This window comes from Zootoca vivipara, chromosome 13 (genome assembly GCF_965207765.1).
Source record: "Zootoca vivipara chromosome 13, rZooViv2.hap1.1, whole genome shotgun sequence".
Classification (NCBI taxonomy): domain Eukaryota; kingdom Metazoa; phylum Chordata; class Lepidosauria; order Squamata; family Lacertidae; genus Zootoca; species Zootoca vivipara.
This window is the reverse complement of record NC_142596.1, coordinates 45,775,560-45,908,737: the sequence shown is the minus strand read 5'-3', so window position 1 is coordinate 45,908,737 and position 133,178 is coordinate 45,775,560. Positions and strand designations below refer to the sequence as shown.

The 133,178-nt window shown below is 46.8% G+C and overlaps 2 protein-coding genes across 6 annotated transcripts; one reads left to right on the top strand and one right to left on the bottom strand.

Annotated features, from left to right (window-relative positions):
* The first annotated feature begins 50,454 nt into the window (after positions 1-50,454).
* On the top strand, positions 50,455-87,562 carry ATF7IP2 (activating transcription factor 7 interacting protein 2). 5 transcript variants are annotated; one of them, XM_060282788.2, is made up of 12 exons: positions 56,809-56,985; positions 68,584-68,762; positions 69,151-69,822; positions 72,486-72,616; positions 75,102-75,233; positions 76,276-76,347; positions 77,131-77,270; positions 77,863-77,930; positions 79,065-79,129; positions 80,711-80,759; positions 82,065-82,171; positions 85,265-87,562. In XM_060282788.2, the coding sequence occupies exons 3-12, from the start codon at positions 69,171-69,173 to the stop codon at positions 85,643-85,645; spliced, it is 1,797 nt and encodes a 598-aa protein (XP_060138771.1). In that variant the 5' UTR covers positions 56,809-56,985; positions 68,584-68,762; positions 69,151-69,170; the 3' UTR covers positions 85,646-87,562. The 5 variants fall into 5 exon arrangements, with proteins under 5 accessions (XP_088513510.1, XP_060138770.1, XP_088513509.1 ...); XM_088657384.1 differs by lacking the exons at positions 56,809-56,985; positions 68,584-68,762 and adding an exon at positions 50,455-50,981 and having other exon boundaries at positions 72,453-72,616; XM_060282787.2 differs by lacking the exon at positions 68,584-68,762 and having other exon boundaries at positions 56,744-56,985.
* EMP2 (epithelial membrane protein 2) lies at positions 87,254-121,987 on the bottom strand. Its single transcript, XM_035130700.3, has 5 exons — positions 121,848-121,987; positions 100,738-100,852; positions 98,812-98,902; positions 93,585-93,731; positions 87,254-90,641 (listed from the first exon to the last, which is right to left on the bottom strand). The coding sequence occupies exons 2-5, from the start codon at positions 100,813-100,815 to the stop codon at positions 90,454-90,456; spliced, it is 504 nt and encodes a 167-aa protein (XP_034986591.1). The 5' UTR covers positions 100,816-100,852; positions 121,848-121,987; the 3' UTR covers positions 87,254-90,453.
* Positions 121,988-133,178: the final 11,191 nt, after the last annotated feature.

Here is a 133,178-nt window from a genome sequence, read left to right as displayed (position 1 = left end):
TACCAATGACAAACTTAGTTGGTCTCTAAGGTGCTACTGGAAGGAATTTTTTATTTATTTTTTGTTTCGACTACGTCAGACCAACACGGCTACCTACCTCTAACATGTACAAAGAAGGACTTTCTTTTGCGTGACCTGAGTCTTCCAAAATTCAGCTTCAATGGATGTCCCATTCTAGGGTTATAAGAGAGGGAGAAGAACTTTTCTCTGTCCACCTCCTCCATGTGCAGAAAGTAGCCTTCTATACAAAGACAGACCTTGGCATTTGCTGCGGCTCCAGTTTTGCCCCTGGCTCCTGGTAAAAGGCATTGACTAGTGAACCACTCTGAGAATTGTAGCTCTGTGAGTGGAGCAGGGGGGTCTTCCAACAATTCTTGGCACCCTCAACAAACTACAGCTCCCAGGTCTCCTTTGGCGCAGCCGGGACTATCTAAAATGCAGAGTGCAGCTGGGGCCTCAGTCTAGGTGCAGACGTGATCCAGCAACAGAATCAAGCCAAAGTCTATATCTCATGGAGTTTGGCAAGTGCACTTCAGTCGGGAGCAAGGAGCCAAATTCCTGTGGTGTTTCCAGCCCTGGGTTTCCTGACCCCGGACTAGGAGTCCATTCAGAGGGTGCTGGAACTGTAATGCCAACAGGTCATAAACCTGGCAGGTTCATTCCCTACTTGCAAGGAATTGCAAGTTAGTTCCACAAGAAGGAGGAGATACACATGGACAGAAGGGGACAAGGTGGACAGAAGGGGCTTACAAATCTCGAGAAATAGGCCAGGGACATACATTAGACTCTGAGCAAGCTAAGGTTGTGGACTGTTAAGGTCTTTGCAGTAAACTCAGCGTCCTCAACTTGCAGGGAGTGTTCCATTGTCTGAGGACTCTGTGTCTGGCACAGGGCAGGGCTAGGCATGACCTCCTCTGGGTGTCTCGAGACTCCATCTCCCATCATTCCTGACCCTTGGCAATACTGGTAGGGGTTGATGGGAGTTGATGCCCCAACAGAATATGGAAGGCCACAGGTTTCCCAACCCAGGACTGGGCTTTGAACAACAAAGCCCATTCAGAGGGTGTTGGAACAAGCATGCCAACCGATAGGAAATCTGGCGAGCAGAGGTGTTTGGAAGGAGGCCAAGGAATCAAGGCCAGCACCTGTCTGGTGCCCAGGGCCAGCCCAGGGACATCTGTATCTGGGCCAGGAGGAAGCAACGGGCTGCCGGAAGGTTGGCGAGGCTGGTGGGACATTGGCAGAGGTGTGTTTGGATCCGGAAGGACAATCTCCCTTGCCCAGTCTGCGGCCTCAAATGGCTTAATGCCAGAGGCAAATGTGCATACCTATGTCAAGGCTCTAGGTTCGAGTTCAAGCAGATCCTGAAAAGAAGTCAGAAGGCTTCTCTTCCAACCCTCTCTGCCTGCTGCTGCATCCAGAAAATTTATTATTTATACCCCGCCCATCTGGCCGGGTCCCCCCCCCCGCCACTCTGGGTGGCTTCCAACACACATTAAAATACATTAAAATATCACAGATTAAAAACTTCCCTAAACAGGGCTGCCTTTAGGTATTTTCTAAATGTCAAGTAGTTGTTTATCTCTCTGACCTCTGATGGGAGGGCGTTCCAAAGGGCGGGTGCCACCACCGAGAAGGCCCTCTGCCTGGTTCCCTGTAGCTTTGCTTCTCGCAGTGAGGGAACCGCAGAAGGCCCTCGGTGCTGGATCTCAGAGTCCGGGCCGAATGATGGAGGTGGAGATGCTCCTTCAGGTATACGGGACCGAGGCCGTTTAGGGCTTTAAAGGTCAACACCAACACTTTGAATTGTGCTCGGAAACGTACTGGGAGCCAATGTAGATCTCTCAGGATCGGTGTTATGTGGTCTCGGTGGCCTCTCCCAGTCACCACTCTAGCTGCCGCATTCTGGATTAGTTGTAGTTTTTGGGTCACCTTCAAAGGTAGCCCCACGTAGAGCACATTGCAGTAGTCCAAGCGGGAGATAACCAGAGCATGCACTACTCTGGTGAGACAGTCCACGGGCAGGTAGGGTCTCAGCCTGCGTACCAGATGGAGCTGGTAGACACCTGGACACTGAATTGACCTGCGCCTCCATGGACAGCTGTGAGTCCAAAATGACTCCCAGGCTGCGCACCTGGTCCTTCAGTGGCACAGTTACCCCATTCAGAACCAGGGAGTCCCCCACACCTGCCCATCCCCCCAAAACAGTACTTCAGTCTTATCAGGATTCAACCTCAATCTGTTAACCACCATCCATTCTCCAACCGCCTCCAGGCACTCACACAGGAGCCTTCCCTCAGCTTGGTTCCCTCCAGATGTTGCCAGACCACAGCTCCAATCATCATTGGTCTTGAGCAGGTGTGGAGAACCTTTGACCTTCCAGGGGTTGCGGAACCATAACTCCCATTAATCCCAGCAGGCATTGCCAATGGCCAGGGATGATGGGCATTGTAGTTCAGCATGATCTGCAGGGCCAAAGGCTCCCCGCACTTGCCATAGAGCGAGGGCCGCCAATGTGGTGCATTCCAGATGTTGTGGACTACTACTCCCATCATCCTTGGCTGTTTGTGGCCAAGATGGCGGGGGCTGATGGGAGCAGTAAGCTGCATCAACTACAGGATACCATGTTGGGGAACGGGGACCAAGCCAAGATATTCTGCAGCCTAAGGCAAAGGGGACACACACACACACACCAGTCCATATACAGAAGCCAACAGACAGTTGAACTGAACTGACCTCTGAATCCAGCAGCAATCCAGGCACGGAGTTGGAGGCTGGAGAGGCACCAGCTATGAAATCAGCTATGAAATCAAGTACAGGGCCTAGATCTGCCTCCTGGAGATCAGGAAACCACTGAGCGGAGACTATATAGGACAAGAACCCTCGGATGTACCTCCCTGTAAATTCAGAGCCTGGACCCTGAGCAGTGCCTTCCCCCAGGAACCAGATGCCTCCCACAACACTTTGCTTCACTAGCGGCACAGGGAACAGGAGGTTAGGTGATGGAGGAGGAGTGTCCATCTTCAGACCACTTTGAGGTCCTGAAATTCTCCACCAGAGGGTGAATAATGGCAGAGGTAATCTGGAGACAGAGGCTTAAAAAGCCTCCGGCTGTGTACACCTTACCGTTTACTCTGGTTCCAGCTTGCTCCTGTTGCTGGTGCCTCGAGCCAAGCACACAGGACATTAGCCACAGACCTGTATTTGCCCTCAGGTTTCTTGAGAAATGCCGCTGGCTGATGTGTTTCCCCCTCAAACCAGCTTGGATTCGGATGGAAACCGCAAGCCAAACTCACTTTGCAGTTAAGCTGGGGGGAGTGTGCATTTGAGGCAGCCATTGCACATGTGTGCAGGTGACAGTTTCGTGAATCGGAGGTGTGAGGGTTGGTTTCAGGAGCAGAGAAACCAGCCAGGTAGTACGTGTCAGGTGAAGACATCACCAGCCCCTCAGTTGCTTGCAAATGCAGTATTATCGCATTGCAATAAATATGTTGGAAGCAACCTCGCTATGGCCTCGTCCACACTAGCCTTTTGCCCCATGCCTTCCACGCACATGTCCAAGCTTTCCCAGTCCATGTCTGAGCACTTAAAAAAAAACTGCCCCACCAGTTTCCCCAAGAAAACCTGCTCTTTAACACTGAATTGGAGCAAACAACAATTCATGTTTTCTGTGGAATTGTTTTCAGCAGTAAATAGGTTCCTGTGGGGCAGGGCAAAAAAAGAAGAAGCTTAAACATGGAGCTTTAAAGTTCAGACTGTGGCATGCAAGGAAGTCTGGATGAACCCTGTATTTTAAGCCACAAACGTGTTTATAGCTTCAAGGCTGCGCACACCCTTTGTCTAAGTGAGTTGCTAACTTGGAGCTATCCGTGGTTCTGAAACTTGTGACCATAAGAACTGCTCTGCTGCACCCGGCCAATGGCCCCTTTTGGTCCAGCATCCTGTTCTTGCAGCAGCCAACATCCATGCAATACGGTTCCATTTCGTCCACTAAAACTGTTGACTATGGAATGTATATGCTGCTTGATTGTGAAAAAGAAACTTCAAACAGGCTTACCAAAAGATAAAACAAAGAAATCAAGAAAATCTCACAACCCTGATATAAAACATACAAAAGTAAAAATACTAAAACAGATTAAAATTTGCATCAACTTTCTGAGCATCTGGGGAGGCTGTCTAAACAAGAAAGTTCTTAGCAGGCACTGAAAAGAGTAGTGAGGGCACCTGTTTGATCTCAATAGAGATCTCAATAGAGAGCCAGTGTTGTGTAGTGGTTAAGAGCGGTAGTCTCGTAATCTGGTGAACAGGGTTCGCATCTCTGCTCCTCCACATGCAGCTGCTGGGTGACCTTGGGCTAGTCACACTTCTCTGAAGTCTCTCGGCCCCACTCACCTCACAGAGTGTTTGTTGTGGGGGAGGAAGGGAAAGGAGAATGTTAGCCGCTTTGAGACTCCTTAGGGTAGTGATAAAGCAGGATATCAAATCCAAACTCTTCTTCTTCTCAATAGGCAGTGAGTTCCAAAGTGCATAGTCCAAAGTCCATAACTCTAAATGGTAGAGTTATTACAAATGCAGAATGGGTATTATGTGGCACATGTGGTAGTGCCAATTTCCCAGATCGAAGCAGTTGAGCGGGCACAGGCAGCATAAGAAGATCTTGTGGGTAAACTGGTCCCAAGTTGTAAAGTTATATACTAGTTATATACTAGTTATATACTAACAACAACACTCTGAACTTGGTCTGGTAACAAATCAGCAACCAGTGCAGATCTCTGAGTGCAGGTGTTATATATATATATATGGGTGGCGCTGTGGTCTAAACCACTGAGCCTCTTGGGCTTGCCGATCGGAAGGTCAGCGGTTCAAATCCCCGCGACGGAGTAAGCTCCCGTTGCTGTGTCCCAGCTCCTGCCAACCTAGCAGTTTGAAAGCACACCAGTGCAAGTAGATAAATAGGTATTGCTGTGGCGGGAAGGTACACACAGGTGTTTGTGTGCGCTCTGGTTTCTGTCACGCTGTTCGGCTGTGCAAGAAGCGGTTTAGTCCTGCTGGCCACATGAGCCGGAAAGCTGTCTGTGGACAAACGCCGGCTCCCTCGACCTGAAAGCGAGATGAGCTCCACAACCCCATAGTCGCCTTTGACTGGACTTAACCGTCCAGGGGTCCTTTACCTTTACCTTTTACCTAGTGCTGTCAGCCATCGTGCTGCAGCATTCTTCACTAACTGCAGCTTCCGAATCAAGCAGGAGGAAAGCCCCACAGAGAGTGCATTGCAGTAATCCATCGCAGCAGGTTAGGCAGACAAACTCGACATTCATTGCTCCACCCACTTGAGCCTCTGGCCCCGCCCACCACTGGCATGCAGAAGGGAACATGGGACCTCAAGCTGAAAAACGGATCTCTATCTAGTAAAATGGCAGGTGGTTGTACCCGCTGCCAAATTAACAGTGCTTTCACACTGCTGCCTGGATTAGATGTCTACCTTCGTAACCGTCCTTGGCCTCTGCTTTTCTGTTTCTGCTGGCAATTCTAAACAAGCAGTCAATCAATCAATCAATTAATCAATCCTGCAGGTCTCTCTCTATGCACACTGTAAGAAATTCTGATGCATGCTGCAAAAGTTGGCTCTGTTTCCTGATTATTATTTTTTCTGAAGGGGGAGGGGGGCAAGAAATCCTGCAGCAGCAACAACAACACTGAAAGCTATTGCGTCACCCTGTCTGGAGAGTGCCATTAAATCAAGCCCTTCTGTCATTTATTAAGAATTGCTGCTGGTTTGGAAAACGGGTATATATTTCACCTTTGACACACTTCTTGCAAGGAAGACTCTGGCCCTGCCAGGCTTGCTATTGTGCTGCTGTCACCAATTCGATCGTAAAGTACTTCCCCAAAAGCTTCTGCCCGGCCAAGTGACTCCCCCGTGGGTGCTGGCAGGAGCGCTCCCAGTCGTAACCTGTGAGGGAAGTTACGATCCTAGTACAATACGTTATCTCCACCACCAAATCTCTCTCTTCCTGGGACATAAGACAAGGTTGCAGGATCAGGCCAATGGCCTGCCTAGTCCAGCATCCCTGTTCTCAAGGTGGCTGACTGGATGACTGTGGGGAACCAAGCAAGCAGGGCAACACTCTGCCCTCCTGTGGTCTGCAGAAACAGGCATTCAGAAGCATCACTGCAATCAACTGTGCAGGCAGAGTATAGTCAACCTGGCTAGCAGCTAGCAAATATTTATCTCCTCCATGAATTTGCCCAAGCCTCTTTTAAAGCCATCCATGTTGCTGACCCTCGTTGCTTCCTGTGAGAGCGAGCTCCAGTTCAACAACAACAACAACAACAACAACAACAACAACAACAACAACAACAACGATTTATTATTTGTACCCCGCCCATCTGGCTGAGTCTCCCCAGCCACTCTGGGCGGCTCCCAACAGAATATTTAAAACATGATAAAACATCAAACATTAAAAAAACTTCCCTAAACAGGGCTGCCTTCAGATGTCTTTTAAAAATAGGATAGCTGCTTATTTCCTTGACATCTGATGGAAGGGTGTTCCACAGGGCGGGTGCCACTACCGAGAAGGCCCTCTGTCTGGTTCTGGTCACTGGGCTGCTGTCAGAGCAAACTGGATTTTAATTGCTGGCTCTAAATGTGTTCCTTTCCACTCCCACCCCCCGGAAATGGAGTTCTTTTTTTCTGTTTGTGTTTGTGTTTGTGTTTGTGTTTGTCTTTGTCTTTGTCTTTGTCTTTGTCTTTGTCTTTGTCTTTGTCCTTTTATTTTATTTTATTTTATTTTGACAAGGTAATAATCAAAAATAAATAAGAACAAAAATGTGCACCCCACCACCGAGACCATCCCACTGTAACTATCCAACCTCCCAAAATTTCAGCACCTCTTGCGATGGTTTGACCCCTTTCCGTTTTAACAGTACAAATTCTACAAACGCCCTCCATATCTCCTCGAAATCATTTCTCCTGCATATTCCCTGTCTTAGCTTAATGGCACATGTTAATTTATCATTAATAGCTATATCCCACACCATCTAAATACCATTCTTCCATTTTATATTCTGCTTGCCCCTTCCACTAAATGTGTTCTGATGCACTTTAACCCTTCTTTTTAACTGGCTTGTTTTTACGGCTTTGTAAAGCTGGAAGCCACCTAGAGGTAAAAGGTAAAGGTGAACTGCTAAGTCCAGTCAAAGGTGGCCACAGGGTTGCGGCGCTCATCTCGCTTTCAGGCCGAGGGAACCAGCGTTTGTCCACAGACAGCTTTCCAGGTCATGTGGCCAGCAGGACTAAACCGCTTCTGGCACAATAGGACACTGTGATGAGTGCCAGAGCACATGGAAATGCTGTTTACCTTCCTGCCACAGTGATACTTATTTATCTACTTGCACTGGTATGCTTTCAAACTGCTGGATTGGCAGGAGCTGGGACAGAGCAACAGAAGCTCACCACTGTCGTGCAGATTCAAACTGCCAACCTTCCAATCAACAAGCCCAAGTGACTCAGTGGTTTAGACCACAGCGCCACCTGCATCCAAGCCACATGGAATCCTTGCTTGGGAGGAAGGCAGCATATAAATACGCCAAATAAATAAAGGTGTGCCGTGGTTTGCACTGGGTCCCCAAGTCCTTTGAGCCTGCGGCAATGTCCCTGGCCAACGGAAAGCCTGCAAGTATAGTTGAAAGTCTTCCCCAGGTGTCGCTCCCTATCACCTGGCACTATGAGGTAGACTGCCTCTGCATATGAAGGCTCCTTTTAGCTTTCCTGGCCAGATGGTGCCATTGCCATCCATCTCCCTTTCCCTCTTTATGGGTTTCTTTGGTCCTGTGTAAGCCAGTGTTGGATCCCACAAGCTGCAGGTGTTTCCTGTACGAAGAAGGGGGGCTTACCTTTTCTCCAAAGAGCAAGGTGTGGAAAGGGTCAAGAGAGACGTCCCTATCCATTCTTGGCACTGCAGGAAAACATTCAGACGCAGATGGCCTCCTCGCTCCTAGCAAACCTGGCTCAAGCTTTGCACTTGGCATCCCAATAATTCCCGTGCAATTTACCAAGCCAAGCATGAAACAGTGGCCTTGAACAGACCCCATCCCTATCTCTCCCCCCCCCTGCACTACCCTACAGTCCCCTGGGCTAGCAGAAGACATGAGCTGCCTGCTTCCTGACAGCAAATGAGCCACCCCCTCTCCCACCCTTCTGTGTCTCGGGGGCTTTTTAACTCAGCCAGACAATCCCCTGGAGAGATTTCCTGACTTTCTCCCTCTCTCTTCCGCAGCTGGGGAGCAGGAGGTTATCTGAGGTTCACAGGAAACAGCACCCATGTGCTCCCCACCCCCCTCCCCCTCATTCATTCACAAACACAATAATCATTTCATCTCCAAACAAATCCCTTTTTCATTTAGCATCCAAAGGGGAAACAGCTTTTTTCGGGGGGGGGGGAGAGGGCGGAGGGGAGGGTGGTAGCATGAAGGGCATCTGAATTACTCATCTCTGACTGGGTAAGTCAAGTCAGAAACTTGTATCTGTAGACTTTCTGGCTTTTCACTGCATGCGTGAACACAAACAAGGACCCTGAGCATTTTGGACGAAAGTTGCTGTTTCCCACTAAATGTATGTCCATTCAGAAGAAACCTGTAGCTCAGAGCTTCCCCACACCCTTTCACTCATGACTGCAGACTCTGGCATTGCTTTTCCTGGATGTGCAGCACCAAAGTGACCCCTCCCCGGGGTGCAAGCCTAGGCACTGTGTATGAAGGTCCTGGGCTGCCCAGATGAGAACACCACCCTCCCCCTCAGCCTCGCTGGTGTGGTCCAAAGGAAAACAGAGCAAACGTTTGGCACCAGCTTGGCCGCTGGAGTTGCCGGAAGAAGGTGTACAAAGAGCCATCCAACTGCCTTAGGGACTCCGCTCTGGATTTGTGTAGGGCAGAGCTTTCCGAACTGCGTGTCGTGACACATTAGTGTGTTGGCTGCAGTGTGTAGGTGTGTCATGCAAATGCTTCCCCCAGGGCTGGAAAGGGGATAGTTTAACCAGTGGTGAAGGAAGCCTCTTGGGCACCTGGGGGCAGAGTGTCCAGGGCATCCCATGCCATCCCTATGGGCGCCGCACCCCCCTGAGCCATGCCATGCCGTTCCATCCCTTTGGGTGTCATGCGCGCCATGCTGTGCTGTCCCATGCCATCCCTATGGGCACTGCGTTCAAGGTGAGAGCTGTTTCCTAGTTCTGCTGGATCTCTCAGCGGCCTTTGAGACCATCGACCATAACATCCTTCTGGACCATTATGGGGCACAGCCTGGGAGTCATTTTGGACTCACAGCTGTCCATGGAGGCGCAGGTTAATTCTGTGTCCAGGGAGGCTGTCTACCAGCTCCATCTGGTACGCAGGCTGAGACCCTACCTGCCTGCAGACTGTGGGTTGGTAGTTCCGTAGTTTAACTACGTCCTGCATGAAGTACTTTCTTTTGTCAGGGCCAAATCTTCAAATATTCCCCTTCATTGAATGCCCCACATTCTAAGAATATGAGAGAAGGAGGAGAAAAATCCCTCTGCGATCCCCGCCGCCATTCATGACTTTTACTCTCTGTTTCCCTAAACTAAAAAAAAAACTCCAAACCTTGCAACCTTTCTTCGTTGGTGAGTCACTCTGATCCCTTGATCAGTTTGGTTGCCGTTTCCTGAACCTACTTCAGCTCTGCAGTACATACAATATAGATAGATAGATTAGATAGATAGATAGATAGATAGATAGATAGATAGATAGATAGATAGATATAGAGATAGATGATAGATAGATAGATAGATAGATAGATAGATAGATAGATAGATAGATGATAGATAGATAGATAGATAGATAGATAGATGATAGATAGATAGATATAGAGATAGATGATAGATAGATAGATAGATAGATAGATAGATAGATAGATAGATAGATAGATAGATATAGAGATAGATAGATGATAGATAGATAGATAGATAGATATAGAGATAGATAGATGATAGATAGATAGATAGATAGATAGATAGATAGATAGATATAGATAGATAGATAGATAGATAGATAGATAGATATAGAGAGAGAGAGAGAGAGATGATAGATAGATAGATGATAGATAGATATTGTGATGAAGCAGTTGGAACTCTGCCTCTAATCAATGAGGCTATGTAGGTTTTAGGCTACATTGGGGGGGGGTAAGAACCCTGCAAAAACTGTTTCAGCAAAGAAACACCCCAGTGGGACTTGCATAAGTGTACAAGCACCCTTCAATCCTCAATCACCCTTCAATTCCCAGAAAGAACCCCCCTCCCGCCCCTTAACTTTGTGTCGTTTTCCCTTTCAGCATTTCTCTTTAATTGGCTGGGATTAGCTACTACAAAATTAAGACAGAAAACCGGGGCTTAGCATTTGTCGTGGTGGATTGCAGATTCTCAGTTCCGGCGTTTCCCTAGACATCCGCTTCTCGCCTTAAAAGATGGGCGCTTAGCACAACTTGCGCTGCCACTCATTCCTAAGGCACGTTGACTCAAGGGAGGAGAACAGACAGCCGATTGCTATGCCTGCTCCCTGCCTATTATTAAATCCCTTCTTAACAAGAGGGTGTGAAGAATTAGTCAGGAATAACGGAGGGAGGGGGGGGGAGAGATTTCAATCCAAAGCTATTAGAATCTTGTCAGACGCACCACTATAGCAGTTATCATGACTCATGGGCTCTGTTCTTTATAAAAATATTCCTAAGTCTTCGGGATACATATTTGAATTTCTAAGCGAACGCCTTCTCACATAGCAAGCGGCCTGTGCCTCAAGGCTGCTGGATGAGGCCCCTCTCATCAGCAGGACGGACTAACTAGCGCCATAGCCCATTGGGGGGCCTTCTCAGCAGTGGCCCCCACAACTCCAGAATCCTTTCCCCCACAAAAGCATCACTGTTTTCTTTTGGCAAACAGGCAGGGATTGCCCCCCTTCCAACAGGCTTACGGATGAGGCTACCAGCGATTGATGTCATTTATGAATAATTCCGACACCGCTGTGTATTACGAATTACTCGTTGTGAACTATATTTGCTTGTTTGTTTCTTGGATCTAGACACCAACGTTCTGCCAATTAAAACCAGAGTGCGTGTTTTTCAGGGCCATGCTCCCATGCGAGCCAGATGGGGCTTCCCTGTCTAAGTTCCCTGTCCCCGTTACCGACAGCAGCTCCCTCAGCAAATGCCGGACTGACACCTCCAGCTCCCCCTCTCTTCCCCGCCATCAACCTCATCTTCATTGACTGCTTCTCTTCCTCAGGCAGAGGAGGAGGTGTCTCTGAACCTAGAGGGGGGAGCCTGGCTTGCATGACCAGCATCTTCCCTTCCTCCACCTCCATAGGCTCTGGCTCAGCTACTTTCTTTTGCATGAAAGGTGCACATTTTTTGGTGCTGAGCTCTCGTGGGAGCCAGCTAACTCGCTCGACAGCACCAAAAAGGTGACAATCCGAGTTCTGATCCGAAACCGGAATGGCTTCCATAATTCCAGGATGTCCCAGTCGCATTGGGACAGTTGATGGCTATGCTCTCTGCAGATCTGTTCCTGCATCAACTGAAGCCAGGCAGCATCCTTGGCTCAAGAATCAAGTCTCCTTCCTGAGTCCATCATTCCAATGCCCCCACGCCCCCCTTTTTCTTTTAAGAAAAAAGGGTGCTGGTACTCACCATGTAGTTGTTAGAGTAAGTACCTGTCAGGCAGCAGTGGAGCCAACCCCCACGGCAGGTCGCCAGGAATGGATTAGACAAGGAAAAGTTCTTACCAACTGCTTTTTATTCAATATTCACAGAGAGAGGCTTAGGAATGCGGCCTCTCGGAATAATGGCATTGCCCCAAGTCTCTACCCCCTTCCTCTCTCATGCGTCATCACTACAGATGCTGGAAAGTGCCCTTTGCCTCTGAGCTCTTTGCTCTCCTGCTTTCAATGCCCGCCAGGTTCTGGGAGAGATGGGGATCTGGAATGCTTTCTAAAGACACTGTGTCTGCCAGCTGTTGCCCCTCTGGTGCTTCTTCTTCCTCATCTCCCATTATTTCCCAGCTTCCCCCCTCATCTTCCTCTGAGCTGTGATCTCCCTCAAGCCCCTGTTGTAATTCTGAACTGTCTTCTTCGCCTCTGGAAAGGTCAGGCTGGGGAGGCAGTCTCCACCATTCCTCCTCTGCCCAGTCCCTAATATCACCACACTTTTAACATTTGGGGAAAGGTTACTGGTACTGCATACCCTTGAATACCCCCAGGAAAAAAGCACTGCCATGTCTGGCTGATTGGGACCTTTCCTCCGATTCAACAAAACAACTCTATTGGCGTCATCCCCAAACCATGGAAATGCCATGCAGGCCAAGAACAGCCAGCTAGATCCTCAAGTTCTTTATTTCCACCCCTTCCTGGATCTCTCTGGCTGCGTCCCCAGCATTGGCTCCAGATAGCCTGGTAGGAACAAACATCCTGCCGGTTTGCTTCCTCCTGCAAAAGAAGGAGCAAAGCCAGCAGGAAGTCCTGTATCCCCCCACCCCGGGCAGAACATTGCAATCGGAAAATGTCATGGAACATATGAAGTCCCATGGGGGGAGGCCGCACTTGTGGCTGGTGGGGGAGCCAAACAGGCCCATAGTTTCTGTTATATAGCCATTCTCAATTAATGTCGTTGCTGTTTAAAAAGCAGTGGCGTAGAGCGGAAAACACCACCCCATATTCCATGAATTATAGAATCGCAGAGTTGTAGGAGACACCAAGGGTCTTCTAGTCCAAACCCCCTGCAATGCAGGAATCTCAACTCAAGCATCCCTGACAGATGGCCATCCAACCACTGCTTGAAAACCTCCAAGGAAGGAGAGCCCACCGCCTCCCGAGGGAGACCGTTGCGCTGTTGAACAGCTCTTACTGTCAGGAAGTTTCCCCATATGTTTGGTCGTACAAAGCCTCTTCAATTTTGAAGTGCGATCAAGGACCGCAATGAATGGGAATGACTTTATTCTCGGTTTGGGCATCTCGTCTTTGATAGCTGCAAGTCCTGCATTGAAGGGAGTTGGACTGGGGTCCCTTCCAACTCTGCCGTTCTACAGTTTGGCAACTGATGTTGGGCAGGGCTTAATGCTGGCATATATTGCTTGCGTGCTAAACCCCGGAGAGCTGACGGATGAAACTGGCGTTGTGGGTCTTGCAATAGCCCCGTCTGCAGAGTAAGACCCAGAGGAGGCTTGCTCATTAGGGTAGGGTTACCAGACATCCCCGGCTCCCAGGGACAGTCCCCAGATTTGCAAATCTGTCCCCGGGAAATGTGGCAGCGGCAGCCTCAGCAGCCGGAGCCAGCCTGGTAGTGCAGTTGGCTCTGGCTGACTTCAGGAGCTGCTCGCTGCTGCCGCCACTGCTGAAGGGGAACCAGGGAGGTCCGGTGGTACAGATCTCCTGCCCCCCCCTTTGTTTTGACAGATTGGGGGAAGCGCAGGAGTTGCAGGCGGGCAACCATTGCCCAGGAGGGGCGCAAGGCTCGCGGTTTCTCTGCCACGCAAGGTGCAAAGCCCTTCTTTCGCACCCTGCGAAACATAAACGCGCAGAGTTTTTCAAAAACTGGACAATGGCCATCCGCTCGTGACTCAAGAGCCTCCCCTGATCTGTCAAAACAAAGGGGGAAGGGGGCAGGAGATCAGGGAATGCTTGGGAGTCACGGGCCTTTTTTAAAAAACTGCACATTTATGTTTCACAGGGTGCAAGAGAAGGGCTTTGCACCTTTATACAATATGCATGTGTGCTTGGGTCCAGGGTCTTTTGCCTCACCATCCCTACTACTGACTCCCTGTTGTTACTCAGCTCAAAAAAAAAAAAGTGTCCCTGGATTCATTGAAAAAAAACACTGGTAACCATATTTCTAGTTACAGGTAGGTAGCCGTGTTGGTCTGTCAAAACAAAATAAAAAAATTCCTTCCAGTAGCACCTTAGAGACCAACTAAGTTTGTCATTGGTATGAGCTTTCGTGTGCATGCGCACTCCTCACGAAAGCTCATACCAATGACAAACTTAGCTGGTCTCTAAGGTGCTACTGGAAGGAATTTTTTTATTTAGTAACCATAAGGTAAAGCTAAAGGGGCCCCTGACCATCAGGTCCAGTCGTGTCCGACTCTGGGGTTGCGGCGCTCATCTCGCTCTATAGGCCGAGGGAGCCGGCATTTGTCCGCAGACAGCTTCCGAGTCATGTAGCCAGCATGACAAAGCTGCTTCTGGCGAACCAGAGCAACGCACAGAAACACCGTTTACCTTCCCGCCGGAGCGGTCCCTATTTATCTACTTGCACTTTGATGTGCTTTTGAACTGCTAGGTGGGCAGGAGCTGGGACCAAGCAACGGGAGCTCACCCCGTTGCAGGGATTCGAACCGCCGACCTTCTGATCAGCAAGCCCTAGACTCTGTGATTTAACCCACAGCGCCACCTGGGTCCCTATTTAGTAACCATACATTAGGGCAAATGGAGTGCTTCCTCACGAGTCCAGTAGAAGCATCATGGGAGAGGCTGGCCTGATCCTGAGGAAGAATGGAAGCAGCTCAGAGATCTGTGGAAGCTGGATGCAGCAATCATGGCCAATAGCCATTGATAGCCCTGTTCTCCATTCATTTGTCTTTTGAGCCCATCCAACTTGGTAGCTGTCACTGCCTCCTGGAGAAGCAAGTTCCATAGGTCAGCTGTATGCTGATTTTCTTTTCTCTGTCCTGAATCTTCCAACAGCCAGTTTCCTTGGAAGCCCATGTGTTTTAGTGCTATTTGCTCTTTTTTCGGAGGGTCATGTTTGCTTTCCAAGCTGCTGTGTGGTGTTTTGTTTGCAAAGGCGTTGTTCGCAACACAAATAGCAGAGCTAGAGCCACGCATTTACAGCACACACCACCACCCCCGTATAATCCCCTGGTACTGTCATGGTTTGCTTAAGAATGCTGGGAACTGTAGTTTGGTGGGGATGAAAACATAGTTCCCAGCTGGTGGGAAAGAAGCCATGTGCTTCAAATACGTGTCGGATGGGCTTTAGAAGTTGGTGTGGATCTGCTGTGAGCAATTTATTTAAAAACCGGGGCTATTGGGTGGGGGAAGAATACAGGCTTTCTGATATGGGGCCAGAACTCAGGGGTGAACCACATGTAGCGTGGGTCCAGTTTCAACCCCACGCATCTGAGGTAGCTCAGTTGGGTACTGAGAACGCCAAGGTTACAAGTTCGATCCCTGAATGGGGCAGCTGCATGTTCCTGCATTGCGGGGGGGTTGAGCTAGATGACCCTCAGGGTCCCTTCCAACTCTGCAATTCTGTCCTTCCATCTCCAGGTATGTCTGATCCTTGTAACTGGAGAGGGAACGGCCATACGTAGCTCAGTGATCAGAGCACAGATGGGCCGGGGCTCTGACTCAGTATCATAAATCAGTTTCTACGTTCCGTAGCTAGTAAGGAAACTTGTCATGTGGCAGTGATAATCCATGTCTTAGTCCATAATTTGGGACTTTACTGAGACTTCTTGTTTATGACGTATTGCGTTTCGTGTCATCTATATTTAGAGGGCTGCATAGCAGAATGATTTTTTTTCCCTGCCCTAGTTTTAATATAAATTATTACACTTGAATCAGCTTCTGACCTAGATCTTGAGGAACAGGAGATTTCGTAGCTGGGATCCAGAGAGGTTCCCCCTGCACAGTGACAGCATCCGTTCTCCTAGGGGGCCTTGGCACAGCTAATGAAGAAAGGAAAAGGCTGTGCCCAGGAAGAGGGCTGCAGCATTTTCGTTGCATGCGGACGGTTCAATCCTGGGGATCTCCAGGTTTGGGCTGGCAATGTCCTCTGCCTGAAACCCTGGAGAGAGCAGCTGCCAGGCAATACTGAACCAGGCGGCCTGATACTGCCTCGTTTGCGGGACACTTTAGAACAGGCATAGGCAAACTCAGCCCTCCAGATGTTTTGGGACTACAACTCCCATCATCCCTGACCACTGGTCCTGTTAGCTAGGGATGATGGGTGTTGTAGTCCCAAAACATCTGGAGGGCCGAGTTTGCCTATGCCTGCTTTAGAACTCCTTTATGATTTTGTCGGGCGTGGGGTTGAACTTCCCCAGGAATAACAACAAAACAACAACAACAACAACAACAACAACAACAACAACAACAACACACCCACTAACCCCGCCTCCACCACGAGATCCACCACTCACATACATCCATCCGGCAGAGGTGTTGAAGACCAAACCAACTGAAAACAGGCCTTTTCCAGCAACAAGGCCCAACATTGCCAAGTGGAGTTAGGGGCCTGTCTGGGGGGGGGATGGGGGGGCCGAATAGGGGGCAGGGATACGTAATGGGTCAGAACAGGCAGGGGGGAGACACAGGGATGAAACCTGCCCTCTCCACAGTATCTCACCTCGACTCAGGGGGACTCTGAGGCTCAGGGGGATCTGAAGGGGGGCTATTACCCTCCATTTCACAGACTAACGCACAGCAATGTGTGCAGGGCCAGCTAGTTGATAAATAAAATATATTTTAAAAGGAGACCAACCACTTGCCTCTCTCAAATACACATATACTCCAATATTTTGCTCCCCACAGTGGCTCAGGGGTACGCAGACCCCTAAACATTTTGTGAATCTTTGCACTTTTGTCCATTTACTGTATTTCTTTTTTCTGATTTGATCTATAAAATAGTGATTTTCTGGAGTCAAAATGAGAGTACCCCTAAACAATTTTTTTTTGGGGTGGGGGAATACTGGATAAAACAACCAAATGTCTAAAAAACAAATCCAACACAGATACAGATGGGGAAAGATCTCTACAGCCCGAAAGATTATCAGTCATCCCCTCCCATCTCTGGAAGAAAAAAAGCAAATAATATTTTGCAGGAATCATCTCATCCTGGATATAGTCTTTTTGCACCGTTGCCTTCGGGCAAGAGATACAGAACAATTAAATCAAGAACAAATTGATTAAAAAACAGTTTTTATGCAAGAACTATAACCAGTTTAAATGCTGTAACTAAATAATATGATCTTGGGGAGTTGCAATGTGTGTGTATGTGTGGCTATAATTGTGTTTTTGGTTGTTGTTTTTATGGGATGGCATTCAATCTTGTTGTACTATGTACAATGACAATAAAGTATCTATCTATCTATCTATCTATCTATCTATCTATCTATCTACAGTCGTACCTTGGAAGTCGAACGGAATCTGTTCCGGAAATCGATTCGACCTCCAAAACATTCGGAAACCGAAGCACGGCTTCCGATTGGCTGCAGGAAGCTCCTGCAGCCAATCGGAAGTCGCGGAAGCCCCATCGGATGTTCGAGTTCCAAAGAACGTTCGCGAACTGGAACATTCACTTCCAGGTTTGCAGCGTTCGGGATCAAACGCTGTCCAAGTGAGACTGTACTTTAAAAGCCTTGTTGGAAGAGGAAAGTCTTCAGGAGGCACCCAAAAACAAAACAATGATAGAGATTAAACCTGTTTAATATGCCATGGGAGGGAATTCGAAAAGTCCAATTCCTATATTGTGCAGAACGAACCTTCTGATAAGATGGGTATCTTGCAAGAGGCCCTTACCTGCAGAGTGAAGTGATTGAATGGGCACATAATGAATGAATGGGCACATTTGGGGGGGGGTGTTAGGATCCTTATGCCAAGTTATGACTCCATAATTCAGTTGCATCTGTTCAGGCAGGCTCTTTCAGACAAAAGCTGGTGCCACAATAAATCCATTCTTTCTTTTAATTAAAACTTGCAAACTATGACAAAAGAGGGAAATTGTTCTTTACAAAGGCAATAAAATAACCCCACCACCAAAAGCACTAAAAACATACGTAACGTAATATCCAAAAGACAATTACCATATTTTCCATGCAAGTAGACACACAGACTTTCCAAATAAATGGGGGGGAGGAATGAAAGAATTAAGTGTTCGCATCCTTGTTTCCCTTTGTCAGTTACAGTCAAACCTCGGTTGTCGAACATAATCCGTTCCGGAAGCCCGTTCGGCTTCTGAAATTTTCGACAACCAAGGCGCGGCTTCTGATTGCTTACAATAGCTTCCTGCACTCAAGCGGAAGCTGCGTCGGACGTTCGGCTTCCGAAAAACATTTGAAAACTGGAGCATTTACTTCCGGGATTGCGGCGTTCTGGAGCCTAAACGTTCGAAAACAGAGCCATTCGGGAACCGAGGTTTGACTGTACTAATAGTCAAACAGAAATATAAAGAATATAGGTAAAGGGACCCCTGACCATTAGGTCCAATCGTGACCAACTCTGGGGTTGCGGTGCTCATCATGCTTTATTGGCCGAGGGAGCCGGCATACAGCTTCCAGGTCTTGTGGCCAGCATGACAAAGCCGCTTCTGGTGAACCAGAGCAGCGCACGGAAACGCCGTTTACCTTACCGCTGTAGCGGTACCTATTTATCTCCTTGCACTTTGACGTGCTTTCAAACTGCTAGGTTGGCAGGAGCTGGGACCGAGCAATGGGTATACGCCTACCTAAATGTACTTTCATTTACCTTGGAGTAAACGAGAAGGACCATACATCCACTGGCTCCTTCGTTTGTCCATAAAATCAAGTCGTGTCATGTGGCACAAAAAATAAATCATCATCATCAGTCTCTTGAGGCAGGTCCTCTAGCCGCTCTCAGCTTGTGGGAAATCTTTTTCTAGAAGAGCAATTTGCCAGACTTCTGAACGCCAGTAACCTGATTTAAATGCCTTTGAGAAGTTGGCCACAGTTGCTGTGGCCAATAAATCTATTAGACCTCGACATGCCACAGCCGGGGCTCTTTCAGTTTGCGTTAGATTCAACCGCGAAAACACAGCGGGCCGGACGGATGGGTAACTGTCCACTTCGCGACCTCCTTCTAGAACCCAAGTCCCCCTGTTCTATAAATATTCCACTGCCGGCACCTGTTTCCTGGGCAGGCATGCGGCAGAGAGCTTGTCTCCTCTCCTCTCCCCTTTCCTCCCATTCATTATGAATGAGGATGGAACAGATTAAAACAGCCAAGTCCCGCTTACGAAAGGATCTCTGCTTCTGCCCTTGCTGGGCGAGTGCAATGAGCTTCACAGCAGGGCCCCAGCCACACAGATGTGAAGGAGGACCACTCACACTTCCCAAAATACATGACCTTCAGGGAGGGGGTGGGGAAATAATCCAGGGCCATCAACCAAATTCCTCTTCCGGATATAAAGGGAAAAGGAGGCTAGAGGGAAGAATTCACAGCTCCTTTGGATTGCAAGCTGCGGTGGGCAGAGACCTGTGTTTCAGAGGTGTGCCTTGTGGTTTCTTAAAAGGTAAAGGTACCCCTGACCGTTAGGTCCAGTCAGGGGCATAGGAAGGGAGGGGGGATGGGGGCCCCGGGCAGCACGATCCTGAGGGCACCATCGTGGCTGCCTCCCCCGCCTGTGCTGGGCGGCAGTCCCCACCCCCAGAACACGTGCCACACCCCTTTGGGCGATGCATCATGCGCCCAGAATACGCGCCAGCCTTGCCCTGCCTGCTCTCCGCCCCCGGTGCCAGACCATGAAGCTCCACCACTAGGTCCAGTCACGGACGACTCTGGGGTTGCGGCGCTCATCTCGCTTTACTGGCCAAGGAAGCCAGCGTACAGCTTCTGGGTCATGTGGCCAGCATGACTAAGCTGCTTCTGGCGAACCAGAGCTGTGGTTGGAAACTCTGTTTACCTTCCCGCTGGAGTGGTACCTATTATCTACTTGCACTTTTGGCGTGCTTTGAAACTGCTAGGTTGGCAGGAGCTGGGACCGAGCAACGGGAGCTCACCCTGTCGTGGGGATTCGAACCACCATCCTCCTGATCAGCAAGCCCTGGGCTCAGTGGTTTAGACCACAGCACCACCCATGTGGTTTGTTAGGAATCCCCTATTGCAGACCCTCCAAGTGTCCCTATATCCCAGGGACAGTCCCAGAATGACAGAAGCCATCCCAGTTCCTGTTTGATCCCAGAATATCCCGGTTTCCCTTTTTCCTCCCATCCACATCTTGGAGGACAATTAAAAATGGTGTGTGTGTGCGTGTGCGTGCGTGTCTCGTGGTTCTCCCCGCAGCTTGCACAGTTCCCTCCTTCTCGTCGAGGCTGCTGTGGTGTGTGTGCTGCTTGAGTGCGCCGCTGTACTCGGTGTACTTCCTCCCTGTCAGATTCTGAGTCGTCGGTGAGGTCTTCGTGGTGGACCCTCGGTTGGGATGGCGGGGCCGGTCGTGCCTCTTGCGTCGACCTCTCGGCGGCTTCGGTTGCCAGGGCTTCCTCCAGAGCAACCTGGAATGTGAGGTCCTTTTTGGATTAGAGGCGTCGTTGCAACATCTCGTCCCTCAGGCCACCGACGAGGCGGTCACGAAGCATGTTTTCCAACTCTGAGAAGTTGCATAACCGGGCGGCTTGGCGGAAGGAGGTCACAAACCCAGTTATGGTTTCCCCCGGGGCTTGCCGCTTTGCGTAGAAGGCATTTCGGCAAGCTACCACCGAGGGCTGTGGTGAGAAGTGCTCCTTCAGCCGTTCCATTATTGCTTTGTAAGAGACGGTAGCGACATCTCTAGGTGCAAGGAGAGTCCGGGCGATTTCAAACGTCTCCTCTCCACAGACGCTGAAGAATGTCGCCCTCTTCATGGCATCATTGGTGACTTCTTTCGCTTGCAGGAGGAAGTTGAAATGGGCGGCGTGCCCTTCCCAGTCTCCCGATGCTGGTTTGAATGGCAAGAAGCTGCTGTTAGTTGCCATTCTGGGTTCCTTGGGTCCTGGAGCTGAAGCCTGGATGCACGGTGCGATGCAGCGGTGCGACAGGTGGCGGTGCTGCGGTGCAGTGCGTGGTGGCAGTCAGCTCAGCAGGATCCCACCTTCGTCGCCAGTGAAATATACTCTTTATTCAGCTCTTAGTCATCAAGGAGAAGAAGAGAAGAATGCCCTTTTCCCAAAACCATCTGCTTATATACATTATTTACACAATGGGCTTTGCGTGATTGGCTACTTCAGGGCTACACCTGTGGGCCAATCAGTTTGTGGATTGACTTCAGCCAGCAGCCTGATTGGCTGCTCCTGCAGGCCAATCAGTTTGCGGATTCACTTCTGCCAGCCGCCTGATTGGCTGCTCCTGCAGGCCAATCAGGTTGCGGATTCACTTCCACCTGGAGTTGGATTGGGTGGCTCCTGCGGACCAATCAGACTGCTGATTCTGGATCCTATTGTTCTATGATTCAGCTCAGTACATAACAGTGTGTGTGTGTGTGTGTGTGTAGGTGCAAAAACCGAGTCCTGTTTATACTGAAAATAAAATCCCTGCACCAAATGAAGGAAATGGTGAAGCTGGCATAGGAAGGCCTTCCTATGCTTTTGAAGGAAAATGTCACCAATCCATTTTGAATCCTTTAACTGCAATGTTTCAGCAGCCAGCCACTTTTAAGGAAATGCTTGCAGTGACGATTCCTTTATCGTAAATGGTGCCTTACGGTGTCTACCGAGAAGTAAGTCCCGCTGTGTTCAGTGGAACTTACTCCCACATGACTGGATCAAGACTGGGCAGCCTTACACTGCAATCCTAAGCGTTTTTACTCAGAAATCAGTCCCACTGAGTTCAACAGGATTTAGTCTCTGGTATGTTCCTGATCATTCCCACAGCTTCCATTATTAATATCCCAGTTGAAGGTGTACATATCTGTGTATAGACACCTATGCGTTCGGCGAGATCAAACACGGGAGAAGCTTCCCGATGTACAATAGAATGTCCCTAGGAGACCCAGGTGGCGCTGTGGGTTAAACCACAGAGCCTAGGGCTTGCTGATCAGAAGGTCAGAGCTTCGAATCCCTGCAACGGGGTGAGCTCCCGTTGCTCGGTCCCAGCTCCTGCCAACCTAGCAGTTCGAAAGCATGTCAAAGTGCAAGTAGATAAATAGGGACCGCTACAGCAGGAAGGTAAACGGCGTTTCCGTGTGCTGCTCTGGTTCGCCAGAAGCGGCTTTGTCATGCTGGCCACATGATCTGGAAGCTGTACGCCGGCTCCCTCGGCCAACAACGTGAGATGAACATCACAACCCCAGAGTCAGTCACGACTGGACCTAATGGTCAGGGGTCCCTTTACCTTTATTTTCATCAGAGAAATGTTGGAGGGCCTGCTTTGCCTCCACACAGCAACAATCCTCAGAGTTCTCTGGAAAGAGGGATTGAGGGGATGAGGGTCTCCTCACCACTTTCAGCACCTACAGGTGAAACTCGGAAAGTTAGAATATCATCAAAAAGTGCATTTATTTCAGTAATGCAACTTGTAATTTTTAATTTTTCTTTTAATTTTTACAAAAGCTTGCTTTTGGAAACTCCACAGTAATAAAATAAATAGTTACAATAATACAAAAATAAACATCGCTATTACATTTCATTAATTACGTTCCATTTATAATGACTAATGACAAATAATTACAATTACAACAAATAAAGGCTTGACATATCTTGCTTTGCATGTCATGCATCTATCTCATATACTGGTTTCCCCTTTTAAGTTACTTTACTGAAATAAGTGCACTTTTCGACGATATTCTAATTTTCCGAGTTTCACCTGTATAACAAACTACAGTTCCCAGGATTCTTGGGGGGTTGGTGCTACGACTAAAGTGGTGACCCCTACTGAATTCAGTGGGGCTTTCTCCTAGGTACATGTGGTTAGGATTGCAACCTTCTCTCCTAGCAGAGCAGAGGTGGGGAACCTCAGGCCTGGACCCCTTATGTGGCCCTCTGGGTCTCCATATATGGCCCTCAGTACCCTCCCCAGGCCGCACACACTCTCTCCTGCTTTGGATTTGCACTTCAACTCTGAGAATAGATGGAGGCTAGGGAAGGACGTGTGAGTGCCTGCTGTACAGAGGTAAAATTTGCATTCGTTGCCTCACCTGCTTTTGCCTCTGGCCCCTGTCACCACTAGCAAGTGGCCCTTGGAAGGTTCATCGGAAGAGGATGAGGCCCTCCAGGCTGAAAAACGCCCCCCCTCAGGGAATAGTCTCTTCTGAAATGCCTTCCATGCCAAGGTTACTGTATCTGTCACTTGTTCCATGAGATCAGCTTCAAATGCTGCCCTATCAGTGTTGTCATGCCCGTCTCCATCGTCCAAGCCGCAAATTAAAGAATATCTGCAAAAAGGAACTGATTCATGTTCATTTTCCGAAGCTCGGAGACGTGCCAAAGAGGCTCTGGCAGGCGTTCAGACTCTTCCTGGCTGATTATAATCACGGGAATATATTAATACCCGTTCTGCTAATTTGGCCCAGGCAAGCTTCTAAATGGCTAGCCTTCTCTCGGAGAGAAACTCGGATTAATTTTGTCTTTTATTAAGGCAATCGATCACCCTCTCCCGGGGAGAAGGAATGCAGGCACTGTAGGGAAACAAATTACTTCTGACCTTCTGTGTGGCATCTCCGGTTCTCAAACGAAGCGCAGAGAGGCCAGTGGTTCGAGCAAGATTAAGAGTCGCAGCTCGCTGGAAGAGCATCTGCCGTGGATGCAGAAGGTCTCAGGTTCGATCCATGCCATCTCCAGGTAGGACCGAGAGAGAGAAAGGGACAGACTCATGTCTAAAATACTGATGAGCCACGGCCAATCAGGGCAGAGAATACCGAGCTAGATGGATCAATGGTTTGGTTCAGTATAAAAATCCAAGGTGGCGTAATGGGTCAGTGCACCTGGCTGTTAACCAGAAGGTTGGTGGTTCGAGCCCAACCAGAGACAACAAGGGGTTGGACTAAATGGCCCTTGGGTTCCCTTCCAACTCTACAATTCTATGATTCTTTGATTCCACCATCGATTATCTGTTCTGGGCCATATGCAGTCATAGGGAAGATCATCTGCAGATCATGTGGGGTGAGGATGAGACCAGGGCTCTCCTGGGGGGGGGGGTTATCTCCAAGGGAACATCCCAAACCATGATCTAGCATAATACATTTTGTTGGCCAAAAAAGCAGCAGGATTGTGTTGTGTTGCTACAACTCAATTGGGTGACGACAGCCTTATATTGTATGTATATAGCAAGATAAATGATTTGTTTATGAATTTCCTTATATACATGTTTATGACAATTATGCATGTCATGGAGAAGGTGGATATAGAAAAGTTTTTCTCCCTGTCTCATAAGAAGAGAAGAAGAAGAGTTTGGAATTGATATCCCGCTTTATCACTACCCGAAGGAGTCTCAAAGCGGCTAATATTCTCCTTTCCCTTCCTCCCCCACAGCAAACACTCTGTGAGGTGAGTGGGGCTGAGAGACTTCAGAGAAGTGTGACTAGCCCAAGGCATAGCTGCCAAGTTATCCCTTTTTTACAGGGATTTTCCCTTATGCTGAATAGGCTTCCTCGCGAGAAAAGTGAAAACTTGGCAGCTATGGCCCAAGGTCACCCAGCAGCTGCATGTGGAGGAGCAGAGACGCTAACACGGTTCCCCAGATTACGAGTCTACCGCTCCTAACCACTACACCACGCTGGCTCTCATAACACTAGAACTTGTGGATATCCAATGAAGGTGAATGTTGCAAGATTCAGGGCAGGCGTAGGGTAGTTAACTTATGGAACTCCCTCCAACAGGAAGCCGTGATGGCCAGCAACCTAGATGGAGGATAAGGCAATCGATAGCTACCATACTAGCCATGAAAGCTGTGTTCTGCCTCTGTGGCCAGAGGCAGTAATGCTGCTGAACACCAGTTGCTGGAAACCACAGGAAGGTAGACTGCTCTTGTGCTCGAATCCCGTTTATGGATTTCCCACAGGCATCTAGCTGGCTACTGTGAGAGCAGGATGATGGACTAGATGGGCCATTGGCATGATCCAGCAGGCTCTTCTTATGATCTTATATCCCACCTTTCTCCATCAAGGAACCAAAGGCAATGGGTATGGTTCCATGGAGGTTTCCTATCCAGGTACTGGCCAGATCAACTCCTGCTGGTGGCAACCTCACATGCCTTCGGACCACACACTTCTCAGCATCATTGTCACTCAAAGCACATGCCTGAACTGTACAGCCAACACATGCGTAGTAAGCAGCCAAGTTGTTGAGTTGACCCAGGGCCGGATTTAGGTTTGATGAAGCTACTGAAGGTAATGGGGCCCTTTATATGTCCAGCTGTCCTGTGTCAACAACAAATGGTCACTGTTTTTTGTGTTCAATATACGCTAAATGGTAATTTATGGGCCTAATAGGCACCTAAGGCCATTTGCACATAACAAAATATGTATTTTATCAAAGTGATTGATGAACTGACCTGCAACCAGTCCGTGCACAATGTAGGCACCCTATACAGTGGTACCTCTACTTACGAATTTAATGCGTTCCGAACGCACATTTGTAAGTAGAAAAAATTTGTAAGTCGAATACCATAGGAATGCATTGGGAGAAAAAATTCGTAAGTAGAAGCAACCCTATCTAAAAATTCGTAAGTAGAAAAAATCCTATCTAAACCGCATCCAAGATGGCGGACAGAGCTCTATTCGTAAGTAGAAACATTCGTAAGTAGAGTTATTTGTAAGTAGAGGTACCACTGTATATAGAAATGAGCAAACCAGTGATATTTTAGGGAGCAGACACGGCCCATTACTTACCTCATAGGAGCCTACACAACACAAAACACTGTTGCTGTACGTAGATTTATTTTATTTGTTTTTTATCTTATATTTTGGAAATGTTCATCCAGGTTTGTTTTTTTCTTTAATTTTTTTTTGGGGGGGGGGCCCAAGAGAGTGGGGCCCTAAGCTAGAGCTTGTTTAGCTAATGCATAAATCCGGCACTGAGTTCACCCTTAGTGCACCATCCCTCATGCTGATGGGTGAGTTCATGAATGTGCTCTATCCATAGCAAGCAAACCCACACATATGGGCTCTTCTTCGGCAGAAGTAGGTGCGAGTGGATCTGCAGGTTGCAGAGCAATCTTGTAACTTGGCAGCAGGGATGAGCAAATCTGTTGGTTTTTGCCAATTCCTCATTTCCCCGCCCCCCTATTCTTCAGCTGTCTTTCCCACATTTCTGCACCAGAATGCACTTTTGTTGTTTTTAAAAAGAGCTCTCTCAAAAATGCTTCTGCATCTTAGCGTGCATGATAAGAGGACCTGGAAACCGAGCCTTACAAGGCGTGGTTGAAGGCAGCAGGGGAGGAAGCCGCTTGGGCGCCTGGGGAGGCACGCCCAGGAGCAGGGCAAGCCACCCATAGGGACGGGGCGCACCGCGGGGCCTCCAGAGTCTGCCTGCCTCCTCCCACTCAGCCACCCTACAGCTGGAGGGGGCAGCGGGCAGGCTGTTTGGGCAGAGGGGGGGATGTGTGGCTTGGGCGCGCTGCAGGCCCTGTGGTGAGTGCCGCCCGGCATTTTGTCACCTCCCTCAGTGGTGACACCCGGGGCAGACCACCCCCACCGCGCCCCCTTCCTCCACCCCTGGTTGAGGGAGCTTGGTATTTAGCCTGGAGAAGAGGAGACTGAGAGGTGACATGAAAGCCATCTTCAGATTTCTGAAACCAGGCTATCATTTGGAAGATGAAGCAAGACTTGCTTTCTGCTACTCCATACAATAGGAACCTTGGGATAAGAAATCTTATGAATGGATGGATGGATGGATGGATGGATGGATGGATGATGGATCAAGGGCTACCCCAAGCCATAAACCTGCTCCTGCAGTGCAACATCATCCAGAAGTTTTTCTACCCAATTTCGGGACCCAGGAGCTACCCACCCACGGAGCCTCTCCCTTGCTGGGATTCAGCTTCAGCTTATTGGCCTCCATCCATCCCACCACTGCATTCAGGCACCGGTCCAAGTCCTCCACAGCCACACCTCATTCATATCTCACGGAGAAGGAAACCTACCTCAGCAGCTGCACAGTATGTGTAATATAAGACGGTGTGTTGCATGACACCCCAGTGTTCAGGAATGTGCATTTACACACCTGTGAGCTGGGGACAAGGGGGGGGGAGGACACGAGAACCTAAGAAAAGACCTGCTGGATCAGGCCAATGGCCCTTCTAATCCAGGATCCTGTTCTCAGGGTGGTCAACCAGATACCGGCGGGAGGCGTACAAGCAGGATCTGAGTACAAAAACAACACTATCTCCTTCTCTAGTTACCTACAACTGGTACTCAGCAGCTTTATTGCCTCTGAGTGTGGCTAGCGACCTGTCACGTCAGGCTTCGGGGAATCGGCTTCCTCCCCCGTGGCCGTAATTGAACAGATCAAACGAAAGGGAATTCTTACCAGTTACGTTCCTTGAATAAACACAGCGAAGAACAAATAAAAAGCATCTAACCAGAATAGCGGCGCTCCCAATTAAGGTTACTCCCCCTAATGTCCCTATTAATCTACGTCACGCCTACATTTTGTAATCTGAGCTTGTAGCCTCTGAGCTTTCTGTTCTGCTGCTTTCCGAGCTCTTTGGGGGAGGGAGGGTGCATATTATCCAGAGACTGTGAATCTGTTAACTCTCTCTCTCTTCTAGTGTTTCTTCTGGTAGCTGTTCCCCATCCAGTATTTCCCAGCTTCTGCCTTCTGAACTATGCCCCTCTGCAAACCACTGTTCCAGATCTATACTGTCCTCCTGCTCCTGGGAAATTCAGGATCAGGATCAGGAGGAAGGGGTGGCTCAGTGCAGCCCTCCTCAGCACGGTCTCTGTCACAACCCTTGAAAGCCTTCTCGTCCACTATTTTGTTTGATCATCTTTCAGAGCTACCCAGCTTGGTGGCCGTCACCACAAAGCCAACATGACTAGTAGCCATTGATAGTTTAATCTTCCATGAATTTGTCTAATCCTCTTTTAAAGCCATCCAGATTGGTGGCTATCATCCCCTCTTGTGGGAGGGATTTCAGTAGTTTAACTATGCACTACATACAGAAACACTTTCTTTTATCTGTGCTGAGTCTTCAAATGTTCAGCTTCCTTGGATGTCCAGGCCTTCTCGTGTAGTATGAGTGGGAGAAAAAACTTATGTGTCCACTTTCTCCACCCCATGCAGAATTTTATAGTTTTATGCCTGATTTCCTCAAACCAAGAGTCCTGTGTCCGAGTGTGGGATCTACACATCAATACGTTGAGAGGAAGCTGAATTGTGAAGGCCAGACATGCTTAGCTCAATCCTTGCGTGAACAATTTCACCAGGAATGCCTTCCTGCTACGTGCCAACGTATGGGGTAGAGCAGGGTTTCCCAAACTTGGGTCCCAAGCTGTTTTTGGACTACAGTTCCTGTCATCCCAGAACACTGGTCCCTAGGGATGATGGGAGTTGTAGTCCAACAACAGCTGGAGACCCATTTTTGGGAAACCCTGGTTTAGAGCAGCCTTCTCCAACCTCCTCCCCTCCAGATGTTTTGGACTCTTAGGGGTTATCCACTTGTTCTATGCGTAGAAAACATGGGTCCAAGAGGTTTCCTGCTTGTCGCGTGGTTCTGGACATGGCTCCGAGAAGTTTCCCCTGCAGCTTTCCCTGTGAAAACCAGTTCTTTACGACTGAATGGGAGCAAACGTCATAATACCATTTCAATATCTATCAATTCTATCCAAACAGAGAGGGAGAGGGAGAGGGAGAGGGAGAGAGAGAGAGAGGGAGAGGGAGAGGGAGAGAGAGCATCTCTCTGTGTGTAGAGCAGTGTTTCCCAACCTTGGGTCTCCAGCTGTTTTTGGACTACAACTCCCATCATCCCTAGCTAGCAAGACCAGTGGCCAGGGACGATGGGAATTGTAGTCTGAAAACAGCTGGAGACCAAAGGTTGGGAAACACTGGTTTAGAGCATGAGACTGCTAATCTCAGGGTTCTGGGTTTGAGCCCCACACTGGGAAAAGATTTCTGTATTGCAGGAGGTCGAACCAGATTACCTTCATAGTCCCTTCCAACTCTACAATTCTATTATTCTATTGTATAAAGTGGGGCCTGGAAAGTTGCCCAGAACGAAATGTGGCACTTGGGCCGAGAAAGGAGAAGGCCTCAGCGCTGGTCCTTTGCATCTGGGCAGAGTTCAAACAGGAGAAATCCATTACTGAGACACTCGTCCTTCTGTGTTAGATGCCTTCCAAATTCCCTTTTCTTCCTTGGAGAGCCTTTACAGTATCTTTCTTTCTCATTCACCAGCGTTAAATCTGTTTACATGCCTTACTTTGCCTTGAGAGCGGAGGACAATTCATCGGGGTTCGAGGGATGTCTAGTTCCAGCCTGATAGTTAAAAACCGGGAGAAAGTGCTCTCTGCAGAGGAAAATAACATCTCAGCTCTCCACCAGATACATCAATAACGTTTTAACCCCCTGCAGTAGCCAACAGCTCCTCAACAGGGATCCTTCGCACAGTTTCGGAGATGGACAAGAGATCCCATATCCAGCAATGCAAGTTTAATGCGCCCTTTTGAAATGGCACAGCGGGAACTGTGTTTGACAATCTCACCCGATGGGAAGTGTTGAAAAATAAAGGAGGGGGGGAATCCCAGCAGAGCAGCAGCAACAACAAAAACCGCACACCAATCCCTCAGGACCGAAACAGTTGCTTGTAATGAAGAGTCGGGGTGTGTGAGGTGTTAGGGGAGGGGTTTACCTCTGGTGGGGGACGCATTGTGCTCCTTCTGGGGTAGTTTGTCCACCTTTGGCCCCCACCCTGCACTCAGCTCCCACCTGTGGCTCCTACAAGCTGCCAGCATGAGACAGCGGCCACAATCCCAGGAATGGCTTAGTTTCTGCTTTTAAATGCATGTTGAAAAGTTTATTCCATCTGGCTTATGCGGGTCCTGGAGAGTACAACTATCAAGATGCTGCCAGCGGCCCCCGGCTGGTGGTCCAGGAAAGGATAAAGACAAGGGAAAGTTTCTCACTATCCTTTTTATTTCAAACTTTACAGAGAGAGGCTATAGAACCCAGCCTCTTGGATAACGGTATGGTCCCGAGTGAATCTCCACCCCCTCCGTCTCTCCCACTTTCTCATTCGCCATCTCTACGGGTGCTGCTAAATGCCCTCTGTCTTTGAGCTCTTTGCTCTCCTACTTTTAAGACTCGCCAGGTTCTGGGAGATGGAGAGTCTGGAATGCTTTCTAGTGACAACATGTCAGCCGTATGTTGCCCTAGTTCTGCCTGCTCCTCCCTTCCTATTATTTCCCAACTTTTCCCCTCATCTGCCTCTGAGCTGCGACCTTCCACAAACCCCTGTTGTAAATCTATACCAGGGGTCGGCAAACTAAGGCCCGGGGGCCGGATCAGGCCCAATTGCCTTCAGGATCCGGCCCACGGACTGTCCGTGGATCGGCGTAGGGATTCTGTTCATTCAGGCTGCACCATTTTTCCCCCTGTGCCATTCCATTTCCCCCCCCCTTCCTCCCACACACTGCGGCGGCAGCACCTCCTCCCTCACACCCCCTGGCTTCTCCCCGCCCTGCCTAGAGGAGGATGGGGGCTGGGCTGGGCTGGCTGAGCGCCATTTTAAGCAGCCCCTCTCCGGAGCCAACCTTTTTGCACCGCTCATCTTCCCTCCACCGCCCCTGCTCTGGTGCTCCTGTGGGCCAGAGAGCAGAGCGGACGAGCTTGCTCTGCCTACTCACGCAGAAGTGCCAAATCTCAACCCGCGTGTGCGCAGACGCTGGTTGTGAATGCTGCGGGTTGCGAACATGCCTCCCGCACGGATCACATTTGCAACCCGAGCGTCCACTGTATAAATATTTTCATAATTAAATACATAATACTTGCACAATATTTTGAATAATATTTCATATACAGAATCAACAGATGGAGAATCAGAAGTCCTTCTTCATTTATTTCTCTCTTCTCTCTTTTCTTTTCCATTTTTTATTATCTTTATTTCCTGTCTTCTTGCTTCTTCTTATCCACTCTGCTCTTGTTTTAAATTATATTTTATTTAGACTGTTTTATTTAGACTGGTTGTTATTGTATTGTATGCTGAAGAGTTTCAATAAATAATAATAATACTTGCACAGCCACTTCGGAAAATGTGTTATTACAGCAGCAAGACTTTTATATGCGCAGAGACGGAAGGACTTGTCACCACCGACAGTGGAAGAAAGGCTGTTAAAATTAACGGACTTAGCTGAGATGGCAAAACTGTTTAATCAGAGAAAAGTCGTAGTTAACATTTATTGAAGACTGGAAACTTTTCATAGACTTTTTGCGTGAGAAAGAAAATGAAATAATGACATTTGGATACGAGGATGGAAGATAATGTTTGTTTATAGAACGTGGTTTTATAAAGAGTTATACTGGTGTGGTAGAAGCAAATATTGCTTATATACTCGGACGAAGAATTGAAAGTTCTTTAATTTCTGAACTTAATTTTCATCTCTCTTGTCTATTTCTTCTTTATTTCTCTCTCTCTCTCTATTTTCCCTGCTTTTCTTTTCTCTCTCTTCTTTTCTATGTTCTTTTTATATTTAGATCAATGTTTTAGTTTTGGGCATAAAAAAGATAAAGGTAAAGGTAAAGGTGCCCCTGACCATCAGGTCCAGTCGTGTCCGGCTCTGGGGTTGCGGCGCTCATCTCGCTCTATAGGCCGAGGGAGCCGGCGTTTGTCTGCAGACAGCTTCCAGGTCATGTGGCCAGCATGACAAAGCTGCTTCTGGCGAACCAGAGCAGCACACGGAAACGCTGTTTACCTTCCCTATTTATCTACTTGCACTTTGATGTGCTTTCGAACTGCTAGGTGGGCAGGAGCTGGGACCGAGCAATGGGAGCTCACCCCATTGCGGGGATTCGAACCGCCGACCTTCTGATCAGCAAGCCCTAGACTCTGTGGTTTAACCCACAGCGCCACCTGGGTCCCCAATAGATATTTGATATTATTTCTCTTTACAAATCCTAATAAAATTTATTCCAAAAAAGGTGAAGAGGTTGTGTATGATAGCTATCAGCCACCAGCCAGCAAAAGCCATCGAGCTGGCGCACTGCACTTCTTGGCTTAGCAACTGTTTCCTTGTTTGTGTCAACCTCTGAGAGTTTTTCAGGGGCTCTTACACCTGAGCCCGAAGCAAAAACAACCCAGGTAGAAGCAATTTGATATCTGTGACATATGGGGGAAAGCTCGTCCACACACTGCTCTCATGCTCCTTCCCAGGGATCCATTTGGAATTACATTAAATGCTCATTGGACATGTTGGCACTCAGCTGCACAAATTATTCATGAGCTTTTTGTGGTGCATGGTCTCAAGGCGATTCAGCCCCCCCTGGCTGAGCAAAGCATAGACCCAAAAAACTAGGGTATGAGTGGAGAAGCAAACAGAGTGGAATTGGGGTAGAGCTAATGGTGTTCCTTAAAACAAAAAGAAAAAAGGAACATGCAGGAAACATGCAATTTTTTCTTTTCTTTTCTTTTTTCAAAAGGAGGTGCAATCCCAGGGGTGCGCTAACAGCAGATGAATATACTCATCTATTCAGACAAAAAAAAAAGTATTTTAAAGCATTACAGTTAAGGTGGGTTTTTTTCCATCTAGAAGTGCTACAGACTGCTTTTTTTTTTCTGGGAACGCATACCCCTAAACATTTGGTGAATCTAAGTTTGGCCTCATTGAGGGGCAGTGTTTCAATATGAATAGGAAAATGAGAGTGCAATGGTACCTCTGGTTGCGAACGGGATCTGTTCCGGAGGCCCGTTTGCAGCATGAAAAGGCCGCATCCTGAAGCGCCACATCTGACGCAATTCGGCGCTTCTGCGCATGCACAAACCGTGATTCAGTGCTTCTGCGCATGCGCAGCGCCAAACCCGGAAGTAACCCACTCCGGGACTTCCGGGTTTGGCACGTCCATAACCTGAAAAGACGCAACCCGCAGCGGACGTAACATGAGGTATGACTGTACCCCTAAACGTTTTTTGGGGGGAAGCATTGCATATATTGATTGGTTCGGCCTTTTCCTGCTTCCCTTAGTCCCAGTGGTGTAATGGAAGGGGAGCACAGGGAGCTCCATGACTTACCCCACCCCCACCCCAAAATAAAACCCCAAAGGAGTGATGGTGTCACATGCCAGAATGCTAAGAAAATTAATAGCAGGTCTTCTTTCCCTTGGCAAGCGAATGAGGTGATAAGGAGGCTTTCAAGTTTGTGATAAGTTACGTAGAGGAAGTCAGAGAAGGAGGAAAAATATTTGAGCAGAGGTTGACGACATCTTCCCTTTTCTTTGATGGTGTTCCTACTTCGCACCAGTGGTTCAATAGAACACTGATTTGCTGCATTGTTTGCGTTCCTAATTCCTAAGCTCTCCTGGGGGTCGTAGCACCCAGGAAGGTACTGTGAGTGCTTAAGCAAAACAGGTTCTGGAAAACAATATTACAAGGAGGAGGAAAAGGGTGGTGTGATTTTCTTTCTGCAGTCTCTCAAGCTAGCATGCTGCTTGTTGCTGAAAGTCACTTTGATCTCCTCAAGTAATTCAGACTGTGTTTTTCTCTGGATGACACCTAATCCTTTATTAGCTCATCCAATGATACTAGTGTCTGTTCTGATTCCATGAAACTATCCAATCCTTCCCATGGGATGCAAGTTTTTGTTTTGTTTTTAAGCACTAATGCAATGTGATTTTCTCCCCCTTGGCTTTTCCTTTTCCCTTTCTCTTCCTCTAAACCTGTGGATAAAAAAGAAACTTGGCAGGGTATAAATAAATTATTATTATTATTATTATTATTATTATTATTATTATTATTATTATTATCATTATCATCTCTTAAGCCCTTATCTGCACTATACATTCAAAGCTGTATCTTGCTCCTTTAATTAGCCATGGCTTCTCCCAAAGTATCCTGGGAAGTGTAGTTCATTAAGGGTGCCGAGAATTGCTAGGAGACCCCTGTTCCCCTCACAGAGCTGCAATAGCCAGCGTTCCCTGGGAAGAGGGATTGTGAAACCACTCTGGAAATTGTAGCTCTGTGGAGGAAACAGGTCTCGTAAGAACTCTCAGCCCCCTTAAGGGACTACAGTTCCCAGAATTTTTTGGGGGGGGACCACAAAAGTGGTATGACAGTATTTTAGCTGTCTTGTACGTACAGTGCAATTGCATACCCTTCAATTTTTCTCAGATAAAAATAGGGATGTCCTATTCCATTATTATTATTATTATTATTATTATTATTATTATTATTATTATTATTATTATCATCATCATCATCATATACAGGGCTGATTCCAGATGTCTTCTAAAGGTTGTATAGTTACTTACCTCCTTGGTTGAGGGGGTCGCAGAACTCCACACCCTCCAACATTTCTCCGATGAAAATAGGGACGTCCTAAGGAAACGCGGGACATTCTGGGATCAAATCAGAAACCAGGATGGCTTCTATAAATCTGAGACTGTTCCTGGAAAACAGGGACACTTGGAGGGCTTGCAACTAAAGCCTTGCACTCAGCTCTCCTCCAGAAGCGGTTTGGCTCCAAAACTTGGAATGTGAAATCCTTTTTTTCCCTTTGCTGCACATTTAGGAAGAAATCAAGTGAGGATCAATAATAAAAAAATGAATACCTGCAAGCTTCTGGTGGTCAGAAGAACTCAAACTGTGAATTAGCATGATCACGACACCAGCTGTTCCAGAAGCTGCCGGTAAGGAGCATATTTCAATGAATTTATCATCCTGAAACATTCCAGATGCTTAAATTCTCTTAACATCCTTCAGATTTGGCAGACCGCACCTGGAGGGCTGTGTCCAGTTCTGGGCACCACGGTTTAAGAAGGGTATTGACAAGCTGGGGCAAACTTGTTTCAGAGGATAGTCCCCGAACCCATGGATTCAAATTACAAGAAAGGAGATTCCAACTAAACATTAAGAATGTTCTGATGGCAAGATCTGTTCGACAATGGAAGCTGATGGACTCGCCTTCAGTTTTGACAGAGGTTGGATGTCCATCTGTCAGGGGATTTTGAGCTATGATTTTCTGCATTGCAGGGGGCTGGACTAGATGGGTCTTGGGGTCCCCTCCAGCTCTACAATTCTATGGTTCTAGTCTTCATTTAAGCAAATCAGGGTGAATGACCAATACATAGATTGTCGAGAGGACCTCAAAGATGGGGGAAGAATTGGGGCAATGATTTTGAGGGATGGGGACCTGAACAGAACTGTGCCTCATGCCAACTGTGACGTATACAGCTGCAATATATGGTTTTTTTCCTCCAAATACTCTGCAGCATCGTTCGGAAAGCTGTGCCCTAAGGCAACTCTGAATTCTGAACTGATCTGAGTGCGCAGAACATCCTTAAAGTTGAATATTTGTTAGAGAGCTCCACCTATTGTCAACATGAATTAAGAGAGGTCCAGCATCTCATTTCCCCGTCGTGGAATTGATGGCAAATCTTGAAAAGTCTTTTTTCTGGCAAACCAAAAGCTGTTCTCTCACCACAATGCCCCCTACTCACTTCTGATCAAAGCTGCCAACTTTTCAGCTGGTCTCTGTTGTAAGGTGAATGGAAGGGATTAACACTGTTGCCCTGTGAAAAGCTTCACTCTGGAATTGATTTTTCCGTGTCAAACTGCTGGTAAAATTGCAAAAGCTGTCCAGCGTGAGCTTCCCCCCCCCCCCCCCCCCGATGAATTGGCAACCCTGTAAAGGTAAAGGGACCCCTGACCATTAGGTCCAGTCGTGACCGACTCAGGGGTTGCGCGCTCATCTCGCATTATTGGCCGAGGGAGCCGGCGTATAGCTTCCATGTCATGTGGCCAGCATGACAAAGCCGCTTCTGGCAAACCAGAGCAGCACATGGAAGCGCCGTTTACCTTCCCGCTATAGCGGTTCCTATTTATCTACTTGCATTTTGACGTGCTTTCGAACTGCTAGGTGGGCAGGAGCTGGGACCAAGCAACGGGAGCTCACCCCGTCACAGGGATTCGAACCGCCAACCTTCTGATCAGCAAGCCCTAGGCTCAGTGGTTTAGCCCACAGCGCCACCTGGGTCCCTGGCAATCCTGATACTGACACAAATCCTGATAAGGAGGCTGCCTTCAACAAAAACACAACACACAACCATTTCTTTTATACCTAGGGGTGTTTTCTTTATTTAAAAAAAAAAAAAGTACACCCAGCCGAACATTTCTCAAATGAAATTGTCTAGAGCAGTGGTCCTCAACCCCTGGGCCACGGACCGGTACCGGTCCGTGGATCAATTGGTACTGGGCCGCCCAAGGAACATTTAAATACAATTAAGTTAAAATTATTAAATCAAAACAATCTAAATAAAATATAAACAATCAATGCCCCCCCCCTCATCCAGCCTGGCCGCCCCCTGTTGCAATGCCCCTGCGCGTGGCGGAGGCAGCCCCAGGCCCGTGCGTCTCCAGAGAGCGGCCTAAACAGCTGAGAGGCGCGCCTAGGGCTGCTTCCGGCGCGTCTGGGGCGGCCTCCACCGTGCCTCTCAGCAGGCGCAGCGGGTGCAGCAGCGCACCTGGTGGCCTGGCGCCCTGGTGCCCCGCGGCACCGGACCCGGGCCTAGAGATGGCCCTGGTTAGCAGCTTGCTGACTATTGCAATTTAGTGGTATTTTGAGGTTAGGCAGGGAATGTGTTAGAAAGGTCAAAACATGATGCAATACCATGAGGTAAATGATGCGTTTAAGGAAGATAAAAATAAAAATGGTTTAGCTACAGTAAGATCTAGGCTGGAGAGAGATTTATTGGATGATGAGAGGAAAATATTATCGAAAATGTACAAATTACTTCTGGAGTGGCATACTAAAGATGAAGAGGTTAAAGGGATGAAGATACAATGGGCTAAAGATTTTGGATATAATATTCTGTTAGAATCTTGGGAAAGGATGTGGAATGAATGTATTACTTTCACTGCATGCAGTACACTTAAAGAAAATGTGATGAAAATGATGCATAGATGGTATTTAACGCCATCAGAACTTGCTAAAATGTATAGGACAAGATCTAAAGAGTGCTGGAAATGTAAAGAAAAGGAAGGTATCTTTTACCATATGTGGTGGACTTGTAAAGACATAAAGGCATTCTGGGATATGATATATAATGAGTTAAGGAAAAATTTAAAAAACACTTTTGTTAAAAAAAAACCAGAAGCCTTTCTATTGGGGATAGTTGGTGAAGAGATAACAAGGGAAGATAAAAAAAAACTGTTTATGTATGCAACAACTGCGGGAAGAATTCTTTTAGCCCAAAAATGAAAGAAAAATGACAAATGAAGATGATGGACTTTGCGGAATTGGCAAAGCTGACAGAAAAAATCCGAAACCAGCACGATCAAGTATTCCAAAAGGACTGGAGCAAATTTGTACGATATTTGAAAGATCATTGTAAGAATTTTGAAGTGTCAGGCATAGCTCTAGTGGCTTTAGCCCAAACGTAGCAGAGTTTTCCTGCACAGCACAGAAGCTAGTTGAGGTGGAAATGACTAGTCGGCTAGACGCAGAATAACTATTTACAGGATTTATTAAAAGAAAAGAAAACCAGCAGAGTTTCTGCATACAAAGCAAAGCAAAATAAATCCTTACTCTCTCTCTCTCTCTCCAACCATACGCAGCACCCCTACTCCTAACACCCACAAGAAACAACTGTGCTAGCATTCCTAGATAACAGAGTTCAGTGCTGGTCATTAACCAATCACAGAGTTGTTGCCAGGCCAGGCAGACCTTGGCTTTCTGCCAAGAGTAAATTGACACTGCCTTGAGTTAATTGTGTGAAGCAAGAATCTGTAAGTTTCCCATGAGAACCAATTATCAGAAACGGAACAAGATAGATAGATAGATAGATAGATAGATAGATAGATAGATAGATAGATAGATAGATAGATAGATAGATAGATGATAGATAGATAGATAGATGATAGTTTGCCATGAAGGAATGTGGTCCTCAGGCGGCAAAGTTTTCCTAGAACCAAATTAAATAACATGCTCCTGTTTGCAAGTACAAATTCCAGGTGCTTAAAACTAAAATCTACAGTTCAGAGACTTTAAAAATGAAACCCCCCACTCTGCCCCCACTTGCCACTCCTAGTTAAAAAGGTAGCCGGCCACCAAACCCTGAGCTCTGCTGTGAGTTAAAAGGGCTGTCAAACACACTTGCTGGAGGAAGTGAGTTAATAACAAAGGTTTGGTGCCCTAGAAACAGTCGTTGTGATGAATAAAAAAGACGAAGAGAACTGTTGGGACTACTCGAAAGTTGTGTGTGAAAAGGACTACTGCTGTCAGACAGAGACCCGAGTGGCAACATCTGGCTCGAGAAGTCATTATTTTGTTGAAATAAAGTCCCAAGACTGGCAGAAGGATGAAGGCTGCAATCTGTGGCAAGTTCTCAACAGTGAGTTGACTCTTTCGACAGGAACTGATGCAGGTATTTCTGTGTGGGTTATCCCTCGAGGCCATTTCTATTCAGCTATAACAATAATAAAAAAAACCTTAACTATTTGATTTTAGATGGAAAAACCTTGGGAGTGGGAGAGGCTGTCTCCTGGTGCCAAAATGACAACTGGGCAATGTGTTGCCATTTTCATCAGCGGATTTCTAAAAATTGCTTTAGCAACATGTGTTTTATTTTTATTTGGGTAATGTGGCATTTTTATCTGCAAGTCCCCTTTGTCGGTTGAAAAGTGGCTCATCCCAAGATTTGCTTAGAAATCCTTTTCGTCTTTCCTCCCCGCACCCAATCCATGCCACGTAATTCTATTTTGCAAACTGCACGATAAGAAAGCAATCAGCTCCAGATCTCTCATGTGTCATTTATTACGGTATATGATTTGGGGAGGAGGTTTGGAGCGAGATAAGCATTAAACTCAAATAAACAATAAGTAAAGCAAACATCCCCTCCAAACATGGGCGTACCCAGCGTGGGGCAGAGCGGGCAGCTGCCCCCCCCAGAAAGCAGGGCTGGCGCATCCACTATGGCCAGGACCCCGGCGGAGCGCGCAGCCGTGGGCGAGAGCGGCGCCTGCCACTTGCTCCAGGGCTTCAGCATGTTTGGGCCCGCAACACCTCCCCACAGCCCCGTCAGGCGCCGGGCAGCCAATGGCGAGCCGAGGCGCCCGCAGCCGCCCCTCTGGAGATCAGAAGAGGAGCTCGACAGAGCGCAAGAGGGCCAGAGCCGCCCAGGGTCCAGGCGGAGGGGAAGTCGCGAGCTGGGCAGGGGGTCAGGCGCCGTGCTCCCAGCCTCACGCCCTGCTGAGCTCATGGGGATTCCCCTCGGCAGGGAAGGCGCCGGAGCCCGCAGAGAACACTTTCCTTCCCCCTTGCAAAGGCGCCCTCCGAAGCTGCAGCTCGAAGGGACAAGCGAGGTCTCGGGGCTGCGAGAGCCGCTTCTCCAGCCGCTGCCAGCCTAGTGTCCTTGCGGCACCCTTTCCTCCTTCTCGCCGCTCCTCCACCGCGGGGCGGACAACCCTCCCTGCCAGAGTGAACGAGGGAGGCTGGGGGAAGCCTTGTCACAGCCGCCGCCGGAGTAGAGCACCGGCGCCGCAAAGATCAGCCCGGGGCTGCAGGCAGGGCTGGTGGGCAGAGGCTGAGGCTGAGGCGGAGCACAGCCCGGCAGAGCACGAGTTTGGCATTCCCGCCCGCCCCGCCCTCCAGCTTCCCGTTGCACTCTCTGATTCCCCGCCACGCTTGGCCTTGCCAGAGGGCATGACGGGGAGCTGGAGGGTGGGCACGCCGCAGAGTGTTGAGAGTTGTTAGGAAACCCCATTTTCCCCGCAGAGAGTCACAATTCCAGAGTTGCTTAATAATCAACCCCTCTCCCTAGGAAATCCTGGGAATTGTAGCTCGGGGGGGGGGTAGCCGCATTCTAACAACTCTCAGTGCCTTTAACAAACTACAGCTCCCAGAATTCTTCAGGAGAAATCCATGAGTGTTCAAAGCGGTATCATAGTGCTGTGGTAGATAAGTCCAGTCAAAGGCGACTATGGGTTTGTGGCACTCATCTCGCTTTCAGGCCGAGGGAGTCAGCGTTTTGTCCACAGACAGCTTTCCAGGTCATTTGGCCAGCATACCACTTCTGGCGCAACGGAACACCATGACGGAAACCAGAGCACACGGAAGTGCAGTTTACCTTCCCGCCACAGCAGTACCTATTTATCTACTTGCACTGACGTGCTTTTGAACAGTACTAGGTTGGCAGGAGCTGGGACAGAGCAACAGGAGCTCATTCCGTCACAGGGAATCGAACTGCCAACTTTCCTATTAGGAAGCCCAAGAGGCTCAGTGGTTTAGACCACAGCGCCACCTGCATCCTATGTATGTATTCAATGTGGCAATGAAGTAAGGGTATTCTGATAAACAACAGACAGAGTTCAAGGAAAATCACCTTTATTTCATAACTGCAGTTATGATGCCCAGTTCAGAAGGACTGAGGCAAAGTATGCAGCTAAGTCCGGGATTTTACACATTTCGAAAGGTGTGCACACATGATACAAGAGCACTTAGATCCATCTCTCTTATGATACCAGATGAGCAACAGTTCAAGATGGCTCATTACAGCAGGCAAGCATGTAGTGCCAGTTTCTTACATGGCTTTCCATCCTTCCCTTAGATCTTTTGCCAAAGATAACAATTGGCCAGCTTCCCGGTGGGTTATGCTTACCATGCAAGCATCTCTAGCTACGCTAACATGCAAGCATGTTAACATGCAAGGATTTCTCTTTAAAGAAACCTTTCATCCTTCCCCTTTGATAGCTTGCCAACTTCCTATAGCTGCTCAGGTCAGGTCAGCTAGGCTTCCTAAGAATGGCTCACTCACAGTTCTACATGCTTCCAACAGGGGCGTCCTACCCATAGAGGCTAGTTGTGCGGGATGCCAGGGCGCCAAGTACTGGAGGGCGCATGGGAAGAGGTGGAGGCTGGACGCGGTGCCTACTGGCATCAGCTCGCCGCCCTCACCCACCTCCACCATGCCACACTGAAGCACCGCCACGCCCGGAGCCTCCGTCTTCCATGGCCACTGCGGCACAAAGCAGCCAGCTGAGCCGGGAGGCACCATGTCCAGCCTCCACCTCTTCCCCACTGGAGGAGCCGCCTTCTAGCCACCGCCAGCCTCCTCCAGCCCTGCCGGCAGCCCCGTCCTCCCTAAAAAAAACTCTGGGAAATGGGGGAGGAGGTGCCGGAGGGAGCTTTGCACCACGGTGCCGGATATGCTTAAGACGGCCCTGGTTTCCACCCTGGGTCAGCTTTACCTCTTGGTGAACTGCAAATTACTGCAGAGGGAATGTTTCCCTTTTTTTCAAGCCTAGGTACATCTGCAAACTTGGTTATTTTCTACTCAATTTGGTGGTTCAGAATAAATTCTATTCGGCTCTTCCTTCACCGCTGCTCTGTTCAATTGGGTTTGCTCCCGTAGCAAGTATGCGTGCAATTGCAGCCTAATTTCTTTTCTTTAGAGATAGAGATAGAGGTAGATCGATAGATTTGTGATCCCACTGGCTTTTTTTAAATCATCACTCGTAAGACGGATCCTGAGTTGGCAGTAGTTGTATTTAATCCTGAGACCATTGTCCAAAATAAAGAGAGACAAAGAAAGAAAGGGTTTGATGTGTTTGCGCCCTTTTAAGAACCAATGAGCTGGAGGAGGGAGTGATTTAACGTTGCCCAAGCAGCCGTCACATTTTTCCGAGTGCAGCCTCAAAACCTCCTGCCTGCTGACATTGCCTATGACTCTAGGCAATGTCAGCTTACCAGGCTGGGTCAAAGAGAGGCCGCCTTCTCCTGCTTTTTAATTAGAGAGAAATGAGCCCAAATAGGTTGGTTGACTTACAACAAAGCACACACCAACCCTAACCAGTCTTTGCCCCGGGGAAATGGTGGCCAATTAAGTTGATTGTGGCTGCCATGTAGATGGGTGCAGAATTTGCAGGAATCTAAGAACAAGGACGCGGGTGGCGCTGTGGTCTAAATCACAGAACCTAACCTAGGGCTTGCCGATCAGAAGATTGGCGGTTCGAATCCCCGCGACAGGGTGAGCTCCCGTTGCTCGGTCCCTGCTCCTGCCAACCTAGCAGTTCGAAAGCACATCAAAGTGCAAGTAGATAAATATGTACTGCTGACGGCATTTCCGTACGCTGCTCTGGTTCGCCAGAAGCAGCTTAGTCATGCTGGCCACATGACCCGGAAACTGTATGCCGGTTCCCTCGGCCAGTAAAGCGAAATGAGCGCCGCAACCCCAGAGTCGTCCGCAACTGGACCTAACGGTCAGGGGTCCCTTTACCTTTACCTAAGAACAAGGTGGAGACAGTGGCATTTCCCACCCCCACCCACCCCTGTGCAGCTTACATTATATCCCTGGTCTTTTTATTTTATTTTATTTTATTTTAAAATATTCATACACACACATGCAGCATTACTAGACTTGCTCTTCACTAAACATGATCGATCCCTGAAGAGTTTTTTATGATTCAATTTATGATTATGTTCATGTTTTTTATGATTTAATTTATAATTATAATTTATGAATTAATTTATGATTATGATTTATGGTTATGATTATGATTGGTTATAATTATGATTATGTTCATGAAAAGTCTGTTTTTCAATTTTTGTTTATTTTTTTGTTTTGTCTGAAATTTTGTTCTAAGTTATGTTTTGGATATTTGTGTTTTTTCTTTGCCGTGACTGTGAGTGTATTTTTTAATGTATAATTCAATAAAGTTCATTTTAACTTTTAAAAAAATAAATAAACATGATCGATCCCAGGGTGAAGAGCAAAGGCATAAAATAAATAAACAGGAAAATAATATGCCAAAATCATATAAGCAGGTCCAGTCAACACCAGCAATTCTGTCCTAGGTTAAACCAGCAAAAAGAAGCAGCAACAACAACAACGCTACAAGATCCAAAATTCATATTTACTGGTTGTGAATTAATGGAACTGAATTTGAGGCAACTTCGACTATACAGTAATGTAATTTCAACAGGAGAACCATTTTTAAACCCTCCATCAATGGTATTTAACACCCTATAAACTGAAAGCCCTATAAACCCAAAGTGCGGGTGGCGCTGTGGGTTAAACCACTGAGCCTAGGGCTTGCTGATCAGAAGATCGGCAGTTCGAATCCCTGCGACAGGGTGAGCTCCCGTTGCTCAGTCCCACCTCCTGCCAACCTAGCAGTTCAAAAGCACGTCAAAGTGCAAGTAGATAAATAGGTACCGCAACAGCGGGAAGGTAAACAGCGTTTCCGTGTGCTGCACTGGTTCATCAGAAGCAGCTTAGTCATGCTAGCCACATGATCTGAAAGCTGTACACCGGCTCCCTCGGCCAATGACGCGAGATGAGCGCCGCAGCCCCCGAGTCGGTCACAACTGGACCTAATGGTCGGGGGTACCTTTATCTTTACTAAACTGAATTTAATATATGTTAGGATCAGATAAATGTTGCAATGTGGATTAAATAAAGCAGATTGAATACATATTTTGGGGGGAATTTTTTCTAAAATAGAAATATTCCAGAAATCTGTTCAGACTAATATCTCTGATATGTTAGGACACCATTTACCCTTGGAATATTTCTAAAATATTTCTGCTTGGTTATCCAGAAAATGTTATTCCAGAAAATGGCCAACAAATAGTGTTTGACCTTATAGCTGATGCTAAGCTTATAATAGCTAAAAAGGGGGAAATGGTAGGGTGGATATCTCCAACTATATCTGAATGGAATGAGAAAATTTGGTCCATGGTAACTATGATTAAGCTAACTGATTACAAAAGAATATATTTAAACTACTCTAACAGGTTTATAGAAAAATGCGTATTTTATGTACATATTTTGGAACAAAAGTTCAATGATAATGTCCAACTTTATGCTGCTTTCAATGTGCTGTAACAGCAATTCTTTGTGCTCTTTTATCATTGGTTTATTTCATTTATTAATAAAATATTTTTATATAAAAACATTAATATTTCCAATTTAACAAAATACCTAACTGAAAACATACACAAGACGATTCTAACAGACCCTTTCAATGCAAAGCATCAATACATTTGTAATTTCATGGAAGCATAAACATATTAACATGTCCGCTTAAGACTATTCGGTATCAACTGGAAATTTATAAAGTATCCTAAGTATTATTATTAGGCTTATAAATATACATTTTGCAAAAGAAAGAAATAAAGCCCTTTGCTGCAGGTGAGTCTGTTAAGGAAGACCTTTGTTGAACCTGGCTGAATTGCCGAGAACATAGACTGCATCACTTTGATAGACAAAAAAATGTAGTTAGCAGAACTCCCGGAAACATAGGCATTATCTCTTTCTGTTTAGAAGTGGTAATTTGGTACTTATCATAACAAAGCCCAAGGACATGTGGGTGTGAATGGATTGGTATTATAGGAGGCCAAAGCAGAATAATGCTGTGTTTCCCAAGGACAAAGAAAACCAAAGGAAGTTTGAAAGAACTGCAAATGTTGTTTAGTCGTGTCCGACTCTTCATGACCCCATGGACCAGAGCATGCCAGGCACTCCTGTCTTCCACTGCCTCCCGCAGTTTGGTCAAACTCATGTTCATAGCTTTGAGAACACTGTCCAACCATCTCGTCCTCTGTCGTCCCCTTCTCCTAGTGCGCTCAATCTTTCCCAACATCAGGGTCTTTTCCAGGGAGTCTTCTCTTTGCAGCTTTGTTGTTTAGTCATGGCGAACTCTTCGTGACCCCATGGACCAGAGGACACCAGGCACTCCTGTCTTCCACTGCCTCCCACAGTTTGGTCAGACTCATGTTGGTACCTTCAAGAACACTGTCCAACCATCTCGTCCTCTGTCTTCCCCTTCTCCTTGTGCCCTCCATCTTTCCCAACATCAGGGTCTTTTCCAGGGAGTCTTCTCTTCTCATGAGGTGGCCAAAGTCTTGGAGCCTCAGCTTCAGGATCTGTCCTTCCAGTGAGCACTCAGGGCTGATTTCCTTCAGAATGGATAGGTTTGATCTTCTTGCAGTCTATGGGACTCTCAAGAGTCTCCTCCAGCACCATAATTCAAAAGCATCAATTCTTTGGTGATCACCCTAATTTATGGTCCAACTCTCACTTCCATACATCACTACTGGGAAAACCATAGCTTTAACTATATGGACCTTTGTAGGCAAGGTGATGTCTCTGCTTTTTAAGATGCTGTCTAGGTTTGTCATTGACTTTGCAGCTTAGTGGCCTCCAATATCCTGTGGGGTAGGTAAAGGTAAAGGACCCCTGACAGTTAAGTCCAGTCGCGAACAACTCTGGGGTTGTGGCGCTCATCTCGCTTTACTTGCCGAGGGAGCCAACGTTTGTCTGCAGGCAGTTTTTCCGGGTCATGTGGCCAGCATGACTAAGCCGCTTCTGGTGAACCAGAGCAGTGCGGTAACCTATTTATCTACTTGCACTGGCGTGCTTTCGAACTGCTAGGTTGGCAGGAGCTGGGACCAAACAACGAGAGCTCACGCCGTCGCGGGGATTTGAGCCGCCGACCTTCCTTATCAAGCCCAAGAGGCTAAGTGGTTTAGACCACAGCGCCACCCGCGTCCCTGTGCGGAAAGGATGTCTTCTTGCAATAAGACCCTGATCGACCTTCTAAGGTTCTGGAGTTCAAATGCTCAATTTAAGGGGGTGGGGGATAGACAAATTCATGGAGCAGAAGGCAATCCGTGGCTACTAGCTGTGATGGTGGTGCTGTGGAGGCCACTGGATGGGAGAGAGGGCTCTTGTGCTTAGATCCCACTTGTGGGATTCCCTGGGGCATCTGGCTGGTCACTGTGAGAACAAGGTGTTAGACTATATGGGTGTCATGGTCCGGTCGGCGGGCGGTTGAAGCCCTAGCTGGGGACGTCAGGACCAGAGGCAAGATGGAGGTGTAGAAGCAGGAACAGGTGCAGGGCTGTGGGTCCAGCAGCAGGCAGTCGCAGGGTCAAGGAGCAAGGCAGAGGCAAAGGTCTGGGAGTCAAGGAGCAAGGCATCGGCAAGGCTAGGGTCCAAGGGTCGAGGATCAAGGCGTCGGCAAGGCAAGGGTCCAAGGGTCGAGGAGCAAGGTGAAGGATCAAAGAACAGGAGGCCAGATGCAACAAGGCAGGGATCACATTGCTGTGGCAAAGAGCTGAAGGGAAATGCTGAGCTTTGATCCCTCCCAGCTCCTGCCACCAGGTGCAGTGAGGTATCAAGTGGCCTCACCTGAGTGACCACTCCTTGCCTCTCCAGCACAAGCTGAGGTCTTCACCTGAGTGGCCATTCCTTGCTTCTCCAGCACAAGCTGAGGCAGGCCCCAGTCCTGCAAAGCACTACAGGCCCCAGAGCCTGACTCCTGCCCATACTCCTGACAATGGGCCACTGGACTGATTCAGCATGCTGTTCTTCTTTGAAGAAATACCCGTGTTTCTCCGAAAATAAGACACTGCCTTATATTTATTTTTCCTCAGAAAAACACACTATGGCTTATTTTCAAGGGATGTCTTATTTTTTAACTCCTTCTCCTGCCGCGGCCAGCATTGCTGCTGTGCCTATTACTATGTCTTATTTTCAGGGTATGGCTTATATTCCTTGAATGCTTAAAAATCCTGCTACGGCTTATTTTATGGCTACATCTTATTTTCAGAGAAACAGGGTAGTAAGGTTACTGTAATTTGCATCATAGAGCTTCAGTATGCTGATGACAACGTAGTGTGCGCACTAGGGTGATGACATTTTTACAACCTCATTTCCCTGTATCATAATTTGATGAGCTTTCATTAAAGATTAGATAAAATATTACTTTCAAAGAGATTTGATTTTAAAGAAAACCTCACGCACAAAATGATTTAAAAAAAATTATTTATCAGTTTTTTGACCATTTTTGAAGTCACTGTAAGCAGATATAAAACTGAACCCAAGCTTTAGAGTCACATATATACAAAATTATATAGGGTCATCAAACACACAATGAAGCTTTTTTTTAGCTGCAGTTACAGTATAGACGCCGCTAGAGGACAATGTTTTGCTACCTCTCCTGTAGGTTCTTTTCCCAGCATGCCCGGCAGGGTCTGCTGGCTGAGTTTTGAGGTCCCAAAAAGGGGCTTTTACCTTGCACAGGTGTGACATTTGTATACCCTATGTTGCTAAGAACACTCCCCATTGTGGAATGTGGTGTTGTGTCCAAATTTGATACGAAATATATATAGAATTGTTAATACAATTTTATGAATTGGTAAAACGGCATACAACAAAATTAAAAACTGTTTGTGCGTAACCTTTTTAAATATTTCAATGGAATATACCTCATTTTAGTCATTAATAGGCAAAAGTTCATCCATTTGTGCTACAGGAAATAATTATTGAGAAAAAATGAAAAAGTAATCACCCTAGTGCGCACACTCAGGGGATTACCTCCAAACCATCCTAAATATCTTCGCAGAAGCTTACGAAAAGCTTGGCCTATCACTCAGCATCCAAAAAAACCAAAGTGCTGCACCAACAAGTACAAAATAACCCCTCTGCAGCACCTCAAATCCAACTCAATGTTAGAAAATGTCGGTCACTTATCCTACTAGACATTTTTGTGATTTCCCAAAAATTTCCCCCGGGCGCTACTACTGGCGTAGGAAAATCCAGACATAAGGCAACCCCTGTAGTTAATGGCAAGCTATTGTGGAGAGCTCAACTTAAGATTGGGAAAAGGAGAAAATGAGAAGAAACAGAATGGACGGATTCACCCATCCCAAATCTTATAATTGACTTCTCTGATGGAATTTTTTAGTCATTCAGGACAGGCAAAAAGGAAGACTTCTTCTCACAGTGCTAAACAGCTATATGGATTTTGCCGCCGGAAGATGCGATGATAGAATAATATTTACATGGTGAAGATATACAAATTTTTGACATAAGCAGGAGAAACGCAGAGCAAGAAATCCAGAGCAGAACAGCTGATTAGCAAGCAGACTTGTCAACAGCCCACAAACAGATTAGGATGAGTGTGGACAAATGCTTGTTGTCATACAACAAATCAGAATAAACGCTCAATGAAGACATCATATAACCGCTGAATAAGCTTTGCACAAGCAAATGAGGATGAATGCTGAATAAGTGGGCAGTCTGGAGGTGTCTTCAGTAACTGCTCTGCAGGAAAATCCCCCACAAACAAATGATACACATAATAGATTGTGCAAGTATTAGTTCCCAGAACCTCTAACCAAGGAGACAACTTTGCTCAGCATTAATTAGCTCTGTACAGTAACAATAAGGCATAATTCCACAAGTATCCCCACCACTGGTCATTGGATTAAGTCTAAACTGACATTTTGCAGGAAATCTCTTTCCTTACTTCCTGCCATGAGGGCACCATCATCTCCTGCTTGTGAGTCCCAATTGGCCAGAGATCCCTCGTGACCTCCTGGCCCCTGTGCAGCAGGAAACCTGCGCCAATGTGCCTCACAATGACTTGGTGCTTGAGGGAATTAGCTTTCAAGGTCCTCTTCTTCGATTCCTACAGTAGTATTTCTCTGTTGCTTCAAGGCGATCTGCTCACTGAGCATTCATCCTGAGCATCCATCCTGAGGTGCCCTCCACCCACACTTCCCAGTTGTCAGGCACCGTGCTGAGGAGGGATGTACTGAGGAAGGATGGTGGGAGTCATCCCCTCCCCCTGATCCAGAATCTTCCCAGGAGCAGGAGGACAGCACAGATTTGGAACAGTGGTTTGCAGAGGAGCACAGTTCAGAAGGCAGAATCTGGGAAATACTGGATGGGGAACTGCTAGCAGAAGAAACACTAGAAGAGAAAGAGAGTTAACAGATTCACAGTCTCTGGGTAGCATCCACACCCACCCCTTCTCCAAAGTCACGGAGAGCTCAGAAAGTGTCAGAACAGAAAGAACAGAGGGTACAAGCTCAGATTACTAGAGGTAGAAGTGACGTAGATTAATAGGGATAGAGGGGGGAGTGTCCCTTAATTGGGAGCACCGCCATTTCTCAGAGATGTGTTCTTTATTCTCTCCAGGGGTGTACCCAGGAACAAAATTAGGGGGCAAGGGCGGGGCCAAGGGGCGGGAGGGGAGGGGCCACAGTGGGAATGTGGGTGGGGCTAGGTGGCCTGCGCCTCCCAGCTCTTCCGAGGAGGCGGTCCCAGGCTCACGCTACCGGCGCAAAGCTCCAGAGGTGCGCGGGGAACGCGAGCCTGTGGCTGCCTCCTCTGCTTACGCTCCCCGCGCTCACGCTCCTCCGCTTACGCTCCCCGCGCGCTTCTGGAGCTTTGCGCCGGGAGCGGGAGCCTGGGGACACCACGCTGCGCCCCTCAGCCTTTTGCTTCTAGGGGGGGAATTGCCCCCCCCTGCCCCCTGCCTATGCCCATGGTTCTCTCACTGTGATTATTAAAGATTCTAACTGGAAAGCCATTGCTTTCATTTAATCTTCTTATCTACTGCCACAGAGAGGCACCAGTAAAGGTAAAAGGTAAAGGTAAAGGACCCCATGATGGTTAAGTCCAGTCAAAGGCGACTATGGGGTTGTGGTGCTCATCTCTCTTTCAGGTTGAGGGAGCTGGCATTTGTCCACAGACAGCTTTCTGGGTCATGTGGCCAGCAGGACTAAACCACTTCTGGCGCAACGGAACACCGTGATGGAAACCAGAGTGCACAAAAAGTCCATTTACCTTCCTGCCACAGCAGTGCCTATTTATCTACTTGGACTGGCATGCTTTCGAACTGCACGGTTGGCAGGAGCTGGGACAGAGCAACGGAAGCTCACCCCGTGACAGGGATTCGAACCGCCAACCTTCCGATTGGCAAGCCCAAGAGGTCAGTAGTTTAGACCACAGCGCCACCCACTTCCCCATTTCCCAGTAACCTCACAGGAGTCCCTACAATTGCCACACCACTCGTTCGACTCATTTTCCTTCTTTTATTCCAAGTTCCTCTTTTGCAAATTTTCAGCCACTGCACCTACGTGAAAGGGTCATGTCTCCGCTGGAGAAGGGCTGCAGTTCACTGGCAGACCAGTTGCTTTGCATTCAGAAGGTCCAATATTCAATCTCTGGCATCTCCAGGTAGGGCTGGGAGGGACTCCGATCCAAAAACCCCTGGAGATCCCCTGCTGGTCATTGTAATTGATGTGGGCAAAAGCCCACCCGAGGTTCAGGCATGGCCAAGTCACTTCGTGCCAGCAATGGCAAGACACACCCAGGAAGCACTTCAAACAGACCGATTCAGATTTTGTTTCTACGGCAGCAGAATAGTAACAGCTTGCCAAGCAAAACAGGAAAGCTTGTTCAGAGCTGCACCCCGAATTGGATTGTTGCAGACCCTTTTATACATGCAAGTAAACAAGAGAATTTTTCCTATAGCATATCTGTTAACACGACACCTCCTTAGCTAACCACTAAAAGCATCTGCCCACTAACCACATCCTATAGAAATCTTTTGCAACAACAATAAATGCAGCATCTGCAAGTTCTTGTTTTCAGCACATGACTTATCGGTAAGCCTGTGCCATTGTCGGAGCTGGAGTCAGATGCTGGAGTTTTTATTTAAGGCAAGGGACATACACTTAGCAACAGTGTCACATAAAGAGCCAGTTCTCCTTTTTGGTCATTGTCTGCAATGACTTACAGTAGTTGGATTGGAGATGAGTGGATAGAAACCCAGCCCTCCACACACTGCAAAAGCAGTGCTACTTTGCCAAACAATCTCTTCTTATGCCTACTAGCTATTTTCCTCCTGTTTATAAAGACAAGGAAACACAACATTTATGGCCAGTTGGATCCTTGTTCGTTTAAGCTTAAGCAGAGAAAAGTAGTTATGGATGCACTACGGAACATTAAGCAGTAATTTGGAGGGCAGGGGGACAAGAGACAAAATTAGCTGGTGCGACAGCATCCTTTAAGGGAGGTTAAGCTGGCTGACTTCACCGAGACGGTTGGTGCATAGCGACGGAGCTCTTTCTCTTCTGCATAAAAAGATCGTCACCATCATTGCCGTAAGCATTTAAACCGTCCTTTCTCAGTGCAGAACACTTTGCATGCATGTGGTTAAAGGAATAAGAAAATAAGAAGACCAAAGACCCCACCTAGTCCAGAATCCTGTTCTCAGCTCGGACCACCAGAGCACCATATGAAGCCGACAGGAGGACTTCAGTACAGCAGAAAAAGGTACAGGTAAAGCAGAACCTTCCCCACTTGTGAACCCTAGCAACTGGGGACCCCTCCAGATTGGTGATTTTCTGCAAGTTTGTTCCGCAATATAGATATAGTACACAAAGGGATGTGAGTGGCGCTGTGGTCGAAACGACTGAGCCTCTTGGACTTGTTGATCGGAAGGTCGGCAGTTCGAATCCCCGCGACAGGGTGAGCTCCCGTTGCTCTGCCCCAGTTCCTGCCAACCTAGCAGTTCGAAAGCACGCCAGTGCAAGTAGATAAATAGGTATACGGCTGTGGCTGGAAGGTAAGCGGCATTTCAGTGCAGTTTCGTCATGCTGGCCACATGACTCGGAAAGCTGTCTGTGGACAAACACCGGCTCCCTTGGCCTGGAAGCGAGATGGAAAAGTTACAGGAGTTCAGCAGGAAGCTATGGGGCATGGGCAGACCAGAAATGGAGCCATAGGTCTTAACCTCATCATGCATTGACTAGAGCGAAGCATGCAGGTTAATGTGAAGCTGAATTTCCCACAGTACAGTCATACCTCGGTTTAAGTACGCCTCGGTTTGAGTATTTTCAGTTTAAGTACTCCGCGGACCCGTCTGGAACGGATTAATCCACTTTCCATTACTTTCAGTGGGAAAGGTCGCTTCAGGTTAAGTACGCTTCAGGTTATGTACGGACTTCCAGAAGCAATTACACTCATACTTCGGGTTAAGTACGCTTCAGGTTGAATACTCCGCGGACCCCGTCTGGAACAGATTAATCCACTTTCCATTACTTTCAATGGGAAAGTATGTTTCAGGTTAAGTACGCTTCAGTTGAAGTACTCCACAGACTGTCTGGAATGGATTAATCCACTTTCCATGTCACGGTCTGGTCGGCGGGTGGTGAAAGCCCTGGCTGAGGACGTCAGGACCAGAGGCAAGATGGTGGTGTAGAAGCAGGAACAGGTGCAGGGCTGAGGGTCCAGCAGCAGGCAGTCGCAGGGTCAAGGAGCAAGGCAGAGGCGAAGGTCTGGGAGTCAAGGAGCAAGGCGTTGGCAAGGCGAAGGTCCAAGGGTCGAGGCGTCGGCAAGGCAAGGGTCGAGGATCAAGGCGTTGGCAAGGCAAGAGTTCGAGGAGCAAGGCGTCGGCAAGGCAAGGGTCCAAGGATCGAGGATCAAGGCGTCAGCAAGGCAAGGGTCCAAGGAGCAAGGGGCCAGAGGCAACCAGGCAGGGATAGCATTGCTGTGGCAAAGAGCTGAAGGGAAATGCTGAGCTTTTATCCCTCCCAGCTCCTGCCACCAGGTGCAGTGAGGTATCAAGTGGCCCCACCTGGGTGACCACTCCTTGCCTCTCCAGCACAAGCTGAGGCCTCACCTGAGTGACCACTCCTTGCTCCTCCAGCACAAGCTGAGGCAGGCCCCAGTCCTGCAAAGCACTACAGGCCCCAGAGCCTGACTCCTGCCCATACTCCTGACATTCCATTACTTTCAATGGGGAAGTTTAAGTACACTTCAGGTTAAGTACAGACTTCCGGAACCAATTGTGTTTGTAAACGGAGGTACCACTGTATATTGCCTCACGATATTGGATGCAACAGTTGTGGCTACTGATATTTATTTATTTCGGTATTTAAATATAAATAAGTGAATCCAGGAGTTGTTGCTGAAAGCCATCCTGGTGCTATCTGGAACTGGGCAGACATCATTTGGAGTGTAACATACATTCTGGATGCCATACATCCAGAATTTCCCAGACATAGTTGGGATTTGGCAGTCGGAAACAGTGCCGGGCGGAAATAGCTTGGAATGTCCGGGGAAATCCGGACGTACGGCAGTCCATGTTGGAAGAGTAGATTTTGGTGAGTTTCCTTTAAAAAAAGCTCAAAAACCTTTTGAGATTTTGCAAAGCTTCTGTGTCCGGATTTTCACTTTGTGAAATATGGCAACCTGAGTAACGTAATTGCTGTAACATAAGCTTAAGAGAGAAACAAAGATGGAAAAGCGGCCCAGATAGAAAACTCCTTTTGGCAAGCAAGCCTAAGTATGCAGGAATGCCAGTGGATGGAACAGTGTCAGTAGCAACATTGGACTCAGTAGGGCTGACTTCTGAGTAGATACACATTGGATTTCCATGTCAGGCTGTGCTTTAAAAATTCACTGTAACATAGAAGCCTGCTGTGGTTTGTACGAGCTAGAATCCAAGATCAGCTTCTTATATTTACACAACAGAGAAAGGCAGCAGCAAAACCTGGAGAGGGATATAAATAGCAAAATCATAAGTCATAGATCATAAATTGTGGTTCCTTTCAGGAATTCTGACTCAGTCTGAAATTGCTTCTTCAATGACCTATACCTTTGCTTGGAGACAGGTAAAAGCGTTTTAATATTTTTTTTTCTAAAAATCAGCAAGCATTTGCCACTCGTTTAGGGGATGAAGTTCTGTTTCTATGCCCCTGCTGTGAGAAGTTCTTAAAAAGCAAAGGTTAACAAATACTGGCTTTTAAATTGTACATCTCTGGTCTTGTTTTTTATTCTCTGTGAACCAAGTAGATAAATTGCTTGCTTTTTTTTAGAACAGCAGGTTATAAACTGAAAGTTTCAGGTCAAAATCCTGTGTAGACTTATCTAAGAGTTAGCAGGAAGTGGGATTCACTTCTGAGTAAAACACACATATGGTAGGGTTGGTGCTGTAGATTTCAACTCCTACTTATTTACTTCATTAATTCTTTTTAGAGGCAGTATATTGGAATGATCAGGTAACAGAAAAGCAGGCAGAAAATGGGGAGGAAGGAAAAGCAGAAAACCGAACATATATAGTGAGTTGTTGCGATGGCTGAGAAGTTAATTTAGAATCCGAGGGTTGCAAAAAAAGGGGGCAGAAGGTTGCAACAGATTATTATGCTAAATGGAATGTGTATGAGAAAGCAGGTCGCTTTGTTGGAAATGTCAAGAGGCGTAATTAAGATGTCGGGACAAGCACTAAAAGGGGCATGGAAATCTGCAGCTCCATTTAAAAAGTTTTGTTTTCATGAAAGAGAGCCAGTGGTGGTGTAGTGCTTAAAGAGTGTCAGACTAAAACCTGGGAGGGACCAGGGTTCGAATCCCTCTCTCAGCTATGATCGTCACTGCATACCCTACAGCATTTCTCCAACAAAAATAGGGAACTGCACGGCCCTCCTGTTGATCTCTGTTACGTATTGGCAGTCCTTTAGAAAACGAGTTGCAGTGGGCAGTCTGCGATGCTCCAGTCTAGGTGATCCTGTCACTCCTGACTCTGCCGATCTACAGACCCTGGCGATGTGACCCGTCTTCCCGCACGTCCGGCAAATAGCATCCCGGAAACGACTTTTGATGTGCTTTCGAACTGTTAGGTGGGCAGGAGCTGGGACAGAGCAACGGGAGTTCCCCCCGTCGTGGGGATTCGAACTGCCGACCTTCCGAACGGCAAGCCCTAGGCTCAGTCGTTTAGACCACAGCGTCACCCGCCAAAGCATAAATGGGCATAAATCTGACATCAGGAATAATAAAACAGAGAAACCAATAGGAGAACACTTCATTCTCCCAGGACATTCTATACAAGACCTTAGAGTGGCTGTCCTATTGCAAAAGAATTTTAGAAATAAGCTTGAAAGAGAAGTTGCTGAATTACAACTCATTACCAAACTAAAAACTATGGAGAGACCTGGTCTGAATAGAGATATTGGATTCATGTCCCATTATACATACTGAAACTAATTTTGGTCATCTACCCCTTTAAAAAATCCCTTGCCCTTCCCTGTGGAACCAACTGCCATAACAGTCATCAAGAGTCATCATTCCCTGTTTAAGGAAGTTTTTAATCTGTGACATTTTATTGTATTTTAATCCTGGCTGGAAGCCGCCCAGAGTGGCTGGGGAGACCCAGCCGGATGGGCGGGGTACAAATAAGAATAATAATTATTATTACACACGAAAGCTCATACCTTGAAAGCTTATATTTAGCTGATCCTTAAGGTGCCACTGGAATTATTTTAAAAAATATTTTTTTATCTTTTATCTTGTTATTTATTCTGACTACCTCACAGGGTTGTCATGGGAATGAAATGAGTAGGGCGAAAACCACATAAGCCACTTTGAGCTCCTTGGTGGAAAAGGTGAGATAGAAATGCAAGAAATAAATAAAAGTTCTTTCACTTATAGCTTGAGAAAGATTTGTGATGAAGTCAAGCTTGTACATACACGCATACTTATTGCGGCTTGGCATTTTCCCAAGGGTTAAATTAGAATCAACCTCCTGCAAATCAATAGGTCCTTAGGGGGGGGGGGGCATGTTTCTGCTACTTCTTGTGTTCAGTGGGACTTACAGCTGGTTAAGTTTGCAAAGGACTACAGCCTTGTTGTTTAAAAAGAAACGTCTCAACTTGTTGCCATGCTTTTAAAATAATAATAATAATACCAAGTAAGGAATGCAGAGACGCCAGTGTGTTTATCAGCAAAAACGAGTGTGCTCTTTATTTGCCAAGTTGGGTCCCATTAATCTCCAGGCCCATTTCACACGTTCCTGGTAAGGAAATTTGAATTGGCCCCAAGGATTGAGGTGACTTTTAAGTTGGTTCGCTTGAATAAATCTTTGCTCCTCCCTACCCCCTGGGGATTAAGATTGCCGGAAGAAATAACAACCTCAGATATGCAGATGACACAACCTTGATGGCAGAAAGTGAGGAGGAATTAAAAAACCTTTTAATGAGGGAAAGAGGAGAGCGCAAAATATGGCCTGAAGCTCAACATAAAAAAAAACCAGGATCATGGCCACTGGTCCCATCACCTCCTGGCAAATAGAAGGGGAAGAAATGGAGGCAGTGAGAGATTTTACTTTCTTGGGCTCCTTGATCACTGCAGATGCTTACAGCACTCACGAAATTAAAAGACGCCTGTTTCTTTGGAGAAAAGCAATGACAAACCTAGACAGCATCTTAAAAAGCAGAGACATCACCTTGCCTACAAAGGTCCATATAGTTAAAGCTATGGTTTTCCCAGTAGTGATGTATGGAAGTGAGAGCTGGACCATAAAGAAGGGTGATCACCAAAGAATTGATGCTTTTGAATTATGGTGCTGGAGGAGACTCTTGTGAGTCCCGTGGAATACAAGAAGATCAAACCTATCCATTCTTCAGGAAATCAGCCCTGAGTGCTCACTGGAAGGACAGATCGTGAAGCTGAGGCTCCAATACTTTGGCCACCTCATGAGAAGAGAAGATTCCCTGGAAAAGTCCCTGATGTTGGGAAAGATGGAGGGCACAAGGAGAAGGGGAGGACAGAGGACGAGATGGTTGGACAGTGTTCTCGAAGCTACGAACATGAGTTTGACCAAACTGCGGGAGGCAGTGGAAGACAGGAGTGCCTGGCGTGCTATGGTCCATGGGGTCACGAAGAGTCGGACACGACTAAACAACAACTCCCTGGGGAATTGTAGCCACTGCCAGCCCTCTGCTGTGGACTCCTGCAATATATACGCGTTCACACGTTACACGCGTGCCAACAAGCCAAGGAAACCCCGCGACTCAGAGCCGTTCCGAAGAAGGCGGGCTCTCTCTGAGCTATCTCCCGCTCCAGATAATTTATAGCCTGCGCTCGCCCGATTGGCAAAAGCTCTTGAGCTAGGAGGAGGAGGGCAGGGCAAGGCGGGATACGACCGCTCCTGATTGGCCGAGCGGACGTTCTTCCTAGGCAGACAAACTTCGGCAAATAGCCAACGCTTTTACCGTAGGGAGGCGATGATAGGAGAAGGATGCCTCGGCTTCTGATTGGACAGAGAGAATAATTGCTCGCTTAAAGCGCCTGCGCGGTTAGTTCATCCGGTTGCTGCCCTAGGGCTGCTGTTATCACGCTTCCCTTACCCCTCTTCGAACGCCACACGCGCCTTAGAACGATGGCGGCGTGAACGTTCTAACGGCCTCCAACGGCAGACGCGGCGCGATAGGGCGGGGCGAGGCGAGAGAGAGAGAGCGGAGCCTCCGTTGAGCGCCTGCCGCGCCTGCGCAGACTGTACCTGGTGAGTAAGTGCGGGAGGAGCGGTGTCTGTAGGTTGTTTTATTTTACTGCATTTATATACCGCCTTCTTTCATCCGAGGAGCCCAAGGTAGCGTGCATGGTTTCTTCTCCTTTATTCCCCGTGTTATAAACACGACAAGCCTGTGAGGTAGACTAGGCTGAGAGCGAGCGTCACGCCCCGTGAGCTTGGTCGGTAAATGAAATAATAGGTAAATTAAAAAATTGTCGAGTAGCACCTTAGAGACTAAGTTTGTTCTGGGTATAAGCTTTGTATAAGAAGGTAGTTGGTCTCTAAGGTGCTACTGGACAATTTTTAAATTTATTTTGACTGCGTCAGACCAACACGGCTACCTGCCTGAATTTGAAATAATATGTGTGTGTATATACACATATGCAAATATAATATATTTCTAGGGAGGGAAAATATGCTTCAGGTGGTAATAGAAATAATTATCATTATTTATTACCCAACCCTTTACCATAAGATCCCAGTTGCGTATGTAAGTATTGTAATAATAATAATTTATTATTTATACCCCGCCCATCTGGCTGGGTTTCCCCAGCCACTCTGGGTGGCTTCCAAAAACATTTAAAATACATGCAAAAGTTTTATTCGTATTTGCCGCTAATTATTATCATTCACATAGGAACCCAGGTGGCGCTGTGGGTTAAGCCACAGAGTCACTCTAGGGCTTGCTGATCAGAAGGTCGGTGGTTCGAATCCCCGCGATGACGTGAGCTCCCGTTGCTCGGTTCCTGCTCCTGCCCACCTAGCAGTTCGAAAGCACATCAAAGTGCAAGTAGATAAATAGGGACCGCTCCGGCAGGAAGGTAAATGGCGTTTCCGTGCGCTGTTCTGGTTCGCCAGAAGCAGCTTTGTCATGACCCGGAAGCTGTCTGTGGACAAACGCTGGCTCCCTCGGCCTATAGAGCGAGATGAGCGCTGCAACCCCAGAGTCAGACACGACTGGACCTCATGGTCAGGGGCCCCTTTACCTTTTATTGTCATTCACAATAATTAGCATAAGACAGTTAAATGTGTAATACCGCAGCAGATTGGGGCCAGGCGGAAAATGGTTGCTCCAGGAAGACAGGAATAACCCCCCCCCCCAAAAAAAAAAAATTGGAAATAGACAATATTTTTAATTTTTATTAATTGAATTTATTTATTGCCCTATACCCTGAGGCCTCAGGGCAGTTCACAGAACAAAATAAAAACATAAAACCACAAAATCTATAATTGAAATAAAAGCAACAACCTAATGCCACTCCACCCCACCTCACCCGTATTTAAGACCTTCATTTAGCTTTCGTGGATATGCAGTTTGATAGAAAAGGTTTAAAACTCGACAGATTGTGGATCCGTTCAGATAATGTGTAAGTAAATAGGTGGCAATGTTCTTGTGTACAGTATACTGCATGCATTATGTTTAATTTTATTGCAGGGGTGGCCAACACCCAAGAGACTGCAATCTACTCAGTTAAAAACTGGCAGTGATCTACCCCCTTTTGGGGGGTTCAGGTTAAAGTTGTTGAACTTTTTTTTTAGGAAGGAAAGCCCCCTTTGGGGGGGGGGTCCAGGGCAGAAATGTTGATATTTTTTTTTAGGGGAGCCAAAGCTGTTGAGCTTCTTTGGTGGCAGCCAGTGATCTACCACAGACGTCCTGTGATCTACCAGTAGATCACAATCTACCTGTTGGACGTGCCTGGTTTACTACATTTATATCCTACCTTTTCCTCCTCAAGGTGGCATGCACAGAGTTATGCACAACACTCATTGTTTGTAACTAGTGTAGTATAGCCAGTATTTATGCTTCATTGCATGTCCCGTTCACTTGGCCAGAACGTGCACATTCCATTCCATTACCTCTTTGATCTACACAGTTCATCATTAGTTCAGCAGCAGCATCCATTTTGTGGTGGTGGTCTTCCAACTATTTTAGGTCCATTCAAACCATACCATTCGTTACAAAAGGCCTGGCAGCTTCTGGGTAGACTACATCAGTTTATTTACAGGAGGTGATAATGAAATGCCTGTGTTTGGTATAATAATGATATTATTATTATTATTTTGCTTAAACAAAAAGGCATAAATTCAGATTATTTCTTATTGGCCAAGATGTTATTTGAGAGAATTCACATAGACATTTTTTTTAAAAAAAAAAACACACGTAATATCATTTATTTTTAGCACAATAGAGACATAGTTGGAATTGAATGAGATGGATGTAGCTATTCATCGGCTCCCTCGGCCAATAACGTGAGATGAGCGCCGCAATCCCAGAGTCGGTCACAACTGGACCTAATGGTCAGGGGTCCCTTTACCTTTATTGCAGGTGGGAGAGATCTGGAGCAGGTATTAGGAATATGAATACCAGATGACCTGTGGGGGTCAGGTTACCCCAGTTTCAAGTAACATTTAACAACCTGGCCTTTGTTTTGTGTTTTATAGGGAGACACACTCACTTTTATTCAGACACTAGCTGGCCCGGCCACGCGTTGCTGTGGGTCATCCCTGTGATTTCCCCCAACCCTCCTCTCTCCAACCCCCTGTCTCATCCCTGTGTTTCAGTAGGACACCCTTCCCTCTGTTTTCCCCGGGTAGTGTTGTCCCCTCCCCCCTGTTTCGCCATACATTGGCCCCTGCGCACGCATCGTGAACATATTTAGATTTAAAAAAATTGAAATAAGAACATGAGAAGCGGAAGTTATTATTGTTTAATTTTATCTTTGGGGTTGTCATTTATTTTGGTGGGTATTGTATGATTTGGGCGTTGTTGTGTGTTTTGGTTTGTGTGTGTGTGTGTTTTGTTATTTGGATTTTCTAATTTTGGAGTAGGTGACCCAGAGAACCTAGAGAACTACTTTTAATAATCCCGACCGGGGGGGGGGGTCAAATAGCGAAGACCCACAGCCCCGTAGCAACAGAAGGCGAGTTGTGTGGCAATGCCCCTCCCTCCCCGTGAAATAAGACACAAGACACAATTAATAGATTTTAAGTGGGCGAAAAGGCCACAACTTTATTGGTTACGGATGTTGAGCGGTATTGGCTTAGGTATTGGAACCTAACTGGCTATATCCGACTGCAACCTGTGTGTTGCAGTCTGGGAGAAATTAACCATCAGCAAGGAGCCCAGTGATGTACATCTACCGGAACCCCTCCTGTGGCCACCGTTGGGGGGTGCCTTAAGGCCCTGACCTCCGCAGGCTCAGGTCAAAGCTACCGCCCCCAGAAACCTTTAACGGAATACTTCTCCAAATTCTGGGCAGATGATGATGTAATCTGCCCCCATTTCATCTTTTATGTAAATTTCGCAATACCTAACTGCCACCAAAGTTGTGACGAATTGTTATGAGGTAGGCGAAAAAAACATCTTGGCTAGCCCAAGTGGGAAAAGTCCTACCAGGCTCCTGGCCAACCAGGCAACCAACCAAAGTCCATAGCAGCGTCGGCCTAGCCTAAAGGAAGGGTGGGTGGGTGATCCGTCTGGGCTGGGAGCAAGAGGGCAAAGAGGCTGAATTCTCGCCTCCGGCTTGTTTAAAAGAAGGGAAGCCCCGCCCCCCGGCTGACCTTATTGCTCGGCCGGGTCTGACGGAGGCGGGAACTCCCCACCTCGCGAGGGGGCTGAGCTCTCAGCCCCCATCGCGAGAGTTCAGTCGGGGCCAGCCCACAACACCACCTCCGTGGGGATGCGGAAGTGGTTTTCCGAAGCACCCGAGCTGTTCGGTTCCATAAAAAACCCAGGAAGTGTGGCAAGGGGAAGGTAGGAGATTGTAAATGGGGGGGGGGGTTTAAAAAGGAAGTCGATTTCCCCCATTGAGCGAATTGAGATGCAGTTAACTGGCCCGAAGCTGGGAAGCTGACAGGAAGTTTTTAATTACCAAAAATCGGACTTAAAACTTTCCCCCTATGGCAGGGTAAAGGGGAGAAAGGTTGAACTTTGCAAAATCCCTGTAAAGGTTCTTTAATTTGGTCTGGGGGAAGTCCCCCTGGAAGTTGGAGTCGGGTCCCTGGAGGGATCAGCGAGCCGCCATTATGACATCACAATAGGATGGAATTTGTTTATCTCTTTGAGGCTGAAAACTGTCAACATTGAAGAGAGTGTAAAATATATGTGAATAAGAAGTTTGTCAGATGCTCTTTTCATAAACGGATATATGAGTTTTAAGATATGAAGAAGAATTAAAAATGGGATTTTGTAACCAGATCGGGCATAATTTCTCTTTCTGAAGTTTGGAAACGAACTGCGCCATTTCCTGCTTGTAATCTGTGCCATTCCCACGAAATTGGAGACTACTAGGATGTCAGTAGACACAACATCACCTGACTTTTAAAAGGAACTGACCAGTTCAAATATATAAAAGGATGTCATATAGAGCAGTGTTTTTCAACCTTTTTTGGGCAAAGGCACACTTGTTCCATGAAAAAAATCACGAGGCACACCACCGTTAAAAAAGTTAAAAATTTAACTTTGTGCCCATATTGACTATATATAAAGTAATTCTCTTTATACATAGGCCATTTGTTAATGCCCTTTGTTGACTTTAAGCCTGGGTGGCTCTTTTTAATTTTTTTTTCCTTGCCACACAGTACAAACATTCTCAGGCGTTAAGCTTTCCTTGCCCTGACTGCCTCCTGTTCATCTGGGACTGCGTGGGAGCTAAATTTAAACTTGATTGATAGCTTTTAACCTAGGGGGAAGGTCAGGATGATATTTTCCTGTAAAAATATCCATTGGAACCCGTGCAACCCCCCGGGAGCAACGGGCCTGCCCCTCCTCAGTCCAGGCCAGGCGCCTCACCTTCTGCAGGGCGCGCACGTGCTCCTCGCCGAAGAGGCCGCTCACTCCCTGGTAGACGCCACTGGCTGCCCTCCGGAGGCTGTTCTGCTTGTCGGCCCACGGCCTCTCGCCGACCAAGCCCCGGGCGCCGCCAGCAATAGGAGAGAGAGCGAGACAAGGAGCAGCAGCAGCACCCGCCGGCCGCCTCTCGCGTCCGAGGCCGTGGTGGTGGCTGTTTAGAGCTGCGCTCGCCCCGCGTCGTGACCCGGCCGGCTTCCTTTCCGGCGGGTCAGCGCCCCCTAATGGTGGCCACCTTCTCGTCGCGGCACGTGACCAGGCAACAAATCGCCCTTCACGGCACGGCACACCAGTCAGCGTCTCGCGGCACACTAGTGTGCCGCGGAACAGCGGTTGAAAAACGCTGATATAGAGGAGGGTGAAAGGTTGTTTTCTGCTGCTCCAGAGAAGCGGACATGGAGCGATGCATTCAAACTACAAGAAAGAAGAAGATTCCACCTAAACATTAGGAAGAACTTCCTGACAGTAAGAGCGGTTCGACAGTGGAATTTGCTGCCAAGAAGTGGAAAAGATTGAAGTGATTCTATGAACTTTTGGAATTGCTTTTGGATTTTAAAAGTGAACTGTGATCAATATTGGCCAATCGTTTAAAAATCTTTCTAGGCAATTTAATAGTCCCAGACCAGACTGGCTTCGTCCCTGGTCGCAATATTACAGACCCCATCAGGAAACTACTAAACTTAATCAACCACAGTAAGGCAACTAAACTTCCACTGACAATTATGTCCCTAGATATCCTCAAAGCTTTTGATTGCTTGGAGTGGAAATACTTATTAGCAGTACTAACTAACATGAAATTTGGCCCCAACTTCCTACAAATCCTCAAACAAATATATTCCCAAGCCTCAGCAAAATGCAGAATTAATAATATGGACTCAAACACCATAGCAATTCAAAGAGGCACAAAACAAGGATGCCCGCTGTCTCCATTCCTATTCATCCTAGCTTTGGAGCCCCTAGCAATCCGAATCCGAGCAGCCACAGACATCAAGGGAGTGGAAATAAAAGGCAAAAATTATAAATTAGGGCTCTTTGCAGATGACCTGATGGTCACAACATCAGACCCATTAAATACAGCAACCTCCCTAATCAGAGAACTCAACACATTTGCAATGGTGTCGGGCCTACAGGTAAACTTTGGAAAATCAGAAGCCATGTGCTTCAACACCCCTCCCCATATCCAAAAAGAACTTACTAATATCACCAAAATAAAACTTTGTCATACCAAATTCAGATATCTAGGGGTACAAATAACCAAGAACCTCAATAAATTATACCTCCATAATTACAAGCCCATGTGGCGACAAATAAACAAAGACCTAAAGAAATGGGACAGTATGAGTTTCACTCTTTCAGACAGAATAGCCATCGTCAAAATGGTCACCCTCCCAAAACTGACATACTTATTCCAAACCCTCCCAATCTGGATCCCCCCAACCCAACTTCGCAAATGGCAGGGAAAATTACATTCTTTTATTTTCTCACATAAAAAACCAAGGATTGGCACCAAATACCTTCACCTCCCCACCTCAGTAGGAGGATGGGGAATCCCCAACATAGAAACATACTACAACGCCAACCAAATACGCCATATAATCCCATATATACTACAAGACGAGACAAAACAATGGGTACATCTGGAGAGGGACTCAATTGAAAATATCTGCACCACAGCATATCCATTTCTCCCAAACAAATTAAGGAAGATTCCCACAACACTCAACAGATACACACAAACCATGTTCAAAGCATGGAAAGCAGAAACTAGTAAACTATCTCCAACCCCATCCCCATTAATTCCCCTGGCTTACCATCCCTTGTTCCATCATGCAGCACAAAACCTCCAGATGAAGACTTGGCAAACCAAAGGTTTACATCGCTTAATAGACTTTTATAAAGACAACAAACCTTTGTCACCACAAGAAATACAGGACAAACTAGAAGACATCCCAATGTCCTGGTTAGCACAACATCAACTACATGCCTTTCTGAACAACCCAACTGTAAAACCAGCAGCAACTAGACCCCTGACAGCTTTCGAAAACCTCCTCCAATTGCCAAAAGGACACGGAAAAGGGATGGTATCTGCAATTTACAAGATACTAATTCAGAATCCCATAGATCCCCTGGACAAGATAAAACGACAATGGGAGGATGACATAGGATATGAAATCAACCCTACCCAATGGACTAAAATGTGGTCGAAACCCCCTTTCAAATCTATATCAATGAAAAGAAAAGAACTCTCATTGAAACTAACTCACAGGTGGTACCTGACTCCACGAAAATTATCACTAATACGATCAGGAATCTCATCAAAATGTTGGAGAGGATGCACTTCCACAGGCACGTACCTCCACATGTGGTGGGAGTGCCCTAAAATTCAATCATTCTGGAAGACATCTATGCAAGAAATTTGTAACATAACTAAGCAAGTGCTAGAAATTACCCCAGAAATGGTTTTACTAAATATCTTTCAAGATAACAACGCTCACGCAAATCATAAAGAACTTATAATCCATCTGTTGTCAGCAACTAGAAGCATCATAGCCAGGCACTGGAAGGACTTATCGGGAGTGGGCTTGGACCAATGGTACCAAGTTGTATGGGAAACGGCCCTGCTAGAAAAACTAACCAGTAAGCTGAAACTGACACGGGGACAAACAGAAGAAGACACCTTCACCCCAGTATGGTTCCCCTTCATCACTTATACAACCCAACAGGAAAATGACAAAAGCTTACCGGCAGCATACAAATCAATATGGCTAACTTGATCAAAACACCCTCCCCCCCCCCACTCACGCAAGAAATTAAGGATCATCACAGCCAACCATGAATGAATAACCACATTCTAAGACGAATCCTGACCTCTCTCACCAACAAAGAAGCACGAACAAACAACAGAGAACCTGTACAAACGACGCTGACGCCGAACCCCTACACATATCAAGAAAAACAGAAACATCGGCAATCCACCACACCCAACCCCCCATCCCACCTACCTCTTTCCCCCCTTCCTCATAATGTCTCAACAAGTTAAAATTGATGTGTAAAAATGATGCATGAAAAAAAAAATGAGACATTGCACTATCTTTGTAACCTAAGAAAATCTTTAATAAAAATAATTACAAAAAAAAAAGTGAACTGTGTCAGAATACTATACAGATTGATAAAATAAAACAGAACTGTGCGGAAAGTGAAAAAGGACTAATCCTAACAAAGTATGAAGAGAAGCAAGATGAACAATCATCAGCCATGGACAACGTAAGGATTTCCCCCTCCCATCACTAGGTTTGCGTGCTGTTTGCTCCATTTGGTCCCTGACATTTGGATGATCATCTTCAGCACTTGATAGATTCCTACCTTCAGGACCACTGTCTCCCTCCCCCACATAAGTCAGTTTAAAGCCCTCCTGATGAGGTTTTTGAGATTCTTGGCAAAAACATTCCTCCCAACCCTTGTGAGGTGTGCAGCCCATCACTTGCCAGAAGTACATCTTTAAGAAACTGCAGACCCATGATCTAAGAATCCAAACCGTTCCTGCTTGCACCATTTGCGAAGCCAGTTGTTCACTTCTCCTATTTTACCCTCTCTCCCTGGGCCACATCGTTCAACTGGGAGGACAGATGAGATGACAATTTGTGCATTTAATTGCTTCAACTTCCTGCCCAGAGCCTCATAATCACTTTTGATCTTCTGGAGGCTATGGCTAGCAGTGTCATTGGTTCCCACATGGACCAAAAGGAAGGGGTATTTGTCAGTGGGTTTTATGATTCCTTGCAGCTGTTCCGTTACATCTTGGATCTTGGCCCCGGGGAGACAGCACACCTCTCAAGACGTCTTGTCAGGCCCACAGATCACTGCTTCTGTACCCCTCAGTAGGGAATCCCCTATCAGCACTACACGCCTCCTAATAGGCTTGGTCATGATTCTTCCATGTGCTGTCCCTTCCAAATTTTTGTAAATTTATGGTTATGTTTGTAATTGGGCCTTTTCTTCTTGCAAGTAGTTTTTGGGAGCGCGGGGAAGCAAATATATTGGTTTTGGGAAAATCTAGGGCCCAAAGGAATTTGGTGTCCCATAAAAATTATTCTCAGCTGCTTGGGTCTTAATAGCCCTGTGAAGTTCTCAAGGTCACACCCATTCTTAATTGATGATAACTTGCAGCTGGGCTTGTTTCCAGCTATCATCTGAGTAGTTCTGGAAGAGTCGTGAGTTCCTCCCCCCCCCCTGCTTTTGGATTGGTGGGGGAATAAAGATGGGCTGTCCCCTTTTCAACATGATGTAGAACATATTTCACCTTGCAATTTGTTGGCCTGTTGCCTGGTCATTAGGTTGGGATGTACTAAGCCGATCTCTTGGGGAGCAGGCACTGTTGGTATTGCTAAAAAAAGTGCATGGTAAGTTTAGCTAGCAAAGTCTTGATTATTATTATTATTTTATTGTGTGGTGGTTCTGTAATTCCAAAGTTTCAAACTTCTAACTTGGAAATTTTACCTGTGCATTGGAGTAGAGCAGTGGTTCACAAAGTGGGTGGTGCCCCCCACCTGCGGGATGACCTAGGTAGGTGTAAATGACTCTGAAAAGCTGGAAAAATTATTCAGGCAGGTATCTGAAGTGTGCATGCACATGAAAGCTTATACCCAGAACATACTTAGTTGGTCTCTAAGGTGCTACTGGACAATTATTGTTTTTTTAATTTCGACTGCGTCGGACCAATACGGCTTCCTACCTGAATCTGAAAAGCTGGTATCACTGCTTCATGTTTATCGATTTTGTTATCAGTAATTGGATTTTGAATGAATGTGCAATTAATTGTTGCCATTTTGAATTGTGTTATTTTCATCAGTGGGTTGTGCAAACCACTATTTCAAATACACTGGTACCTTGGTTCTCAAACTTAATCCATTCCGGAAGTCCGTTACAAAACAAAAGTGTTCCAAAACCAAGGCGCACTTTCCCATAGAAAGTAATGCAGAACGGATTAATCTGTTCCAGACTTTAAAAAACAACCCCTAAAACAGCAATTTAACCTGAATTTTACTATAACGAGACCACTGATCCATAAAATGAAAGCAATAATCAATTGTACTGTGCTGTAAAATAAGACAGTATAGTAGACAATAAAATAAAAAAATTCTTACTTGCACTGATGATAGTCATTGTTTGGATGAGGGGCTTTTATCCATTTCCACAGTCACAATCAATCAATCAGTAGCTGATCTGGGTTCCACACAGTTACAAAAATAAATTAACTGAAAAAGCTTCAAAAACAAAAATGCAAAATAAATGGCAAAAACAAAAGCGCCAAACTTAATCCGTTCTGGAAGTCCGTTTGACTTCTGAAATGTTCAAAAACCAAGGCACAGCTTCTGATTGGCGCAGGCGCCCCAGAAACAATAGTCAACAGCTGCATCGGACGTCGGCTTCCAAAAAATGTTCAAAAACCAGACACGTCCGGGTTTTCAGCATTTGTGAACCAAGGCGTTTGAGAACCAAGGTGCCACTGTAATCCTTTTTATAGGGTAGGGTAGGTTAAGGGGCACTGAGGGTGAGTTTATAAACCAAGGAGGCAGAGGCCTCTAGAAGTTTGGGAACCACTGGATTACAGGATCTGTGTGGCTGTTCCCCGATAGTTTTCTCTTGCTGTAAAAATCTGTGAATTCATGGGAAAAGACTGTGGTCCTAAATTTGGTGTTCTAGATTGCTGGGTCACTGAGGCTTCAGGTATAGAGACTTCTTTTTATTTATTTTTATTAGGGATTTGTAAGCAGGCTAAGTACTAAGGCACATTCGAGCTCCTGGGAAGCCCTGGTTGCTAAAGTTTTGAAATTGTATCCCTACTGGTCTATAAGTCAGTGGGTGGTGGCAGTATATATCTTTAGACTAAGTGGGCATTGGGACCGATATTTTTATATCTCACAAGTGCGGATTTGAACCCTCATCTCCCAGTTCAAAAAGGCAAGTTAAAGCATAAGTGGTAACCAAGGTTTGTTCATGACGTATTGCTCATGGTTTGAGGAAATTGTAGCATGAGCCTGGGTTCAGATGTAATGGCAAGTTTCCAGTTATGGACACCTCAATTTTAAGAACCATATTGATGAGCTGAAACGCTTGAGGAGGATGTGAGAAATAAGGATGCTGCTTTTTCACATAAACCACAAAAGTACCCAATTCTTACAAGGGCAACCAAGATTATCTAGGGTCTGGATAGCAAGCCATACAAGGATCGGTTGAGGGAATTTGGGTATGTTTAGCCTGGGAAAGAGGAGACTGAGAAGGCGATATGATAGCCATCTTCAAATATCTAAAACAGGCATAGGCAACCTTTGGCTCCCAGATGTTTTGGAACTACAACTCCCATGATCCCTGACCACTGGCCCTGTTAGCTAGGGATCATGGGAGTCGTAGTTCCAAAACATCTGGGAGCCAAAGGTTGCCTATGCCTGATCTAAAAGGATGTTGATTAAATCATTGGAGCAAGCTTCTTTTCTCCTGCTTTGGAGAGTAAGGTAAAGGGACCCTGACCATTAGGTCCAGTCGCGGACGACTCTGGGGTTGCGGCGCTCATCTCGCTTTACTGGCCGAAGGAGCCAGTGTACAGCTTCCAGGTCATGTGGCCAGCATGACTAAGCCACTTCTGGTGAACCAGAGCAGCGCACGGAAACACCGTTAACCTTCCCGCTGTAGCGGTCCCTATTTATCTACTTGCACTTTTTGGTGTGCTTTCGAACTGCTAGGTTGGCAGGAGCTGGGACCGAGCAATGGGAGCTCACCCCATCGCAGGGATTCGAACCACCGACCTTCTGATCGGCAAGCCCTAGGATCTTTGGTTTAGCCCACAGTGCCACCCGCGTCTAATGGCTTCAAGTTACAAGAAAGGAGATTCCAGCTAAACATCAGGAAGAACATTTTGACAGTAAGAGCTTTTCAACAGTGGAACGGACTTCCTTAGGAAGTTGCGGACTCTCCTTCCTTGGAGGATTTTAAGCAGAGGTTGGATGGCCATTTGTCATGGATGCTTTAGCCGAGATTCCTGCATTGCAAGTGGTTGTATTAGATGACCCTTGGAGTCCTTTGCAACTCTACAATTCTGTGATTAATGATAATAGTGTGTGGTGTGCACACCCCTTCCCAAACGAAACTGAATCTATTAAAAAGTTAGGCCTCTGATATATTGAACTGACTGCATTTAAATCTGGTGTAGGTTTAAATCAAATGTAGGTAACCTGATTCAAACCTTGATTAGCATCTTAAGGAAAATAATGTTTGATCTCAACTCATAAGATGTAATTATTGTGTTTTAGGGTGAGAAATTAATCCAAACATGGATGTCAGAAAGCCCTTGCGTGCCAAAAAGACGATGCCTCCAGGCTCCCGAAAGCAAGTGAAGATGCTGCATGAAATGAAGGCTGTCGAAGCAGCAGAAAGATTGGCAAGTGGTACCTCTGTTGTGGATAATCATGTTCATTTGAAAAGGGCTGAAACAAGTGGCTTATGCCAGAACTCTCCGGAAGTACCTAACCTTCAACTGGAATCAAAAGAAACTCTGTTGCACCCTCCAACATTAAGGGAGTCCGTAACCAATTTAGTTGTTAATTCTGAAATCAGTATTTATAACAGTAGTAGTGAAGGATCCCAAGATCTTCCCTACAAGGTTCGCACTAAAGATACTGATTTTAAGCAATTTCTGAATACTGGAACCTTACAGGATATACTGTATCATTACCTTCAAAAAGAACACAGTTCCCCATGTAAGCCGGTGGAAGTACACTTGAACTCTGAGCCACTTGCCCAGCTTTCTAGCCAATCGGAACATGAGCTTTCAGTCACCTCTCCTATGCGCAAGATCCCTGCCTTAGAAAAGGTAACCGAAATAAAAGGTGAAACGCTTGTTAAGCAAACTATGCCAGTATTGGAACAGGAAGGCGACAGATTCCAGTTGCTTGAGAAAAATACTAATTCTTCAGTATTGCCAGGTAATCATTTTTTTAAAAAAAATTATTGTTGTTACAATCATTAAGATAGCGTATCCTCTCAAGGCAATGTAGAGTAAATGTAACCAAATGAGCTAAACACAAAGAACAGTAGATAAATTTGAAATGGAACAAAAACAATACAAAATAGGATACTCATAACAGAGACTCATTCATCCAGCTGGGAGAATCTGTTAGAACAAAAATGTCTTTGATTGTTCCGGAAGGTGCAGATAATGGACTCCTGTCTTATCTCATTAGGGATATAGGGCTGGGTAATATATCATCCAAAACCGGCTTGAAGTCCATATTGTGATACTGGCTTCATAGTTTTTGACCTAGCAAAACATTACGAATCACAGTGTGGGGAAAACCATGAAGGCTGCCTAATAATAATAATAATAATATGAGCCTAGGGCTTGCTGATCAGAAGGTCGGCGGTTCGAATCCCTGTGACTGGGTGAGCTCCCGTTGCTTGGTCCCAGCTCCTGCCAACCTAGCAGTTCGAAAGCACGTCAAAATGCAAGTAGATAAATAGGAACCGCTACAGCGGGAAGGTAAACGTCATTTCCGTGTGCTGCTCTGGTTTGCCAGAAGCGGCTTTGTCATGCTGGCCACATGATCTGGAAGTTGTATGTCGGCTCCCTCGGCCAATAATGCGAGATGAGTGCGCAACCCCAGAGTCGGTCACGACTGGACCTAATGGTCAGTGGTCCCTTTACCTTTTAATGCTGCCTAATAATAATAATACAGTAATAATTTATTATTTATACCCCACCCATCTGGCTGGGTTTCCCCAGCCACTCTGGGCGGCTTCCAACACAAAAATACAATACAATAATCTATTAAACATTAAAAGCCTCCCTAAACAGGGCTGTCTTCAGATGTCTTCTTAAAATCTGGTAGCTGTCTTTTTCTTTGACATCTGATGGGAGGGCATTCCACAGCGCGGACGCCACTACCAAGAAGGCCCTCTGCCTGGTTCCCTGTAACTTGGCTTCTCACAACGAGGGAACTGCCAGAAGGCCCTCGGTACTGGACCTCAGTGTCCGGGCAGAACGATGGGGGTGGAGACGCTCCTTCAGGTATACTGGACCGAGGACATTTAGGGCTTTAAAGGTCAGCACCAACACTTTGAATTGTGCTCGGAAACGTACTGGGAGCCAATGTCGGTCTTTCAAGACCGGTGTTATGTGGTCTCGGTTGCCGCTCCCAGTCACCAGTCTAGCTGCCGCATTCTGGATTAGTTGTAGTTTCCAGGTCACCTTCAAAGATAGCCCCATGTAAAGCACATTGCAGTAGTCCAAGCGAGAGATAACTAGAGCAGGCACCACTCTGGTGAGACAGTCCGCGGGCAGGTAGGGTCTCAGCCTGCGTACCAGATGGAGCTAATAAACAGCTGCCCTGGACACAGAATTGACCTGCGCCTCCATGGACAGCTGTGAGTCCAAAATGACTCCCAGGCTGCACACCTGGTCCTTCAGGGACACACCCCATTCAGGACCAGGGAGTCCTCCACACCTGCCCGCCTTCTGAACCCCACAAACAGTACTTCTGTCTTGTCAGGATTCAACCTCAATCTGTTAGCCGCCATCCATCCTCCAACCGCCTCCAGGCACTCACACAGGACCTTCACTGGTTCTGATTTGAAAGAGAGGTAGAGCTGGGTACCATCTGCATACTGTCACCATAACCACTTCCTGTCTAGAGTGCTCACTATTCACATAGAAATGGGATGGGTTACAGTTCAAGAAATGGTTGCTTAAGCTTTAGAAGACCAGATTTTTTTGCTAAATGGTGGCCACTTGCGAAACTTCCCTCCTGCTGCCTCGTTCCAAGAGTGAGTGTGATGCTAGTTTGAGGCGGTTGCAGAAGACACTGTGCAGTTCATTTTAATCAAGTGAAATGACACAGTTGCTTAACTTCAGAGTGTTGGCGTGACTGAGATCACAGTACAGTGGAACCTCTGTTTACAACTACCTCTGTTTATAAACGCCTCCATTTACGAATGCCGTGGACCCGGGAGTGATTACATCCGGGTTCTGCGGCGTCGGATGCACAGATCGCGCATGCGCAGAAGCACTCTATCGGTGCTTTGCACACCTGCAAAAGCGTGCCTTCGGGGAGTGAATGCCTCCGTTTATGAACGCCTCCGTGGAACGGATTGCGTTCATAAACCGAGGTTCCACTACCATTTCAGGCCCCGTTCATTTCTGCAGAAACTAGAAAACTGCAGCCTTCTTTGAACCCTTCTTATATAACTGCTCCAAATCTTTCAGGGGAGGGGTGGGGGGTGTTTGCTCTTGGCTTGTAACGGGATTTTTAAAAATATAACTTACTGCAAAAGTTGCCTACGTCTTCAAAAACTAGAGCAAAAAACTGACTGCAGTACTGATTCAGCTTCACAAAAATCTGTTGCAGTGCATTGTTAATGTGATATAGTGGTTAGATTGTCCGATTAGGACCTGTGAGACCAGAGTTTAAAGCTCACTGGGTCAGTTTGGGTCAGTTGCTGTCCCTCTGCTTAACCTACGTAGTGTTATGAGGATAAAATGGGGAGGGGGAGAGCCATGTACTCCTTGGACAGAAAAGTGAAATATAAATGTCATAGTGGCAGTAGTAATGTTTTCCAGATTTCTTAGGGAATCCCTTCTGTCTCCTCAAAGATGGGGCTCAGAGGAAAAGGAGAATTTCAGAAACTCATGAAGGCATCTTTTCCAAATGCATCAAGAAATCCGATAAACCCGGAAAGGTTTGTGACAAAAGCTCAGAGAAAAGACATCATGCGTTGGAACAGGTGAGTTGCTTTGTATGAGAAGTCACTGCAGTTATGCTGAAATAATGAAATTGAAGCAGGGTTGCTAATGGAAAACTGTTCTGGGTGTGTGGCTTGTGCTTTTCCAGTCATCCTAAGATCAGTGCTCTTGGACTGATTTAAAAAAAAAAAAGCCGGGACTGAAAGTCTTGATAGTTTTGAGTTGTTCATTTCAGCCTTGCGTAACTACTGCTATTTTTGTTTTGCTATCTCACTTGAAGCCCTGCTGGGGCTGGACAAGTCCAAAGGTAATGCTGCATGTGGCAGTGATGTTGCTGTGTAAATTGGGGTTTGGAATCTCCCACCAAACTTAAGCCTTGCATCAGAGCTAGTCCTCAATGCAGCCAGTTCCCTCTGTTTCTAGCCTGTTCCATTCTGAAGGCTCATAATGAGTAACAAATGATTTTTATTTCTTAACTAAAAGCATTTAATCAAAGCTTTGTTTTGCTGTCTGATCCAGGGGCTACCAAGTATTTCTAGTAGGTATTATTATCATTATTGAATTTATTCCCTTCCCTTCACCATCAGGTCCCACAGAATTAAGAATAGTTAAAGCACATTAGTCACAAGAATATGGTGGGTTCTGAAAATGCACATCTCCAGTAAAGAGGTGTGCTTTCATTTTCCCAAAGCAAAGTTGTTAACACTGAACTATGGCCCTTTCCCACTGAAATACACAGGGAAGTGCTGTAGCCCAGTTTAGAACGTGCCTTTCTGCATCGTATGCTTTTCTCTGTATTTCCGTTCCTCTTATTCTTTTGCTTTTCAGTTAACCAAAGCAGCATCATTAGTAGTAAGCAAAGAGAGCACATAGCTCTCCTAGGCCCCAGTAACAGAGTTTGTAGGCTGATACTATGTCAATTAGAGACTGACCAGAGCCAGTGGAAGATGATTGACAACTTGATAAGATAAAGGGAGTTTTAGGTAAACAACTCCAAATATAGGGTGTCCAATTGGAAGGCCAGGTAAAGAGCATGAATTGTTCGTGCTTTGCTGTAACCAATAATATTGCAGAGATGGTAAGGGCACAAGAGCATCATGTATTCCGAATGCTATATAGATGCCTTGAATTATTGTACAGTGGTACCTTGGTTCTTGATCCGTTCCAAAACCAAACCGTTCCAAAAGCAAGGCACGCTTTCCCATAGAAAGTAATACAAAACGGATTGATCCATAAAACGAAAGCAATAATCAATGTACTGTACTGTAAGACAGTATTGTAGATTATTTAAAAAATATTATTATTTTCTTGCGCGGATGATAGTCATTGTTTGGAGGGGGGACTTTTATTCATTTCTGCAGTCACACAATCAATCAATCAGCTGAACTGGGCTCCACACAGTCACAAAAACAAATGAACCGAAAACGCCTCAAAAACGCAAAATAAATAGCAAAACCAAAACCGCCAAATAAAGTGGTACCTTGGTTCTCGAACGTAATCCGTTCCGGAAGTCTGTTTGACTTCCGAAATGTTCGAAAACCAAGGCTCAGCTTCTGATTGGTGCAGGCACCCCGGAAACAATAGCCGACAGCCGCATCGGACGTTCGGCTTCCAAAAAATGTTTGAAAACCGGAACACTCCACTGGGACTTCTTTGTTCTTACTACAGTAAGCAATAAAGCTGATCTTTCCAACACGCCTTTCTCTCGATTGGGAAAGGACCAGGCGTAATTTCCAGACCTTCCTTTTGAAGGGTAACAGTGCCTGGGTGTTCACTGTTGCTGGCATTGGACTGTAAGTTAAGAACTCTGTTTGTCTCTACCTAATCCTGGACAAGAATTTCCCCAGTTAATTCCAGGGGGGGGGCAGCTGCATCTACACCCCCCTCTGCATGTGTGGCAGAGGAGGGTTTCTATTCATACAGAAATCCAAATAGCTTCTTGAGGCATCTGTGTTTTAGCCTCTCCAGTTACATGGCGTGGAACACACTTTCAGCAGAGATTTTGCAGGCACCCTCACTTTTGACTTTCAGACTTATTTAAGCTGGCAGGCCTTTATCACAGTTTTAAGTTTGTTTGTTTGTTTGATCAGCCAATCTCGCCTTAATGATTATCTGCAGCTTTATTTTATTTTATTTTAATGGTGTTTGTTTTATGCTAAGGATGATGTGATGCTAATGAACCACTTCAGTTAAAAAAAAATCCACAAGGACTTTTGCACAGGACTTTGGGCAGCTTGACCTCTGGATTTACACATCATTTTTTATAAAAAAGTATTCCATGTATTCAAGCAACCCGGGTGCATGGAGTTTGTCGGATGGCTCTTTGGATCCCGGCCTGGGTGCATGTTCGGGGTGAGCAACAGAAGCTGTTGCAGGGGAAAGTTTTATTCATGTTGGACTTGTTGCTTTCTGCCATGCAAAAGGTGCTATGTGTCGAGTCAGAGCTTTTAAAGCTTCCCGCTTTCTAATAATTTCTTGATTTAAAGAGTGCATGCTTATGTGTCTCCCCCCCCACACCTGTTGTAGGTCAAGTGCTTTATTCAAAGTCAGCTGGACAGTTCTCTGAAAACCTTGGATCACAGCCTCGAACTTCTAAACCAAAGAATCGACCACACGCAGTGCCTCCAGAAGAACGAAGCGATAGCTATTAAAATTGTAGTAAGACAATGTTCCATTTTAAAAGCCTTGTCTCTCAGTCATGGTTTAATACATTAAAATTATAGGACACAAACTTGTACGTATGAAGTAGTTTTTTAAATTTTATTTGACTGGAGCCTGTTGCATCTCTACAAGGCTGGCATCAGAAGCTGGTGTTATCAGGCATTTGCCAAGGCTCACATCCTGATGAGAGGTTCTTCGATGACCTCTGGCACCCCTGGCTCTGCTTTTCCTCCCTGCCATCACTGCCTGTCCCTCTGCCTTCTCTGAGCATTCAGTGGCAGGAGCAAGGCAGAAGAGGAGGGAGCATCTTGCCAATGGCCCCTGCAAAACCTGGAGCCAGCACGTTATATATCTGTATATAGAAATATGGCCCATAAGTCACGTATTGTAGAGATCCCACTGCTGGCTACCGTTAGACTTGTCAATTTAACCCATGGTGTACAAATGTCTGACACCTTGCATGCAGCTGAGACCCTCTACATGGCATGTTGGCATGATAAAGTGGCACAGGAAAGGGGGCTGGCCTGGCAGGGTGGCTGAGGGATGCAAAGAGGTCTTAAGGGGGAGGGAGTTTTAGGAGTGGGCAGTTCAGGAGCAGAGGGTTAAAGAAGTAAGGCAGAGAAGGGAGCAGTAAGTCAGGAAAGCAACACTGAGGAGGAAAGGAGAGCAAGGTTTTCCAAATAAACCTTTTTTTGTATGGCAAAGAGAGTAGCAGAGTCTCATTGCGATTGCCATAAAAGGAGCGAGAGGAAGGAATGATAGACTTGCAGTTAGCACAAGTGGTTTGGTGGTGGGATTCCTTTTCAGACACTGGGGAAAGGGGAAGTAGCAACTCGGACATTCCGTCAGATTTATTTGTTAGAAGCCATTGGTCATTGCAAAAACACAAAATGCTGTTTGAAGTACATCCTTGAGCCTACTAGCCCAAACCCTTAGCTCCAGATATTTAGAGTTGCTTCAGTGCAACTGTGAGTGCTGCTCCCCTTGTTCTCAAGTTTTTCTGCAGGCCGATGCAAGCTCTTCTTTCTTTCTCTTGCAGAAGAAAATCTCTAGGCTTGACAGGCGCATTGATGCTATAATAAGAAGCCAGAAGAGAAAATCATCTAGAAATGTAAGGCCCTGCATGCTACAGCACTATAATATACTACAACACTCCATCATTGACGGAAACAACTATTGCTAAGCCATTTGCCCAGTGTCTTAATTCCCTTGAGCTCAGAAAATGCTGTAGTACCTCAAGGTGGCCACTGCAACACAGTCATATGTATGTACTGTGTTTGAGTATGACTGTACTGTGTTTGAGTATGACTGGTTGGGCATGCAGAAGGGGATCCCATCAATGGATTCTGCACACTGAAAGAGAGGTTCCAGCTTCACTTCCTAACAGAGTGCCTGACAGGCCACTGCAGACAGGTTTGAATTTTAAAATGTGTAGGGGATTGAGTTGCCTTCTAGGGAAACTAGCAGTGCAGCAGATGACAGCAACAAAGCCTTTATTTTTTTGTGGTGGGGTAAGGCTTTGCCTTTCCATCTTTGGACAGCCGGGTTTTAAGAACAGTGAAGAGCAGGCGCAGTTCCCCGATGTTCTTCACAGGCGAACTGAATGAAACAGTGGTCTGTGGGGACCCATGATCTAATGGGTTTAAGTTAAAAGTTTCAGGTGAACATCAGGAATAACCTCTTGACAGTGGGACCCAAATGCTTACTGATGGGGAACAGAAATATACTTTAGTCAGCATGTGAGAGAACGCAACAGTTACACCGGCTTTAATACCATCAAGAAGGAGATGCTTCCATTATGAAGGAGCCTGATTATTCATACTGGAATATTCATACTGGATTATTCATGTGGAATACACAGTGTACAAGTTATTTTTTTCTCTTTCCTTCCCAGGCCCTCCCTACAAGAGCACCTTTGCAAAATGAAACACTAGATTGCCCCAGCCCTCAACATGGCAATGCAAACAGCATGCCAGCACTGTCTAAAGAGACACCATCCAATCTTAACAAAACTATCCCTAAAAACACAGAAAGGTAAGTCTCCCCTTCAGCATGGCAGCTGGCCTTGTTCATTGGCTGCATGCTTGGGAAGTGCAAGTATCAGTCCATGAAAAGCAGGCTTACATTACTGTTCTCTGCATTTAGCAACACACATGCTATAACACCTTAAAGGTAAAGGGACCCCTGACCATTAGATCCAGTCGTGACCGACTCTGGGGTTGCGGCGCTCATCTCGCGTTATTTGCCGAGGGAGCCGGCGTACAGCTTCCAGGTCATGTAGCCAGAATGACAACCAGAGCAGCGCACGGAAACGCCGTTTACCTTCCCGCTGTAGCGGTACCTATTTATCTACCTGCACTGTGACATGCTTTCGAACTGCTAGGTTGGCAGGAGCTGGGACTGAGCAACGGGAGCTCACCCCATCGCGGGGATTCGAACCGCTGACCTTCTGATCGGCAAGCCCTAGGCTCTGTGGTTTAACCCACAGCGCCAGCTGCGTCCCAGTGCTATAACACCTACTTCCCCCATTATTCATTTCACAAGTAAGATTTTGTTGCCTTAAGTGGAGGTGCTGGGTTCTTTTACATTTCTGCATAACCTATTTTGCATTCCTTTTTTTAATCAGCTCTGAAGACATTATATGCATTTCTTGGGTGAAAAAAAGCTCAGACGTGGGAACGGTGAATCCTACAGGTACAGGAAACTAAGTTCTCCTTTCCCCTATTTTAAAAGAAACTTTTCAACAGTATGGGTCTTGTTTTGCAGCTGATTTTTAGGTTATGTTTTAAATATGCACACCATCTGCAAAGGACAATTAGCGTGGTTCGAGAGGCAGAATAACACTGATATTTCATAGACTTGTAGAGTTACATGGTACTTGTAAGAGTGTAAGTCCCATTGATTGCCTCGTCAACTGCATCAATCAATTCTTTGACTCAGCTCGGCTGTCAAACTTGGCAGGCAGGTCCTGGACAAAATTGCCAGGATCATTTGGACATACAGTGGTGCCTCGCTAGACAAATTTGTTCCACGGGTCTTTTCTTATAATGAAAAATTCGTCTAGCGAATCCCATAGGAATGCATTGAATTTTTTTTTGCCCATAGGAACGCATTAATTGAATTTCAATGCATTCCTATGGGAAACCGCGATTCGCTAGACGAATTTTTCGTAAAATGAATTCGTCTAGCGAGGCAACCTCTGCTAGAAAAAACCTTTCGTTAAGCGGAAATTTCGTTAAGCAGGGCATTCGTTAAGCGAGGCACCACTTTAATTTGATGCCAGAGTTTGGCAATACAGTGGTGCCTCGCTAGATGAATTTAATTCGCTCCATGGGTCTTTTCTTATAACGAAAAATTCGTCTAGCGAATCCCATAGGAATGCATTAATTGAATTTCAATGCATTCCTATGGGAAACCGCGATTCACTAGACGAATTTTTCGAAAAACGAATTTGTCTAGCGAGGCAACCTCCGCTCGAAAAATCCTTTCGTTAAGCAGGGCATTCGTTAAGCGAGGCACCACTGTACATGATTGAGCTCAGAAAGGAGACACGTCATGGTACATCTGCAAAACCAGATGCCTTCATCTGCCCCACCTGCAGTAAAGCATGTTTCTCCTATATCAGTCTCTATAGACAAAGCAGGCACTGTAACTCTCCAACTGTTTGACTTTATCCCGGATGGTGCAGTCTTCCATTGTTGCAAATCTGATTGCCCACTCCACATCCAATTTAGCAGATTGGTGAAGGCTTCTGCAGAGGAAAGCCAAGATCTGTTGTCAGACGAGTTCAAGCGTTTTAAACTTTTCACTTCTGTCAAATTCCCTTAGGTGTTCAGCAGAAAGAAGCTTCTGTAAATGCCACTACTTCAGCTGAAACTCCATGCAACTCTAAGGTCAGTTTTAACGACTCTTCCCCCACTCCCCCTACCCCGTCCATAGAATTGTAGAGTGGGAAGAGACCCCAAGGGTCATCTAATCCCCCAAGAGGTCCACCCCCTTCCAAAGTAGTCCATTCCACGGTCAAACAGCTCTTGCCATCAGAAATGACTTCCTAAAGTTTAGTCGGAATCTCCTTTCTTGTAATTCAAAACCATTGGTTTGGCTCCTGCCCTCCGGAGAAGCAGAAAATAAGTTTGCTCCATCTTCCAAGTATTCCTTAAGATTCACTTCTCTGGTGCAACTAGGATTTTATTCCTTTCCCCCATCCTATAACGAAAGGATCTGAATGATGAATGACTCTAAAATGTGCGGGGGGGGGGGGTTAAGCACAACAAATAAATTTGTCATCCACATCATCTGTGGCTGTGACATTTTGGGCCTTGCCACATGATCAGAGTGTGCCCAGTTATACTGAATTGGGGGACCCCCTTAAGAGCTGGAACCCTCCAGATCTTGCTCTGCAAGGTAAATTACATACACAAGCCTCCTGGCCTCATTTGAAACACTTGCCTGCCCATCTGCGCCAGCTTGAGTCCCAAAAGAACTTACACTAAGCGAACGTTACCATGGGAATATTGATCAGTGGCAATGTACTACCTTAAATCTAGAATGTGAACAGCTTGTTTTATCATAGAATCATATAGTTTGATTTGTTTTGGGGAACATATATTAGGAAGTGTGCTGGGAACCGTTCAGCGGGTTGCTTTCCAACGGCTTAAAGAAGTAAGCCGTTGCTATACCCTCACCCCAGTCTCTTCATCTCCAAGCAAACGGGAGTCATGATCAGAGTTCAAGGACCTACACCAGCCAGGCGAAAACATTCGAGCGGGAGCAAAGAGGGAGAGGCCTGGGGGAAATGTCTGAGAGCCAAACAACTGTGGAGGGAAGCATTCAGCCATCAGGCTCCCCAGTCCTGTTACAGACCAGGACCAATCCTGAGAAACTTCAAACTAGTTTTCGGCAGGGCTGAGCCCCTTGTCCCAATTTTTGGCAGCACATTTTAAAAATTAGTTGTAGTACAGTGGTACCTTGGTTCTCAAATGCCTTGGTACTCACGCAACTTGGAACCCAAACACTGCAAACTCAGAAGTAAGTGTTCCGGTGTGCAAACTTTTTTCTCATTGGATCTTAAAATTTATGTTGAATTGCTGTTTTAGGGGTTGTTTTTAAACAGATTGATCCATTTTGCATTACTTTCAATGAGAGTGTGTGTTGTGGTTTTGGAATGGACTTCCGGAACGGATTAAGTTTGAGAACCAAGGTACCACTGTATCTTATTAGCCACCATGGCTAGTAGCCATTGGTGCAACATTGCAGTGTCAGAACACCAACTGCTGGGAATTGCAGGTGGGAGGCAGTAGTGCTTCTGAATACTGCTTGCTAGAAACCACAGGAGGGGATGGGGAGTGTGTTTGTGCTCAGGTCCTGCTTAAGGATTTTCCACAGACGTTTGGTTGGTCGCCGTGAGAACAGGATCCCGCAGGCTCTTCTGAGGTTCTTACATTTAAACGATTTGAATTCTCTCTTAACTACAGAACTCATTGTTGATTGATTTGACTGATGAAGGAGATGACAGCAACAAAGGTGAGGAATGTGTGTGCTTTCATATCCATGTTAATGTATTGGCGATGTTTAAAACGTATAAATGACTTTTCTGCACACAGTGCCCAGAACCAAATGGGAAACTATATAAGCAAAATCTTGTGGAGCAGCAGTATAGCCCTGCATTTAATTGATACATATGTACTTTAGTTTTCTGGTGAGTTGAAGCTGTTGCTGTGGTGGAATGTGACGGGGACTGTTGGTTTCCTGCCTTTGTTGTTGTTGCAGTGGTGGACTTGAGCATACAGCTGATTCTGCTAAGTAGTAGTAGTAATAATAATTCTATTATTTGTACCGCACCCATCTGACTGGGTTGCCCCAGCCACTCTGGGCAGCTTCCAACATAAATAAAAACACAATGGAACATCAAACATTTAAAAGTTTCCCTGTACAGGGCTGCCTTCCGACATCTTCTAAGATTGTATTGTTGCTCATCGCCTTGACATCTGATGGGAGGGCGTCCCACAGAGTGGGTGCCACTATTGAGAAGGCCTTCTTGTCTGGTTCTCTGTAAGCTCTCAGTGAGGGAACTGCCAGAAGGCCCTCGGAGCTGGACCTTAGGGTCCGAGCTGAACAGTGGGGGTGGAGACGCTCCTTCAGGTACACAGGGCTGAGGCCTGTGTATGTTATACAGCTGGCTGGGGGCTGATGGGAGTTGTAGTCAGACAACACCTAGGGGGCATCAATGGAGGGCAGCTGCTGTATATGCTTGGTGCCAGCAATATTTAATATGCTTCATTTTGTAGGTGTTGGCAAAGAAAAAGAGAAAAGCATTGCAAAGAAAACCAATTCTTATTTTTATATATAACACTTTATTGATTTTCCAAAAATAACAAAAATAAAAAACAATGCAAAAACAAAACAAATTGACTTCCCTCTAATCCCTTCCTTGGTTTTATTTATCAAGATACTGCATGTCCATTGTTAAATTTGTAACATATTTAAATCACCTATTATCCATTCATAATAAATTACAAGTAATCTTAAAGCCCTGATAATCTATTAACCTGTGTTCATCGCTTCTGTATATATGCAGTAAACATCTTCCATTCTTTCTTAAATTCATTATCATCTCTTCCTCTTCGTTTCATTGACAATTTTGCCATTTCAGTGTATTCCATTAGTTTAACTTGCCAATCTTCTTAACCTGTGTTCATCGCTTCTGTATACATGCAGTAAACATCTTCCATTCTTTCTTAAATTCATTATCATCTCTTCCTCTTCGTTTCATTGACAGTTTTGCCATTTCAGTGTATTCCATTAGTTTAACTTGCCAATCTTCTTTAGATGGGACACCTTCTTCTTCCCAATATTGTGCTACTAAGAAAACCAATTCAACCGTAGAAAGCCTGGTCCCAAATCATCCTCAGCCTGTGGTGCAATCATCAAATCAGGTAGCTACGTGATTTGTTCATTCATTCATTCATTCATTCTTAAGGGTATATGGGGTGTTAAGGGAAGGGTAGTACCTCCAGTGAGGGGGGCTGTTGTGCTCCTTCTGGTTTGTTCAGGGTCGTTTGTGCTGTAGAGGGAAGTGAGGGGCAGATGGGGCTCGTCAACCTGTGAAGGAAAACGCTGATCCTGAACGTCTGCTGCCTTATGGGATATCTTCAAGAGTAAACCTACACAAATCTGGAGTGGAGTCCCTAGGACGGTTGGATGGTACCTTGTCAGCCTCCTTCCAGCGACTCTTGCAGCCAAGCTGGTGCCAAATGTATTGCTCTGCTTTCCTTTGAACCACACCAGTGAGTGGGATCTAGTTGTCTGGGCAGCCCAGGACCTCCAGAAACACTGCTCAGGCTTATGCACTGTGCAAGGTCACTTTGATGCTGTTAACCGCTCCCTCCCATGTTGTTGAAGCTGTGTCTCTGCAACCACATCAGGCGCCGTGATTCTCCAGCAGTTTGACTTCACCCCTGAAGGTGCACTCCATTGTCTCTTGAGACTGATGCCAACAATATTAATTCTTAATGGCACTATCTCCTTTTTCCCAGCCCTGGTGGTGCCCGGGGGTCCCAGAGGATATCCTAAAGGCACCCGAAGCAGTCCCACACCACACCAAATTTTTAAGAAATGCATTGGAAAGCACAACTAGGATTGTCTTCCGTATATCACTTGACGCTCTTGGTTCTCATTTTGAAAACATATCTATCCACATTGTGTTTTTTAAAAACCCACTATAGTATGCTAAACTATACGGAAATGTTTAAACTTTTCTTGCATCATCCTTGGATCTTCCTGCCACACTTGCCATTATCTCCTGCCACATGGTGGGAGAACCCCTGGTGGTAGCCGTGGATAGCGTCTTGTCCTCCATTAAAAACAGCATAATAATTGTAATAGGAATTAATAAAAATAAACTGCAGCAGACAGAACTAAACCACCTTCAGTATTGACAGTTGAACACCAGGGTAAACTGGGAGCTGCTGGTAGAAGCACTCCCCCCACGGGGGTCTCATTCTGCAAAGCAGGAAACAGCCCTGCTCCTCATAAGCTGGTGCAGAATTAGACTGTTTCCAATCGGGTGGGTAGGTACGCCACTTTGCTGGCGTTAAACTCTGCTGTTAAGGAGGGTTTCCCCCCCCCCCTCACCACCAACAGTGAGTCCCAACACCGTGAGTCTCAGCACACAGTTGGGTCTGAAATATCAACAAGAATTTGGCATGTACGGATGGCAGAGAAACATTCCACACAAGCCGTACCGAAGGATGAGCTCCATCCTCTTAGCCACTAGAGGGCCATCTTGCAATAGAAGCTGCACATCTCTTAGCCCCAGTGACAGGAATGCTAGAGCACTTGGCTTTCCTTTAGTTCAGGGTTTCCCAAACTCGGGTCTCCAGCTGTTTTGGGACTACACTCCCATCTTCCCTGACCACTGGGCCTGCTAGCTAGGGGTGATGGGATTTGTAGTCCAAAAGCAGCTGGAGACCCAAGTGTGGGAAACACTGCTTTTAGCTCAAGGCCAGGAAACCAGATGTAGTTGGACTGCAGATCCTATCAGCACAGCCAGCGGTCAAGGATAATGGAGGCTGTAGTTCAAGAACAGCTGGACGGACATAAGTTTTGCACACCTGATGTAATTGGGGCTCCCAGATCAGAATAACGCCAGTTTGGCAGCCCAGGGAGCATGAATCAAGCATGCTCTGTGGAGAGGGGTTGCACTTTGAACGTTGTCTCTTAATAGTTTGGCGTTAAGGAGATGTTTAGGTGTGGGAAGACAGGAGCACCAAGCTAGTTGTGAGTGTCTTTTCCTGCTATGCCAGAGACCGGGGGGGGGGGGCTTTCTAGAAAATTCTGAACTAGGGGGAAATTGCGGTGATTTGCCTTTACCAAGCTTGTGAGATGGCAAAGCTTGCCTGATGTTTATCTGCAACCTGCATCCATTCATTGTTTACTAAATGAACCGCGGCGGCGGCGGCGGCGGCGAATAATGCGTATAAGATTATGATACTGCAAAGTAAGAGCAGTGACAGTCCATAGCAACAAGAATCCGCAGTTCAATGGCCAAAGGAGCTCATTCTGAGCTTTAGCCAGCCTGACATTCGGCCACTCACGTTTACTCCTCCTCTGTGATTTTCCCCTTTCCTCCATTTCGTATGCATGCCCTTCTTAAACCTCGGCTCATTTGTAAGATCCTTATGCAGCCCCACTGGTTTCTGTAGATGCCCACTTTCCTTTCCTGTTGAAATTGTTTGCATTTGTGCCTTCAGTATTTCACCGTTAAGAATTCTAGGAAGGAAAACAGCAGCATGTGTTTCATAATGCAACATTCCCTGTGGGAATTCTTGTTGCTGTAGCCACTTAACAAATAATGATTTGTATTATGGAGACATGCTGATCTGCTAAGTGTCCGGCAGCTTGCAGGGGGTGGTGTTGGACATGCTCCTTGCCTAAGCTGGTGATTTAGCTTTGCACGTGGTCTTGATCATTAGTCTTATTTCATAAAATTTCTATACTGCTTGATTGTAGGAAAAAAACCTCAAAGTGGTGGCAGGTGGGTGAGCAATTGGAAATGTTAATTTACATTGTTGTGATTTTGCTTGTTTGCTGTACGACAGATTTGCTTAATTGTTTGCTGGTTCTATTTATATGATTTTGTAATTTTTGTATATTTTCCTCCATTTATTTCTGTTACTTTGTTTCCTGCTCTGGGGTTGAAAGCATCTGATGAAGAGCTTGCTATTAATCCTTTACATGTGTAATACAGTATACAGTATACGGTAAGCAATGCAAGCAAGGGGAGTAGCCTCGTTTTGTGTGTGTGTGTGACATACACAGGGTTGTAGCCAGTTCCAGTCCTACACAGAGTAGACCCACTGAAATTAATGGAACCAGTTTAGTCATGACTCGTGACCATTAATTTCAGTGAGTCTGCTCTGAAGTAGGATAGCCCATACTTCCTTTCTCTGCATGGACATTGAGCTGAAATGGATTGTTCCGGCCCTTTTTAGCCGCCCTGTTAACCAAAGCTCTTGCTTTCCCCACAGGTCCCTGAAGCGTTTCGGCACCTCCCTCCATTACCGCAAGTCGAGCAGCAGCTGGACGCCCTTCGTCCTCAAAAGCTGCACCTCACTGTGGCTCAGGTGGAGAACCCTAAAGGCTTTGGGCTGCGGTGGTGGCTCAGCAAGGTGCAGCCATGGTTTGCCCCTCTAGACAGCTTCCACTTGTTCGCTTGCCTGGAGACCGTCGGTAAAGGTGTGCCGACCAGCTGGATGAAGGTGTCGGAAATTAAGGCCATGCCTCTCCCCATGGCTTGCTCATTAGCCCGGTTTCCTGATTGCTCCAAGTGTTACTTTACCATTCTGTCAAAGGACATTTATGGCCGTTACGGACCCTATAGTGACATTCAGGCCATTTCGGTGACGTAGCTCCTGTGGGGGGGAGGAACTAGGCTCCTACCTGACATCTCCTTTATGTGCCCCTCTTCTCTCTACGCTGCCTGTGGCCGGCGCCAGTTTCAGGGTTCCACTTCCAATAAGGTTCGACACCTCACTTCTGAGACTTCCCGTTCTCCCGTTCACCTCTTGCCTTTCTGCGAGGGGCACCCTTAACATTTTAGATTTTGGAGGGGAGAGAGAAAGGACCTTTGGCTTTGCTGCTGTTGTTACACTGCAACTCCCACCATCCTGGCCTGTTCACCATACTGGTGAACATACTGGTGAACCATACTGGTGAACAGCTGGGGCTGATGGGACTTGTAGTTCAGAAGCATCTGGACTGCTTCGGCCCCTTTCCCCTGTTAGTTACAGTTCCTATAAGCTCAGACCCCCAAAATGGTCTCCCTTGCAGGCGTGCTGGGTAGTGGGGGCTGAGGAGTCTTTAGCTCCTCCCCCCCCCAAAAAATCAAGGAGTCTTCAGCCCCCGCCCCCCAAAAACCCTGTGGTCTGCTCCGCCTCCTCGCCCAATATTGCGTGGCTGGGAGGCCAAGCATAGAGCCCGGTGGCTGCGTTCTGCCTCTTCCCACCCGATGACGCTGCCTCCCTGCCCAATGCCGTGTGGGGAGAAGGTCATTTGAGCGCTGGCATCACAGCAGCGGAGGCGGGACACCAGCATGTCCCGGCCTGGCGCGCTATTTGGGTGATGCACCCCCCCCCAAATGTGGGGGGCAAGTTGACATCCCTGCTCCCTTCAACGTATTTTCACATATCTTAGCGGAAAGAGATTCATAATCCTGCCCACATGTCCTCGTCTATGGCCTCTTCCAGATCTCTCTCCCACGTCACTTTTAGTGTGTCTTTAGCAGATATGGAAGTTAGTTCCTTTTGCTTTATAAATTAGAAATGTGGCCTTGCCTGAAGGGCAGGTTTCAAAAGCCATTTGTGATGTTCCAAAGCCACCTGCACTACAAAGAAGGCAGAAATACTCCCCTCCCCCCCTCCCATTTTTGCAGCTCACAGACCTACAGCTTAGTTAGGGTTACCAGTTTCTAGATGTGGAAAACTCTCCAGCCATATCTGATCTGCATTCCTGGTGGCTTTAAAAAAAAACTAAGTTATACCTGTAGCGTACCTGTAGCTGGTCGCCACTGCTAAAATTCATGATCACCGCTGGCAACTTTCCTTGTGGGTCCCCTGATTCATCCAGTTATACCTCTAGCTGCTTAGTGCACATATTTTTATTTTTATTTGCTTTTCTTAGTCATAGGGAAGGAAGGCAAAGCAATTAAAGCCTTTGAACACTTGAAATTCTCAAGACGCACAGAGAGGCATGCCTTCTACCTCCGAGGATCCAGTCAGCCACTGCTTTCAAGCCTGTCTTCCCCGTTCTGAGGGCTAGAAGGCTGCTTGAGAACGAAATGAAAGCTGCTAGTCTCAGGACGCTTGGTTGAACTCAGCAGGCGTTTGTGCGCGTGGGCCGTACAATCCCACCCAGTCCTACCTCTTCTTCATCTTAATGTCTAGCATCTCTTTAAAAATGCTGGGCTTCCCTTCAGCGTTTAGGCAGATGCCGCTAAGAAACCAAACCGCAAAACGGTATCGGCACAATACTGGTGGTAACTTTTATTTCCGTGTACACAGGTGGTATATAGAATACAAAACTGAGGCACAGTCGGTAGAGCTAAGCGAGCAGTCTTGACAATCACTGTCCTCCGCTAAACATTTTTTGATTTCTCCCCCACCCCCAGAACTTGAAAAATGGTAGTACTAACGTACAAAGGAGTGCCTGTTATTCCCAGGCAAGTTGCAAAGGCAATAATGGTATTGTCAGAATTGGGATTTTTTGTATTCTCTGGTTATATTATGACTTGCAGTATAAATTTCTATTAAAGTGGTCAGAAAATGTAATTGGCATAATGTTGTCTATGTATGTACAGGTACTTCTTTTTTTTTTACATAAATACAAATTCTATCTATATAAAAAACACACCTGGCCAGACTAGTTCATTCTTTTGAACAGAGAATAAATGGTGACGCAGATTCTTGCATGCGGAATGTCTGGGGATTTGGGAGGGTGGTGCAGGAATAGGGTGCAATAAATCTGGAATCGAGCGGAGAGGGAAGAAACACTGGTGCAAGGGAGGGGGATGAAACAGCAACAGTGTGTGAGCAACATTTCAGTGGCTTTATGCCGATGGTGGGCGGAGTAACAGATCTGGTTCTCTTTGCACAGTAGGATCTACCCCAACCATGCAAAAGTCACAAGGTTTCTCTCTCTACACCATCACTTCACTCCCCAGCCAGCCAGTCAAAAGATGTCACTACAGGCACACAAAAAGCATGGTTCTATGTTCCATACAGGAGCATAAAAGTGATTCTGGGAGGAGCTGGGATCATTAACTTGGCCTGATTTACTTAAGATGAGTTGTCACCAGTTTATCCATTTGGCCAAATATTTTGGTTTGCAGGGTCTAAAACACTCCCATCCCCCCCCCCAGGTTTATGCTAACATTTCAAGTTGGGGGATACCTTTTAAAAATGCCGATAGTAAGGACAGTTTTTCCGGAGCACCATTTTGAGAGATGAAAGAGGGATTACAGGGGGGAAGTGGCCATACGAAGATGCAAAAGAAAACATACTTAACACACACAAAATGCCCTTCCACACAGCTCACAATGGTTGTCTGTTAAATAGCTGCATTCTTGCATTCTCCGAAATCTCAAAAAGGTCCTTCGTATTGAGAGATCAAATGAGCTACACGCACATTTAATTTACCAAACTGGATGGCATGAAAATTCCAAAGGCAGCTGATGTTCAAGTAAGAGGATGCAGATCAGCTGATGGCCCTGCAGACAGAAATCCTAAGCGTGCTTACTCAGAAGAAAGTCCCTGTTGACTTGAATAGGAACAGAGAGACTGATTTTGCAACCTTAGTGATCGATGGGTCGTCCTTTTCCATTAATATCTTAATGCCCTATAAAGCCATCTTTGTTGTTGTTAAGGAGGTCAGGCATTTGTAGCTATACGAACAAGGCTCCTGGGTGAAATATGGGATACTTAAGAGCAGCCTGAGGTTATTCTAGGTTTCTGCACCTGCTAATAATAACCCCTGGGGTTTTGAAAACCAGGTGACTTGTTAGTAGGTAAATTTGTCAGACTGAGATTGGAAAGACCTGCTATATTTGCCAACAAATATGCCAGATAGCTAAATACTGGCTCGTTGGTTGGTTAGTTGAAGCTGTGATTTGGGGCAATAAGGAATCCCAAACTCTTCTGGAATAATGCAGTAGTGTTGGGTGGCTCTTTCCTGGCTGTAAAAATAAAAATTGAGTCTTCCTGCCTGCTATATTTACCTCAAAGTAGGGAAGCTGTGCTTTAGCACTGACATTTTCCTGCTAAAAGACGTCAAGCTGGGTCAGAATGTTTGGTCTGCCTAAGCCTAATATTGCCTACAGCGGGGATGGCAATCCTAAGGGCTGTAACTGGTCCGCCAAATGATTTTTGCCAAGCCCCCAACAACTTGGCTATGTTATTTGTTTTCTGACGGCAACTATGCTGACAGCTCTGCATGATCCACGCAAGGAAAAGGCCCTTCCACAGCCCTGCTAACCTAGGATCCCTTTTGAGCAGAGCGATTGAGTGCCTTCTCAAAGACAGAGAGCGCCTTTCCATTTAAATTCTTCCAAAACGCAGGGAAATAGTAAATATTAAGGCACGGCTGAGAGGTGGTGGGCTTGGCAGAGTGCCTCTCTGGGTGTCGATCAAGGCAGTGAACATCTTTGCGACTTCTTGAGGTAGCTCTGGATACATGGTTCAGCAGGAAGAGGATCTGTCCCAAAGCAATTGTTTCAGCCTTAGACAAGTAATGTTCTCTGAACCTTCCGGGGGTCTTCACTACACACCTATCGCAGCAGAACACTATATTCCGCGGCGATAACTTAAGACACTCCCAGCTGGAATTATTTTGAAGCGTGGCATGGGCAGATGTGTCCAAGCTGGATTTAGAGCAGGCTGCGCCCCTCTGCACCCCCCCAACATGCCCAGTAACCACACGGACACTGCGCCAGACCAAATGCACCCTTGAGATCAGCCCAGAACCATAGAGTTGAGCTTGCCAGCATCACACCAAACGATTGCTTTTTAGAAAGTACCTCCTAGGGTGGCATTCAATCACTGGAGGAACTACCGACGGCAGGATTATCCTGCAGAATTATTCTGTGGTCAAGGGCGGTCTAGATTCTGCCGCCCCCCCCCCCCCCGGTCCCTATTTCTCAAGAGAATCCCAGACGTCCAGTTGAGCACATGTTGCTAGCGAAAGTGCAATGTTTACTGTGCTCTGCCAGCTTTTCACATCTGTCCTGCAGAGCCATAACCAGCTTGGGGGGGGGGGGAGGTGTTGCTTTTTTGTTAATGCCTAGTAACATTACCTGTTTTGAAAGCTGTGCAAGAAAAGGAAACAACACAAGAATAGGTACAATCAGTGGCTTTGGGGAGACTACCATAGGCATGGGTTGCCTTTAAGGTACCCCACCAACGCCGGGGGGGGGGGGGGAGGGTTAGCTGTTCCAGTTCACCTGCATTTTTTTTTCTCCCATAGTCCTTGTTTCAACACCAAGCAGGGAGAAGGAGGAGGAAGGGGGTGGTGGCAGGACAAAAAAAACCCATAGGCAATAACTTTTCCTTACTACAAAAACCGCTCTTCTGCTATATACAAAATAGTTACTGGACTCCCAGTACTGCAAAACGGACAAACCCGTTTCCTTTTCTCTCTCTTCCCCCTTCAACTATCCGCTGCGGTTTTATTTACGCTTCCTTAGTATTAGGTACATGATCCCACTGAGCAGCGTGAAAGAGAAGGCGACCCACGCCAGGACGTAGGAGTAGCCATACTGCCCGCTGGACACCTGGAAAAAGTCGTACTGCTGACCCACGTGAAACTCCTCGTGGCGGTCTGTGTAAATGGACGCGGCGATCATCACGCACAGGCCTGGGAAGGGAGAGAAGGGGGAAAGCCCGTGAATGGGCTGAGGATAGCCCTGCCCGGAACCAGCCCTCCTGGTGTTCTCGGCGAGTTAAGACTGAAAGATCTCTTTTAAGAAACCAGGAAGAAGCAATAAGCATCCATGAAACCATCTTGCTGTCAAGGAGGTCTGGGTCTAATCAGTACCTGGATAAAGGAGACTTGGGTCTCAGGTCTGGCCTCAGAAATAATAATAATAATAAATAATAATAATAATAATAATAAATTATTTATACCCCACCCATCAGGCTGGGTTTCCCAAGCCACTCTGGGCGGCTTACAACAGAAAAATGAAATAAAACAATGAAACATTAAAAGCCTCCCCAAACAGGGCTGCCTTCAGATGTCTTCTAAAAATCTGGTAGCTGTTTTTCTCTTTGACATCTGATGGGAGGGCGTTCCACAGGGCAGGCGCCACCACCGAGAAGGCCCTCTGCCTGGTTCCCTGCAACTTGGCTTCTCGCAACAAGGGAACCGTCAAAATGCCCTCGGTCCTGGACCTCAGTGTCCGGGCAGAACGATGGGGGTGGAGGCGCTCCTTCAGGGTCTGGGGCGCCAGTGGTGTCATGGAGATGCCCTGGAGACGGAGGTTAATTGGGAGAAGAGGAGGGGAGCACCCTCCCCAGACTCTCTGCGCTGTCTTGCGGCACAATGGGTCAGTGTGTCTGGCTGTTAACCAGGAAGTTGGTGGTTTGAGCCCACTCAGGGACAGCTGTGGGCAGAACTGCATTGCAAGGGGTTGGACGAGATTACCTGTGGGGCCCCTTGCAACTCTACAATTCTGTGGTTCTAATTTGCAGCTGGATTATCCCAGTCTGAAGCTTGCAAGCTACATATGCAGTCCTCTCAGTATTTTTTATTAAAGGGACTCTCACCCCCCCTGGAGATTCAAGCCCTCTGCCTGCCGGGCAAACCTGGAGACTCCAAGCCAGCCCTGGGGGTCTGGCAACCGTAGGGGAGGCCACCAGTTAACCCCGAGTTTGCCGCCCAGAGCTTTGTGGTAGAAGAAAGTTGGGATACAAGCGCAATGAATAAATACTGAATAAATAATAGCTTACTGAGATGATAGTGATGAAAGTAGGAGACCCCTTTACTTGCAGAGAGCAGTGCTGGGGAACATGTGGCCTCCAGATGTTGCTGGACTCCAACTCCCATCAGCCCTAGCCAGTGGTTGGAATCCAGCTTCTTCTGGAGGACCACATTCCTGCCATAGAGCTAGAGCAACGTGAGTCATGGATTGGTGGGGATCCAGCGTTGCAATGTGTCCCCAATCTGGTGCCATCAGTACCTATGGTGGCGCTCATGAAAGGTCCCTGTAAATATCCATTGCACTATGAATTAAATGTGAATTAAGCTAAGGAATTTGCTCCCGCAGGAGGCAGTGATGGCTGCCATCCTAGATGCCTTTAGATGAGGATCGGACAAATTCACAGAGAAGACTATATCAGGGGTTACTCGCCACAGCGGCTATGCTCGGTGGCTGGAGGCAGGAATGTTTCTGAATACCAGTTTCCGGAAGCTGTAGGAGGGGAGAATGTCACTCTCCTGCTCGGGTCCTGCTTGGCAGTTTTCCGGCAGTGGTTGGCCCCTGCGAACAGGATTCTGGACTAGATAGGCCACTGGCCTCATCCAGCAGGCTCTTTGGAGGTTCTTATTTTGCCTCACTTCACTCCCTGGTAGCCATTTTGTGACTACAAATTCGCCAAAGGCTGGCACCTCCTGCCATATTATATAGACAGCCATATAAAGAAGAATTGTTGTTCAGGAAATAGAGCAAAGCATTATATAGCTCTAGATCAGGGGAGGGAAAACTTCAGGCTTGTGAGGTCTATGACAAATAATCAATCAATCAATCAATCAATTATTACTACTGCCCCCCAAGGCCCACCAACAAATACCAGGTTCAAAATACAGTGGTACCTCGGAAGTCGAACAGGATCCATTCAGGAAATCTGTTCAACTTCCAAAACATTCGGAAACCAAGGCACTGCTTCCAATTGGCCGCAGGAAGCTCCTGCAGCCAATCGGAAGCCGTGGAAGCCACGTCGGATGTTCGGGTTCCAAAGAACTTTCGCAAACCAGAACACTCACTTCTGGGTTTGCGGCATTCGGGAGCCAAAACATTCGACTCGCAGGGCGTTCGGGATCCAAGGTACGACTGTACTGACTTAGCTGGGTGAACAAACGCTAGGAATTTAGGAACAAGGCATCTCTGAGCAGGGGGATTTTCCACTAAAAAAAACCCATTCCCGGTGTGCCCAAATTCAGCATGTGCTGCTTAGCTGTGGTTTTTCTCCTTCAAAAGGTTTTATTTATGTAATGAAGAATTCAAATAGGAATCAATTCCAGTATAATAGGCAAATAAATTCCAGTGAGAAAATCCCAGGGCAAGCCCGTTTCGACAATTCTTCATCAGCAATGTGTTAATGGTCAGAGAGTACCAAGTATGTTTGCCTTCATTACATGTATAAAACCTTTTGAAAATTCACTTGAAATTTATCTTCCTCCTGGCCCGAGTTCTTGCAATTTACTGTTTATTTCTGGACTTCACCAAGAAAAAGAGAAGAAGAAGAGTTTGGATTTGATATCCCGCTTTATCACTACCCGAAGGAGTCTCAAAGCGGCTAACATTCTCCTTTCCCTTCCTCCCCCACAACAAACACTCTGTGAGGTGAGTGAGGCTGAGAGACTTCAAAGAAGTGTGACTAGCCCAAGGTCACCCAGCAGCTGCATGTGGAGGAGCGGGGAATCAAACCCGGTTCCCCAGATTACGAGTCTACCGCTCTTAACCACTACACCACACTGGCTCCAATTGAACTCCAATTTCTACAGTGGTTTTTCTCCTTGGCTTGACAGCCCCCTTTTCAAGAGGGGCTGTTGCAGATCCTTAACCCGGGAGGAGGTACTCACAGGATAACAGCTGGATGATGGATGTTAAGACGAATCTCTCGCCTTGCTTTAGGCGGAACAGCTGGAGGATGAAAACAAAAAAGGCCACACAGCAGAGGATGGTGGAGAGGATCATCGTCGCCTGAATTGCCTGGATAGACTGGTAGTCTGTAAAACACACATGGGGAGGAAGTAGCAGTTACGGTGGATTTAGGACGATTCTGCGAGTTCTACAAGGACAACCATAGAATCATAGAGTTGGAAGAGACCACAAGGGCCATCCAGTCCAACCCCCTGCCAAGCAGGAAACACCATCACAGCATTCTTGACATATGCCTGTCAAGCCTCTGCTTAAAGACCTCCAAAGAAGGAGACTCCGCCACACTCCTTGGCAGCAAATTCCACTGTCGAACAGCTCTTACTGTCAGGAAGTTCTTCCTAATGTTTAGGTGGAATCTTCTTTCTTGTAGCTTGAATCCATTGCTCCGTGTCCGCTTCTCTGGAGCAGCAGAAAGCAACCTTTCTCCCTCCTCTATATGACATCCTTTTATAGATTTGAACATGGCTATCATATCACCCCTTAACCTTCTCTTCTCCAGGCTAAACATACCCATCTCCCTAAGCCGTTCCTCATAAGGCATCATTTCCAGGCCTTGGACCATTTTGGTTGCCCTCTTCTGAGACTTAAGGAGGAGACGGCCAGTGTCAATCGCTCGTCTGAATTTAAGAAAGCAGACAGGAGAGGACTGGGTGAGGGCAGGGCTGTGTCCCGTTTCCCGTAATGGAACAGCCTCCAATAACAACAACAAATTATTTTATTTTTTATATGCCGCCCATCTGACTGGGTTTCCCCAGCCACTGGGCGGCTTTCAACAAAATATTAAAAATACATTCAAATATCAAACATTAAAAACTTCCCTAAACAGGGTTGCCTTCAAATGTCTTCTAAAAGTCAGATAGTTGTTTATTTCCTTGACATCTGATGGGAGGGTGCCACCACCAAGAAGGCCCTCTGCCTGGTCCACTGTAACCTCGCTTCTCTCAACGAAGGAACTGCCAGAAGGTCCCTATGGATTTTTATATGCTGCCCCACCCCTCCCAAAGCAATATTGCTGGATCACATCTTCGATGGTCATCCTTGGATGCTGTAGTCAGTGGTTCAAAATACATCTGCAAAGCGCCTCTTGACGCTTGCCTTCCCCCCCCCCAGCAGTCCACTCCCAGCACCATCTCAGTGCTTCCCCAAAAGGAAGTTTGTTTTCTGAGGTCTTGACAGTCACATTTAATTTCCGGGCTGATTTAAAAAAATAATGAAAAAAATATTTATATTATATATAAAAATAATCATCCCATTAATTTTTCCTTCTTGGAATCCACCTGCATCCTGCCAGTAACTTCCTCCCGCCACTGCTTGTGCAGACTGACAATAAGAAAAGGTGTCAGCCTCTTGCCAACTCTCCTGAATCCATTTCCTCAAACCCTCCCGCTCCCCGAATAAATGCAGCTTCCACAAAGTGCCAGCCAGCCCTTCCCTTCCTTCTGTTGTTCTTCAGACATCTGCGAAATCAGGGGATTAACTATGAGATGCAACCAGGGCAGGTAGAGGCATTGGAATCGTAGCATTGTAGAGTTGAAGGGGATCCTGAGGACCGTCTAGTCCCAGCCCCTTCAAGTGAAAGAATCTCAACTAGAGCATCCATGACAGATGGCCATCCAACCTCTGCTTAAAAGCCTCCAAGGAAGGAGAGGCCACAGCCTCCCGAGGGAGACTGTTCCACTGTCAAACAGCGCTTAACTTTCCATCCATCACATGCCTTGCACCTCTGTATTTCAAGCTCTAAACTCATTTAAGAGGGTCTTCTTAAATGAGCAATGCAAAGAAATAGAGGAAAACAATAGAATGGGGAAAACCAGAGATCTGTTCAAGAAAATTGGAGATATGAAAGGAACATTTCGTACAAAGATTACCATAATCAAGGACAAAAGTGGTAAGGACCTAACAGAAGCAGAAGACATCAAGAAGAGGTGGCAAGAATACACAGAGGAATTATACCAGAAAGATATGGAGGTCTCGTACACCCCAGGTAGTGTGGTTGCTGACCTTGAGCCAGACATCTTGGAGAGTGAAGTCAAATGGGCCTTAGAAAGCACTGCTAATAACAAAGCCAGTGGAAGTGATGATATTCCAGCTGAACTATTTAAAATTTTAAAAGATGATGCTGTTAAGGTGCTACACCCAATATGCCAGCAAGTTTGGAAAACTCAGCAATGGCCAGAGGATTGGAGAAGATCAGTCTACATCCCAATTCCAAAGAAGGGCAGTGCCAAAGAATGCTCCAACTACCGCACAATTGCGCTCATTTCACACGCTAGCAAGGTTATGCTTAAAATTCTACAAGGCAGGCTTAGGCAGTATGTGGACCGAGAACTCCCAGAAGTGCAAGCTGGATTTCGAAAGGGCAGAGGAACCAGAGACCAAATAGCAAACATGCGCTGGATTATGGAGAAAGCTAGAGAGTTCCAGAAAAACGTCTACTTCTGCTTCATTGACTATGCAAAAGCCTTTGACTGTGTAGACCACAGCAAACTTGGGCAAGTTCTTAAAGAAATGGGAGTGCCTGATCACCTCATCTGTCTCCTGAGAAATCTCTATGTGGGACAAGAAGCTACAGTTAGAACTGGATATGGAACAACTGATTGGTTCAAAATTGGGAAAGGAGTACGACAAGGTTGTATATTGTCTCCCTGCTTATTTAACTTATATGCAGAATTCATCATGCGAAAGGCTGGACTAGATGAATCCCAAGCCGGAATTAAGATTGCCGGAAGAAATATCAACAACCTCAGATATGCAGATGACACAACCTTGATGGCAGAAAGCGAGGAGGAATTAAAGAACCTTTTAATGAGGGTGAAAGAGGAGAGCGCAAAATATGGTCTGAAGCTCAACATCAAAAAAACCAAGATCATGGCCACTGGTCCCATCACCTCCTGGCAAATAGAAGGGGAAGAAATGGAGGCAGTGAGAGATTTTACTTTCTTGGGCTCCTTGATCACTGCAGATGGTGACAGCAGTCACGAAATTAAAAGACGCCTGCTTCTTGGGAGAAAAGCAATGACAAACCTAGACAGCATCTTAAAAAGCAGAGACATCACCTTGCCGACAAAGGTCCGTATAGTTAAAGCTATGGTTTTCCCAGTAGTGATGTATGGAAGTGAGAGCTGGACCATAAAGAAGGCTGATCGCCGAAGAATTGATGCTTTTGAATTATGGTGCTGGAGGAGACTCTTGAGAGTCCCATGGACTGCTAGAAGATCAAACCTATCAATTCTTAAGGAAATCAGCCCTGAGTGCTCCCTGGAAGGACAGATCGTGAAGCTGAGGCTCCAATACTTTGGCCACCTCATGAGAAGAGAAGACTCCTTGGAAAAGACCCTGATGTTGGGAAAGATTGAGGGCACTAGGAGAAGGGGACGGCAGAGGACAAGATGGTTGGACAGTGTTCTCGAAGCTACGAACATGAGTTTGACCAAACTACGGGAGGCAGTGCAAGACAGGAGTGCCTGGCGTGCTATGGTCCATGGGGTCACGAAGAGTCGGACACGACTAAACGACTAAACAACAACAACAACAAACTCATTGCCAATTAATATAAAGATTGCTAAGCATCATCTTTAAAAAGGAGAAGGTTAAGGGGTGATATGATAGCCATGATCAAATATATTAAAGGATGCCATATAGAGGAGGGAGAAAGGTTGTTTTCTGCTGCTCTAGAGAAAAGGACACAGAGCAATGGATTCAAACTACAAGAAAGAAGATTCCACCTAAACATTAGGAAGAACTTCCTGACAGTAAGAGCTGTTCGGAAGTGGAATTTGCTACCAAGGAGTGTGGTGGAGTCTCCTTCTTTGGAGGTCTTTAAGCAGAGGCTTGACAGCCATCTGTCAGGAATGCTTTGATGGTGTTTCCTGCTTGGCAGGGGGTTGGACTGTATGGCCCTTGTGGTCTCTTCCAACTCTATGATTCTATGATATGACTATACCATTATTGTTTTGAAAAGCAAGCTTTGAGACAAAATGCCTGCATCCTATTTTATTCTTAACATAATGGCTCTAATATCTAGCAATGTATAACCTGGTTTACTTGTACAGTATCTCTGTGCTTAAGCAACCTAGAAAGAACTGGTGAATTATCTACTAGTTTCTTGATCAGAAGGAGGAAGTTTACTGTTAGATTCATTCACAGGAGAGCATTTCTTAGGCAAGGTCTCCAGCGCTGCCACTAATTACTGCTGTGGTACATGGTCGGCAGCCGTGGCAAGTTTCCGGGTCACCTTCAAAGGTAGCCCCACATAGAGCGCATTGCAGTAATCCAAGCGAGAGATAACCAGAGCATGCACCACTCTGGCGAGACAGTCTGCAGGCAGGTAGGGTCTCAGCCTGCATACCACATGGAGCTGATAGACAGCTGCCCTGGACACAGAATTGACCTGCACCTCCATGGACAGCTGTGAGTCCAAAATGACTCCCAGGCTGCGCACCTGGTCCTTCAGGGGCACAGTTACCCCATTCAGGACCAGGGAGTCCTCCACACCTGCCCACCTCCTGTCCCCCACAAACAGTACTTCTGTCTTGTCAGGATTCAACCTCAATCCGTTAACCGCCATCCATCCTCCAAACGTCTCCAGGCGCTCACACATTCTCACCCTCCATCATAATCTGCAAGCCCTCCCCACTCGGCCACCATAGTCGCTTTCTACCTCCTCCCCCTTCCGACATCGGACAACAATGGGCAGCCAGGACAGCCAATGGGCAGCGAGATTGGAACTGCCTGCATCCAAACACAGGGCTGGCTTCGCCACAGAGGCCCCGTGGCCTCAGGGGAAATGTAGTTCTTTTTAGGAGCCAAACAAAAAAACCAGGACATTTTGCCAAGTTTTAAAAATCCCTCCGGACCCAAATTTTATCCCCCCCAAAAAACGAGGACATGTCCAGGAAAATCCAGACTCATGGCAAACCTACACAGGAACATCCTAAAAAAAGACTCGCCAACCCCCGTTCTGCATGCTGTGATGTCATCATGTTTTTCCAGCCAATGATGAAGAGAAGTGCATGGGGAAATGTTACTGTGATGATGTCACAGGTTTTTTTAAAAAAAAATGCACGCTCTTGGGAAGACATTGATGGTGGGTGGGGGGAATGAAGTAATCCCACCCTGAGATGCAGGAAAAGCCGTCTGATGACTTACCTGGGAAGGTCTCATCCAGGGCTGTACAGTTTGTGCCATTGAGGCAGCGATGCCAGACATCCGTGGAGAAGTCCTCCCCGACCCACCATGCCTGGAGAAGGATGATTTTTAAAAAGCACGTGAAAGTATAGATCTTGGAGGATTGATTGGTCGATTTCACTTTGATGCCACTTTTCCACAATCAGCTGTGCCCAAAGGGGCATACAGCAGACGTTTCAAAACATCAAAATACAAACAGAGCATGCTGGTAAATTCAAAAATGACCAAAAAAAAAAAAATCTGACAAACACAGAATACATTCAATATTACTCCCCCCGATTTGATCAGTATTCCCAATTTGATTTGATATAACATTTGCATTCCGCTTTTCCAATGGCAAATGCTGAGCTCAGAGCAGCTCACAAGAATCACAGTAGCATTGCAGTCACTATACCATCAAGTACAATACAGGTGAAACTCGGAAAATTAGAATATCGTCGAAAAGTGCATTTATTTCAGTAATGCAACTTATTCTTTTTTATTTCAATTTTAATTTTGAGAAATGCTTTCTTTTGGAAATTCCACAGTAACAAAACAAAAAGTTACAATACGGTAATACAAAAATAAACACCGCTATTACATTTCATTAATTACATTCCATTTATAATTGGCCCGCCTGACGACAAATAATTACAATTGCAACAAATCAAGGCTTGACATATCTTGCTTTGCATGTCATGCATCTATCTCATATATTGGTTTCACCTTTTAAGTTGCGTTACTGAAATAAGCGCACTTTTCGACGATATTCTAATTTTCCGAGTTTCACCTGTAAATGAAGCAAATAACAAATTCATCAAAATGGTTATTACAGTTCAATTAAGCCATAGCGATTCCAAATATCAGAAATCATTCATCAAAATGATCAATGCATTTCAACAAAGTCATGGAGACTCTTTTCCTGCACTCCAAGGAGCCTGGCTTAAATGCAGCTCAGAGGGGATTGGTGCTCTTAGCAGGCTAGATGGCTGGCTCCCATATCCTTACTCCAGAGATGGCTGACAGCAGCCAAAGGCCAATGTCAGGGAGGGCAATGCTGGCCAGTCTCTTCCCCGGCCTCCTGCTGGGGAGGCAGCAGGTTCAAGACATCCAGCGCCTCCAGTAAAGTACATAGAGCAGGCATCCCCAAACTTCAGCCCTCCAGATGTTTTGGACTACAATTCCCATCATCCCTGACCACTGGTCCTGTTAGCTAGGGATCATGAGAGTTGTAGGCCAAAACATCTGGAGGGCCGCAATTTCGGGATGCCTGACGTAGAGTGTCTCCACTTTCAGTTTGTGGAGTCTTTTTCACTTCCATTTCGAGGACTTTCTTTTAATCTTTGAACACCAGGCAGGTAGGCAGGCAGGCAGGCAGGCAGGCAGGCAGGTGCGCGCACACACACACACACACCATAGCTGCCAAGTACCCCGTTTTCTCCGGGAAACACCCGTTTTTACTTACCTTTTCCCAGTGGTCCCCCGTATCACTTCGTCTCCCGTTTTTCTCCGCTATTTTCTCCTGCCGGTGGCCATTTTTTTTCTTTCCAATTTGCCCTTCTATGGGCACCAAAAATGGCTGCCGCCGGCTTCAAAAGTCGCATCTACACATGTCCGGAAGTGCATAGACGCGACTTCCGGTGTCGGCGGCGGCAATTTTCGGTGCCCATAGATGGGCGGAGCAATACCGGAAGTTGCGTCGATGCACTTCCTGACATGCGTACAAGCGACTTTCGAAGCCGCCAGCAGCCATTTTTGGTGCCCATAGAAGGGCAAAGCGACACTGGAAGTTACGTCGACGCAACTTCCGGTGTCACACGGCTGCCGGTCCCGGATTCTGCAGTCCGGGACTCGGAAGGTAAGACACACACACCAAATCAAAATTAATGCTGTTGTCGGGCAACTTACGCTATCAATCGTGGCGATGAACAGAAGGGCAGCTGAGCTGATGTGGAAGACAATGATGAAGGCGAGGAGAATCAACATCCTTGCGAGGGAAGGGTTGCTTCAGAGGAAGAGAATGCTGTACCAAAGGAGGGAAAGAGGTTCAGAGCTTTGGAAATGCGTGCTTACGGTGAAATGATGACGATGATGGTTTTTTATTAAATTTATATACCACTTTTCTTCAAAAGACCACCGGCTGGCTTAAAACACAGAACTTAAAACAATACAATTCCGTACGCATCATGATATCTATAGAGCAAACGAGGTTTTATAATAATAATATGTAATAACGCATACATACAGTGGTGCCTCGACTTACGAATTTAATCCGTTCCGAAGGCACCTTCGTAAGTCGAAAAAAGCCATTGGAAATGCAATTTCCCATAGGAATGCATTGGAAACGGAAAAATTCATAAGTCAAAGCAGCCCTATCTAAAAATTTGTATCTCAAAAAATCCCTATCTGAAACCACTGCAGTTTTTTTCCGGATGTCGAGACATTCGTAAGCGCGCGGCCATTACCCCCATTCGTAAGTCGAAAAATTCGGCTGTCGAGTCGTTCGTAAATCGAGGTACCACTGAACATAATGCACACTCTCACAAGAAAAACACTCCTATAGAAACCTGAAAATAAATTCATGCATGAGAAATACTGCAATTTTCACATGCTCCTGCAGAATGGAAGCAAGCGAGGGATTTATTGGAAGAAACTAAGGCAGACGTACAACTGGGCATTTGTGAACCACTGAGAACCTCGAAAGGTCTCACGCACAGGCCTTTGTCAACCAATCCGCTATTGGGCTTTCATATGCTTTTATTTTTTGCTTCAACAATCCCCTTTAGATCCAACGTTCCATATCTTTTGGCGAGCCAAAGGGACATCTGTTGCAGCTTGCTAAGCTAACACTGTGGCATTTGGGCATGCAACCGAACTCAACCTATGTACAGTACCTTTATTCTTTTTTGGGGGGGGGGATAAAAACATAAAACGAAGCTGGCAGCCCCAGACAAGCTGTCGTCTTTCATTTTGAACAGACTAAGGGTTGTTGCTTTGTGGCTTAAAAAACAAAAGTTTTCAAAACAGTTAAAAAGAGCTAAGTCTTGCTTTAGCATCTGGTTTCGATCAACTCCAATGTTGCAAATCCAAAAGAGGGCAGGTCCATCTTGCAGAGGTTAGGGCGAATAATAATAATAATAATAATAATAATAATAATAATAATAATAATAATAATAATTTATCTATACCCTGCCCTTCTGGATGGGTTTTCCCCAGCCACTCTGGGTGGCTTCCAACAAAAGATTAAAAGTACATTAAAACATCAGTCATTAAAAACTTCCCTAAACAGGGCTGCCTTCAGATGTCTTCTAAATGTCATATAGTTGTTCATTTCCTTGACATCTGATGGGAGGGTGTTCCACAGGGCGGGTGCCACTACCGAGAAGGCCCCCTGCAACTTTGCAGTGAGGGAACCACCAGAAGGCCCTCGAAGCTGGACCTCAATTAGCCAAGCTGGCTAGAGAGAGAGGGAGCTTCCATGCACCAAGGCAATCTATCTGGCAGTACCAAATTCCAGGGGCAAAGCATGGGGAAGGGCAGCTGCCTTGATGCCCTGCTTCTGGGATTCCCAGGGGCATCTGGCTGTGTTCCTTTGTGGGCCGCATGCCAGTGATGCGCTGGGCCAGAGGCATAGGTGGGTGGAGAGATAGATGTGACTCTACATTAGCCTACATTCCAGCCATGCCAAAGCCACAGGTTTCTACATGCACACACGGGTCTCTCCATCCTGCATCCAGGCAAGCAAGAGGCATTATCACAGCTCAAAGGCAGATTCCCACCAGGTAAAAAGCACTTGAAAAGTGGGAGTGGCGAGGGCTGCAGCTTGGGGAGAGGTGGGGTGTATTTGTCCTCTTCCCATTGGCTTCTGGTTGGCTGCTCTGAGTATAGAATGCTGAGCAAGACTTTGGCCCGATTCAGCTGAGCTCTTCTAAAGTTCTTTCTCTCTTCGTTCCATCTCGCCTCATTTCCTCGTCCTTCTTTTTTTGCATTTTAATTTTGGGAAGACGGGCATCTCAAACACAACAGACAAGCCTTCTTCCTCTCTGCACAAGCCAGCAATCCATAAAGGAAGCCATCGGACCTGATGTTGAACCCAGGCACCAGGGAGCTCAAGCTGTTCCCCTTCTGTTACCGGCGGAATAAACGGAAATGGCCTCAGCCCAGTATACCTGAAGGAGCGTCTCCAGCCCCATCGTTCAGCCCAGACACTGAGGTCCTGCTCCAAGGGCCTTCTGGCGGTTCCCTCCCTGCGAGAAGTGAGGTTACAGGGAACCAGGCAGAGGGCCTTCTCGGTAGTGGCACCAGCCCTGTGGAACACTCTCGCATCAGATGTCAAGGAGATAAACAACTATGTAACTTTTAGAAGACATCTGAAGGCAGCACTGTTTAGGGAAGTTTTATTCAGATGTCAAGGGACCCAGGTGGCGCTGTGGGTTAAACCACTGAGCCTAGGGCTTGCTGATCAGAAGGTTGGCGGTTCGAATCCCTGTGACGGGGTGAGCTCCCGTTGCTTGGTCCCAGCTCCTGCCAACCTAGCAGTTCGAAAGCACGTCAAAATGCAAGTAGATAAATAGGAACCGCTACAGCGGGAAGGTAAACGGCGTTTCCATGTGCTGCTCTGGTTTGCCAGAAGCAGCTTTGTCATGTTGGCCACATGACCTGGAAGCTATACGCCGGCTCCCTCGGCCAATAATGCAAGATGAGCGCGCAACCCCAGAGTCGGTCACGGCTGGACCTAATGGTCAGGGGTCCCTTTACCTTTACCTTTATTCTGTTTAATATTCTGTTGGGAGCCACCCAGAGTGGCTGGGGAAACCCAACCAGATAGGCAGGCTATAAATAATAATTATTGTTGTCATTGTTATCCATATCCAAAGCTGAAGATCTGCCAGATGTGGTGAAGGCTGGTCCATTAGGGTGAACAGACCAACCTAGACACCTACTGGGGTGACTGAAATTCTGCATGATGTGTCGGCGCATTGGTCAAAAGGCCACCATTCCATAATGCAACCGTGTGAAAGGAACATCGGAACAGAAGCGCCAGCCTTATCATCCTGAAAACCAACACAACATTCCCCATGTCTGAATGTACCCAGTGGGCGAAACACACATCTTGCAGCCTGCAAAACGTCCAGTTCTGGGCACTACAATTTAAGAAGGATGTTGACCAGCTGGAATATGTGCAGAGGAGGGCAACCAAGACGATCAAGGGCCTGGCAACCAAGCTGTATGAGAGAGTTGGGTATGTTTAGCCTGGAAAAGAGGAGACTGAGAGGAGATAGGATAGCCATCTTCAAATACCTCAAGGGCTGTCACATGGAAGAGGGAGCAAGCTTGTTTTCTCCTGCTCCCAAACGAATGGATTCAAGCTGCAAGAAAGGAGATTCTGACTCAACATCAGGAAGAACTTTCTGACGGTAAGAGCTCTTCAGCAGTGGAACGGTCTCCCTCGGGAGGCTGTGGACTCTCCTTCCTTTGACATTTTAAAGCAGAGGTTGGATGGCCACCTTCCACGGATGCTTTAGCTGAGATTCCTGCATTGCAGGGAGCTGGACTAGACTACCATTGGGAGGTCTCCTTCCAACTATTTGATTATTCTAACAGCCCCACGCCCATTTGACAAATGGCATGTGACAGGATCAACGCTATCAGCCGAAGGACAGAAGCAACGCTGTCCGTGAAGGATCGTTTCCTCGTGCCCCAGGATGATAAGCCTCAAGATTCTCACAAGGATGTTATTAGGACAATTAAGATGATGGTACCGGACTCATCTCAATGACTTCTCCCCCACTTGGGCAAAAAGTTGCCAGGGAGAATGGAAGGAAACGCCAGCCAAAGGGTCACCCTTTTGGCACAGCCAGTGGCTTCCGTTTTCTAAAACACACACACACAAACAAACAAAACAGTGTTTCCTAAATGTGTCACACAGGTTATTTTAGTAATCCTTCTTACAAGCCAGTAAAGGAGCTGACATGCACAGTCTCTCGATGGACAGTTTCGCAGCTTTAAATCTCTCGATATCCAGTTTTGCAGCTTGGGGTGGATACAGTGCAACCAAGGCACCTCGGAGCAAATGTAGCATGGTTGCCAGGGCCGTCTTAAGCACCTTTAGCGCCCTGGCGCCGTGGTGCGATGGATCCCTCCGCCGCCCCCCGCCGCCCCGTTTTCCAGCGCGGCAGGTGGACGGGCGGGTGGGCTCAGCGCACAGTGCAGTCGCCAAGGGCTCTGCTGCACGGTGGGCGGGCGGCCTTGCTGCACGGCGGAGCGGCCAGCGGGCGGGCAGGCGCGGCTGTGTGGTGCCCCCCCTGGTGGGCCGGCGCCGTGGCGCCCTGCACCACCCACCCTGGCCGTAGAGCCGGCCCTGATGGTTACTGAATGGGCCAGGCAAGCATTGTGGTTAGAGTGCCAGACCAGAACTGGCCTACCTTGCAGGGTGGTTGTGTGAGTGACAGGAGGAAGACGCTGACAGGACATTCCTGCTAAGTGTGGGTGACATGCAGAGGAGGAGCAGGACTGCAAATGGTTTTAGGAGGGTAAAGGTTTGCCTTTTCAAGACTCTACATCAGGGGTCAGCAAACTTTTTCAGCAGGGGGCCGGTCCACTGTCCCTCAGACCTTGTGGGGGGCCGGACTATATTTTGGAAAAAAATAATAATGAACGAATTATTATGCCCCACAAATAACCCAGAGATGCATTTTAAATAAAAGGACTCATTCTACTCATATAAAAACACGCTGATTCCCAGACCGCCTGCGGGCCGGATTCAGAAGGCGATGGGGCCACATCTGGCCCACGGGCCTTAGGTTGACTACTCCCTGCTCTACATTCTCAACGAAAACCCTTCTCTCCAGAAAAGTCTGTGTCTGGATTTGCTCCGTATCTGTCAGCTCCCGACCACCATCCCTCACAGTTAGCTAGTTCACTTTCAAGGAAACATAGGCTGGTTGTAGACAATTTGGTCTTCAGCGTGTTGACAAACTAATTCCATTTGGGTTGTTCAAGGGAGATCTTCTTTCCTAGGTTCACGGCAGCAGCATAGCTAGGTGCTCTGGTGCCCGGTGCGGCGTGCGCGTCGGCCGGGGCTCCACTTCGTTCTGGGGCACTGCCAGGAGCTCTGTCCCTTTGCAGTCCCTCCTGCCTGGCCCTGCCCCCATGGCAGCTGCTCTTGCTGCTGCTGAGGTTGCAAGGAGCCCGGGACGAGGAGGAGCCGCAGGCAGCCCCTCCTGGACTGGGCGGGTGCCCTCCAACTTCTCTCCTCCAGCAAACCAGACAGGGGCGCCGCAGAGAAAAGAGGGGTGTGATGGGCGAGGGGAGAGAAGATCAAAGAGACGCGGGGTGGGGAGCGGCGAAGGGAGTGGGGAGAAATCCGAGAGCAAAGGAAGGACGACAACTAGGGGGGAAGATGGAAGCAACGTGAATACAGGAGGCGGGTGAGAAGGCAGGAGGAAGCCAAAGAAAGAAGACCCGCCCATGGGGACGGGGCGAGCCAAGGCAGGGGCACTGCGTGGAGCCTCTCCTCGGCCTCAGCTGAGGGAGAGGCAGTGGGCAGGCGCCTAGCGCCAGCCACTTTACATTACATTTCTGGACTGAACTAAAAAGTTTCGTGAGCCCATCAGATCATGAAGCTGAGGCTCCAATACTTTGGCCACCTCATGAGAAGAGAAGACTCCCTGGAAAAGACCCTGATGTTGGGAAAGATTGAGGGCACCAGGAGAAGAGGACGACAGAGGACGAGATGGTTGGACAGTGTTCTCGAAGCTACGAACATGAGTTTGACCAAACTGCTGCGGGAGGCAGTGGAAGACAGGAGTGCCTGGCGTGCTATGGTCCATGGGGTCACGAAGAGTCGGACACGACTAAACGACTAAACAACAACAAGGGGCCATTTAAAAAAATCATATTTTTGTCATTTTGTCACCCCCTCCTCACTGATGACACCCAGGGAGGGTCGCACCCCCCTTCCTATGCTCCTGTCTCACGGGCATCCAGACCAATTAGAAAATGTTCATAGTTTTCATGTGTTTTTGTTTGTTTGCTTTTTAAGAAACTTACGGACCTGGGCTCTCCTTTGGGAGGAATGGCAAAATATAAATTTGATAAATAAATAAAACTATGAATGCTACTCTGCAAAAAACCCAATCCCACCACCTCCTGGCAAATAGAAGGGGAAGAAATGGAGGCAGTGAGAGATTTTACTTTCTTGGGCTTCGTGATCACTGCAGATGGTGACAGCAGTCACAAAATTAAAAGACGCCTGCTTCTTGGGAGAAAAGCAATGACAAACCTAGACAGCATCTTAAAAAGCAGAGACATCACCTTGCCTACAAAGGTCCATATAGTTAAAGCTATGGTAGTAGTGATGTATGGAAGTGAGAGCTGGACCATAAAGAAGGCTGATCGCCGAAGAATTGATGCTTTTGAATTGTGGTGCTGGAGGAGACTCTTGAGAGTCCCATGGACTGCAAGAAGATCAAACCTATCCATTCTGAAGGAAATCAGCCCTGAGTGCTCGCTGGAAGGGCAGATCGTGAAGCTGAGGCTCCAAGACTTTGGCCACCTCATGAGAAGAGAAGACTCCCTGGAAAAGACCCTAATGTTGGGAAAGATGGAGGGTACAAGGAGAAGGGGACGACAGAGGACGATGGTTGGACAGTGTTCTCAAAGCTACCAACATGAGTTTGACCAAACTACGGGAGGCAGTGGAAGACAGGAGTAGCTGGCGTCACAAAGAGTCGGACACGACTAAACGACTCAACTCAACAACAACAACAACCCACTGAATAGGATCTTATCAGTGGAAAACCTGGAGAGATATTTTGCTAAAGTGAGCTTCAGTTCGGCAGGTAAGATTGCATTTTTGCAATGGGGGAATTAATTGATATATATTAACAAAATACAGAGCAAGCAAAAGTGTGAAGGAACATTCTTTCTCTAACTCTGCACTTAGAGCAGGCATCCCCAAACTGCGGCCCTCCAGATGTTTTGGCCTACAACTCCCATGATCCCTAGCTAACAGGACCAGTGGTCAGGGAAGATGCGAATTGTAGTCCAAAACATCTAGAGGGCCGAAGTCTGGGGATGCCTGACTTGGAGAAACCTAGTGCAGAGTAGTACAAGGGGCTCTCCCAGGTGTCTTATTTGTTGAACATTCATCCTAATTTTCTTGCACCTGGTTTATGAAGGGGTTAGATTACAACCTGCCTTATTATGCATCTGTACTGATTTGCTAGGGACCCAGGTGGCGCTGTGGGCTAAACCACTGAGCCTAGGGCTTGCTGATCAGAAGGTCGGCGGTTCGAATCCCTGTGACGGGGTGAGCTCCCGTTGCTTGGTCCCAGCTCCTGCCAACCTAGCAGTTCGAAAGCATGTCAAAATGCAAGTAGATAAATAGGAACCGCTACAGCGGGAAGGGAAACGGCGTTTCCATGTGCTGCTCTGGTTTGCCAGAAGCGGCTTTGTCATGCTGGCCACATGACCTGGAAGCTATACGCCGGCTCCCTCGGCCAATAATGCGAGATGAGCGCGCAACCCCAGAGTCGGTCACGACTGGACCTAATGGTCAGGGGTCCCTTTACCTTTACTAATTTGCTATAGTTACTAATTTGCTATAATATACTAATATACTATATAATATACTAATATACTATACTATACTATATAATATAATATATATAATATACTATACTATATAATATACTAATTTGCTATAATGAGCGCCCATCCCGGGTTTTTTCTTTAACGTCTTCCCATTGGCCATTCATCCACTCTCCACTTTTCAATGCATTTCCCTGTCACTTTCCTAACAGCAAAAAATCAGTGGTGTCCAAACTTTTTTCAAAGAGGGCAAGATTTGATGACGTGAAGGGCCGTGTTGGCCGACCAAAGGGCCGACCAAAGTTGTTGAGCTTTTGTAAAGATTGGGGTAAAATAATAAAAAAGCTCAATAACAGGATTGATGTTGTTGAGCTTCTTTTAGGATTGAAGTTGTTGAGGGTTTTTTTTAGGATTTTACCCCAGGAAGTAAACTGCCACAGGGGCCTGATTAAACCGACCGGCGGGCCGGCTTAGGCCCCTAAAATGGACTTTGAATATGCCTGCGACTAAGGCGACAGAGCACTCTAATCTGCTTCAATTGCACAAAACTAATTTCCTGGTATCCGCTGGCATCCCAGAAAATAGCAATGGTCTGGAGGAGGCCCGGGTCTCTCTCGATCCCCGCCATGGAAATTCTGCAAGATACCCTTTGGCCGGTATAATGGTGTAAAAGTCAAGTCCCTGCCTTGGCCTGAGCCCTCAAGTTCCGCCAGTCTGAGGAAGACAGTCTTAACCTAAGAACTGCCTTCTTGGACCAGACCAAAGCATTCTGTTTCCGACAAAAGTCCAGCCAGATGCCCTTCTCCCCCTGGGAAATAGCGGTACACAATCTGTCAAAACAGCCCAGAGAAGGAATGAGATAAGGAATGCGAACTGGAAGGATATGTGAAAATATGTCAAAATAGCTTTGACAGGCCTCTTCGGAAACTATTCAAATAGGTCTTATTCCAAATAGTAATCTCAGCTGTGGCCAGAGAAACCTGGATCTGCTGAAGAACATTGTATAGGATCAGGATTTATAGGGGAGTATTCAATATTCAGTCAGTGACAGGTATTTCAATTTCAGTATCTGGGATCATAGAATCATAGAGTTGGAAGAGATCACAAGGGCCATCCAGTCCAACCCCCTGCCGAGCAGGAAACACCATCAAAGCATTCTTGACATATGCCTGTCAAGCCTCTGCTTGAAGACCTCCAAAGAAGGAGACTCCACCACACTCCTTGGCAGCAAATTCCACTGCCGAACAGCTCTTACTGTCAGGATCCTTCAGTGGTACGATGAATGGACAAAGCTGTTTCAGCTCAGACAAAATGCAGATCACCAGCTCACAGGGAAGCAATCACTCTCAGAGATATGGCACATCATCCAATTTTTTTATTCTTCCACTGCCACCAATTTTGTGGGGGAAAACCAGGGTTCCCTGGTGAAGTATTGAGTCTCAGTCAGGTAGAGCTAACGATGAAGATTAAAGTTTATTTCAAACACAAACAAGTTTTGAAATATATTCGAAACGCCGTCACTCTATTCCCTCTCAGCCTTGTCCCTGCCTCTCACTCACTCTGACTCCTCTATAATCTCCCCCACCCCAAAAGAACCAACTGAACTGTCAAAACCTCTGGGCTGAGCCTCAAAATCAGGTAGGCTCCGCCCCCAGGCTTTCTTATTGGTCAGCATATTAACCCTTTCTCTCCCCCAATACAAACATATCCACAAAGAATGGGCAAACACCACAGTGCTTGGGGGGGGGGGGGCAAGAGGGTGGTTCATGAGTGCACAAGATTGCGGTACCCAAAATGGGTTCTGTGATCCTGGATAGCTACCGGTAATTTGGTTAGAGTGAGGTGCTGATAACGCCAAGGTTGCAGGTTCGATCCCTGTATGGGACAGCTGCAAATTCCTGCATTGCAGAGGGTCGGACTAGATGGCCCTCAGGGTCCCTTCCAGCTACAATTCTATGATTCTATGACAAGCATTCCCAAACTTCGGCCCTCCAGATGTTTTGGACTACAATTCCCATCATCCCTGACCACTGGTCCTCTTAGCTAAGGATCATGGGAGTTGTAGGCCAAAACATCTGGAGGGCCGCAGTTTGGGGATGCCTGTTCTATGCTGTTCCAGAGGGTAGAAACCAAACCAATAGATTCAAATGACAAGAAAAATGACTCTAACCAAACATTTGGAAGAACTTTCTGACAGTGAGGGTTGTTGGACAGTGGAATAGACTCCCTAGGGAGGTGGCGAACTCTCCTTTGTCGGAGGTTTTTAAGCAAAGGTCAGCTATCGTGTATGATCTAGTGGAGATTCCTGCATTGCAGGGGGTTGGACTAGATGATTTTTGGGATCCCCTTTCAACCCTACAATTCTATGGTTTTATGGTACCAACTTTTCACCATTTCTGTTTTCCCAGGAATTTGGCCGGTATCCATGGCTGGTTGTTTGGGGTCTATATATCTTTGTCTTTTTTTTCATTCCTGGGTTTCATTCCGGTTGCTTCAGGATTTTTCTGTTGTGGGAAGGGCTTTGTAAATTCAGTAAACCTTGACCCAACCCTAAAACACCCAGCTGAGGGCCCGTATTCCCTTTTTCTAAGGGAGACATTTGAGCAGGAGGAACAAGGCCTGTGTCTTAGTTTGGGATTGGCAAATGGATGAGCTGGTACCAAGTCTCCCACCTTGGACAATCAGGGCTGCAAATGCCTTCTGCTTCTCTCTCAAACTGTACCCCCAGCCCACCCTCGAGTGGCCCCTGCTCCATTCAGGGCAAACTTTTTGACCCCTGCCTATTGTGTACCCGTTTGTTCAACAGCTATTCAGCTTCCTGCCTTGGCCTGCCGAAAGGAAAACCCAAGTGCTTTGTTCCAAACCAAACTCCAACTTTCCCTCTCCACGCCATGCTGTGGAGGGACAGACGAAACTGGGGAGAAATATCCTGGCCTTGCAGAAAGTAAAAAAAAATAAATCCGTTAAAGGGAGTTTGCAAAAGAGTGTTATAAAAATTTCAAGGTCTCAAATATAGACTAAATATTCATAAAGCCACACCTATCTAAATATATGAACCATGTGTCTGAAAAAGTATGGGAGAGCAATCCTGAAGCCGTTCCGACTCTCCCATTGACCTCAAATATTCCTCTGCAGTAAGGGAGGCAAATGAGGAAAGCCTTCCCATTGTCTTTTTGCTTGCAAATCCTGCCTTAAGGGCATATTTATGTATGAACAGGGTGAGCCTGCGACCTGGATTCAGGAACTAAAGTAAATGGCCACAAAAGAATGGCCAGGCTGCTCAGGTAATGCAATCAGTGATCATTATCAGGTATCCTGGCTGTAGACCGCCTCCTTCTGTGATGTATGTATGATGTTTTAAGGGGGTGGTCTTGGGCTACAGGGCGGGCAATTTCAAGTCTGTATAAGAGCTTGCGCACCATTGTTCTGGGTTCTCCACCCTCCTGCGTGTGGTGAGTGGGGACCCTATTGCAACAGTTAATTTTCCTTCAATAAAGATCAGGTTTACTAGCCGCTTTGCTTCTCAATATACTCTGGTTGGCCTCTGTTATTTTTCTCCTACTGATAGGTAACCCACTTAAGGACTCTATAAGAGCTCTGGAATACCCCATAAGGGAAAGGGAGCAGTTTTAAAGAGGGCCTTGGGAAAGCTCCCCCTCAAAACCCACAAACGTAGGATGGCATTTGTGGACAGGCCGTGGTTCAGTGGTAGAGCAACTGCCCTGCATGCAGTGGGTCACGGGTTCGGTTCCCAGCATCTCTGGGTAGGATTGGGAAAGCTTGCTGTCTGAAATCCCGGAAAGCCACTGTCATTCAGTGTAATAAATAATAATAATAATACTATATTTCTACCCCGCCCATCTGTCTGGGTTTCCCCAGCCACTCTGGGCGGCTTCCAACAAAAGATTAAAAATACATTAAAACATCAGTCATTAAAAACTTCCCTAACCAGGGCTGCCTTCAGATGTCTTCTAAATGTCATATAGTTGTTTTTTTCTTTGACATCTGATGGGAGGGCGTTGCACAGGGCGGGCGCCACCACCGAGAAGGCCCTCTGCCTGGTTCCCTGTAACCTCACGCTGGACCTCAGTGCTGGACCTCAGTGTCTGGGCTCAATGATGGGGGGTGGAGACGCTCCTTCAGGTATACTGGGCCGAGGCCGTTTAGGGCTTTAAAAGTCAGCACCAACACTTTGAATTGTGCTCAGAAACGTACTGGGAGCCAATGTAGGTCTTTCAGGATTGGTGTTATGTGGTCTCATGTAGACATTTCTGAGCAAGATGGAGCAAAGGTGCATGCTGATTCCCTGTGCTCCTGTTTCATTTAACCCTTGACCGAGAACCATGAGGACTAGGTAAAAAGGTAAAGGGACCCCTGACCATTAGGTCCAGTCGTGACCGACTCTGGGGTTGCACGCTCATCTCGCATTATTGGCCGAGGGAGCCGGCGTATAGCTTCCAGGTCATGTGGCCAGCATGACAAAGCCGCTTCTGGCAAACCAGAGCAGCACATGGAAACGCCATTTACCTTCCCGCTGTAGCGGTTCCTATTTATCTACTTGCATTTTGACATGCTTTCGAACTGCTAGGTTGGCAGGAGCTGGGACCAAGCAACGGGAGCTCACCCCGTCACAGGGATTCGAACCGCCGACCTTCTGATCAGCAAGTCCTAGGCTCAGTGGTTTATCCTCCTTTAATTTTAAGGAAAGGACTGGAGTTTAGTGGAAGAGCCTGTGCTTTGCAGTGCAGGAAGTCCCAAGTCTCCAGGTGCAGCTGGTGGAGACCCCTGTCCGAAATCCCAGAAAGTCACTGCCAGTCATGGAACTGTAGAGTTGGAAGGAATCCCAAGGCTCATCTAGTCCAACCCCCTGCAATGCAGGAATCTCAAAGCATCCATGACAGATGGCCATCCAACATCTGTTTAAAAACCTCCAAGGAAGGAGAGGCCACAACTTCCTGAGGAAGTCCGTTCCACTGTCAAACAGCTCTTACTGTCTGAAAGTTCTTCCTGGTGTTTAGTCGGAATCTCCTTTCTTGTAACTTGAAGCTATTAGTTCAGGTCCTGCCCTCCAGAACAGGAGAAAACAAGCTTGCTCCTTCTTCCACGTGACAGCCCTTAAGATATTTGAAGATGGCAATGCTATCTCCTCCCAGGCTCCTCTTTTCCAGGCTAAACATACCCAGCTCCCTCAACTGTTCCTCACAAGGCTTGGTTTCCAGATCCTTGATCCTCTTGGTTGCCCTCCTCTGCACACGTTCCAGCTTGTCGACATCCTTCTTAAATTGTGTTGCCCAGAACAGGACACAGTGTACACCAGGCATGTCCAACAGGTAGATCGTGATCTACCGGTAGATCACTGTACATTTGTAGTAGATCACTGGTAGATCACTGGCTAACCCCCCCAAAGAAGCCCAAGAACTTTGGCTCCCCTAAAAAAGCTAAACATTTTTTAAATAATAAATTCTTATTATTTTCTTACTTTCACAACATACAACCATACAATAACAAACAATAAAACCTTTCCGCTCCGCTGAGCTTTCGACCCCCTCCCCTCCCTTTAGCAGGTAATTTATTTCACCTCCAAGAAAAAGAGAAGAAAAAAAGCTAAACATTTTAGCCCTGCAGCCCATAAAAAGAACGCAACAACTTTGACCTGAACCCCTAAAGCAGTGTTTCTCAACCAGTGTGCCTCCAGATGTTTTGGGACTACAACTCCCATCATTCCTGACTACTGGTCTTGCTAGCTAGGGATGATGGGAGTTGTAGTCCCAAAACATCTGGAGGCACACTGGTTGAGAAACACTGCCCTAAAGAACGGGCCTTCCTCTTCCGCAAAAAAAGCCCAACAACTTTGACCTGAACCCCCCAAAAAGGGGGTAGATTACTGCCAGTTTTTAACTGTGAGTAGATCGCAGTCTCTTGGGAGTTGGCCACCCCTGGTGTAGACAATACTGAGCTAGATGGATCAATGATCTGACTCAGTAGAAGACCACTTTCTGAGCTGCCACATTTCCATCATAGGCCTGTGGCACTCTCCTTTTCTTCCAGCTTGAAACGTCCGCCATCCACAGCTCCATCACTCTGCAATCTTCTGTCCTGTATATTGAACTAGGGGCTGATGGGAATTGTAGTCCAAAATCTCTGGTGAACACTAGGTTCTGCAATATTCCGTTCCGCCATAAAAGAGCTGCAGGTGTTGCAAGGGTCCCCTACATTGAGCTAATGCCGATGGGGTTTTTAAGATAACTAAAAATTGGTGTGATAGGGAGGGAGGTTCCGGATCCAGAACCTACCACAATATTCTCTTCCCCAAAACGTTTAATTTCTATTGATGCTGGTGAAAAGATATACAAAGGTTTATACTCAACACCAAGTATCTTTTTTATAACACACCAGAATAAAAGGAATGATTTTAAAACTTGATCTAAAAGAAACAGGAGCAAAGAGAAGGGAAAAGAAAAAGAAAAGAGAGTGAGGACCGGCAAAATAAATTACAGGAATATGTAGAAATGGCGCAATAGCTTGAGAGGCAACACAAGACAAGTATTCGTACAAAAATGGGATGAATTTAAGAAATATTTATGAAATTATAACAGTGGTATAATGTCTATGGCAGCGTGTCCAGAAGAGGGTAACCAAAATGGTCAAAGGCCTGGAAACAATGCCTTATGAAGAACGGCTTAGGGAGCTGGGTATGTTTAGCCTGGAGAAGAGAAGGTTAAGGGGTGATATGATAGCCATATTCAAATATATGAAAGGATGTCATATAGAGGAGGGAGAAAGGTTGTTTTCTGCTGCTCCAGAGAAGCGGACACGGAACAATGGATTCAAGCTAAAAGAAAGAAGATTCCACCTAAACATTAGTAAGAACTTCCTGACAGTAAGAGCTGTTCAGCAGTGGAATTTGCTGCCAAGGAGTGTGGTGGAGTCTCCTTCATTGGAGGTCTTTAAGCAGAGGCTTGACAGCCATCTGTCAGGAATGCTTTGATGGTGTTTCCTGCTTGGCAGGGGGTTGGACTGGATGGCCCTTGTGGTCTCTTCCAACTCTATGATTCTATGATATAGTGAAACATATGAGAAATAAGTCAAAAGGTACTAACTGTTGTAAGAATGTATTAGAAGGAATATAAAGAATAACTCAATAATGTTAGGTATATTCATTACTAGAATAAGGTTATACACCGGGAAATGATAGGAAGTCAAACTACACCTTTCTCTCTCTCTTTTTGGTTTTTTCTTTCTTTAATTCATGTTAATAAATAGATAAGACAACAAAAGATAGTAAAAATAAAATTTAGTTTAATTTATGTAAGTAAACAGAATACTACTTTTATATGGTTTTTGCTTACACGGTTTATATATATGTTTACTCAAGAAGATGTACAATACATATGTATATGTTATACGAGGTATGCTGTATGAAATGTGTCATATGATATGAGATTGTTAATAAAGCAAATAATTTTTAAAAAATAAGAGAGAGAGAAGAAAAATATGAAAAGGCTTCTAATTCTCTGTCTGTCGGCTAAATATAGTAACTTATTCAAAGTATCCACTCAAATTGGACATCCAACTATTCTATTTTCTACAAGCCAATATTTTTCCATCTTCAAATCCAGATATTACGAGCTCATTTTTCTTCTTCCATGCAACAAGTCCGTAAGAAGGTTCCCAACCCTTAATAAATGTCAGCAATTGTTTTCCTCTGATTAAACACATTAAATCAGCCACCGCAATATTCTGAGGACAAAACCACGTCATTGTCGGATGTGCCACTAATTCCCAAAGCGTAGCTCTTTCCTCGCTTGTTGGCCCCGAGACTCCCATCCCTTCTGTTTCAGTGTATCTGAAGAAGTGTGCATGCACACGAAAGCTCATACCTATGACAAACTTAGTTGGTCTCTAAGGTGCTACTGGAAGAAATTTTTTATTTTTTTATTCCCATTTCGAAGGTTGACTCACGAACTTGACGGGAGCAAAGGAGCAGTTCATCCACAGGATAACCGGGCGGGGAAGCGACCGTCTGTCAAGATCCTGAGTGGCATTTTCTCTCTCTCTCTCTCCACTATGCTCTGTTCAACTTTGGGGTGTGCCTGACTTCTGCCCCTCAGCCAGCCACGGCAGAGTCATGGCCGATGACAGCTGTGCGATTCTTAGCAAAACTTTCCCATGCCTTGCAAGCCCTCGGCCCCTTGGCTCACCTAAGATGGCACTTTCAGGAAACGGGGTTTGGGCAGAGTTCGCGCAAAGTTTTAGCCCCGGCCCTTGTGACCCTGCAGTGCTTAGGACTTCTTTAAAAAGCAGGTTAAGGGAGACCAGGGAGGGGAGAAGGTGGGGAAATTCAATTCAGTTTGCAATCAAAGGCAAACTGACTTAATTCGTACTTTCCAAAACAACTCACGAATCGAAATGCAGGCGGCTTTTGACATTCACACTTCTGCAAAATTTGCGGCACAGTTCTGCAGCCGAGTGATGTGTACAAGACGGCATATACCAAGGTACAGGGGGTATACATAGCTGGCAAGTACCCCGTTTTCCCCGGGAAACCCCGTTTTTTCATACCATTTCCCGGCGGTCCCCCGTATTTCTTCGTCTCCCGTTATTCTCCCTTATATTCTCCTGCCAGCAGCCATAATTTTTTTCCCTGCTTTGCCCATCTATGGGCACAAAAAATGGCTGCCGCTGACACTGGAAGTCGCGTCTATGCACTTCTGGACATGCGTAGACACAACTTCCGGTGTCGGCGGCGGCCATTTTTGGTGCCCATAGATGGGCAGAGCGACACCGGAAGTTGCGTCTACGCACTTCCGGACATGCATAGATGTGACTTCCGTTGCCGGCGCCGGCCATTTTTGGTGCCCATAGATGGGCAAAGCGTAGACGCAACTTCTGGTGTCATGCGGCTGCCGGTCCCGGATTCTGCAGTCCGGGACTTGGCAGGTATGGGTATATGTTGTGGAAAACGATATTCAGTGCTACCTTGGTTCTCAAACTTAATCCGTTCCGGAAGTCCGTTCCAAAACCAAAGCGTTCCCAAACCAAGGCACGCTTTCCCAAAGATTCCCACCCCCACCCCCGGAATGGCCATAGCTATCAAAACAATTGCAAGTTCCTCAGGGCAGGGACCTGTCCAATAGGATACTGCCTTCCGCTAAGTCAAACCCTTCATCCATCTAGCTCCATATTGTCTACACGGACTGGCAGAGGCTCTCCAGGGTTTCAGGCTCGGAATTGGCCTGCGAGCGCTACAATTGGAGAACAGCCTTTAGCAAAGGTGTCATGGGCTTTGAAGACACTCAAACTCAGGACGTGCTAAGAGGAAGACACGCTTGGCAAACTCTCATCATGATCAACTCCTGCCCAGAAACCTATGTCCCCACTGTGGACGTGTGGATCCAGAATTGGCCTCCACAGAAGACCATCTCACTCGGCTACGAGGGATCGCCAAAGAAGAAGATTCCTAGTCCTCAGGACTGAACCAGAGGGCTTCTGCTTCTGAGCGACAGCCCTTCCCTTGACCTCAGCCTCGCCGACAGGTGCTGTACCTTCTTCCCCTTGGAACCGAACCACCGGGGACAGCGCAGAGCAAATATTTGTGTGGCTGCCACCCTCGAATGCACACAATTTGGATCCGCCAGAAGAGATTTCTGCTTGAATGCGATTCCCTCCCTGGATAAATTCCCTCCTGTGAGAGAGCTGGATGCTGGGAAGGGCTGTAGCTCAGTGCTACAGCTCCTGTTTTTCATGCAGAAGGTCTCAAGTTCAAACCCAGGCTTCTCCAAGCAGGGCTGAGAGAGACTTCCTCTCTAAAACCCTTGGGAGCTGCTGCCAGTCAGTGTAGACAGCCCTCAGTTAGATGGACCAGTGGCTAACTCCGCATATATCGCAGGAAACTGCCTTATACAGAACTTCTCAAATTCTGTGAAGTTCTCAAATTCACACGTCTCCTTTGACCCCCCCCCTCCATCTCCACTGCCACTCCCCCTTTAGCCACACCCATTAAGCACAGCCGCCTCCCCTCCTTAGCTACACACCCTTTCCTTAAAGAAGCAGGTTCAGGTGAAGTTGGCTATAATACCGTAAATAATAGTGCCTCTGGGCATGTGCAGAGAGAAACAAGCTGCAGATTTTCCACTTGGAATTAAAGAGGAAGGATTCCTACGCAGTCCCAAAGCCTCACATTCAATCCCTTGACACTATCAAAAAAAAAAAAACCTCAACAACTTGAGATTGAAAAGTGTCAAGTATGGCCCAGCTGTTATCCCTGATAAATTGTATGCATCTGGGACAATACTTGCTCAACATAACCACTGAACCTCTTCATTTCCATTCCAAAACACTGTGTTATTTTAAAAGCACAGCAGCAGCACCATAAAGCATATGTAGCATTTTGGAACAATGTTTCTATAAAAATCAGACAAACACCTGCAGTGTTGATATTCTGGCCCCTATGGCAAACCTTTTTGTTTCACCAAGTTAGTGGGGTTTTTTTTGAGAATTTGATTCCGTGCCAGTCATCTGCTCAGTATTTTATCATCCAACGGTGTATTCATGATTTCAGTCTACACCGCCATGATTCTCCACCCCTTATATTATAGATATTCTTATTGCAAATAAATAAATGCCTCTCCCCGTCGATTTGTGCAGAAATATAATGCACTTCATCACTTTCCCTCTAATTGGCTGTTTGGCATTCCAAATTCGTTCTGATTGGTAGTTCAGCATTCTAGATTCTGGCCCCATTCACATATTTAAAGCACTACGACTCCACGTTAAATAGTCACGGCTTTCTCCAAAGAATCCTGGGAGCTGTAGTATGTTAAAGGTGCTTAAACTTGTTAGGAGATTCCCTATCCCCCCTCCCAGTGCTACAATTCCCAGAGTGGTTTAACAACCAATCCTTCTTCCCAGGGTATCGTAGCTCTATGAGGGGACTAGGCAGTCTCCTAAGAACTCTCAGCACCCTTAAACTACATCTCCCAGAATTCTTTGGGGGAAGCCATGACTCTTTGATTTGGTATGATACTGCTTTTAACGCCTTGCCACAGGCTCCTTATTCAAAATACTCCAAATGCTAAACAAGTTGTGAAATCAGCTAAGTGCTCTTGAAATCGAGCTCCTCTAAAATTCCTCTTCGAGACGCAGGTACAACAACCACCAAAACTTCTAAATATGCACCAGTGCTCATTTGTGGCCTGATTCATGCCAACCATTTTGACATGGATAGTCTCTTGAGTTTCGTTTGCTCGATCTTGCAGGATTTGCATCCGCAGAACCAGTCACAGGGATGGTTCGGCAAGCATCTCGAGGGCACCACAAAAGCTTCTTTTCAAAGAAATCTGTACCAACAAGGATTTCTTATTGATTCAGCCTCCAGCCCACTCCATCCCCTTTGGGTGGGTGAGCAGACAGCATGTCTAATCCACACACATAGAAATACAGTTTTTTAAAATGAATGGTGTTACTGGTAAAATTTATTTGGGAGTAGGCTTTTAAATTGTTTGTTAGTCACTTAGAGACCTTTAGATGTCTAGTAAATAAAAAGAATTGCCTTTTAAGCTGTCCTTAAGACCTGTTCCAAGCAGATGGGGAACATGACATTCTTCTTAACGTTAGCATACAAAATACGGTTCTACGAGGCTGGCCAAAATGTTAACAATGGTTTCATATGTTCATACAATCATAAGGGGGTTCTCCCACCCCCCACCCCTTTTAAGTGCATTCACAAATTTCCAGATATGAAGCAACTGGACAGATCCACACAATAAACTTAATGCACATTTAAAGCACATGACTTCCTCCAAGGAATCATGAAAACCGCCATTTGGCAAGGGTGCTGGGAACTGTAGATCGGTGAGGGGGCAACTAAATTTCCCAGGATTCTTCGGGGGGGGGGAATCATTTGCTTTGAATGTGAGCTGAGTGTGCATGAGAACTGTGGTCGGTTGGTTTTTTTAACCTAAATGTGGATAGATCTATGCATTACATTTTGCACCCTCCTGAAACCGATCCCCATAGCGATGGAATTGGTTCAATATGCAAATGACTTGTTTCAATATGCAAATGACTTCTCTTTGGGGAGGGGAGGGAAGCATGCCAGGCCACCCCTCCACCTTGCCACAGGCATATATTCTAGCCACTTGCGGTGTCAATCCTGGGAGACTCACAGCAGCTGGGATGAGCATAAATGTCCTTTGTTCAGCTACTGCTTTGCATTTAGGAGATTCGATTCCGGGGGTGGGGGGAGTAATTCAGCATCTGCTTTCCATGCAAATAAGTCCAAGGTTCCACACCTGGCGCTACCAGGTAGAGCTGGAAAAAGACTCCCTTGCCTGAAGCCCTGCAGAGCTGCTGCTGCCAGCCAGTGCAGGCAATAATGGGCAAGGCCCACCGATGCCCTGACTCTGAGGCCTCTCCCTCTGGTTCCTTGATCCTTTCTTAACTGGAGTTTGACAGGATCTGAACCTGGGACTTTTTGCAAGCCATCCACGAGCTGCTTGTTGCTCAGCTATGATGATGGCCCTCGTGTGGGTAATAATAAAGCCACGAAGCAGAATTTACACTTAGCTGACGCACGCGCCCGCCTGCAGGTTAAAAATGCAAAGCAAGCCAAGACGCAACCCCAAAGCGAAAACCGACGTGTGGTGAAAAACTCGGCTGAATCCAGCAGTAATCCCCTTTCGCCCCACTAGAGGGGAGACAGTCGACAACCCACAAGAAATGCCGGCCACCCGTGTGGGGGCTCAATTCCAGGGAAACATGCCAGGAAACAACTTTTAAAACGCGCACACGAGAGAAAGATCTACTTTCATCCAATCTGGAGAAGCCCGACGGTGCTAACTTTGTGGGGGGGTTTTTTATAAAAAAAAAGGCAAGAAACGGATTTAACCCCCCCCCTGCTCTGTAAAATCCAAGCTTGCTGCTTCTTTCTCAGACCGGGGGTGGGGGGGGTATATACTTTGCATTTTAGACCGACCCACACGAACACTCCTTGATCTCCCCTACCTGCCTTGCATCTGAAATAAGCGCAGTGCAAAAAAAGGAAAAATTGCAAGGGGAAAAGCAGGGTTTTAAGACGCGTCCTCCCCCCCCCCCACTCCCAAACGGCAGCAGAAAGAAGGCACCCCTAAGCTAAAAGGGCGGCGCGGAAGAGGAAGAATTGCTCCGGCTGAAGTTATTTAAAATCACCTTCTCCGCACCTTCCTTTCCAGCCTCCTTTGTTAGCAAAGTTCCTCTCTTAATTCGCACCAAGATCCTAGGTCGTTTTTCTGCATCTCTTCCCTTCCTTCTCACATCCGGCTCCCAACCTTTTCCTTTTTGCATTTAAAGAAGGATCCATAATTTCCCTTAAAATCTCTTCCTCCCGTCCCCCGTCCCAGCCTCCCACTCCCTCCAAGGTGTGTGTGTGTGTTTGGGCTACTCACCGGCTGGGGTTGTTAGCCACTGAGGCTGGCTGGGCTTTTCTTCACAGGGCTGGCCGAGGCGGCGGAAAGTGCAGCTTGTTTTGAAGGGCTGCCCTTGGCCGCCGCCTCCTTCTGGAGCAATTGGTGATGTCAGAATCCGAGCTGGGTGTGGAAAAGGGGGAGAGGGGAAGAAAATGATTTTTTTTCCCCCTTCCAAATGTGCCAATCTCTCTCTTCACTCTCTGCAGAGAGCGCGGGAAGAAAGAGATTTAAACTTCCCCAGATCTGCAAATTTCACCCACCGACCTCCACTCCCAAATCTTTCCCATAACTGGGAAACTGGGAGAGGGGCATTGATTTGTTTCCTGCCCCATCACTGGAATAAACTGTGTTCCAGATGTTCTCCCTTGCCTTGTGATTTATGGTTGCAAATATGATGTTCCCTCCAAGAATTGTGCAGCAACACGCTGCTTTGCCCCTTCTCTAGAGTTTTAGAGAAACTTTCATTCTCCTGAAGGTTTTTCTAAGCTGCAACTTGGCTGAGCTTCTTAAAAACCAATGAGCATTCTGCATTTTGCTGAGCTGAATTAAAAGTGTCTTCTCTCCCGTCCTCCCTCAAATTGTACTTAATCGCATTTTTTTAAAAAATAATCTTTTAAAGGTGTTGGCTTCAAACTGCATTTTTAAAATACAACAAAATACAGCAAACAAAAAACACCCCACCCTAAATTACTTTAATTTTTGAATTTCACACACACAACAAACCTGTTCCACCTCCCAAGCTACTGAGATCACTTAAAATTGGATTTCATTCAGTGAAATCTTTCATTTTTTAAAAAAACTAAAGCCAAGAATCTCTTGCATGCAAGTTGGAAACATGTGTGGTGTCTGTTGAAAAGGCTGGTGGATAATTAACAGTTATTTTCTTAATGGGCGCTGATGACTAAAGCTTTTTCCTCAAAGGTTTTTGATGGCTGCTGGCAACTGGTAGTACTATTTTACACAGTACTTAATTATTGCATTTATTCCCCCACCTTTTCCTGCAAGAAGTTCAAGGTGCAGTTCTCCCCCTCCTCATTTAATCCCCGCAAAAACAACCCTGCGAGGTAGGCTCAGCTGAGAGGCAGTGACTAGTCCAAGGCAATCCAGAGTTTCACTTTTTTAACCCATTCTTTTTTACAGTACAAAAAGAATAATTCTGATGTCCTTCTTGTATATTAATTTTAAAAAATACATACTTTAATTTTTATTGATAAGGCTTTGGGGTCGACAATGACTTTATTTGTTCATCAAGGGGTCTGTGAAGTCAAGGTGTTTGAGAAACTGTGCCCTGTGCCTTTATTATCCTATCTTTGGTCTCCTGTTTAACCTGCACCTATCATAGATTCATGGAACTGTAGAGTTGGAAGGGACCCCAGTGGTCATCTAGTCCAACCCCCTGCAATGCAGGAATCTCTACTCTAGCATCCACCCCTGTTTTTCTAGACTGTAATGTGCTCAGGGCAGGGACTTGTACCTTACAATGCACGTGCTGCGATGACAATCTATTTTGCTTCTATTTATTTCCTTTCATAAAATTTATATATCACTTGATTATTCAAGGGAAAACCCTCAAGGCGATTTGCAAAGGGAATAAAGCAATAACATTACAGGTATTATGTAATCCGTTTCAGAAGACTATTCAACTTCCAAAACATTCAAGTTCTGAGGCACGGCTTCAGATTGGTTTTTGCACAGCGGAAGCCGTGTGGGACGTTTGTTTTCCGAGGAATGTTCAAAAACCAGAACACTTACTTCCAGGTTTTCGGCGTTCGGGAGCCAAAATGTTTGAGAACAGAGCTGTTTGAGTTCCGAGGTACGGTACCACTGTATTGGTTGTTGTTGTTGTTTAGTTGTTTAGTCGTGTCCGACTCTTCGTGACCCCATGGACCAGAGCACGCCAGGCACTCCTGTCTTGCACTGCCTCCCGCAGTTTGGTCAGACTCATGTTGGTGGCTTCGAGAACACTGTATCGGTAGAAACAGTCAAAAGCAACTATTTAAAACATTCAAAAAAGAAATCAGCAATAAACTAAAGGCATAAAATCAGATTTAAAGCATTCTACATGTCTGGGTAGGCTTGTCTAAACAAAAATGCTTTTAGCATTTTATTTATCATCATTATTATTTATAAATATAGTCGGACATGACTAAACGACTAAGCAACAACAACACATGTCTGGGTAGGCTTGTCTAAACAAAAATGTTTTTAACATTTTATTTATCATCATCATTTATAAATACGTTTTTTTAAAAAATATCTTAAATATGTTTCATTTTATTTTTAATCCTATTGTTTTGCCATTGAGGTGTTTGCTGCCCTGGACTCCATTGGGAGAAAGGTAAGATGGAAATATAATAATATTAATAAATGTCATCACACAGGCAATAGGAAGTAGCAGCATCTCTTCAGAACAAACTACCGATTTTGCCAACTTAGCAAATCAGCTTAGCTAAAAAACAGCTGACTTGCTGGTTGGAAGAAGCTCAAACTAAGTGAATTATAGTTGAGGGACATCCATGCTCCGTCCAAAGCGTCTTTGTCCAAGAACACTGAGAGGTTTGTGCTTCAAGAGGGGCATGTTCTCTGGCTCCCAACCAGGCGCTATAGCTGAAGGAGAGACATAAAATCAATCAGCCAACCAGCTCCAAAGCCAGCTGCTCCTGAAATGTAATAACATTTAAGGGGAAGAGCCTGATATCAACTGGAAAAACCCAGCACATCCCCATCATACGTAAGTCTCCATAGGTTGACTCCATTTTTATCCCACTCTCACTCCAAGGAATCTAGGTAAAGGTAAAGGGACCCCTGACCATTAGGTCCAGTCACGGACGACTCTAGGGTTGCGGTGCTCATCTCGCTTTATTGGCCGAGGGAGCCGGCGTACAGCTTCCAGGTCATGTGGCCAGCATGACTAAGCCGCTTCTGGCGAACCAGAGCAGCGCACGGAAACGGCGTTTACCTTCCCGCCAGAGCAGTACCTATTTATCTACTTATACTTCGTGCTTTCAAACTGCTAGGTTGGCAGGAGCTGGGACCGAACAACAGGAGCTCACCCCGTCGCGGGGATTCGAACCGGCATCCTTATGATCGGCAAGCCCTAGGCTCTGTGGTTTAAGCCACAGCGCCCCCCGTGTTTATAAGGTGGTGTTTATAAGGATTCTCCACCTTTTCTCATTTACTCTTTAACGACAAAACTGTAAGGTAGGCTATGCTAGCCCAAAGCCCCTTCGTTCCAGGTGGGCTTGCCAGGTCAGGAGCATCCCAGACCCTGAGGTTTTCAGCACCCACACCCCCTGGAGACGGAGGTTAATTGGGAGAGGGAAGTGGAGGGAGGCAGATCCTCCCGAGTGTCTCTGCTATAATTTTCAGCCGGCTTCTGCCAGGCTGAAGCTTGCGGACTTCTTAATCTCTTTATGAAAGGCACTCTTGCCCACCTGGAGAGGCAAGCCCTCTGCCTGCCACTTGGAGGAGGCCCGGTAAACGTGGAGACTTCAGGTCAGGTGTGGCAGTCTGCCAAGGTCACCAAAAGGTCCAGGCCCAAAAGCAGCAATGTAGCCTGTGTCTAAGGACCCAAAATCCTCATAAAGCTCGACAGGAGCAGGGCCGGCGCGTCCATTAAGGCGAACTAGGCAGTTGCCTAGGGCGCCAAAATGGAGGGGGCGCTGGCACGATGGGGAGCGCTGCTGGCTTCGCAGGACTCGCTCTGCCACGCGGCCGCTGTGCCCCAATGCCACCTACCCGCGTCCAGGGCGGGAGGCAGCAGCGGCACCGGTGCAGCCCAGGCATGCCCGGAGCTCTGAGGGCAGCAGCGTGTGGAGGACACGTGGGGTGAGAGCAGCCCCTTCCCGTGGCGGGCACACCAGAGTCTAGCCTTCAGCTCCAGGAGCCGTTGCCACGCTCTACTTCTCGGGCAGGTGGGAGCAGCTGCTGTTGCAACCTGGGGTCCGTGGCTGAAGCCCGAGGGCGGCGAGAGCAATCCAGCCGTCGGTGTCACAGGTAAGCGGGAGGGGCGCTGGGAAGGGAAGGGGGTGAAGGCTAGGCCAGGCCCGCAGGGAGGAGGCAGACACTGGGGGGGGACACACACCAGAAGGTGATCTCGCCTAGGGTGCAAAAATCCCCAGCACCGGCCCTGGTCAGGAGGATTCCTCATGAGCAACTTCCTTCACCTGTGGTTCAGGCGTGGTCTTGGAGGCCTGAATATAGAAGGTCTCCCTCTTGAGTCTTCTCATTCCTGAAAACAATACAGGCTTCTGGTTCGTGGTTTCCAAACCTAGTCTTGTTTCCTTGCTGCCTGGGCTGCATGTAGGGTTGGACTTGACTCTGGAGGCTGGTTTTGGCCTCAGCTGATTCCCTGGGCTTGAACCTGGCTTGCATTGCACTGGACTCCACCTTTAGCTCTGCTCTCCTCAATGAGTGTTTTGGTTAGAGGCTGAGGCTTCCAGCGATTGGCTCCCTCTATCCCCGGAGGGCACCCAGTGGAACATGACACCCAAGTCAGTTCTACCAAGGGTGGCCAGGGTTGTGCATTGCCTACACAAAGGGGAAGCATTGCCAAAACAAGAGGAAGAGTTTGCTTAATATTTGCACATGCTAATTTAAGTGCATAGGCACACATTTCGGAATAATGGCAGAAGGTTGGAGATTTCATTCCGTGAACAGGCTCTGAGGACCCTTTTATACCTTTGAAATGTTGCTGAACTCAGTGGACGGCATATCTAAGGGGCTGGTAGCCAGGATGTATAGCTTGCGTGTCACAGCCAGTGCCAGATTTATGTATAAGCTAAACCAGCTATAGCTTAGTGCCCCAGTCTCTTGGGGGCCCCGAAAAAACTTAAAGGGAAAAAAAACTGGATACCTCTTCTTAACTGTATTTCAGTTCAACAATTACTTTGATAAAATACATATTTTGTTATGTGCAAATGGCTTAGGATACCTGTTAGGTCCATAAATTACCACATAGCATATATTCAACACAAAAAAACAGCGACAATCTGTTGTTGACAAAGGACAGCTAGACATATAAAGGGCCCCATTACCTTCAGTAGCTTAGGGCCTCATCAAACCTAAATCCAGCCCTAGTCGCAGCTGATATGGAGACGGCAGAAAAATAGAAGGCCATTTGGGAATAAATTATTGGAATTGTGATCATTGTCATCTAACATAAGTTTTGTGGAAGCAAATCGGGATGAATGCTCAAAAAATGTGTGAAACAGAAGAGTGCAATGTTCCTTCCTTCCTTCCTTCCTTCCTTCCTTCCTTCCTTCCTTCCTTCCTTCCTTCCTTCCTTGTCAGATATAACCGTCACTAGAAGGGGATTTGCTGCCTAGGCTTTCAAATCTCCTTTCCTCTCCATCTCATAAGGAGATTCCAGCTAAACATTAGGAAAACCTTTCTGATGGTAAGAGCCACACGGCAGTGGAACGACCTTCCTCAGAAGCTGGTGGACTCTCCTTCCCTGGAGGTTTTTGGGCAGCGTTTGGATAGCCATCTGCCAGGGATCCTTTAGCCATGATTCCTGCATTGCAGGGGGTTGGACTAGATGACCCTTGGGGGTCCCTTCCAACTCTACACTTCTGCAATTTGAAGAAACTGGGGAGAGAATCGTAAAGATAAACAAATGCAACCTACGACTGTCAAACCCAAAGCCTTTTGGTGATGCGTAATAACAGTGGAGAGCGCAGGCTTTGGTATGAGAGCAGGGGTGTTAACAGGGCGTCCCTCGCAGAAGCCACAGGAGAGGCTGCACAGTCAGGGCCGCAGAATGTGGAAGCCAAAAATCGTCCTTGATATGTCGAGAGCGCATGGCAGCTTGGAGTGCCCCCACCCTGTTCCCTGACTGATGCCACTCGCAAGGCATGGGGAAGTGCCAGACGGGGTGATATCATACTACAAGGCTGTCCTGTTTTTGTTGTTTTGCTAGATGGTTGCATGGGAGACGTGAGTTGGGAGCAACCAGGGGTGCGTCCCCCTCCATCCTGCCCTTTAAGGCCCTGGGTCACAGCCTCCGGTGTTAGCTTTTCCTCTTTTCTCCAAAAGTGGTCCAGCACCACGGACAAGCATGAGCTTTGCGAGCGAAACGTCCTCGGTTCATTCCCGAGTGGCATCTCTAAGTTAGACACACACACAGGGTGGGGGTGGGGGCTCCCAGCTCCTGCCAATTAGTGTAGACCAGGGGTCACCAACCTAAGGCCCATGGGCTGGAAGCAGCCCACGGAAGTCGTTTGACCGGTCCATGGGCCGCCCCTGAACCGAGCCACCCACTCATGCGCTGCGCTAAATCGGGGCAGCACAGCGCGGGGTCTCGCTTCCGCAGCACCAGAAATCACATCTGCACATGCACAGAGGCTGAAAATTGCAGGCAGGCATGTGATCCGGCCCACAGAGGGATCTCCACAGGACCGATCCGTCCCAGGCAAGATAAACCTTGCCAACCCCTGGTGTAAGCGATACTAAGCTCAACAGACCCCTCGGTCTGACTATGTGTAAGACAGCGCCCTGTGTTCCTCAAATGCTCTTTTGGTACTAGCGTTGCAAGCGACTTTTAAGCCCCAGCAAAGACTCCCGCCGGGAACTGCCAAGATAAGCTGCAGAGTTACCTCTGGAAATGTTATTACCGGACCGGACGCAGCCGAGTTGCCAGAACCATGACCTCATTCCGTAGGCATGATTTTGGAGGTCCCTACAAGCCACTGAGCTGGATCACAAGCCATTTGCTAGATGTTTGCTAATAATCACCGTTGCACCTTTTCTGGTTAAACCCACCTACCTGACTGCACCTAGATGTGGGTCGTTCTGCCTCCAGCTTCCTGTGTGCCTTTATCCCAGGAATGGCAAGCTTGTGGCCCTCTAGCTCAGGGGTCCGCAAACTGTTTCAGCAGGGGGGTGTCAGTCCACTGTCCCTCAGAACTTGTGGGGGGGCTGGACTATATTTTGAGGGGGGGGATGAACGAATTCCTATGCCCCACAAATAACCCAGAGATGCATTTTAAATAGAAGTACACATTCTTCTCATGTAAAAACACCAGGCAGGCCCCACAAATAACCCAGAGATGCATTTTAAATAAAAGGACACATGCTACTCATGTAAAAACACGCTGATTCCCGGGCCGTCCACGGGCCGGATTTAGAAGGCGATTGGGCCGGATCCGGCAGCCTGGCTGTGACTGATGGGAGTTGTAGTGTGGGTGCCATCGACTGGTTGGAAGCTGAGGAGTGGTGGGAGGAACCAGCTGGGGAACCATCAAGGGAGGAAGGCTCAGAGTCCGGGGAGGGGTGGTGGAACAGTCAGAGGGAGAAGACTGGGAAGAGGAGGTGTTGGAAGCTAGAGAGGTAACAGGGTTTAGTGAGCGGGGGGAGTCTGTGGCAGAGAGAAGTCCAGAATCAGAGGCAGAAGCAGAAACAGAAGCAGGAAAGTAGGCTGAAGGAGGTCAAGAGGCAGAAATGAGTCAGGCTGGTGAAGAGGCAGAGATGTCTTCCTTTTTTTCTGCAACAAGCTCCCCTCCTGCCTTAACTCCCTGGACCAAGAGAGGCATGAAACAGGAGGAGCAAAGGCAGGCCTGCAGACACAGTCTCAGATTGCTTGGGGTAGAACCCTGGAGAGGAGGGGACTTAGGCAGCTATGGGAAGGTGAGGACCTTTAGTCTCGGCAACTGTTTCATGGGGGCAAGACCCGAGTTGCTGAGCTCATTAGGCCTGACGCTCCCGAGCCGATCCTGTTCTGCTAATGAAAAGTTAACTACAACTCACTCGGTGCGATTTACTGCTTGCTCTTGTCGGCAGGGGGCGGTGGCAAAACTGCCACTGTGTTGAAGCCAAGCAGGTCTTGGGGACCATCGAGACTGTTGCCGCTTTGCTGGTAAGATCCAATCTCATACCAACAAATCCTGGTCCCGCGGTTAAATCGGACCAGGAGGTTTTGCACAACAAACCAGCTTCCTCCTAAAGATGGGGCTTTTTGCCAGAAGGAAAGTGATGCACTGGAAAGGCTTAGCTTGATGCAGCAGAATCAGACCTCTCTGTGAGTTAGAATGGGTGCTCTATGAATAGCAGCACCAGGGGTTCTAGCAGGGTGCCAACTGGGTGCTGGGGTGCCCAGCTGGCAGAGAGGCTTCAGTTGCAAGCCTGGCCCTCGACAGACCAGCAAAGCAGCTGCCTGCAGGGTTCACAGAGGCAACAGTGTGCAATGGGTGGGGAGAGGAAGCTCATTTGGCTGCGCCTCCCAACCAGCTGCCTGAGTTGAGATGTTGAGCGTGCCTCCCGGTAGGGCCGGCTCCGACCTAAAGTTAGCCAGTGAGGAGTGACTCGAGGGAGAAGGAGATCGGGAGTGATGAAGGACTGGATTTGACCAAACACAGCAGGGCAGGGCTAGGCTTTGCTGTGGTTTGACAGCCCGGACGTGGTGAACGGCAGCAACGGGCATGCGTCATTGGCTTCGCTTAGCCCTGCTGCAAAAATGCAGCCCTGCAGCCCTGTCAAAACAGAAATAAACATGCTAGTGTTGCAGCTGCCGGCCTGGGATTCCTTTGATGTCATCGCTATCATTGCTAGTTACTGGATCTCTTACCTGCCCTCCAGCATGAGCTCCCAGGATGGGTTACAAGAATTTACATCATATTGATAAGTGGTTTGCCGCTTCCTGCTCCAGCATGGCTGGCTGGTGTCGTTTCGCCAGCCCTGATAGCTGGGTGTCTCTCTGTGTGTGTTTTGAATGAGATGCCCACCTGGACTTGAAGAAAGTGATATCCCTCCAGCTGATGAAAGGAGGCAGAGAAGGAATTTTGATGGACAGAGATACAGAAGCCTGTTTCAGGTGTTATTCTGGGGTTTCCCAGAGGAAAGAGGGTGCAATATGGTAGAAGTAAGCTTTCCCCACCCCAAAAAACATATGGGCATTGGTAGTGTGTGTGTTGCTCCCCATCCCCACCCCTACCTCAAATAAATAATGTCAAAAAGATCCAGAAGTTTGCAGGGGAAGAGAGAAAATTGTGAATTTCTAGCTGGTGTGGACTGAAACTTGTTGAAGTCATTCTTTGAGCAACCTTCTGGCTGGTAGGAATGTCTGCTGTCTGTCTCTACTTAACACTCTGTTTATATTTTTGTAAAAAAAAGAAAGAAAAGCAAACAATCAGGATTTGCAGCAGAAAATGTTGCAATGTTGAGTGCTCCTGTTTGCTATTCCACTTATCTCAGCCAGCCATGCCCCGCTTCAGGTTTCTCCATTCCGTCCCACCTCCCACCTGGTTTTCCGTTCCCTCCCCCAGCTGTCAGTCAGTGTCCCATGGACACCAAACACGCCCAGACCCCATTAGGCTGTTTTAAGGTTTTGCACACATGAATCCATTGCTCCGTGTCCGGTCTCTGGAGCAGCAGAAAACAAACTTTCACCCTCCTCTATATGACATCCTTTAATATATTTGAACATGGCTATCATATCACCCCTTAACCTTCTCTTCTCTAGGCTAAACATACCCAGCTCCCTAAGCCATTCCTCATAAGGCATCGTTTCCAGGCCTTTGACCATTTTCGTTGCCCTCCTCTGGACACGTTCCAGCTTGTCAGTATCCTTCTTGAACTGTGGTGCCCAGAACTGGACACAGTACTCCAGGTGAGGTCTGACCAGAGCAGAATACAGTGGTACTATTACTTCCCTTGATCTAGATGCTATACTCCTATTGATGCAGCCCAGAATGGCATTGGCTTTTTTTAGCTGCTACATCACACTGTTGACTCATGTCAAGTTTGTGGTCTACCAAGACTCCTGGATCCTTTTCACATGTACTGCTCTCAAGCCAGGTGTCTCCCATCCTGTATTTGTGCCTTTCATTTTTTATTTTTTTATTTTTTTGCCCAAGTGTAGTACTTTACATTTCTCCCTGTTAAAATTCATCTTGTTTGCTTTGGCCCAGTTGTCTAATCTGTTAAGTATTAGCCACCCCTCCCAATTTGGTGCCATCTGCAAACTTGCTCAGGATGCCCTCAAGCCCATCATCCCAGTCATTGATAAAGACTTGATTGCAATCAATAAAGTTGCGGCCTCAGTTCTTCCAGAAACCAAACCAAAAAATTGAGTCTTGCCTGAATTTATTTCTTGGGGGGTGGTTAAAAGGTCTCCACATGCAAAGCAATTTCCCCCAATGGAAGTGTATTGTTTTGTGTTGATTTCACTGATCTCTGCATTTTTGTGCACACTTCCCCGCATTTGTGCACATGTGACTTGGCTAGAGAACGGCAGGGCAGAATTCAGATAAGGGCAAAAGCTGTGTTTGGGTTTGTGTATTGTTTCGGGAAGTGCAATTTAGTCAGGTTTGCCCTTTCAATGCAAACTGGATCGGATCACACACAACCTGTTGCTGAGTTCCGTTTGGTCCATAAAAAAGGAGAGGCCTTTAGCCCAATTCACCAAAAGGAAGGGGGAAGGTTGTGGGTACACAATGGGGTGGGTGTGCAAATCCCTTTCCCCATAAAGCACACACATCGCTGAGAAGGCAGTGCTCCCAAGAGCAGGAAATATGACGCTCAATCTTGATTTCTGTCTGCATTGAGCTTTGCCAAGTTTGCTCTGTTTCCATTTGGGCAGGAAAGCAGACAAATGAGAATAAGGAGGGGGAATGGAGTCTTTTCATTCTGCTGCTCCCGACTTTCACAAAGCCAGACCATCTGTTTTGCAAAAGACCTGGCTCTGAGGAGGGAGAGGGGCGGCGAGGGTTTAAGTCTGATGTTTCTTGGAGAAGCTCGGCAGAACTGTAAACGTGTCCAAATGTCGGAAACTTCTTTGCTGGGTTTTCTCGAGTGACGTTTCAGATGTGCAAAACAGTGAGCCGCAGAAGTGGGTTAGTCCCTGAGAAACTTGTATTCGAGGGAGATTTGCATGCAGATGTTCCTTCCATTTGAGGACTTCCTGCTCGGATCAAGGTGAGGGTAGTCTGGACAGAGGTCTGCACCACAAGGCAGGTTCTGGATGCGATTTCCGCAACTTTGGCCCCCACTCTCACTTTACAGGGGTTCCCAATGTGGTGCCCATGGGCAGGCATGTGTTCACGGAGGCCTTCCTTGGTGCCCTCAGTATTCCAAAAAAACCTTCCCCTTCTGAAATAAGTCTTGGGAGAAGCATTCTGCTTCAGGAAAAGCTCAGGAAAGGGCAGCCAAAACAATCGAGGTGGTTGAGTGGGACTAACTACAGTTCCCAGGATTCCTTGGGGGAAGCCAGGATGGTTATGAGTAGCGTAATAGTGTTTTATATATATATTTAAAATAATTTTTGATTGGGTTTTTTTTTCATATTTTAAGCATTTTAACATTACCGTACCATTT

Bases quoted from the DNA above. Each gene is read 5' to 3' on its own strand.
- ATF7IP2 (XM_088657384.1), top strand. From the start codon at position 69,171: ATGGATGTCAGAAAGCCCTTGCGTGCCAAAAAGACGATGCCTCCAGGC. The intron at 77,271-77,862 runs GTAAGTCTCCCC...TTTTTTAATCAG, and splicing joins ATCCCTAAAAACACAGAAAG to CTCTGAAGACATTATATGCA. The intron at 82,172-85,264 runs GTAGCTACGTGA...CTTTCCCCACAG, and splicing joins TGGTGCAATCATCAAATCAG to GTCCCTGAAGCGTTTCGGCA.
- EMP2 (XM_035130700.3), bottom strand. From the start codon at position 100,815: ATGTTGATTCTCCTCGCCTTCATCATTGTCTTCCACATCAGCTCAGCT. The intron at 93,732-98,811 runs GTAAGTCATCAG...TGTGTTTTACAG, and splicing joins CCTGGATGAGACCTTCCCAG to ACTACCAGTCTATCCAGGCA. The intron at 90,642-93,584 runs GTGAGTACCTCC...CTCCCTTCCCAG, and splicing joins CATCATCCAGCTGTTATCCT to GCCTGTGCGTGATGATCGCC.